The sequence below is a fragment of the Micropterus salmoides genome, unplaced genomic scaffold (assembly GCF_014851395.1).
Source record: "Micropterus salmoides isolate LMB-PRFRI ecotype aquatic unplaced genomic scaffold, ASM1485139v1 Ms_hic_scaffold_12, whole genome shotgun sequence".
NCBI classification, from domain to species: domain Eukaryota; kingdom Metazoa; phylum Chordata; class Actinopteri; order Centrarchiformes; family Centrarchidae; genus Micropterus; species Micropterus salmoides.
Genome location: NW_024040263.1, coordinates 23,579,547 through 23,699,873, shown reverse-complemented (window position 1 = coordinate 23,699,873; position 120,327 = coordinate 23,579,547). Strand labels below are relative to the sequence as shown.

The following is a 120,327-nucleotide window of genomic DNA, read 5'->3' as shown; positions in this document are numbered from 1 at the left end:
GCTGTGGTTGTGAAGTTTGGCCAGTTCCTTGCACTGCAGGTCCACAGGGTCTCTGATGCAATAAAAAACATTGTTGAACACAAATGTTCTCACAATCATTCACTGTAAACTGCCTGTTTTCTTCCCTTCCTCCACCAAATCAACACCACATGGCGATGCCGCATTTCAAATGTGCACAGTGAGCTGGGTTACTGTGTCTGGAGGTCGAGACTGCAGCTGTTTAGATCTTTAGATCTGTGATCAGACTGCACTTGATTTTGTTTGGACATTAAAGAGAAGGGAAGTGTGTGAGTGTGGCTGGAGGAATAGGCATGATTGGATTTCCTTCATTCATTTAGTTCCGCTTTGGGAACTGCGAGCATTTGACCTTTTGAGAGAGTTTGTGGTTGTTTTAATTCATCTGGTGCGGCAACATTTGCGGACACACACAGATAGGAGACACACGGTATGTTGTCAGCTGAGGATGGCTACAGGGGCCACAGCAGGAAGGAAGAAATCTCCACAACTACAAGCCATACTGCCATGAAAATTTTCCCTTGAGCAAGTCTTTAGTTAATGACAATGTATCTGAAAAAACTAAAAGCCCAACTTCCATGGTCCCAGGCACTGAAACATTAGTTCAATGTGCTGATTATGTGCCTAGTATAACATCTTGCCAATGGACTACAGTTGAAAATTAGCCTGCTGGCTAACACTGGCACATTTACAGAAATGTTGATTAATGTGCACTGTCCTTAAATAAATAAATGAGAAATGAGAAATTTAATACATGTTTCTTACAAGATACTGGGCATACCTATATAAGAAATGCAAGCTGTGAAATTATTTTTCTTACCAACTAAAAACAAAGATGTTTACAGCAGAGTTCATTGGTTTCCTTTCTTTAGAGATTGTTAAGTCTACCCATCATCAGTGAAATCAGCTGCTGTAGTGTTTGGCTGGATGTGTTTAACTGTTGTTTACAGTACTACGTTTTGGACTCTTAAGTGTGCTGACTGCCGGTTTGCTTCACTGAGACATAAAATAATCACTTTTGCGAAATAGCTTAAAAAGAAAACCTGCAGGGTGCAAAAACAGTTGTAACCTGTGTCAATACTACCCTCTAGTGGTCAGTCAGCAGAACCAATCATATCAACTCCATCCTGTCAACAGCACCAGTTTCAACTCTTAGGGGGCTTTCACACCTGAAAGTATGCACCAAAGTTCATGTTTTGACACATTTTGATACATTCGGTTAGTTTTGTTTTGGTTTCGCAATGCAGTTACCTATGCAGCGCATTAAAGGACTTTACATGACAAGACTTGCGTCATCATCCATGTGGGCTGCGTCTCCCTATACCTACTTGACATGGATTGGTTGAACTGTTCCAGCTTTGACCAGAATGAATTAATTAGGAATGTACATATGTCGTTGCCACTATATTGTTATTGTTATGGCATTAGCCTACTACCTGCAGCACCATCTTAACTCGCAACACATTCTCATCTCAGTGCGTCAATTACTGACGGTTTGAGACCGCGGTGAAGTTAGTTTTAAGTTGGATATTCGACAGACATTCACCCAGGATCGTGACGGCTTTTTAGTCAGTTCACCCAGTGACGGTTGTATAAGTGCGGTTAGCTCACCTCTGATGGCTCGTTTTTAACCAACGGGGGTTAGCTTAGGGACCATCAATAAATTACAATTGTGAGAACAGTGTTATGGGAAAATCATTATTTATTTCAATAGCTTCCAAGTCATGTGACACAGGGACTTCAAACCAATGCCGAATTGTAGTACTATACTAGGCAAATGAGACACACCCCTTCATATTTGATTTGAGTGCATATTAAATTTATATGAATATTTATTCATAATTTATTGAAAAAAGTGCTGTTTTTTTCAATGGCTTCCAAGTCATGTGACACAGGGACTTCAAACCAATTCCGAATTGTAGTACTACACTAGGCAAATGAGACACACCCCTTCATATTTGATTTGAGTACATATTCGAATTTATATGAATATTTATTCATAATTTATGTAAAATAATGCCTTTTTTTTCAATAGCGTCCAAGTCATGTGACACAGGGACTTCAAACCAATGCCGAATTGTAGTACTAGACTAGGCAAATGAGACACACCCCTTCATATTTGATTTGAGTACATATTCGAATTTATATGAATATTTATTCATAATTTATGTAAAATAATGCCTTTTTTTTTCAATAGCGTCCAAGTCATGTGACACAGGGACTTCAAACCAATGCCGAATTGTAGTACTAGACTAAGCAAATGAGACACACCCCTTCATATTTGATTTGAGTGTATTTTTTATTTTATATGAATATTTATTCATAATTTATGTAAAATAATGCCTTTTTTTTCAATAGCGTCCAAGTCATGTGACACAGGGACTTCAAACCAATGCCGAATTGTAGTACTATACTAGGCAAATGAGACACACCCTTCATATTTGATTTGAGTGCATTTTTATTTTATATGAATATTATTCATAATTTATTGAAAAAAGTGCTGTTTTTTTTCAATAGCTTCCAAGTCATGTGACACAGGGATTTCAAACCAATGCCGAATTGTAGTACTACACTAGGCAAATGAGACACATCCCTTCATATTTGATTTGAGTGCATTTTTTATTTTATATGAATATTTATTCATAATTTATTGAAAAAAGTGCTGTTTTTTTTTCAATAGCTTCCAAGTCATGTGACACAGGGATTTCAAACCAATGCCGAATTGTAGTACTACACTAGGCAAATGAGACACACCCCTTCATATTTGATTTGAGTACATATTCGAATTTATATGAATATTTATTCATAATTTATGTAAAATAATGCCTTTTTTTCAATAGCGTCCAAGTCATGTGACACAGGGACTTCAAACCAATTCCGAATTGTAGTACTATACTAGGGAAATGAGACACACCCCTTCATATTTGATTTGAGTGCATATTAAAATTTATATTATATTTATTCATAATTATTGAAAAAAGTGCTGGTTTTTTTCAATAGCTTCCAAGTCATGTGACACAGGGACTTCAAACCAATTCCGAATTGTAGTACTACACTAGGCAAATGAGACACACCCCTTCATATTTAATTTGAGTGCATATTCGAATTTATATTAATATTTATTCATAATTTATTGAAAAAGTGCTGTTTTTTTCAATAGCTTCCAAGTCATGTGACACAGGGACTTCAAACCAATTCCGAATTGTAGTACTAGACTAGGCAAATGAGACACACCCCTTCATATTTGATTTGAGTGCATTTTTTATTTTATATGAATATTTATTCATAATTTATGTAAAATAATGCCTTTTTTTTTCAATAGCGTCCAAGTCATGTGACACAGGGACTTCAAACCAATTCCGAATTGTAGTACTATACTAGGCAAATGAGACACACCCCTTCATATTTGATTTGAGTGCATATTAAAATTTATATTAATATTTATTCATAATTTATTGAAAAAAGTGCTGTTTTTTTTCAATAGCTTCCAAGTCATGTGACACAGGGACTTCAAACCAATTCCGAATTGTAGTACTAGACTAGGCAAATGAGACACACCCCTTCATATTTGATTTGAGTGCATATTAAAATTTATATTAATATTTATTCATAATTTATTGAAAAAAGTGCTGTTTTTTTCAATAGCTTCCAAGTCATGTGACACAGAGATTTCAAACCAATGCCGAATTGTAGTACTATACTAGGCAAATGAGACACACCCCTTCATATTTGATTTGAGTACATATTCGAATTTATATAATATTTATTCATAATTTATGTAAAATAATGCCTTTTTTTTTCAATAGCGTCCAAGTCATGTGACACAGGGACTTCAAACCAATGCTGAATTGTAGTACTAGACTAGGCAAATGAGACACACCCCTTCATATTTCATTTGAGTGCATATTCGAATTTATATTAATATTTATTCATAATTTATGTAAAATAATGCCTTTTTTTTTCAATAGCTTCCAAGTCATGTGACACAGGGACTTCAAACCAATTCCGAATTGTAGTACTAGACTAGGCAAATGAGACACACCCCTTCATATTTGATTTGAGTACATATTCGAATTTATTAATATTTATTCATAATTTATTGAAAAAAGTGCTGTTTTTTTCAATAGCTTCCAATTCATGTGACACAGGGACTTCAAACCAATTCCGAATTGTAGTACTATACTAGGCAAATGAGACACACCCCTTCATATTTCATTTGAGTGCATATTCGAATTTATATTAATATTTATTCATAATTTATGTAAAATAATGCCTTTTTTTTTCAATAGCTTCCAAGTCATGTGACACAGGGACTTCAAACCAATTCCGAATTGTAGTACTACACTAGGCAAATGAGACACACCCCTTCATATTTGATTTGAGTACATATTCGAATTTATATTAATATTTATTCATAATTTATTGAAAAAAGTGCTGTTTTTTTTCAATAGCTTCCAATTCATGTGACACAGGGACTTCAAACCAATTCCGAATTGTAGTACTAGACTAGGCAAATGAGACACACCCCTTCATATTTGATTTGAGTGCATTTTTTATTTATATGAATATTTATTCATAATTTATGTAAATAATGCCTTTTTTTTCAATAGCGTCCAAGTCATGTGACACAGGGACTTCAAACCAATTCCGAATTGTAGTACTACACTAGGCAAATGAGACACACCCCTTCATATTTGATTTGAGTACATATTCGAATTTATATTAATATTTATTCATAATTTATGTAAAATAATGCCTTTTTTTTTCAATAGCGTCCAAGTCATGTGACACAGGGACTTCAAACCAATGCCGAATTGTAGTACTAGACTAGGCAAATGAGACACACCCCTTCATATTTGATTTGAGTGCATATTCGAATTTATATTAATATTTATTCATAATTTATTGAAAAAAGTGCTGTTTTTTCAATAGCTTCCAAGTCATGTGACACAGGGACTTCAAACCAATGCGAATTGTAGTACTAGACTAGGCAAATGAGACACACCCCTTCATATTTGATTTGAGTACATATTAAAATTTATATGAATATTTATTCATAATTTATGTAAAATAATGCCTTTTTTTTCAATAGCGTCCAAGTCATGTGACACAGGGACTTCAAACCAATTCCGAATTGTAGTACTACACTAGGCAAATGAGACACACCCCTTCATATTTGATTTGAGTACATATTCGAATTTATATTAATATTTATTCATAATTTATGTAAAATAATGCTTTTTTTTTCAATAGCGTCCAAGTCATGTGACACAGGGACTTCAAACCAATTCCGAATTGTAGTACTAGACTAGGCAAATGAGACACACCCCTTCATATTTGATTTGAGTGCATATTCGATTTATATTAATATTTATTCATAATTTATTGAAAAAAGTGCTGTTTTTTTTCAATAGCTTCCAATTCATGTGACACAGGGACTTCAAACCAATTCCGAATTGTAGTACTAGACTAGGCAAATGAGACACACCCCTTCATATTTGATTTGAGTGCATTTTTATTTTATATGAATATTTATTCATAATTATGTAAAATAATGCCTTTTTTTTCAATAGCGTCCAAGTCATGTGACACAGGGACTTCAAACCAATTCCGAATTGTAGTACTACACTAGGCAAATGAGACACACCCCTTCATATTTGATTGAGTACATATTCGAATTTATATTAATATTTATTCATAATTTATGTAAAATAATGCCTTTTTTTTTCAATAGCGTCCAAGTCATGTGACACAGGGACTTCAAACCAATTCCGAATTGTAGTACTAGACTAGGCAAATGAGACACACCCTTCATATTTGATTTGAGTGCATATTAAAATTTATATGAATATTTTTTTATATTTTTTCTTCAATAGATTCCATTTCAAATGATTCAGGGACTCAAAACCAATGCCGAATAGTACTACTACCTGTTACACATATTACACACCTCTTGTACAACTGCAGTTGTACCACACAGAGTCAGTCATTTTCTTCCACAGCATTGAGCAGATTTCAAAGAAACACTTTATTTACACAACGGACATTCCCAGTTTCCTTCCATTGCCTCTTCATATTGTGTGCTGTCCATTCCACACACTGAGCATGGAACCACCGTTCACAACCATCACACTGGACCTGTGGAATTAAAATAAATCTTTCGTAACATATATATATATATATATATATATATATATATATATATATATATATATATATATATTTCAATGTCTGTTGCTTAGATGTAGAGCGGTTGTCCACTACATGGAAGATATATGCCCCCTCTGTATTTGCTCAGAAGGCTGTGCCATTGTTGTGTGAGTGTGTGTGAACGAGTATTAGTTTCTTTCTCATCAGCAGTTGGCACCTTGCATTTATTTCTCTGCCATCGTTGTATGAATGTGTGTGTGAATGGGTACCAATAATCTTCTTAGCGGTTATAATCACCCACTGCGGAGCCCTCCTGTCCTGGGCCGTGCAGGAGTGTTGGTGTTGTGACGACAGTCGTTACAGTCGTTGAGGGTACAGGGTTGAGAAGCCGTCATTGAACAGGGGAGGGGGTCTACGCCACCACTTATCCCCCACTTACAATGCTGTCCTTTCATCACTTCCCAGGAAACTCAACAAACGTAACCCATTGGCCTCAGGTGAAGATACCAACGATGGTCGTTCAGTCTTGGCCACAGGTAGTCTCAACGACTGTAACGACTGTCGTCACAGCAACAAGGAACACTAACGAACCAGCGGTATCGATGACCGGGCCAACGACCCCACTGAGGTTAAATAGCTGAGTTTCCCTGCCAGTCAGTCAGAACTGAAGAAGTCCTTTGGATAAGGGACGAAACGTCTTCCAGTATCTTCAACCAAGTCCAGTTGCCCTTGATTTTAACCCTCGTTGGATACTTTATATAAGTAATAAATTAATTTCTAAAGGAAGCTTAAGAACTCTACATTCCCATGCCAAATTCTTGTCAACCTTAATAGAGAAGTCATAGAAAGCATCCTGACTGGAAACTTCACCACCTGGCATGGGACGTGCACGGCCCAGGACAGGAGGGCTCCGCAGTGGGTGATTATAACCGCTAAGAAGATTATTGGTACCCATTCACACACACATTCATACAACGATGGCAGAGAAATAAATGCAAGGTGCCAACTGCTGATGAGAAAGAAACTAATACTCGTTCACACACACTCACACAACAATGGCAGCCTTCTGAGCAAATACAGAGGGGGCATATATCTTCCATGTAGTGGACAACCGCTCTACATCTAAGCAACAGACATTGAAATATATATATATATATATATTATAGATATATATATATATATATAATATGTTACGAAAGATTTATTTAATTCCACAGGTCCAGTGTGATGGTGTGAACGGTGGTTCCATGCTCAGTGTGTGGAATGGACAGCACACAATATGAAGAGGCAATGGAAGGAAACTGGGAATGTCCGTTGTGTAAATAAAGTGTTTCTTTGAAATCTGCTCAATGTGGAAGAAAAGACTGACTCTGTGTGGTACAACTGCAGTTGTACAAGAGGGTGTAATATGTGTAACAGGTAGTAGTACTATTCGGCATTGGTTTTGAGTCCCTGAATCATTTGAAATGGAATCTATTGAAGAAAAAAATAAAAAAAATATTATATAAATTTTAATATGCACTCAAATCAAATATGAAGGGGTGTGTCTCATTTGCCTAGTCTAGTACTACAATTCGGAATGGTTTGAAGTCCCTGTGTCACATGACTTGGAAGCTATTGAAAAAAAACAGCACTTTTTTCAATAAATTATGAATAAATATTAATATAAATTTTAATATGTACTCAAATCAAATATGAAGGGGTGGGTTCATTGCCTAGTTGTAGTACTACAATTCGGAATTGGTTTGAAGTCCTGTGTCACAGACTTGGAAGCCATTGAAAAAAACAGCATTTTTTCAATAAATTATGAATAAATATTCATATAAATTTTAATATGCATCAAATCAAATATGAAGGGGTGTGTCTCATTTGCCTAGTATAGTACTACAATTCGGAATTGGTTTGAAGTCCCTGTGTCACATGAATTGGAAGCTATTGAAAAAAACCAGCATTTTTCAATAAATTATGATAAATATTAATAAATTTTAATATGTACTCAAATCAAATATGAAGGGGTGTGTCTCATTTGCCTAGTCTAGTACTACAATTCAGCATTGGTTTGAAGTCCCTGTGTCACATGACTTGGAAGCTATTGAAAAAAACAGCACTTTTTCAATAAATTATGAATAAATATTAATATAAATTCGAATATGCACTCAAATCAAATATGAAGGGGTGTGTCTCATTTGCCTAGTCTAGTACTACAATTCAGCATTGGTTTGAAGTCCCTGTGTCACATGACTTGGACGCTATTGAAAAAAAAAAGGCATTATTTTACATAAATTATGAATAAATATTAATATAAATTCGAATATGTACTCAAATCAAATATGAAGGGGTGTGTCTCATTTGCCTAGTGTAGTACTACAATTCGGAATTGGTTTGAAGTCCCTGTGTCACATGACTTGGACGCTATTGAAAAAAAAAGGCATTTTTTACATAAATTATGAATAAATATTCATATAAAATAAAAATGCACTCAAATCAAATATGAAGGGGTGTGTCTCATTTGCCTAGTCTAGTACTACAATTCGGAATTGGTTTGAAGTCCCTGTGTCACATGAATTGGAAGCTATTGAAAAAAAACAGCACTTTTTTCAATAAATTATGAATAAATATTAAATAAATTCGAATATGTACTCAAATCAAATATGAAGGGTGGTCTCATTTGCCTAGTGTAGTACTACAATTCGGAATTGGTTTGAAGTCCCTGTGTCACATGACTTGGAAGCTATTGAAAAAAAAAGGCATTATTTTACATAAATTATGAAATATTAATATAAATTCGAATATGCACTCAAATGAAATATGAAGGGGTGTGTCTCATTTGCCTAGTCTAGTACTACAATTCAGCATTGGTTTGAAGTCCCTGTGTCACATGACTTGGACGCTATTGAAAAAAAAAAGGCTATTTTACATAAATTATGAATAAATATTAATATAAATTCGAATATGTACTCAAATCAAATATGAAGGGGTGTGTCTCATTTGCCTAGTATAGTACTACAATTCGGCATTGGTTTGAAATCTCTGTGTCACATGACTTGGAAGCTATTGAAAAAAAAACAGCACTTTTTTTCAATAAATTATGAATAAATAATATAATATTTTAATATGCACTCAAATCAAATATAAGGGGTGTGTCTCATTTGCCTAGTCTAGTACTACAATTCGGATTGGTTTGAAGTCCCTGTCACATGACTTGGAAGCTATTGAAAAAAAACAGCACTTTTTTCAATAAATTATGAATAAATATTAATATAAATTTTAATATGCACTCAAATCAAATATGAAGGGGTGTGTCTCATTTGCCTAGTATAGTACTACATTCGGAATTGGGTTTGAAGTCCCTGTGTCACATGACTTGGACGCTATTGAAAAAAAAGCATTATTTTCATATAAATTATGAATAAATATTCATATAAATAAAAATGCACTCAAATCAAATATGAAGGGGTGGTCTCATTTGCCTAGCTAGTACTACAATTCGGATTGGTTTGAAGTCCCTGTGTCACATGACTTGGACGCTATTGAAAAAAAAAGGCATTATTTTACATAAATTATGAATAAATATTCATATAAAATAAAAAATGCACTCAATCAAATATGAAGGGGTGTGTCTCATTTGCCTATAGTACTACAATTCGGCATTGGTTTGAAGTCCCTGTGTCACATGAATTGGAAGCTATTGAAAAAAACCAGCACTTTTTTCAATAAATTATGAATAAATATTAATATAAATTTTAATATGCACTCAAATCAAATATGAAGGGGGTGTCTCATTTCCCTAGTATAGACTACAATTCGGAATTGGTTTGAAGTCCCTGTGTCACATGACTTGGACGCTATTGAAAAAAAAGCAGTTTTACATAAATTATGAATAAATATCATATAAATAAAAAATGCACTCAAATGAAATATGAAGGGGTGTGTCTCATTTGCCTAGTCTAGTACTACAATTCGGAATTGGTTTGATGTCCCTGTGTCACATGACTTGGAAGCTATTGAAAAAAAAAGGCATTATTTTACATAAATTATGAATAAATATTCATATAAAATAAAAATGCACTCAAATCAAATATGAAGGGGTGTGTCTCATTTGCCTAGTTAGTACTACAATTCAGCATTGGTTTGAAGTCCCTGTGCACATGACTTGGACGCTATTGAAAAAAAAGGCATTATTTTACATAAATTATGAATAATATTCATATAAATTCGAATATGTACTCAAATCAAATATGAAGGGGTGGGTCTCATTTGCCTAGTCTAGTACTACAATTCGGAATTGGTTTGAAGTCCCTGTGTCACATGACTTGGACGCTATTGAAAAAAAAAGGCATATTTACATAAATTATGAATAAATATTCATATAAATAAAAAATGCACTCAAATCAAATATGAAGGGGTGTGTCTTATTTGCCTAGTGTAGTACTACAATTCGGAATTGGTTTGAAGTCCCTGTGTCACATGACTTGGAAGCTATTGAAAAAAAAAAGCACTTTTTTCAATAAATTATGAATAAATATTAATATAAATTCGAATATGCACTCAAATGAAATATGAAGGGGTGTGTCTCATTTGCCTAGTATAGTACTACAATTCGGAATTGGTTTGAAATCCCTGTGTCACATGACTTGGAAGCTATTGAAAAAAAACAGCATTTTTTCAATAAATTATGAATAAATATTAATATAAATTTTAATATGTACTCAAATCAAATATGAAGGGGTGTGTCTCATTTGCCTAGTCTAGTACTACAATTCAGCAGTTGGTTTGAAGTCCCTGTGTCACATGACTTGGACGCTATTGAAAAAAAGGCATTATTTTACATAAATTATGAATAAATATTCAATAAAAAAAAAATGCACTCAAATGAAATATGAAGGGGTGTGTCTCATTTGCCTAGTCTAGTACTACAATTCGGAATTGGTTGATGTCCCTGTGTCACATGACTTGGAAGCTATTGAAAAAAAAGGCTTATTTTACATAAATTATGAAAATATTCATAAAATAAAAAATGCACTCAAATCAAATATGAAGGGGTGTGTCTCATTTGCCTAGTCTAGTACTACAATTCGGCATTGGTTTGAAGTCCCTGTGTCACATGACTTGGACGCTATTGAAAAAAAAAAGGCATTATTTACATAATTATGAATAAATACATATAAATTCGAATATGTACTCAAATCAAATATGAAGGGGTGTGTCTCATTTGCCTAGTATAGTACTACAATTCGGCATTGGTTTGAAATCCCTGGTCACATGACTTGGAAGCTATTGAAAAAAACAGCACTTTTTTCAATAAATTTGATAAATATTCATATAAAATAAAAATGCACTCAAATCAAATATGAAGGGGTGTGTCTCATTTGCCTAGTATAGTACTACAATTCGGCATTGGTTTGAAGTCCCTGTGTCACATGAATTGGAAGCTATTGAAAAAAACAGCACTTTTTTCAATAAATTATGAATAAATATTCATATAAATTCGAATATGTACTCAAATCAAATATGAAGGGGTGTGTCTCATTTGCCTAGTCTAGTACTACAATTCGGCATTGGTTTGAAGTCCCTGTGTCACATGACTTGGAAGCTATTGAAATAAATAATGATTTTCCCATAACACTGTTCTCACAATTGTAATTATTGATGGTCCCTAAGCTAACCCCCGTTGGTTAAAAGCGAGCCATCAGAGGTGAGCTAACCGCACTTATACAACCGTCACTGGGTGAACTGACTAAAAAGCCGTCACTGGATCCTGGGCGAATGTCTGTCGAATATCCAACTTAAAACTAATTTCACCGCGGTCGCTTTGAGACAGGCTAGTTCAAATTCGCCAAATAATCGTCCTCATTGTGCGAACATTAGACCTAGGCTATATCTCTGCAGTGTTTCGGGATAACACCGGCAGGAAAGGGGGAGAAGACTGCAAGAAATCCTTCTGAACCTCCGTTTGAGGAGAGACCATAATTGTATCCTTTTTTCAATGCATTTATCCTTGCATTCGTTTGTTTCTGGTTTAGCCTACACAGGAACCACCGAACTCCCTGTAAATAGCCTGAAAGTCCGACTCTTTATGGGATCAGTTTACTGACAGCTGAGCTCACTGTCATATCACGAATTATAACTGCTGGCTGTTGCTTGTTTTGTGTCTCACACAGTTTCGAATGAGACATGGAAAACCAGATCAGTTTCTTAAGTGTCATATTGCCTCATAACACGGGTGTAGGTTTGGGTTTTGTTATATGGGGACAAAAAATTTAAGTTAATATAAATATATGTATAACATTAATTTCCTTTATACATTCCTGAAGCTTCTGATAAATAATGTTGTATTTGCATCTTTACTACAAAGAGCTTGTACTTTACTGCCTTATCTTCATTTTAAGAGATTATTAACAGTAAAAAAATTTAAGATAGCAGTACAGTTAAAAAGGGATAACAGTGCACAAATGTGTGAAGAATGAAAAAGAAAAGTACAATCTGACATGTTTTAAGCATACAGAGGCCTTTAAAGGGATAGTAAGTGACTGTAATCCAATACACTTTTTGTTAAATTCAGTGAATATAATAATGTTTGCTAGCTATCCCTTTTGTGTGTACTCTGGAAAAAAAAACATCCATTTTTCCTACACAGCTTTAGATCTGTAAATGGAAAAAAAAAGAAAGTGGTGTGGACCTTACCACACAACAATGCTCCAGCCAATCAGCAACACTTAAGTGCAATTTATACTTCTGCGTCAAATCGACGGCTATGGCTACGTCTACGCAGGCGCTACACCTGACGTGCACCTGCTCAAAAATGTAATTCCACGTGGAGTCGACGCGGACCGTAAGCTCTGTGATTGGTCGGCTGGGTAGCCTCGCAATGCCTCCGAGCCGACCGGAAGTATCCCACGCTTTGAAGTAACATTTACTAGTGGCCAAAACAGCGGCTGTAACACAGTGAATATATATATTTGACCGTCGCAACCCAAGTGAAATGACTCGTTTCGCTATCAGAATGTGGTCCATTCAGTCGGTAACATTTGAAAAGGCTACACCAGCCGCACGTTTACAATTTTACCCCCATTTACGTTAGCGGAGCGCTAAACCGGAAGTTAGCCTGCTCGGCCAGCAAAAGTCACACAGTGGATGCTGTAGCGCTACTGCCGACTAGCGTTTGGGGTGTAATTGCAAAATGACGGACACACCTACGCACAAGTATAAATGCATGGTTACGTGCGTAGCCTACGCCGTAAGGTTCGCACGTAGACCCTACGCAGGAGTATAAATGCTCCTTTAGTGCTTGTGCACAGGAGTGATGGGGGTGGCAGTGGGAGAGATGGGCTCCAGGCAGAGGATAAAGTTAAACGACCAGGCAAGGGCGTTTCAAAGCTGGAGAAACCTCAGAGATTTAAAATTTGGGGGGAGCACTGAAGGGAGGAGCGTGTTTTTTTTGCAGTTGAGGTCAAATATCAACAATCCATCTGCAGAATCACTTACTCTCCCTTTAAGTGTGTAACTTTTGCTGAACAGTGGCGAATGTACTGTGTAATGAAGTGTACACAGCAATGATCTGCAACAGATGAAAAGACAAATTAATTCATAACACTGAATCATATGCACTTCAGAAATTATAATGCAAACACCATTCATTTATTGGTATACTATTTCATAATACTTTATAGGTATCATTCTGATAAATACTTATGTACCAAGCCTGTGTGTATCTATAGGCAGGCGTTTCACATTCAAGTCCAGGTTCAGTGCAGTGGTGACCAAATGACTCGTCTTGTCAGATTATTTTGTTCCTAACACAGAAGTGAACGAGGAGCAGAGGACAGGAGCTATGGCTCACTACATCAGGGTATTATCTGTATTCATTTTACCTTACTTCTCTTTATCTTTCCTTTACTCCTCCTTTATCTCTTCATGCCTCATTTTTATGAAATATAGTCATTGGTGTTTTTGTTTTTTTCATCTGTAGACAAATGCCTTTCCGTTCATTAAGGTTGAATCTAATTGGAGGAGGGACAGAGTGGTCTCCCTGAGGTCCTCTTCAATGGCGCCAATATCAACCAGCTGGGAATGCATTGTGGATCAGCTGTAGAGACAGGCACACGGGTCCGATAGGGTACAATCAGTGATCAGTTTAGGTCCAGATTGAGACAGTAAGGTCTAGATTTTGGCTGATTTAGTCCAGTTTTTAGTCCACCTGGATCCTTCAGGGGCTGCTTGCCTTAAAGGACAAATAACGTAACTAACTTAGGACCAGATGCTATTGATCTTGCAAAGTAACAAGGCAATGTAAATAGATATCATCATGAAGATCTCTTCTCAGGTGCTCAGCAGGATAGAATAGTTTGGAGTCTAGGGGTGGGATGCATTCATGCTTTCGTCGGTGAAGCAGCAGCAGTAAGGGTCCTTGTGAAACTCTGTGGACAATCAAAGCATGTGGCTTTTAAAAGGAACAGTTCTGTCTCTGTGGTCAAAGGGTGCTCGGAGTTGATGGGGAAAAAAGGCATCAAGGGGACTGTTAAGATACACCCTGTTTGTTTGGTGGTGTGTGCATGATTGTGTTTGTGCACCTACAAGTGCGCCTGAGTGCATGTGGGTGTGCGTGGGTGTTTGTGTGAGCGCGTGAGTTCGCTTTTCTTCAAGAGTTCAGGTTATTTAGCAGCTGATGTGTCTTTAGACGGACACAAATACATCCAGTCCAAGACTGATCCGCTTCAAGTGGACTTTAAGTGTGCACCTTGACATCAGACCAGGAATCCGCAGTGCGGTTCAGGCTCATTTAAACTAATCTCATTGTAGTCAGCACAGACTCATCCAAAAAGAGTCCATTCCCTCATCTCCCTCTGCAGGCCAGAGCTTGAAAGACGCAGAAGTCTCAGAGGAAGGGGTTGTGGCTGTGTGTCTGTGTCTGCGACTGAGTGTGGGGCGCCGGTCGTGGAGAAAGGGGAAGCAGGGGCTGTGGGAGGTTAGAGGGAAGGTCCAGGAGTCCGGCAGGAGGTTGCGTGAGAGAGGAGGGGAGGGTGGGTGGCTGGTGGTGCAGGGGCAGGGGCAGTGACGGGCTGTAGGAGAGCATGTGGGGGGGCAGTGGGGATGTAGAGGATGGCCGCATTTGGTTGAGGGTGAGGCGAGGCTGGTCGCAGTGGAAGGGGTTAGTGGGAGACGGAGCACTCAGACCTGAGGAGACAGAATTCGGAGAACGTTTTAATAATAGCACAGTCATGTTTCTGCAAGTAGAGCATGTTCTTGAATAGCTGTTTGTTACCTAAGAGGAAGGGGTTGTTTGGCATCTTGCTAGGGGGGTTGGAGGGTATCAGAGCATCTAAATTGACCAGCGAGGCCCCCGTAGGTCCCAGAAAGGCCTCTGGGGTTCGACACACACGTGTGACGACGCTGAGTGGGGGTGCTAGCCGAGACAGGTCAAACATCTCTGGGCTGGCCGACTCTCGTCCGTTGACCTGGGGTTTCACCGAAGGTTCTGTCCCAAATGGATCTGGCTTGGAATCTGCTTCAGCAAATGGGTCAGAGTCTGCCTTTACCCCAAACAGCTCTGCGTCTGCACCGGTAAATGAAAAAAAGGTTATAAAATTGTCATAGAGGATGCAGTGTGATGTTGTAAGCTGCATGGGTGACAAATTAAAGGAACACAACATGCACACATGACATAGTCAGCTCTTGAACAGATTCATTACTCCTTGTCACTGATATTGTGTTTTTGATGAAGGTGGTGAACATGTTTCTCTAAAATCTTCTTCTTTTCTCAACTAGGTTGAAGTCTGGTAACGGTGAAGGCCATATGATTCAAATAATTTTTAAACCATCCAGTGAGCTCTCATGCCCTACAAGGAAGCTTATGAATTTGTTATTGTGAAGGAATTATTTATGCGTACTAACACACAGGTTTCCCCAGGTCATGATAGGATCAGTTGCTTAGCTAAAGTAAGCCAAAGTTGACAGCCGGGCACTCTTCAAATCTCTAGGTCACACGCAGTCTCTCCTGTCTGCCTGCCTGTCGACTGACTGACGCAGCTGAGTTTATAATGATGCACTGAAGTAACCTGCCTGCTGTGGATTTTTGCTTTTTGCACTGTGTGGACTGCATGAACCTTGTTTTGGACTTTATCTGCATCGCTTTGTGTACACCCTCAGTTACCGTGAGTGTTCAATAAATATTGCTAACTGTATCCTGCTCTCTGGTGTCTTGTGTTTGGGCTTAAATCTGTCAGTCACTCGGCCGATCATGACAAGGGGTGAACAATAACCTTATTTGGACACTTAGTGAATTTCTGTAGATCTGGTAAGGATATATTCCACAGACAGGAAGTATCCTTCAGATTTGGTGTTGGCATTTAATGGGTTTCCCTGATGTTTACATGTTTCTTCAGTTATGTTTCTTCATTCGTTTCTTCATTATTTGTCACCCATCTGTATAAGATAAGTGGTAGCAAGTGGATGCATTAACAAGGAATCCTTTCTGTATGTTACAATGAATCCATTGCAATAGTGACCCTGTGACACTTATAATGTTCTGGTTCAGAGACATGTTTGTAGTTTGTGTTTTGTCCTGCACCGCAGTACATTGTAACCACTTTTGGATGCCAAAAACAATGTTTATTTAAAACCAGTTTGAAATAAAATGAAATAAAAGTCTCACTAAAGGAATACAGATTACATTAAACTATGCCAGTGTTTTGGTTACTGTGTCCATTCATAGGACATTTAATGCATTACATACATGCATTACAATATTTCCTTATTATTATTTAATATTTTGTCAATTTTATATATTTATAAATATATATATATACACTCATTAATATTATAAATATGTTATTTATTTATATATTTATACAAATCCTCTCCCCCTGTAATATGTTCGGACAACACAAATCCAGAGTCATGAACATGTAAATAACTGCCACATTGTTTTGTTTTTCTTTTAAACATAGTTTGACAATTCTTTTATAAGTTTTATGTGTTTATTCCATATTTAAATATTTTTAAATCTATTTCTGTAAACTGTATCTTTATGTCTAGCACCTGAGCCCTATAGCAAATTCTTCATACATGTAAAATACTACTTGGCCATAAAGCTCTTTCTGATTTTGATTCTGATTCTGATACACACTAAATGTGAACACCACAGTAGGCTACCTTTGGTGTTGCTGCTCTGTGTGCATACAGTATGTTATCTTATAGTCAGTCTACCAGCTGTCCATAAGCAAGATTTTTTTCTTTCCAACCACAATCAATGCAGGAGACTTACTGCTTCTGTATATCTAAATGTACAGTAAAACCCACAGTGCTTCTGGCTTGTGGGACTACCTGTGGGACTTGCAGTTTGAGGCGAGGACACTTGAGGGACCTCTTGTTTAGGCTTCTCTTCTTCCTGATCAGCAAAGGGATCTATCCCATCACCACCTGCATGACAAATTGAAATCAGCACAGTCTTAAATATTTGGGCTGGCACTGAAAACTACAATGTCTTTGCACTTTGATGGTGCTGGTGTTTGTGAAAGGTACCTCCGTCTGTCGGGCTGTCCCACTCATGATTGACAGGACTGGAGGAGACAGGCGCTGCTTCCCAGGGGTCTGCATGCGAGTTGGCACACGAAGCCCAAGGATTGGATGCGTTGGAGGATGAGGGAGGGGCAGTCCAAGGGCTGCCAATCACAGGAGTGCTGGAGTGGACTGCTGTGATGAGAGATGGACGGAAAAACACAAAACTCTGTGTGAAACTTCAAAGACACACAAACTTACAGAATCGGAAAAGACACCGAGAGATACTGTAAGTCCAGTTGGCCTTTATGTGTGTGTGTGTGTGTGTGTGTGTGTGTCTGTGATGAACCACCCACCTACAGAGTCCCAGGGGTCAGAGGTGACATTACAGGTGGGCTGGGTAGAGTCCCAAGGGTCAGTACGTGGAGGTGGGGCCTCAGATGAAGGGCCAAATATGTCCACCAAGTCCAGCATGGCTGACTACAGAGGGAGCAAAAGGGCTTTCTGTAAATCTGTGCCAAACATTTCTATTACTGGATGTACCGTTACAGTGATTATATAATGCAGGTGACACATACTTTAAAACACAATTACTTATTCTTGCATGTCTTACAGAAACATTTAGATGGACAGAAACATTTACTAATTTAGCTGACACTTTTATCTAAAGCGACTTACAATTGCTATACATGTCAGAGGTCGCACGCCTCTGGAGCAACTAGGGGTTAAGTGTCTTGCTCAGGGACACAATGTTGGATGTCTCACACCTCATTACACCATGAGATGATCTTTACTTGATCTATAATCTTGGGACACCTATTGTATTTTGTAATGAATTAAAAGTATCAGTTAAAAGGCCAAAGTGATGATAGACAGGACAGACAAACAAGGTGATCTATGACATGTATCTGACCTTCTGAATATGCCAAGGAGTTTGTGAGAAGCTTCATCTTATGGAGCACATAAAAGTACAGAGAATTCTACGATAAGCAACACATTATAACCAATTACGAGCCGCGGGGACCTTTACATAAGGCAGCTGGTGACTCTGATTGGCTTGTTGACAGGCCAGTGAGTAAGGGAGCTGGTGCACTAAAAGATAAGGAGTATACTCTCAGGGAAATGTCATGCTGAGCTCAAGGTTAGACAAGACAAAGTCATTATCATTCAGCAGGCACCTCTTTCTCCTCTCTCAGCTCTACAGTTTTTCTCTCGAACCTCGCTCATTATGCTGATCTGCATCTTTTTGTCTCTTTTCCCTCCCAATCGCACAGTGTGCACTATAAACTCCACTTCATTCTCTAAATGCCTGCCAACAACCACCTACTAATGCACCTGTCCACCTCTCCATGCGAACACACACTCACATGTGGCATGCATGCACCCACACACACACACACACATACTGTACAGTGGACACACACACACAAACATTTTTAAATTCACCTCCTCATGTGTCCCTGACTGGCTCTCTCTCCTGCTCTCATCCAGGGCCTTCTGTAAAAGAGACTCGTCTCCTTGGCGACAGCATTGCTCCTGCAGGGGCGGCATCGTGACATCATCAACATTACCGCCACGGCAATGAGCATGGATGCACACACACACACACACACACACGCACACACACACACACACACACTGCTGTTTTACCTTCTGACTCTCCTCCCTGCTCATAGCTAAGGCCAGCTGGAGCTGCAGCTCCTCCTCCCCGCTGGTCTGAGGTCGGGCTTGCTCCAGGTCTGAGGCGGCGCGAGGAGACGAGGACGAGGCTGCAGAGTGAACAAGTGAGGGAGTTTGAGGCAGGGAGCAATAGTGGTGCGTAAGGAGAAGTGGTCAGATTGACGTGGGGATGCATGAGACAGGGGGCACAGGAGGCGTTGATTTGAATATTTTCAGGCCTACGCTGCAGTATTGATAATCTATGCGGTGGATTGGGCAAAGTGCTGGACTACAGCACAAAATGCATTTCACCAGGGATCAGCCTGAATACAAGTTAACACTTCATCCATTTATTCACACATTCAAATAAAATAAGATGTTCAGTGTCTCAGATAGGTTCAGACTTTAAATCGGATACAGTTAACATTTTATGATAACAATGACAATGTGAAAACAGTCACTTGTAGTGGTGAACCTATAATGAATTATCACCTGAATCTGCAGCTCCCCTCAGCTTCACAGAGTTTTATAGTGAGTTTAAGGGCAGGTTCACACCTAAAGGTCCGGTTTCTGCATAGAACTAATGTGAGGATGCAACATTGTTTAAATTTTCTAGTGGTTTGTGTTCACAAAGGCAAAATCTCTCCAGAAATTGTAAATAAAGGTAATGTGGTAGAAATATCATTTGATTATTAGTCAGCGGGTCAAAAACAAAACCCTCCATGTACTTACATACTACAGTACTTTGATGTACTGCTGAGCCAGTTTTTTTTTTTTTCTTTCACACGACGCTGCAGTTCACTGGAAACCATTCTCCTTCATTTTTGCTGAATATTTGTAATACATCAGTGTTCTTAAGCACCATTGTAATTGAGGAGCAAAGGTTTGTCCCCTGCTAGTCGACATTTTGGTGGTAAATGCAAAACCAGTTCACCAGTCACTGGAAACAGCATGAGAAAACCAATGAAATGACACATAGAATAGTAGACTTCCCATCAATGGTTCAAATGGTGTTCACACCAGATATGACCCGCTCCAGATGAACATCTCGGGTTACGTATGTAACCCTTGTTCCCCGAGAAGGGGGGTGACGACACTATGGGAACGCCTCTGGGCGTGGCAGGGCTGAACATGAATGAAACTACTCCAATCCTATTGGTGTTGCTAGAACGGTAGCGTGTGATGGCGTAACTGGAGGTGTATATAAGCACGCCGGCACACAGGACACATTAGCCCTTTTTCTAAATGTAAATGCTCCGTACTTGTATAGCGCCTTTCTTCGCTTTTACACTACATCTGCATTCACCAGTCACACACATTCATACACTGAGCCTAAGTGCTCAAACGGAAACTAACATTCACACTCACTCATACACTGGCGGAATAGCCGCCAGGGGCAAATCGGGGTTCAGTATCTTGCCCAAGGACACTTCGACACGCAACCAGGGGGAGCCAGGGATTGAACCGCCGACCTTCCGATTAACGGCCAACCCGCTCTACCTCCTGAGCCACAGCCGCCCCTAACAAGCAAGGCACTGGTGAGGTGAGGTGTGGCGGACCGACGCAGTGTCTCGTTCCTCTTCTCGGTGAACAAGGGTTACATACGTAACCTGAGACGTTCCCCTTCGAGGGAACTCGAACTGCGTTGGTGACGACACTATGGGAACGAGAATACCCACTTAGGCCGCGCCGAAACCCCGGCCGAAACCCCAGCGTGCAGAACCTGACGGCACGACTAGGAGGAGAGCGCATGGGTGCCGGGTGCAGAAGCAAGGTCCAGACTGTAGAACCAGATGAAAGTGTGAGGGGTGGCCCAGCCAGCCGCATCACACAAGGAAGGCCCTAGAAGCCGCCATGCCTCGAATAGAGTGCGCCCTTACGGCCATAGGTGAAGGTAACCCACGCACCTGATAGGCCAGGGAAATAGTCTGAACAATCCAGTTGCTGATCGTGTGTTTGGAAGCAGGGAGCCCAGCCTTGGGGGACCCGAAACACACCAGCAACTGGTCTGCTTTCCTCCACCGGGAAGAGCACAGAGTGTAAATACTCAGTGCTCAGAGCAGATGAAGTCTCCCGCCTGCAGCACCGTGGACCCTGCCATCCTGGATGGGACCTTAGGGACATAGCCTGGACAGGGATGCAAGATGGCTCTGACCCTCTGATGGGGTAGGAGCTGGATGACGGCTGGGCCCTCTCTCGTCTCTCCACAGCCGTCGCCATCCTGGCCCCTGAACGACGAGGGAGATATTGCCGGAACGCCTCTCCTTGCGTCCTGGCATGCTGGAACCTGTTGACGACGGCGTCCACCGCCTCGCCAAACAGGCCAGAAGTCGCGATCAGTCAATAGCGCGGGCCGTCTCCTTCGTGACTCTAAGCGACAAGTCCGTAGCTCGGCGGAGCTCAGCAATATACTCAGAGGGGCCTGCTCCCTGCTCCCGCCATTGTGTGTAGGCTTGCACCAGCCTGGCCCGTCGCCATGTAATCTTTGCCCACCAAAACAGATGTCATACGATATGGCTTGGTAGGTAGCGCCGGCACCTTGAGGGATGATGCATGACTGGGCGAAAGATAGCTAGCCAAAGCATCCTCAACCCTGGGCATCGTCCCATAGCCAAAACCCTTGACTCCTGCTACGTCGCTATAGACCCGGAGCGGGGGAGTAGTCAGACGAGCTGAGAAGGGCTTGTCCCAGGACTTGCACAACTCATCATGCAAGTCCGGAAGACAGGGATCCTGTGCTCTCCCTGTCCTGCCATTGGGAGAAGAGAGCCGCACGGTACCTCAGCACCCTCAGGGGCAGGACCTCGCAATGGCCGCAAGCAGCCCCCTCGAGAGTTGCCTGGGCATGTGGCATCCCCAAACAGGAAACACAGGTATGAGTGTCGCCCGCCGTGATGTAACGTGGGCACGGGAAAACACATTGCCTGAATTGCTCACCAGCCATCTCTCTGTCTGCCATCCTTCCAGGTAACAGTTTGGATACTGTAGTCCTTCTTAACATGCCAGAGTGCCTGCTGAATAGAAAAGAGCTAATGTGTCCTGTGTGCCGGCGTGCTTATATACGCCTCCAGTTACGCCGTCACACGCTACCGTTCTAGCAACACCAATTGGATTGGAGTAGTTTCATTCATGTTCAGCCCTGCCACGCCCAGAGGCGTTCCCATAGTGTCGTCACCGACGCAGTTGGAGTTCCCTCAAAGGGGAACTCTGAGACAGCAAATCGAGACCACGCCTTTGAGGCGGACCAGAAAGAGGTTGTTTGATCTGCACCAGAGTTCAAGTCCAACGTTCAAACCAACATACAAAAAAAACACACCAAGGAGGTAAACAATCCAGTGTGTGAGAAAATGCTCTAAAAACCCCAGTCCCATACAAAAGCATGTGTGCTACTCTTTAATGTTTGTCCCCATCCTTAAAGTCTCTTCAATAAAATTGAAAAACATTGTTTGTAAACACATCAGTTAAAGCATAAATATCACCTTATTAGTTCAGATAAAGAACCATAACTGGCGAAAAATGGTGGTGCATTGAGCAGCTGAAGATCCAGATTTTTCCCTCGGGAGAGGGTGGAGACCAAAAACAGAGCTAAAAGAAAGAGAATATTGGACTTGATTGATCATGTTGCTCTGTACTGCTGGATATGTAATTAAGCTACTGTTTGCAGTTTGTCATGAACTTAAAAGGTGATGATATGTTAATGTTGTGTTCACATCTTTTTTCCGCTGCCCCCAACTGGCCAAAAATATTATTATTAAAAATATTATTGCAGGTTTAAATACTCACAGTACTCACAGTTAAAGGAAGAGGGAGAGCCTCTGGAGCGGCTGAACTCCTCCCCATAGAGCACAGCCATGCTGGGCTGGCTTGTTCGCCTGCCTGGGTGGTAGGACGGGGGGATACCTCCGTACACACCCCCCACCCCCTCCGCCTCCTCCGCCTCCTCCGCTGCCTCCCCCAGCCATTCGTTCCTTGGTCTTTAGGGCTTGACTTCTCTCCTGGCGGAGCCGCTCCTCATCCCGGAGCAGACATACCAGTTGGCGTGCTTTTTTCTCTTACATTGGCCCCCTGGTCTCTGCCATCGCGGTCCACGTACTGGAAATCACGTAGCGTCTGAACCACACATAGACAAAAGATCTTTTAGAGATTAACTTTAACTTTCAAAACTAATTATGATTTAAGTCGTCGTTAAGAACATTCAGGAAAACCTCAATAATCGGATCCTTGGGAATAATGATATTCCAGTTTGATCAGAGTATGTATGGTATGAAAAAAATTATAGTTGGTTTGATGATTTTCTGAAAATGTTAACTCCTGCTTTTTATATTTTTCAGTTATGCAATAAATATTTACTCTTGACTCAACAATTTCATCTCAAGAATCTATTAAAAAAAATAGCTCAACCTGTTCAAAATAAGAATTCTTTCAAATTTTCTTTTACTAGTTGATTGTTTTCTTCACTGTTAAGTGTTTAATGTAAGTTTATTGTGTTGGGTGCAGTGATGAAATGTACTCTAGGAAGAGTAGCGGTTGTTAAGGTAACAACTAGTGAAGATTCAAATGATCAGTAAACAATAAACCAGCTCTTCTCCTGAGATGTTCAGATTTCTCTCAGTCCACTACCTGAATAGTGAATGCGTTCTCACGGCACTGTTGGGCCACTCTCTCTGATCCTGTTTTTCAGCAGGTAATCCAACAGAGTCAGCGCCTGGAGGAAAACGCTGATTACAACACTGGTACTGCAAAATTTGTATTTTGTGACATCTCAATTCTACACATTGCATTTGTAAAAAGAATACATACATATTATTAAATAGAACTACTGTATAGGGATATGAGCAATGAAATGGATACAGGAACAAATGGTTTAACAAGATGCTTCCTGTAGCGCCTGAAGATGGCACTAAAGGAAGCATCAGGAGTCATCCTCTGAGGGACCATGAATGTCTACACAAGCTTTCACGGCAATCCATCTGATAGTTGTTGAGCCATGCATGGCAGCTTGGCTAAAACCTGAAAGTGGAGGAAAATAGGAACAATCCCAGGTTCCTCTTCAACACTGTAGCCAGATTGACGGGAAAACCACAGCTCTAAGGAACAAGGTGTCCCTCTTGACCTCAGTAGTGACATTTTTATGAACCATTTTAATGTTTTTTTTGTTATTAGAAATAAAAATAATAACAGCACCTCCTGTCTTCAATGGATGCCGACCTGCCCTTAGTCTCCTGGGAAGCACCTTTAAAACTCAATCGATATTTGGACTGTTTTGCTACCATCAACCTTCACCAACTTACTTCAGTTGTGTCCTTGTCCAAACCAACGACGTGCCTCACAGACCCCATCCCAACCAAACTGCTCAAAGAGGTTTTGCCATCAGTTGGTACTTCTTTGTTAAATATTATCAGCCTTTCTTTAACAACAGGCTATGTACCTCAGTTTTTTAAGGAAGCGGTTATTAAACCACTTCTTAAAAAGCCTACTCTTGATCTAGGGGTTTTAGACAGTTACAGACCGATATCTAACCTTCCTTTCATATCCAAGATCCTTGAAAAAAATCGTGGCAAATCAACTGTGAATTTTTTGCATAGCAAAAACTTATTGGAAAAATTTCAGTCAGGTTTCAGAATGAATCATAGTACAGTCCTCCGAGGCACATTGTCACATCTCTTAAGTCTCTCCAGTTAATACATAACGCTGCTGCACTCATACTGACAAGAATCAGTAGGAGAGATCATATCACCCCTGTTTTAGTAACTTTGCACTGGCTCCCGGTAAAATTGAGAATTGATTTTATAATACTTCTTCTTACATACAAAGCCCTTAATGGTCAGGCACCATCCATCTGAAAGAACTCCTTACACCATACTGCCCCACTAGAACACTGCGTTCCCAAAATGCAGGGCTTCTTGTAGTGCCTAGGGTCTCCAGATGTAGAATAGGAGCCAGAGCCTTTAACCATCAGGCACCTCAGGTGTGGAATCAGACCCCTGTCTGGGTTCGGGAAACAAATAACATTTCCATATTTAAGAGTAGGCTAAAAACTTTTCTTTTTAGTAAAGCTTTTAGCTAGGGATGGTTTTTCTGTATTTTGTGAGAAGGCTTATAGTTTGGGCTAGGGTATTTTATGAATTTTTATTTATTTATTATTAGTTTTATAATTGTCTATTTTTATTGTTGTTTTTTAAAGTGTGTTTCCTATGTGTTGTTAGCCTTTTTTCTGCAAATTCTACGTGTCTCTGTTTTCTGTGAAGTGTACTGGGACCACACAGCTGGTGATTTTACACTTTAATAAACTTTGACTTGACTTGACTTGACTTGACAAACATGTGAACAAAAGTACAGGGCAGGAAGAGAGGGGCTAGAGAGGGACACAGGAAGAAGCAGCAGCAGACAGAAGCGTGAAGGTGAAGTGTGTTTACGGAGGGAGAAATTTGAATAAATGATTAAAGAAGCAAAATGTGAAGGGAGGGAAGAGGTGGTGAGTTACCTGTGGTGAGAGGGAAGTTAAGGAAACAGTAAAATCAAGAGTAAATAAGCAGAAAGGAAGAGAAACACATTTACAGAGAGGATTTATAATTAAATTAAGTAGTGATTTCTGACATAAAAAGCATGTCTTCATGAGGTCACCTTGTAGACATGTCTCCAGTTCTTGCCGCTGTCGTTGAGACGTTTCCACACCATGCCCATGACCTCAGCAAATGCCACCACATTGAAGGTCAAGTCAGCGATCTCTGACATGAGAGACGAGGACGGGCCCCATGGATCGTTCGAGGTGGCCTCGCGAACCTACACGTCACATATATGCCAGTGCTTACATTTCATGCAGATAATGTTCTTTTTCATCCAGAGTAGTAGTGTCATCATCATCAGTGAGAGATCAAAAGTGTAAAAAGTATGTTTTCTTCTGATGTGTTTTGATCTGACGAGAGTTAATTTAGAGGAGTTTACCCTGCCTCCCACATAAAAGATGCTGCACATCAATAACACCTGAAGGAGTTCATTTGTTATACCTTGATCTCTGCTTCTGAATAGTTGTGCACAATATTCTTCACCTGCCGGCGCAGGGCTGAGGTTGTCATGGTGACAGGTGATGAAGGATGGAGAAAGTGAAAAACAAACGCTCAACAGGTGAAGAGGGCGGGTGACAGGGGGAACGCAGGCTGGCGGAGGAGAGGAGCTGTAGCTATGGCAATGAAGGCTCCTCTTCTCTTTCAGGGGTCACCGGATGCTCCTATAAGGGACAGACAGAGAAAATGTAGGACCAAAAATACAACCAACAAGTCACTCTCACTCTTTTAAGGCTGATCTAGACCAGTTTTTAAAGTCTGACATTGTGCCCCACAGCGTCAATGGGATAGTAATGTTTGGAAAATGCTTTGGGATGTCGACAGTAATGCTGCCTTTGAGACACCTTGGAAATCGGAAATCTCCCAGCTGAAGTTTCCAGCCTCCAACCTCAAAGTGAACAAAAAACATTGCTACGTCTAACTACATCAGTTGTTAATTTGCAAAAGTCCTATATGTCCTAATGTTTTCACATTTTTTTTTGCCATTTTTAATGTTTTCCCGAATAATCTTTGTGCAGAAAAGACATCTGCAATTAATTTACACACAGAACAGGTTTTACTATATTATAGTAGGGCTGGGTGATATGGCCAAAAATGTTATCACGGTAAAAACATTTCATATCATTCAATATCGATAATTATCACGATAAATGTCAAATCACTATTTCTTTCAATTTTAAAGGCAGATTTTTGCTCCTGAGTGAAAATTGAAGAAACCAGATGGTTAATTATGTGGATAAACATTTCTTTATGGTCAGAATGTGACAAACACTTGACATCAAACAGTGGATCACTTCACAAATCTGAGCTAGAACATTAAAAATTATTATCTTTTTCAACAAATATGATTAGTTAATCTTTTTTCAGGCCTCTTTTTTTCAACAAAATAAATATTTTTATAGAAAAATTAGGTGCTAATTTGTTTGTGATTCAAATGATTTAAAGCAAATATTTATTGACGATATATTGAACATTTATTATATTGTTATTGAGGAAAATTATATTGCGATAATTATCATTATTGTTTTATTGCCCAGCCCTATATTATAGTATGAATTATTTTAATTAAATACAGGCAAATATATTTTATGTTGCCTTTTAGTTTATGGTTTACCATTTACGTGTGCTTCAATAGGAGCTAGCATTGTTGTGTGGTGTCCTTCAACTGCTTCTCGTGAAGTCGGGGTACATGTTTTTGCTCCACAAGTAGGAACTCTGACTTTGAGTGATGTTCCATTGTACCTTTTCTAGTGGGATGTTGGAAACTTCTGAGTTCTGAGTTGTGTAGAACGCATTTCTCTGAATTCAGTGAGTAATGCTGTGGGCTACAACATTTTTACTCTATACTGGTTTACATCTTGGCAAAATTGCACCATAATAAGTATGTTATGCCAAATGTCTGTTCAGCCAAATATCACTGGATTACTTTGATACTGAAGAAAACTTCAGATGATTCTCAGGCAAATTCTAGAGTTAGAAGGAGCGTATTTTTTCTGCGATTTCTAACTCATTATAACAATGCTAACGTGCTGATATTAAGCAGGTATAATGTTTACCATGTTAACCATCTTAGTGTAGCGTGTTAGCATACTAACATTTGCTAATCAGCCCTAAACACAAGCTACAGCTGGGTCTGATGGGAATGCCATTACATTAGCAGGTATTTGGTCATAAACCAACCAAAGCTGAAATCTGTCCCTGATGATGGCGCTAGAAGAAAAGTTAAACCAAAGTGATTACAATTCATCCTGAGGGAAACATGAACAACATTGCCATCCATGTGGAGTTGTTGCTAGCATGGCTCAAGGTAAAGGCTGCACTAGTTGATTTGATGATGGACGATGTCGGCTGAATGAGTGGCTCATAATTATTTCCCAGTCAGGAAGTAGGTCACACAAAAGCTCTGGCACTCAGGTGTCTGATGAAGCCTCTTGGTAGCTTAGGCCAACACACACACACACACACACACACAACCCATTTTTCTATTCCACATTCATATTTCGGAGAGGAATCAAGGGAATTGATCATCAAGGGTTCCTGTGACACTTCTCCTCTGCCTGTGACTAAGCCTTCACAGAACAGACATAATTCACCAGACCAAAGCTGAACTAGGGTGACCTCACTAAACTGTCATTAAAGAGAGTGATACTTTGCAAATCAAACATCATTTTGATCACAACATTGTTTTGTTCTTCTTTTGAAGGAAGTTCAATATTGAATTAAAGCTGCAAGCAGTGTTGGGCGGGCCTTCGTACGTGTAGCATGTCGAGGTGTGAGGTGGTTGCGTTGCAGATTCTGGAGCTCTGCCGGTGCAGCTGTGAATTTGCCACGCGTTTTGGACGCTGCACAAAGGTGTTAAACGTCAATTCCTGGGTCCCTTTTGTGGCGCTACAGAGCACTTGGCGCTATGACTATAATTGAATATCGGCATGTAGATGTGTTCCGAGCAGGACTGTTATCAAGCACGTAAAGTTTGGTACAGATTTGAGCGTGTCCAGTGAAGTAGTGACAAATTCCATTTTCATGGCAAAGCATGGAACTTTTCTGCCACGCCACGGATAACATCATGCTTTACAAGATGACATTATCAATATGTTAAGGATTTTCTGAAATAGTAGAGTAGATAAGTAGATACAGCCAACCTGCAAGAAGTGTTTCATCAAAGCATAGAAGTAGTTACATCCTTTTTCCAGAAGCTGGCGCTATGGCTTTGAGTGAATATTGCCTTGTAGATGTGTTGAGGGCGGGACGCAACCACGTAAAGTTTGGTGCAGATGTAAGCATGTAGACTGAAGTTACAACAACTTCCTCTTTGGGACAAGTTGATATGGCCAACCTGCTAGAAGTAATACATTACAGCGCAAAAAGTGACATTTCCTGTTGCCAGCAGGTGGCACTATGACTTTGAGGGATATGGATGTGTTCAGGGCGGGACTCTTATTATCCATATCAAATTTGGTGCAGATGTGAGCATCTATATTGAAGTTATAACAACTTCCTGTTTCTTGGCGAATTGTTGATTTTTGACGCCACACCACGGACACACTCGTGGACGAAAACTCACCATTTGTAGAACTTTTAATCGGCAATGGGTTTAGAGTGCACAGTGAAAATTGTCGATCGGATTAATTCTCTAGGAGGAATTCATTAAAGCGGCGGCGCAGTGCTGCAGCGGTGCTCCAGCTTCCTCCCACCAACCTAGTGCAGACTAGGTTAATTGGTGTCTCTAAATTGCCCTTAGTTGTGAATGTGAGCGTGAGTGGTTGTCTGTCTATGTTTAGCCCTGCGATGGACTGGCGACCTGTCCAAGGTGTACCCCGCCTTTCGCCCGATGCCAGCTGGGATTGGCTCCAGCCCCCCGCAACCCTGTACACAGGATAAGCGGTTGTCGATGGATGGATGGAATTCATTAAAGCACAAAGTGTATAAAAATTACCAAAAATGGGCAACTTCTTGTTGGGTGTGGGGCATCACAAAAATTTCGTACATGTAAGTGAAACTTTGCCCCCTGAATTATGTGCAAAGTTTTATGAGTTTTTGAAAAACAAAATCCTTCAGTTCCAATCGGGACCTCGCATGTTTCATGCTCGGGCAAGTCAATCTGATGTGTTTCTTAAGATTATCTTCCCAGGTGTCAGTGCATCATCTGCAACTTCAGATTTTTTAGCCAATTATTTCTGTTTTCTAATGATCTGATGATCTGAACAAAAAACAGTTTTAGAACAGGTTTTAGAATTTTAATGCATTGTTTCAATTAGGGATAATTGTGTGCATGTGACGTTCACCTACTTTAAAGATTTTTATTGAAGGCTAAACCACTACAAAGTCTGTAACAATCAATAGTGTCATGCCTTGTCAATGAATTGTCTAAAACTGCCAATATTAGTTTAGCACATATATAATGTCAGCTGATAAGTACAAATCTTGCACAGAATTCATGAAAGAAATGTATCTTATCAGAAATGTTTGTTTATATTTTGTGTTTATGTCAAAGACAAATAGGCAGAAATATTGTTATCAGATGTTTTAAACTCAAATATTGGTATTGACCAAACAAAAGCATAAAAAAATATCTGTATATAATACTGCAATGAAACTCATTTGTATACAACACTACACAAGATACTAGATAATACAACAACATTCAATTTTGTTATATTAATCAATATTTCATAAAGTGTGCAGTATATTTCTATTTGATGATGTAATGATAATAGTAACTAACAAGAAGGAGAAAAATAGAGACTAAATCCCTTTTTGCAGTAATGGTTATGCAATAAGGTCATAATCTGGTGTATTTTACTTGTTTTTATTCATTTCATGCCACATTCGGATTATGAGAAAAAAGGACTCCTGGGCACAGACCCGTAAAAAGGCTTCCCTTCATCTCCCAGTAGGCCTACGCATTTCTCTGGCATCTTTTTCTGAAACATTTTGTAGGTTAACTAGAATTTAAAAGGGCTGCTTTACCTGAAATTCATGTTTTGCTCACGATGGAGATGAAGAGAAAATTGCTCACAATTGCTCTCATTATTTATTTATTTATTTATTAGCTTAGCATAGCCATGTGAAAAAATAAGCAAAAGATAATAAACATAAACAATGGATCAGACTCAGAATTAAAGAACTGGGATCAGACACAAGACAATGTGAGCAAGGCAGCCCTGTGTTTGACTCAAATTTGACTTTCCAAGATAAAGTGGTTCTGGCTTATTGGGCCCTTTAGCTTGTGCCGAGTAAGCCAGAACAGACATTATTAACAGATTGCCACTGCCACAATCATGGACACAAACAATAATGTTTATATTTAACAATTACTGACTTTTAAAAGACTCTTGTGCCTTCTTCATCCTTTAAAATGGATGTCACTGTCCACTGCTGCTCTATGACAAGTTCACAAAGGCTGCCACACCAACACAAGTCACAGGATGCCTCATCCAGCCGAAAAAGCAAACATCAGCAGAAGCACAGAGGAACTGAGATGCACACAGCAGGGACACAAACAGAAAACTCTGAGAGGAGGATGGACTAGACAGAGTGTTTGTGTGTGTGCAAGATAGAGAGAGAGAGAGAGAGAGAGAGAGTGAAGGGCATAAAGAAGAAAGTGAAGCTCAGCAACTTCAGCCCCTATCAACTTTCTGCAAAATCATCTTCAATGCTGTGTTTGGACACACACACACACACACACACACAGATGCACATTCACACAAAGTTTATTAAAGTCTGGCGCTGTATAACGTGTTTGAAACTATTTCTCGGCAGTCCACACATAGACAAACAATCACTCACACCTAAGGACAATTTTAGAGACACCAATTAACCTTGCCTGCATGTCTTTGGATGGTGGGAGGAAGCCGGAGCATCCAGAGAGAAGGGACACGAGGAGAACATGCAAACTCCACACAGAAAGGCCGGGGCAATTGGGGTTTGAACTCATGACATGACATTCTTGTTGTGAGGTGCCACTGTTAATCACTGCACCGCCAGACTGTTTATGTTTATATGTAAAATCTTAATATGAAAGGTACCTAGTAACTATAGCTGTTAAATAAATGTAGTGCTGTAAAAAGTACAATGTTTCCCTCTGAAAGCAGATTAGTAGTATTAGCATTAAACATAAATACTCAAATAAAGTAAAAGCAGGCCTATCCCACAGTTGTAAGTACAGTACTTGAGTCAATGTACTTACTGTAAATATACATAGCTATTTGACTTGTGCTATATATTGCCTTCCTCTTCCATCTCTCCTATTATGAATCCAACCCGTCTAGGCCAGAGCCGAAAAGCAATAAAATAAATGTTATATTTAATGCGATTATTCGACAAGCTAATAACCGACTTGTGAAAAAGTTAAAACGTTGTGATAAATTGTCTGAGTACAACAACATATGTGCACCATTATGTGAATCCACAAACACCAACTGGCGTCATTTAACCAGAAGTAGGCCTACAAAATCCACCCTGAAGCATAAAGTAGTTTTAAACGTAGCCTAATGTGTGAAATGATGAAATATTGTACAGCTCATGCAGTACAGAGACAGACAGGGGTGATGAGGTTACCCAGGGACAAACTGTGGAGCTGCTCTGTGAATAATGCAACAACTCCTGAAAGCGCCCATGCTGGTTTTACTGGGATATGGGTACATTTACTTATTCACGGATGTAAGTTCTACATTCAAATGACTCACCTGGGTGTCATAACTTAGACTGATACTCTCTGAGCCACAAAATCAAGATGGACCAACACCACCAAGAGTCACTCGATGAAATCATCAACTCATGTCGTGATGCTCAACTCTATGGGGTCAGCTGTCTGTAGACACTAATCAGCTGCAATAGCACACTGTGACTTCTGCTTGAGCTGCATTTTTACTTAAAATACTAAACCTGACACGATCATCTGGCCTGATGCCTCAAATTGCACAACACAGAAAACAAACGGCAGCCCGTCGTCCACGTTTATCGTTGCGCATGCGTGCTGTGCTAGGCTACGCTACTGTATATTTAAGGTGGCTATGGAGCGGAGTAGGGCGCCCAGGGGTCTGCATAATGCATTACACCCCATCGAACACACACACACGCTCTTGCAGTGGATTCCCTGTGCGGGTTGCCATGTGTAGCACAGATTCTCGTGGAAGGCTGCCACAGGAGTGAGATGTAGGTCGGCAACATAGCGCAATAAATAGTAGACTGGTATATCCACTTATAATGAAAATGAATGGCCCCAAAAGCCAGCTATGGAGAGGAGGAGTAACGCTTACCTTGTCCATTGCTCATCTTCCGCCTGTTCCACTGAGCATCCTCTCCACGTCCCGATAATATCCCATCCGCTGGGATCGGCTAAGAAGGGCAACCACAATTATACCCCCCTCCGCACCTATATCCGGCAAACGCGAGAGCGGGACGACTGGCGGGTGTTTTTAGGAACCCCTGAATGGGAACGTCAGTGTCTAAATCCCGGCCTATATTCTGGATGATGCGAGCCGCTCGGGCAGGCAGTCAGTGGTGAAAATCCGCATAGGACAAGGATAAGCCACAGCACACGGCTTACTCACTCTCTCTCTCACTCAGGCAGCCTCATCCACACACGCATACGGCACCGGCAGCAGGCCACGCACGCACAGCACACACGGCGATCACAACGGGGAGCGTAAAAGAGGGGGCGCGGCGTTTGCAGAGTCAGCGGTAGGCCTACCGTTACCCTACGTGAGTGTGGAAGAGTGAATGAGGCAGAATTATATTACTCCAAGGTTTATTCATTTCAAAACAAAATGAGATAGTAAAACAGATTTGATGACCCTATGTGATACGTTTTTATTACATTTAGCGGTGTACACATTGAGTGGGCTCCTGTGTCTGCAGCTCATGTGTTAACAGAGTGTATGTCCTGTTCATCTCCCTCCTTCAGCTCATCCATCAGGTCACACAGGTTGTCCACCAGGCCTTCCATCAGATTATAAACCTGCCAGATAGACAAATAAATCAGATTAATGTATTCATATGATGCACATAGGACTTTAAAGGGGTATGGGAGTGATTTAGTCCCCCAACATTATAATGTTATAAAGTGACTAATTAAAAAGAAAAGAACAGTCAAACTAAAAGCAGACTTTTAATCCCTAGTATGGGTCAAGCTCCAAAAACACAGGATCCTACATTTACCATTATGCAACTGTCTTTCGTAATCTTTCAAAGCCCTCTCCTCCAGTTTGTAATCCAGATTTTCTGTTAAAACCCAACCTGAGATAATGCTAATGACATCATCAGGGTTATTTTCTCAAACTCTTAGGAAGCAGCTATTGTACAACTTGTTTTCACAGGTTGAGTCGTACCCCTCATGGCGAGTGAACTTAGTGTGTAAAATCCGTGGCATGCCCCTTCAAAAATAAAAAATGTATGGAAAGTTCCTTAAATGACTTGCCTTTTTGTGCAGGAGCCTTTTGTAAATGTCCATCACCTTCAGCTCTGCATTTTGGGCATCAGGAGGTTTTTGACCGATGCTCTCTGGACAGGTGCGAGTCGGCGAGGCCTTCCCTGATTTTTTTTCCTTAGTGCCTTTCCCCACTACATCCTTTCTTTTGCCCTTCTTTTTGCTGCCCTGTACACGGGATGGACAGATAGAAGACAGACAGAGTTACAAAGAGGGAATGAGAGAAAGATTTTAGTATAAATTACAGATGAATGACAGTTTTTACCAAGCATGCAGAAGAGTCTAATTCCCACTCTGAGTTGGCTGTTAAGTGATTGATTGCATCTTACACCAGTAAAAAAACTCCCATATATATTGGATGTCCTGTATTGTTTGAGTAAGGGTATAGCTGTGTGTGTGTGTGTGTGTGTGTGTGTGTGTGTGTGTGTGTACCACAGATGGCTTGGACTAGTCCAGGTGCTATTAATTCACACCCTGGGCACACAATTGGTGAGCAGGTGCACATTTTCACACAGTGCTCTGTTACCATGGTACCCTGTGAGTAATAGGCTGTACCTTACGTATGAGTCAACCATCACGCAGAGGAGAAAATCACTCCGCAAAATATATAGGCGTACAAAGAAGACTAGGAATTAAGTCTGTTGGCTGGCAATAGATGCATGGGCCATTAGAAGAGAGATATAACAGGTTCTGGGCCAGATTCACACCCAGAACGTCGTTTATGAGACGAGCAACTGAGCCACCAGAGCACAGCATCTCGTCTACATGGGAACAACACAGTCAGCATCCTCATTAACATTCTCAGTCCCTGTGCTGACGCTGAGAAGTTGCTGAAATTCAGATTTGTGAATAGGACAATGCTAAGTCGGTGGATATAATGAGGATGGGTGGCATGTTGTTTGGGAGCAGAAAAACAATCACCTGCATTAAAAGGGGTGCTAAGTGAGGTTTTTGGCTTGTTATCTCATCCCACCAGTCACACTGCAAAAACACACAAACACAATGGCCACTACCATATTCTATTGCTAAGCTACTGTAATGGCTTCTCTGGGGGACAGACCACAACTGGATGGAGCATTAGCTTCCTACGTTTAATGGGAAGACTAAGTGTGTGTGTGTGTGTTTGCGTGCATGCGTGTGTGTGTGTGTGTGTGTGTGTGTGTGTGAATATTGGTTACACAGTTATTTGGTGGCACAGGTCCTCCGATAAATAAAACCAAGTCTCAGGTGGAGAGCAGAATAAAACCTTAGAGTTATGGAGAACAGGAACTAGCACACACACACACTCCATGACATATAATATGTTATTTCAGAAAACAAGCCTATAGAACATAGTATTGTTGGTATATGCATTATTGAGATGCAGGCAGTAGGTGGCCGTGTTGTTTGGCATATCAGTAGTAACAAGAAAACGAGATGTTTTGGCAGATGAATGAATGATGAAGTGACAGCTTGTTTGAAGCAATGAAGGTGACTCATGGTTGGATCGGCTGAAAGTCAGCTGGAGTGACGTGTCATGTCTTGCAAAACATCATGCTCCATTCATGCTCATAATTAATATACTTTTGAATCTGCTGCCACTAAGTGGCAAAACATTTTATAGTAGCCCATCTCTGTATCGTCGAAAACGAGTCAGCTGCTCAAACACATACATGTTTTTCTGCCTCACCTCCACTGATTTTTCAGTTGGTTCTGACTTGGACTCTCCTTTGTTGTCATCTGTCAATCTGGACCTCGCCCCACTCCTCCCCTCTTTAGCAGCTGCTCCTCCCATTTTGTCATTCTTCTCATCTTTGTAATTGGCCACATCTGCGATTTAAGGACACAGAAGTAAGCAGTATGAATTCAGTACTTCACCAATCTTTTGTCTCCACCAATTGTTTCACCAGTCTGTGAGTCTCACCAGCATTAGAGATTGTTGATTCTTCCTTTTTATCAATCCACATGTCTCTCTCTGGAAGGCCCAGCAGATTTCTAAGCCCCATGGCCTCAGCAGCCAGCATGTCCAGCAGTTCCCTCCACAGCTGCTGCCTGCAGGGGGCACCACACACCACCATAACCTGTAAGCTCACTACACTGGGTGTGCAGGTGTGATATGTGGGTGTGTGTATGACAGAGCCAAGATGCTATGATAGAGCTGCTGCATGACTCATATGTGTTTATACCTCACCCCACAGCTGCTGCAGTGAGGCGGTCGTGTTTCTGCCCAGGGGCTTCAGAAAGCTGCAGAAGCAGAGAGTTGAGCTGGGCCAGGCTCTTCTCCTGAGCTGACTCTTGCTCAGGCAGAGACAGCATAACCTTACATACAGGAACAGATAAACGGACAAATATGTGTTTGATGCATTATCATGGTATAATATTTTACAGAAGGGTACACAGAGCATTCAAAGAGGCCCGTGTGACTATAACCTGCTAAATGGATCAATCTGATGAATTTATTCCTTCACATACTTCCTTTGCAGTGACGAAGTTATTATGTACCGTAACACTGTATAATATCTCCTACCTGTCGTAGTGTATCAACAGAGAAGTCCCAGTTGTGTCCTGGATTCACTTCTTGCCACAGTCTCTTTAGATCCTGCACTTCCTGCTGACGGTACTGCAACTAAAACCATGTATGGAGTAGTAATGAGAGTATAAACATGTGACCACAAGAGAAGAGAAATTACTGTCTCGCTACAGGAAGATCATCGCAACTGATAGTTATCCTCCTCTAACAACTATGATGCATGTCATCATTTTTATTCTCTCCTCAAGGGTAGAGAATAAATGTGTGTGCCACTCTTTGTGGTGATAAAATGTGACCATGTGAAAAGCCATCATCATGATATTTGGTAATTTATTTATCCCCCTTGGGAAAATTCAGGTGTCCAGTAGGTCACACAATCTGTATCACCATATCCATGTAGAGTAGACTAGAGACAATGCAGAACAGAAGAAGGTAATAATGCAGCATGCACTGGGTTAAAAACAAAAAAGTCTTAAATAAATAAATAAATTAAAGGTGATATAAAAGGACCACATAGTACTTGAATTTTGCACAGAGCCCAGTGGGTAAAGGTGGTGGGTATTGAGAGAGAGATAGTGAGTGGACAAAGGAGAAAGAGGGGAAACCTGCCATTGGCTGAGGTGTTAAAAAGCCTGATGGCTGTGGGGACAAAAGATCTCCTGATGCATTCAGAGATCCTTTGTCCCCACAGCCATCAGATGACCTCTAATAAGAGATATTTCCCTCTTAATGTTTGGTTACACTTTCCAGTGTTGTTTCCAATTATTCCCTCCCATGTCTGTTGCTATTGTCTGTTACAGCAAAGGAGACAGTCATGCACTACATTTACAAGCCCAATCTAATTAGCCTCCTAATTAACCCCGTTAAATCCAGGTTCCTACTGCACTGTCATGGCAACATGACCTCTTTTGTACAGTATAGAGGCAACAGTGACTAATTTAAGATATTAGTAGTTATGATATATTATTAGTTAATGAGCTACCATGAATTGGCAATAATATAACTAAAAAATTAATGAAGACTAAGATAAAATCCAGGTTGGGAAGAGGCAGCCATAATGGGCTAATCATACCTGTGTCTACAGCCAGTGAAATATCAAAACAAACATCACAATGAATGGGTCCATTAACAGGTTATCTCCCAGTGAATGGGGTGGGGTGACTAAGATTCAGATTGAACTGAAGTAACTATGAGACATGCAACTTAAACATTTTGTAGAATCATTCTCTGTAGGAAACACTGACGTCCTAAGGAGGGCTTGTAAAAAACAAACAAACACAACTTCACCGATCACTAAGAAAAGTGTGGCATGCTGTAAGGAAATTCCACCTGTAAGAGTTACCTTGGGGTTTTTGCTTAAAAACTCTTGGTCTTCAGTGATGTAGAGTTCTGCAGGAGAGCTGGGTCTCTCTGGGGTGTGGACCCCCTGCAGCACCTCATACACGATCGACCGACACAGCTTTAACATCACTATCTTTTCCAGCTTTGTCTGCTCGTGCACACAACAGAAAAACAGACAAAATAAAACATGGGTTTCTGTTATGAAAACCTTAGTGCCATCTGCTCATGCATCTTTATGTCTCACTTTCAGGCACAGTTTAATTGTACACCACCTCTATGAAAAGCCTCTGGTCTGCGGTTTTGTCCTGGAACAGAGCCACTCCCCTCAATGTGACCTGCATGGAGGCTCCTTGGAGCAAAACAGGGTGGGTGTTGAGCTGCCACAGTTCACTTTTAATGCCTGGCTCCTTGGACTTGAATATGAACTCCAACCGCTGGGTGTCACCTGGAAGGATCACACCTTGAATGGGAGGGGAAGCGAAATGGAAAGCAGAATGTCAGGTTGAGAGCTGGCTGAAAGATACAGTATGATGGTTTGACACAGGGACAAACAGAGTATGACGTAAGCATGGTGGCAGCAGGTGCCTGATTATGTTTGTGTGTACCAGAGGAGGAGTTGAAGTAGAAGTGTGGACTCTTTGTTTGTGTACGCAGGTTTGGAAAGCTGCGTGGCACGGGAAGCTGCTGCCAGCTGTAGAAGATGGCTGTGCTGCCCTCATTGTGCAACTCCACATGGGATGAGGATCTCTCTCCAGTCAGGGCCTCAAAGATTATTGTGGCACTGATTCCTACTTCTCCCTGATTGATGAGTGGTGGAGAGTGAGGAGATGACAGAAACCAAGGCAATACAGACACCAAAACAAATAACATCATACCCAGCCATCTATTTTTTGATATGTGTGTGTGTAGTATGTGCGAGATATAAACACAAATGTCACTGTAAAACACATACCGTGTGTATATGTGTATATTGTCATATTAGAGCTGGTATTCAAAAAATGTCCGAAACCTCCCTAATGTTTTTTCACATTAAAAGCCTACATATAAAGAGAGGCTGCAAAGACATTTAATATCATAATTCTGAAAAAAATGGTAGCTTAACATAGTTCAGGGAAACATGCAAAGTACTGATGTGATTAATGTTGTTGAAATGGACATTATACCAAATTAATTTTTTAAGACAACAGCATGCAGGAAGTGTACTGAAGTGTAGTGAACTTTTCTGTGTTAAGGCCCGTTCTGTACCTGGTTAGTGGTAGAGTTTCCAGTCCAGCTAGCAAGCTGACCACAGAATCTCAAGGCAGGAATCAGCAGAGCATCTGACCGGACATCTTCATCCTGTGCCAGTGGATCACTGTGGAAGACAATGAGAGAGCAGTCCCACTCAGTCCATGAGTTTGAAAATTAGCGAAGAGTCAGTTAATCATTAGCTGTGTCCCAATTCACGGGTTGCATTCTTCAAAGGACACAGCCCATGAGATGAAGACCAGACTGAGCCTTATTCAACTTCCCTGACATGAGACGATCACGCCACAAAATGCCATGATGCATTCAAGCGTTTCTTGTAAAAATTGACATTTTCAAACTTAGCATCAGTAAGCTGATTCACAACATGACTTTTTAGTACATGTTGGGACATTTAACTTCAACACATTGAGGAGAAGCAAGTCCCACATTAATGGAAAATAAATCGATATGTTAGAATAACTAAATAGGCTGCTAATAAGAACAAACAGTGGAGTTTATGCCTAGTTTCCATTATTTCCATATCAGTTTGAATTATATATTTAGCAGCGATTGAGCAAATACTTGTAAACACAACATGGTCACATGGCATTTCCTGACTTAATTAATGAGTTGAATGCACTGTTGAATTAATGGCTTTTGGAGATACCAATTGTGTTTTTAGTGCCTTTGAAATAAGGCATCATTGTTGGCCTGATGTTAACTAATTCAGTCTAGAAAAAGTTGGACTTTAATTAGAAGGTGTGGCAAACATCTAATAAATCAATAAAGAGGAGCAGAGTTTTTTCTTACAGGTTCTCCTTCTTCAGCTCCTTGTGCTCCTTCTCCTCCTTCTCCTTCTCCATTGACGGACTATGACACACCGTGACAATTGTGACTGGCTTGCCAGAGCCAATCACCTCCAATCCAGCGATATCCTGTAGTCAAAGAGACACGAGTGCTCAGAAGGAGGTCAGCTTTGTGTGTCCCTTACACATTCTGGTTCCTATTTTAAAAATGTATGTCCATGTCCTGTCTACTCGCATTCAGAGAGGTCAGACTTAGGTGTCTAATGAAACCTTCAATTCCTTCAGTTTTTCTAAAGCAGAGCACTAAATACTTTTTAAGTATGAGAGCTCTCTGTACAATCCCTACACACAAAGATTATGATTCATGCTGGTAATTACCGATGCCTTGATTTTAACATTTTAAAAAGTGAAAGTTTACATTCGTATTTACTCTACTATACTGTATTGCTTTATGTCCCCTCCCCTAACAATATTACACATCTGAATGTTGCCATGAACTCTACCACTATATCATGTGATAGGCAGAGTGAAACTTTTAAATAACACTGGAGGCTTGATATCCTTCCACATCTTTCTCTCCTAAGTTGCCACCTAAGTACTTACCTTCTTCTCTCTGTTTTCTCTCATAATATCCCCAGACTGTCCCCCTCATCTCTCTCTCTCTCTCTCTTCACACGTATGTCACAAAGCCATGGATAAGTCAGCTCCTGAGAGGACGATCTGTCTCTGTCTGTGTTTTTTCAGAAGGTGCTTCAGACCCCGAAATCTCCTCAGCATCACATTAGCCACCAGCACGGCAGAACACACTGCTACCATATTATGTCACAGATTGTGTAAAAGAGAGACAATGATTTGAATAAACCTTCCCTTAATCAGCACCTGTTACTCAGGGTTTTAATAGAATTAAATGGGAACTGGCTGTGCAACGACGTGCACATTTGTCTAAGTGTTTACACCAGAACCTCCTGCCCCTGATGATGGAGTAATTGCAATTCAGAGAGAGCAGTAAGGCACGTTCAGTCCCTTTTCTTCAGCACTGTCACCCCACTGGTCTCAACAGAGCCACTCTACGACTGCACACGCTCCAGATTTCATAACTTTGCCATCTCTGTGAACGGACAGACATGTTTATGGAAGGGCTGCAGTGCTTCAGTAATCCCATTAGGCATGTGTGTACAGATTCTGAATTTAGATTTTAGAGGTAATAAAATATACCATCACATATTTGTCCTTGCTCCTGCACGCACATGTGTATTTGTGTGGGCATGGTCGACTGCCTTGCCAGTGAATTGTGGTTTGTTCCTTGTAGAAAATCAAGAACAGTGTGCCCAAGACTGGATGTTCACAGGTTGTTTGTGAAAATACAGACTGATCATGACCATCTAGTAGCTCCAGCAGCTAGAGACAGAGAGTCCTGAGGATGGGAGCAGCTTCAGTGAGATGTGTGGTTGGACAATGAGAGGTTTTAATAATGAAGCTGTTTGTGTTGAAACAAAATATGCACAATCTAGATATGTGCTGTGCATATGAAATTAGGTTCTGGTACGTTGTTTGAGAGAACAGAAAAAATGGGTTATGTAAATCATGTGTGATGTGGATTGTTGCGTCACAGCTTTCAGGTTATATCAGCGGTTGTAACATGAATGAAAACTTAAAAACGTGGTGATTCTCAGGCAAATTCTGGAGTTATAAGGAGTGCCTTATTTCAATGATTTCTAAGCAGATTGGTCAGATGGAGCCCTTGTTTGAGAGGGCCATTGTGATACTGATATTTCCTAATAAAGTCACACTGAACCTGAAGATATGTGTATCACGTCTGTATTTTCAATGAGTTGAGAAGGAATGTTCTTGACCTAAATTGCGACAATCGAGTGGTTTTTAAATACCTTATTATTTCCATGGGCTGTGTGTCACAGCCACTGCTGCATCTCCAACTGTTGACTGTGTCAGTAGACAGGCCAAACAACTAACTTCCCCTTGTTTTCAAAACACCTGCGTGCACCAGTCCCTTCACCTGGCCTCACAGTTTTAAGTATAATCCAGCGATAGTTACCTGTACAGCTATGGGTACATTGCAGAAATTAACTGCTAACATCTAATTCGGTATAAATGGAATCCATTTGCCAAAGTGCAAAGAAATATAGGCAACAAAAAGGTGGGGGTACAGTTGTCTCGATTTTGTCTGGGGGGAGGGGCACAGGATTAGATAATAACTCCAGAAGATACGCTGGAGGCATCACACACCTCCAACTTTGACATGTTTATAGCAGGGTCGTAGGTTTCAGTCTCTAGATACATAGGGAAACAACAACCCACACCAGGATGAAGTGACTGAGAGGAAAATTATTTTTATAAAATAAAACTAACTGATTTTTCATTACAATAGCCTCAGAAATGCTAAATAACAACAACATAGGATGTGTGTCCATATACAGTCCCGTCTCCCAGAAATTACATTTAATATACAATTTGTTTGCAAAAGCACATAGGTCTGTGTTTTGAGGAAAACATAATGCTGACCAAATTATGTTTTCTATTAACATAATGAGGAAATGGCAAGTCGCAAAAATTTTAACACTGAACATAAGTAAAATGTTCACTGACAATTTATTTATTTTCCAACGCAATCTAGCAATACACTATCCACTTAGTAGTGACTACAGCATTATTCAGCATTTTTATAGACACTGGCACTGGCACTAGTACAGAAAAATTCTGCAGTGACTTTCGACCAAAATCATGATCCTTTCCTAACCATGACCAATGAAGTGCTTTTGTTGCAGAGACCTTACAACAGACAGGAGCCTGGACGTAAACACTAACTTCTGGTTTGACAGTCCTGCGCTTGGTATGTCCGCCATTTACCCCAACCACTTCCCTCCAACTACAGCACTGTAGCCTACATAAATATAGTGTTTCATTCACTCATATTTTGGTAGGGACTATTCTGATCTACCAAAATATATTTATATGTTCCTACTGTCCATATGGCTTGTCCGTAACAAATATGTGTTACCGGCTTTTTGATGTCCACGTCCCTTAGAACCTCTCCGAGCGCCTGACACTGGTGCTGCAGGTATGCACTCTGATCCCAAGTCCGAGAAGCTGGACGTAGAGTCTCAGTTATTCCTACAGGAGGGAATCAGAGAAAGCATAGTTACTCTCAGTTTAGAGTCCCCCCTTCTTTGTCTTTTGTTGTTTGGATGCAACCAGTTTACATTACCTCTGTTATCCATTCATCTTCTTCCATTAGCTTATTTGAAGATGTTCTGGCATTGCTCTTGATGTGTGGTTATTAAAAATGTCTCATCAGAGGGAGAAGTGGACAGTTTAACTGTCAACTTCACAACACATTTTTAAAATTTCTTTAGGACAACACTAGGTTTCATGTAGATGCACAATCAGAAGGAACAGGGTCGGGAACATGGCTGAAGGAAAAAACTTGGACATGGCGTGCTGTACATGTTTGTGTGCACCTGATTCCTGGCGTATGCTCCTCGGTTGCGCTACATGTGTGACAGGTTCCCGTTTGCCCTGCTCTGTCTTTGTCAGCGTGGCTGTGATGCCACTCATTTCATCTCCGTAGTGCTGGGGGAGACTCCAAAACTCACTGCCCACTCGGTAACCCTAAGACAAAGAAATCCCGATACATTTGAATGAAGAAGCTACAGAGAAAATCTGGTTTAGAGATTTTAGTTATTGTAGAACTATTACTAGTGTGACATAGGAGCATGACTGACGAAAGTAAACCAGAGTAAGCAAATGTGTGTCATACATATCCAGACTGGATGAGTGGCATATTTTGGTTTAGAAACTCCTTCTGCTCCTGAGCTTCTCTGAAACGGTTATCTTGATTCATCAGTAAGTTTTCGACTGGTCTGTCGAGCAAGTCTTCAAAGAGTTGAAAAGTGCAGCAGATGAATAGAGAGACAGACAGACAGACAGACAGACATACAGACAGACAAGAGACATTAATGCAAGCTTAGGAAATCAAATGCTACAAATACAAATAAGCAAATAAAATGCTCTTCAATTTGCTTAAAATAAGAAACCTCACTTGGGATTCTGCTATATAGTTTCTTCATTTATAAACACCTGATTCAGGTTCAAATATTTTTTCTTAACTAATACAATGCCAGTGTGGTACTGGTCTATTGTTAATGTTATTAAATACATGGTAAATTAGCTTATTGTGGCTTCTCACATCCCTGCATTTGTAAACGGACAGTAATAATAATGCAAATTTGATCTCCATCTGGTGCAGGTTTCTGTGCACTCTCATCAGCTCACCAGATAAGAGGCCCTGCTGCTGTCTGCGCTGCATCATATGTTTATGCCAATGCTGCAGGGCATTACTCTGGATGTTTCTGTGGTCTGAAGGGATCCCACGTCCAGAGTGATACCTCCCACGGGTCTCAGATGAAGTATCAGCGTGGGACTTTGGTATTCGTTTCACCAACTGCATGGTGGAGGGAGGATAGAGGGAACCACAGGTGACTAACATAGTAACACAGTCCAAGTACTGCTGTTGAATTGTTAGTTTACATAATGTGAGCTGCCCTTGGTTGATACGTTTTAAATAATGTATGTAAAAAATGTTTGCCTTTCATGTGTCCCATTATATTATTTTCTCAATGTACCTCAGTTTCCCCTTTGGCTTCCAAATAACTTCTGAAATCCTCTAAACTACCCAGGATGCTGTGTGCCAGAATCATCCCATGCTCATCAAACCGAAGTCCTTCCAACCATGAAAAGAGAAGTAGAGGGACAACAAAAACAGCACATTAATCCTCAAGGATGCATTTTATGAGTAGGATACCTCTTTTTAACTATGGCAAAACATTCAATATGCAGTATGTTATTTATCCATAAGGGCAAAGGAATACAACTAACCTGCGTAGTCCAGAGGTTGAGAGTCAGGTTCCAGATTCCCTGCATGAGCCACCGCCCCTTGCATAGCATTCCTAACTCCATCAACTGGCTGTGTCTTACGCACACAAGCCATGAGCACTGTTTTTGACGGCTCTTGGGTGGCTTTGGTATATGAAACTGCTGTTACATCACATACTCAGTTAGACATACAACAACTGCTTTAATATGGAAGTTGATGCCACACACACTATTTGTATTTTAAAGTCATAAAGTCATTGTCCAACTAATGGTAAATACTATATATGGATGAAGGTGGTTTACGTTATTGAGGTCCCGTGGGTGAATGTCCCGAGTCTGGATACGTCCACCCTTAGGAGTAGACTTCGTGGACTGGTCATCACCCGAGATGTTCAGCTCCTCCTCCGTTTTTAGCTTCTTGTTCTCTGGAGTAGGGTCAAGAAAATGACAACAGTGTGTGTGTGTGTGTGTGTGTGTGTGAGTAATGCCATGTTATGTCAAACTGGGCGTTTAAATACTTTTTAACTATGAGATCTCTCTGTACAATCCCTACACACAAAGATTATGATTCATGCTGGTAATTACCGATGCCTTGATTTTAACATTTTAAAAAGTGAAAAGAAGTTCTATTTCGTTGTGCACAAAATACATCAGTGCTCACACACACACACACACACACACACATACACACACAGAGATGAGCGATTACCCTGGGACATTGACATGGTTATGCAATTATGTTAATTTCTTTTAATCCAACAGTGACTGATTATAGTTTCCATGGCCACGATACCAATTATTTGTCCTTGGCTTTGATAAATGTTTTGCTTCACTTCCTCCATCTTCCCTTTCACAGACTCAGTACAGTTTTTCAGGTAAGTGCTCTGCTTTAGAGATACCCTTGGCCATTGAGGGAAGAAATTGCTAGAGCGCTTTGGAGGATATGTATTTGCAAAAGAATCAATCAAAAGCCACTGATATTGACCTATTTTCTGGCTAAGACTCTGTGTAGTTCTGCCTCCAAACTGAAGCTTCAGATCCACTCCTTGCTTCCCACTCTGACTCTCAAAAAACAGTGGGGGGTTGCAACTAAGTACACTGTTAGCAATTGATGTAATTTATACAGTAAATCTTACAACAATGTATTGTATTTGTGTTTTTACTGTAAGTGGCAATGCATCATGGGAAATTAATGGACAGTCCTGTATTATTATTGTAACTACACTGTACACGCCGAGTTTTACAATGGTTTTACATGCACCGCGTTGCATCATGGAATCACCGCGATCGGAATTTTGAATTTTTAGGCGGTTAGTTCTAAACGGACATTCGAGAACGGACATCGTTCAAGAAGAAAAAAAGAAGCAAACATTCTGGGACGCAGGTAAGTTAACTTCACGTTATGTAACTTACTGTTACCCTTTTTTATATCATATAACGTTATTATTTCTGATAATCTGATTGGATGGTGACGGTTTCGTCTGCTTTGATTTGCTAACATAAAGTCGGCTGTCCCCTTGTGGTTTAGCTAAATTGGAAATAACGTTAGGGCATGGGCAGAAATAGGTGCTTTTATGATAAGGTAGCTAACATTATTAACGCGCTTCTTCCTCCATCAGTCCCATGAAATCAGGTATGTACTGGTAGTTGCTAACGTTAGCTACCTTGTTCATCACAAACTGATGCTATTTTTAATCTGCCTGAAGTAACGTCAACATGGTTTTTTCACTGTTTGGATGGATCGGCTAGCTAGCGCGACTGTCATTTAGGGCTGTCATTTAGAGAAAGAGCGCCTGCGAGACGAAAGTGAGAGTGAGGTCTGCTCTGCGGTCTTGGCGATTGACGCTGCCAAATAGGTTTAATCCTAAATAAACTACCTATAACGTTACAAGTAGTTATGTCTCTTGGTATTAATTTCTGCTGTAATTGACGTAATGTGCAAAATGCGCAACCAGATGTTCGAATATATGTGTTTTTTTTGGAGGGAATAACGTTATTCGAACGTCAGTATTTGAGCAATTTTTCTGTTTGTAAGTTTTTTATTGCGCTCTTGACTTCTGAGAAGAACGTCACGTCTGCCTCCTGTCAGTGAGTTAGCCGTAAAAAGGTAGCTTCTATGTTTGCTATCTTCTTATAACTGTTAAAGCATATCAAGAACAGATTTTATAACATTATCGTATATATTTCTATCGGGGTTTTTTTGTCCGTTTTGCCGAACATTTTCAGACAACCACCACGTGTTGTGAGGGTGAGCTCGACCAACAGCCAACTAAAGTTAGCTAGCTGCTAGCAAGCTTCACACAATTCCAAAATGTTCACTTGCAAGTTTAGCACATGTGGTAAGGAATTTAATAGAGTTTGTGAGTTTACTCAGCACATTAAGTTGCATAGTAATAGTGCTAATTACAGATATCAGTGTGGTGTGCCTGAATGCTCCAGACAGTATGTTAAAATTCCTGTACTTAAAGCTCACATGTACAGAGACCACAAAGCAGATGTGCCTTTGAGGAATAGTCAGCGACCATGTACTCCTATACAATGTGACTTTTGTGCAGTAAGGTGTGAAACATCATCTTTACTAGTTTGTCACTTGAGGTCACATTTGCGTGAAGGGTTACACGTTGAATGCCCATTTAGAGGATGTGATAGAAGGTTCTCTGTTTTGTCGAGTTTTGCATCCCATCTTTCTAAGAAGCACCGCAATGACAGTGCTGAACATGTAGAAAACCCCTCTAATGTAGAAAGACCTGTTGCCAGTGAATCAGTGAGTGAGTGTGAACCATCTAACGTTAATTATTCTGATGATGAGCAAGAAGTACCTGTTGCAGTTGATGAATCTGTCTTTCTTCAGAATATCACACTTTTCTATCTAAAACTTCAGGCTAAACTACTATTGCCGGCTACTACAATACAAACTATTATTGAGGGATATCAAGATGTCCATCATGTCAGTCTGACAAATCTGCTTAATACCTTGAGTGAGAAACTAACTGTCCTTGGAATCCCAGAGGCCACAATTAGTAACATTATGGATGAAATGAGAAAAGATGATCTCCTCACAGCCTGTAACAGTGGGCCTTTGAGCACAGACCAGAAAAGAAAGACGGCTTTTAAAAAACATTTTAATTATGTTGAGCCGGTGCCTCAGTTATTAGGTATCAATGAGAAAGGTAAGGAATCGTTTGCCCAGTATGTGCCTATTAAAGAAACATTGGCTGCACTTTTTAAAAGCAAGTCCATGCAGGAACAGTATGCAGCAACACATTCCACACCATCATCAGAGGGTATTTTCCAAGATGTAAATGACGGGAAGGGAGCTCAGTGCAACCCTTTATTTAAAGCGGAGCCATCTTCTCTTGGTCTTATACTTTATCAGGATGCATTTGAAGTGGTTAATCCACTTGGTTCTTCTAAAAAGAAACACAAGATTCTAGCAGTTTATCTCACTTTAACAGATATTTTGCCTCATAACAGATCATCCATAGATCAAATGCAGCTTGTTCTCTTGTGTAAGGAGCAGGACTTCAAATATTTTGGGATGGACAAGGTATTTGAGCCCCTCATTAAAGACCTGAAAGCTCTTGAGGAAACTGGCATTGAGATAAATAATGGACAAATTGTCAGAGGTCGACTGTGTGCTATTTCTGGTGACAATTTAGGGTCTCACTGTATTGGCGGATTTGTTGAGAACTTTAGTGTGAGCCATTATTTCTGCAGGTATTGTGATATAAAAAGATCAATTTTTGAGAGCTCTCCATTATTATGTGGCAACAAGCGTACAGAACAGTCTTTTCTGAATCATCTACAAGAATTAGAAAACACTGGTACAAATTCTGAATGTGGTATCAAGTCAAACTCTCCTTTTAACCAACTGTCCTTCTTTCATGTTTGCCAGCCTGGATTACCCCCATGTCTTGGCCATGACCTGTTTGAAGGCATTGTTTCCTGTGACCTTAGTTTGTTGATTGGTCATCTAGTTGAGGAGAAACATTTCAACTATACACAACTGAACAGGTGCAAAGATCAGTTCAACTATCAGGGAAATGATGCCCAGGACAAACCAGCCGATGTTTCACCAGGTAGCAGAAGACTTGGTGGACATGCAGTCCAGAACTGGTGCTTCCTGCGTTTGCTCCCTCTCCTGATAGGAGATAGGATTAGGAATCCATGTGAGAATGGTGCCTGGCAACTTGTGCTGCAGCTCAGAGAAATTGTAGAGCTCATTTGTGCACCAGCAATCACTACAGATCAGGTTGCTTACCTTAAAATACTCATTGAGGAGTATATCTACTTTCGAAGGCAGCTCTTTCCCAATGAGCCCCTGAAGCCCAAACATCACTATTTACTTCATTATCCAGAGCTCATTACACACTTTGGTCCCCTTATTCGCCTTTGGACTCTCAGGTTTGAGAGTAAGCACACATTCTTCAAAAGATGTGCTAGGAAGTTACATAATTTCAAGAACATCTGCAAGACAGTCGCAGAGAGACACCAGCTCTTCCAGGCATACTTGAGTGCAGGTAAAATGTTTCAGCCGAGTGTGTTACTGGATAAAGAGATGACATTCTATGTAAATGACTACAGCGACAAAATCAGAGAGGCTGTTGTTGGTTTGCATTTTGAATCTAAAGATACAGTAGCATCTCACACAGTGACGGTGAAGGGCACATCATACAAAAAGGGCATGTTTATTTTGCTGGGGAAAACTGAAGAAGAGTTGGAGGTTGGCAAGATAGAGCTGGTCATTGTGCACCATGGCTCTGTGTCATTTGTCTCAGAAAAATATTGTTTTGTTAAGTTGAGGGACATTGGGGTCTATAGTGTTTTGGGGACACCTCAAGAGCAGTTTGTTTGCATGAGGCATGATGATCTACTGGATTATTATCCTTTGCCTGCCTACACAATGTGTGACATTACAATGATCTGTCTCCATCACTCCTTTGCAGAGACATGGCTGCAGCACAAGAGGAGCTCAGGAGGGCTGTCTTGGCAGTACTCCCGGACCTCCCCGCAGACACACTAACTACCTTGATGGCAGGCCTGGAAGAACTTGGTGTGGAGAACAAGGAGGATGTGAGCCTTCTAAGTGAAGAAAATCTTCTGCCCTTTCTCCGTGTGGTCCAGTCTAGAAAGCTTCTCCGTGCCTTTTCATCTCAAGGTAACCGTAGGTTGGGTGGTTCGGGTTCTATGGGTGGTTCTGGGATGGGGGTGGTCATCTGCATGGAGGGATGCAAGGCACTTTTACCCTTCGTCCTATTTAATGATTTAACTGTTACTGTTAATTCTAAGTATATTAGGCTACACATCGAAATGTTCACAGTTGAACTTGTAAACCTAGGGTGCGTTTGTAAATTCACTCCAAGCACCCTCAGCATGTGATTTGTTTTTTTTATATGGTATGATTGTGGCGTGATGTATTAACTGATGTGTTTGGCAGATTGTGAAATCCACTTTTGTTTTGTGCCCTAAAAGTTGCAACATCGATGGCCAAATGGAATTCCCACCCTTGTCACCAATCAAATTTTTTTTTGAAGCGTGACATGATATGACCTTGGCTGTCAGGTGGCTTTCTACAGTTGTTTTTGGGGCTACCACGACAAAAAGTTTGAAATAAAAGAAAAATTAATGGTTTTATTTTATAGAAAATATGATTGGTGTTTAAATATACCATAATATGTCTGGATCATAGGGGTCTAATGGTAAATATTTTTTCAGGTTCCTTCTCAGCCCTGTCTCCTCCTGGCTCTCCACAACTCTCCTCAACCCTGTCCCCCGTGGGAAGTCCACAACTCCTCACCCTGTCCCCCGTGGGAAGTCCACAACTCTCCTCACCTGAGACACCCCGAACGTCCAACCCAATGCCCTCACCACGCACACCATGGCCTGTACATTTTAAGGTGAGGCGGGTCTTGGCGATTTCTAAAATATATTTCTATTCTACTCAATAGGGATGCACCAATGGCAAAATTCTGGGCCGATGCCGATGTTCAAAATAGCAATGTGGCCGATGGCAATGGCCGATGTTTGTTGTTTCTCAGATTATGTTATAAGATTGGGCTTCATTTGAGTCTGATGCTGAAATTGACTATAAATGCACCCGTAAAAGCTTATATCCTTGTATCCTCTCTTTTTTTTGCCATTTTCTGTTTGCATCCTTGAAGGTTAACTGGGAGAAGATGACGCCAGAGATTCAGTCAGCCATTGCAAATTCTACTAGACCGAATCCTGCTGCCAGAAGAGCGATGGTCAGAGAGCTTGTCGATCAAATGAGGGTGCACAATGCAAATCCAAATAGAGGGATCTGTTTGAAAGTTGTAAACGATATAATACAGAAGTACCCCACATGTTTTGGGGATGTGGATGATGATGAAAATACAGCTGGGGCATCGCTCGTCCAGCAAGTAAAAACCAGAATCGAGCATGTCAACCGAAACAACACATTGGCACGGTTAAGGAAGAATAAGCACAGCAATCGGCAGGCGAGGACAAATGGAAGAGGTCCCGTTGATCAATATGGATGTGTCCGATGGGCACCTCAAGAACTCCCCTCAGGGGAGACTGATGAAACCCTACAAGAGATGAAGACTCAGATGCAGCAGCTATATGCCCAGGTAGGAATAGTGGAAATTATATTTAGGCATCCTTAGACACAAACCTACATTTTATTTTTGAGTATTGATGCATCCAAATTTTGACTCCCCCGACCCCTAGGAAGGAATGTCAGGCATGGAGAGAGGAGCGCTTCAGAGATGGCTTCAGAGAACCTACATTCTCCAGCGTTGTGATCTCAATGCTGACCCTCCACACAGCGTCTCAAAAATTAAGGATGACTGGCCCTTTCTCTTCTCCTTGAAGGGCCTGTTCTCGCATTTCAGTGAACTGACCGGAATTCCAATCCAGGAGAAGCTGCCAGCTGCCATAGACAACAGGAGTCAGAACATCATAGAGTACTTCCAACAGCAGAAGACACCAGGAGTGGGGAAGGTTCTGGAAGCCTACGATGAAGAGAGTGGCAACAAAGCTATCTGCACCATTATGTGCCTGCTTGCTCACTTCAAGGAGGGGGATGGTATCTTCCTTACGGCTGATGTGAGTATAACTTGCAGTGCATATCCATAAATTAACCATTCCCTCACTCTCTCCCTCCCATCTCCGTCCTGCTATTTTGTAATTGTTAATTACCAGAAATCAGTCACCAGCCCCATCCTTTGCTATGGACACTTTGCACAAGTTATTCTAATATTATATAGACTCTGAACAGCCTGAGTATCAGACCAAAGCTAGCGCTTCAGTCTGACACCCGTCTCATTCAAAGCGTTTACAAAGTTGGAGGGCTTTAGATACCTTTTCAAAAGAAAACTTCCCATTTCCAAAACGTCGCCCCTTCTAAAAAAGCTCTCCATGCAGAATACTGTACTGGTTTCAGAGCAGTTATTCCAGTAAACCGTCTGTTTTTTACTAAAACTGCCTCAATCTATATTCTCCGTTCTCCGAGGCAGTCAGCGCACAGGCAGATATTGCTTGAAAATGGGCCCTGGGCTGATTGGTTCATCACGTTTAGTCCCGTCCACCCCCAGCGGTCATTGGGCTAACATTCTTCCGGTCTGGCTGTACTTGTTGCTCGGAATGGGGAATGCAGACCCGAGACGGAGCCTACTTAGCGAAGTGGGCTGAGTCCGTGGTCTGATCCAGGCTATACTCTGATGGGTTAGCCATTGCTTCCTGCCATATAGTTCATAAAATAATTTTAATTTACTGTTTTATTGACATGGCATCCATATTTAAAATAAATATTTGCCATGTGCAGTTGTTTCTAGATTTGGCACCATAAATTGAAGCTGATTTTCCCCTTGGTGTTGAGTAGAACATTACAGCTCTTGGGGCAAGTTTTCTTTGTCGTTGTTTACTCAACGTACTCATGGTTAACTTATGGTTTTTATTCTCCAGCCCTCTGCCACGGCTGCTGATATTGAGAGAGCTGTCAGTCTGCCAAGCACACCTCGATTAGTTGTACCAGGTATAATCTTCCCTTATTTTGTAGAAGTTAATTCTTTAATGAATTCATGTGGTTGAGGGAGGACTGTTGCGCCTAAAAAATGTCTTTCTTTGAGTTGTTGATGGAGGGTGCGGGGGTCAAAGGAGATAATGTTCAAGTGGAGGTGTGCGAGTCTTTCTCCACTTGAACATTAATGAATTCATGTAGGTGGCAATAGTGTGTTGTGCAGCTTTTAGTTATCATATTGTTAATGGGTTTCAGGAGAGATACTGCGCGGTGCAGATATGTGGGTTATGTCCATGGAAGGAGCATGTGTGATGGGGCCCCACAGCAACCTCCTGCATGGATTGGCAGCAGTCTTCGCTGCCTACTATGTCTTCAACTTGCAATATCCAGCAGAAGCCGCAAGCACACTTGAATTCATTCAGAGGTGAGTTTAAAAATGGCATTGTCATAAAAACGAGAAACTTAAATTAAGAAACACGTATTAAAATTAAGAAACTCGTATACAAAATGTGAGCGTACGAGTTTCTTAATTTGTGATTTGTAGAATAGGATTTGTGAACCTGCAATGAAGAATTTGAGAAGGTGTAACTGTTGTGTTTGTGGGAGAGACAAAAAAGTCTACAAGTTTGCAACTCTTAAAACATTTCTCTCTGAGACTTCAAATTTCTTCTTCAAATATACCTCCATAAGCAATGACTTGATATATGAAGGGAACTTTTCTGTAATTTACATTTTTTGTTAGAGTTTGGGATGTCAGTAAGTCACTTAATACAAATACAAAAGCATATTACTTCGCATTTTGAGTGATCAGATTTTACACATTGCTTTGCAGTTATAAGAAAAAAATCTAATTATGCTATCCAATTTAGTGAGAAGGGGACGAGCGAGGGGATGGGGAGAGATGGTTGACGATCGCACACACAGACACTCACTCAATCTCTCACAGGCACATACTCAGGGGTTAAAGTATTCCGGCACCATGCCGGATCTCCGGCGTGACACAGTTGTGAAGAAATTTTCAGCAGGATAGATATTCGTAAAGGTTTATCATTTGAGTTCCCCAAAACCTATGGCAGCTCTCACACACAAAAAACGTGTTTAGCCAATCAGAAGCAGAGTAGGGTTGGACTTGTGTTTGCTAGCTATAACAATGTGCAGCTATCCAACAAGATGAAAGTTTTCTCTCACTCACAGATGCGTGATGTGCGAGTGCGTGGAAAAATAGAACCAATTCCTATTTTAAAGCACGCGTGTGCTGGGTCTGCGCTGTCCACGTTCCTGGTGTAGCCAGAATCGCTGACATCGGTTGAATCCACGAGTGCGTAGAATTCAGCGTAATACTCGCGTGTAGAGGCCCGCTGTAGCTCGGGTGTTAAAATCACAGTTTAGAGATCTTTCTATTTGTAAACAATGCTCATGAATTTAGACCTGAAAATAGACCTACCCCTCCACATCTAATAGTCTGCTCGTTTGGGAAATGGCTGAGGTAAATATGAAAGTAAATTGAATGAAAATAATATTAAAAAAATATACAGGCCTATATAAAATAGGAAAGCAGATTTTACTGATGCAAAGCTTTTAAAGGGAGATGCATCACGGTTTCAGCCCAATTTCTATCCGATGCACACCACTCCAACCGGTGCACTCGCATCGCAGACCCTTGCATCGATCGTGCCAAGCCACAGACACACACATACTCATATAGCCTACAGTGACTCTCAGTCTCACACACACAAGCACTCAGTCATTCATAAAGATCCCTTAATGTTTCATGTCATGGTTATGACCATGTCATATCTGTCTTAAATGTTACCTGATAAGTGTGTTTTTCCCCCCTGTTTTCAGAGCCTTTTGCGGCATAAATCCCCAGACGGGCAGCAAGGCAGAGAAAAGGCGAGGGCTGAATGCACCAGTTTGCACACTTTTGAGGAAACTGCTGGATTTTGAATTGGTGGGCAGGGGAAATTAGAGGACATTAGTGGGCAGGGGACATTGGGGACATTAGTATGTTTGACAACTCATGTTCAACCAGTTTGGTACACTAATACTTTGTGCATTGTGCACTCTGTTTTTTAAGAGAAAATAAAAATATATAAAAAAAAAAAAAAGTTTTTTGTTTTTCTTTGCAGAAGTCTGAAAGAGAACATTTATCCAAGTTACAACATTTAATTGTAATATTTACAATATTCTGTCCTGTGAAATTACAGGAAATTCCTGGCTACTGAGTTGCCGTAAATATAAAATTTTGCTGTAATATTTACAGTATTATATCCTGTGAAATTACAGAAAATCCCTAAAATTACAGGAAATTCCTGGCTACTGAGTTGCCGTAAATATAAAATTTTGCTGTAATATTTACAGTATTATATCCTGTGAAATTACAGGAAGTACAGTACTTGTTGTAGTTATTTTACAATAACAGTCCTGTATACTGTTTACAGTAAATTTACGGCAACTATTAGCCAGGAATTTCCTGTAAAATTACAAGAAATTTCTAACAGTGTAGGCACATGTACTCAAATTTAGGCTCAAGTAGTAGACACAATTTTGAGGTAGGTTACTGGTTGTGTGTGTGTGTGTGTGGGACAACAAAATATAATAATCTGCCATTAAATGTGCCACTGCTTTAAGTCTTTTTGTTGCTAATATTTTTGTACTTACTGTATTGATGCTTTATTGATGCTGTGTTTGGTCCTTAACGTTAAATGAAAGTAGCCTAACTTTAACATGCCAAATGACTAAATGGTAATGAACTCGACGAGGCTACATTTTTGAACGCAGGACTTGTATTTTCATACTGCTGTGGTATTGCTAATTTTACTTAAGTTCTTCTTCTACCACTGTATAAAAATAAGAGAGGCTGCGCAGGTGAAGAGGTCACAGTGACAAACGCTTAATGTTAGCTTAAAGAGAGGAGGGGAAGAGGCAGACATAGAGACACAGAAGGTTGTAGGCTGACCTGGGTGATTTAGAGTTCTTAACTCCTTTTCCGGTGACTCTCCGCGACTCATTTGGTCTAACTACCGCGAAAGCAATAGTTAAGAACAACTAATATAGCCTCAGTTAGAAGTGCTAATCAAGCTAGCTTCTCTTCAGCTTCAGGTAGCCTTCTCTAACCGTAACTATGGCAACGGGACGCCTCGAAACCAGAGCCGTTAAATAAGATTCTTATTTAAGAACAGAACAAGAACAGGAACAACAATAAACAAAGAATTATAGGGCTAATAAATCTGGGACAAGATATGAGCTCATTGCCTACTGTATGAAGAAAAGAAAAGGGAAAAAAATGGGAACATGAGCAAGGCAAAAATAGTTTACACATGCAAAGATGTTTAGCCTATTTATCATTAAAGCTACAACACAAGGTTGAATAGGCTAACGAAAGGAAAGTTCGTAGTCCCTTCATGCTACACACACAGATCCTAACAGATAGGATAGTTAATTAAAATATGGTAGCCTAACATATATAATAAATAAAACAAACATATAGCCTAATAAAGTTAGATAGAGTTATATATCGGCCTAGGTTACTATATTTTTATATCTAAAAAGATATTTGTCTGCATTTGAGACAGAACAAAATGAAGCAGAAATCTTTCTCTTTTTATGTTATCAGACCTATGCCTAATAGCCTATAGCAAAAGTGAGAATAGCAGAATAATGGAAAACAAAACATATGTACATTAAGTTTACTAATTAGGTTTTTTCCATTAAAAGGGTTTGGGGGGAGGGGGGGTCCTCATCCGGATGGAGGGTTCCTGCTGTATGGACTGTAAAGCCCCTGTGTGATTTGTGATAGGCCTATTTAAATTTTGTTGGCTAATAATAGAAGCCTACCTTTAAAGGCCTAATAATAGGCCTAACAATAATAATAATAATAATAATAATAATAATAATAATAATAATAATAATAATAATAATAATAATAATAGGCCTAATAAAAATCTATTGCTTAGGCTATTAGATCATATTGGACGCACACTTCAAGTTTTATAGGGGCTTCAGAAACATGCATAGTATAGGATAAGTGGACTAAAACCTGGTCGCTCAGTTGAGCCTATGAGCTCAAAACGGTGTTCTCCTGAAGAACACAACATCCCCTTCTGCCAATCAGCATGACGCGAATGAGCTACGGGGTTGAGGATAGCCTATATAAAGACAACTGACATCAGCCAAAGGCAAGATAGCACAGGCGTATAAAACGTCAGATCACAGATTCTGTCCAATTTGTCTCGCAGAACCACAACCACCCACAACGATGGAAATGGGCAGTATCTCCTCCGGCGCACAGACCACCTCCATTCCTGCTCCGCACCAGCTCAGCTGCTCCACCGTAGATGGTCCCCAGTTTCACGGTAATATGGATGGGCAGTGCACCGGGTCCTCCAAAGTCTTACTGGCTTACAAAAACGCATCGCAGCACCTGAGTTCATCGGGAATTAAAGCGGGCTTGGGGATACTTAAAGTGGCCACGTGTCAGTGGAAACAGGAGAAGAAGACGCGCAGCAGCCATCCCTGCAAGAGATCCCCACTGGATCAACTGGCTGCTCTGGTTCTCCACGGTCAAACCCGTCAGTCCAAGATCGGCCACGATCACCGACAAGACCCTCTTTCCTCCACCAAGCCGCAGAACTGTAAGCGCATCGTGGTTCTTGGTGCGCCACGGGTCGGCAAGACATCCATCCTAAGAAGATACCTTCGGGACGGGTTTGTGGAGGAGTACAATCCCACCTCCGAGGATTTCCTCAGGAAACTGTTTCGTATCCGCGGAGAGACCTATCAAATTGACATCCTGGACGCATCCAGGGAGAGGGATTTTCCAGCCAAGCGGCGGCTGTCTATCCTCACTGGTGCGTATTGGCTCATCTCTGTCCTGCACACATTTACAAGTGCTTGTCAGTTGGTGGTGCATGCGTAAAAATTATTTCTATATATATATTCCTAAAAATACATTATTAGGAAACTCATTGATTTAATTTCCATCTTAATGTTTGTTTGTTTTTTTGCAGGAGACATTTTCCTTCTAGTATTCAGTCTAGATGACCGGAGCTCCTTCGAAGAGGTGTGCACCCTACGAACGGAGATTCTGGCTGCTAAATCCAAACTCACCAAATGCTCTGCGCCAGAGCCGTGCGCACAGCCGCGGGTTCCCCTGGTGGTCTGCGCCAACAAGGTAGATCTCCTGGAGTCTGAGAGAGAAATATCTAAGGCAGAGGTGCTCCAAGTCCTTGGCGATGACTGCGCCTATTTTGAAACGTCTGCAAAAGACAGCACAAATTTAGAGCAAGTCTTTGAGACTTTGGCTAAGCGAGGCGGGCTTCCCGCTGAAACTGGCCCGTCTCAGCACCGCAAAGTCTCCCTCCGTTCGTACCAGGCGATGCGGACAGGGCGTCTGCCGGGTAAGGGCGGCCAGACCCCGCGGCGCGACGATCCCTGCGGCGCCCTGTACCCACTGGCCCGTCGGCCGAGTTTTAGCACGGATCTCAGACAAGTCATTGGGCCACATACGGCAAGAAAGCCCGGCAAAGCGCTGGAAAAATGTCAGATTCAGTGAGAGACAAATGCACTGAGACGTGAGAATGTTACAGAGCGACTAAAACAACGAATAAAGTACGGATTTTCATTTAAACATAATGCAGTATCGTTGTGTCATTACATGCACTTGAGATGATGTTTTTCGAAATAAAATATTTTTAATAACATAATGCCTTGTTTATTAATACAAGAAGCTGCGTAGTGCGCGTGGGTGGGAAAAGTCTATCTATCTATCTATCTATCTATCTATCCATCTATCTATCTATCTATTTGTGTAGGCTATATGTGTTGGAGAATTCACACAACTGTGAAGGAGAAAGTGGGAGGATGTTGAGTCAGGAACTTGATTTGATTATTGTATGACTATTGCATAACCTATTCAGAAATCTATTAGTTAGCAACTCTTTCTCTCACCCATTCTTTTTTAAAAACCTTCTGGTTTGTGTGTGTGTGTGTGTGTGTGTGTGTGTGTGTGTTATGCTGCAGTCATGATTGCCAGAAGTCCACAGCCTGAATCCCACACATCCTAAACACCCAGATTAAAGCAAGAGGTTTCCAGTCTTCCCATCCTACACTACTCTATAAATGACCTCTCAGATACAGGCCTCCACACAAGTTACGTAGCTTTCACGTCCATGATGACTGTTAACAAATAAAAGTTACAAAGTTGCATTGTAATGATACCACATACAGTTTAATCACTTGATGTTAATAACAAAGATACCTTGAACACATTTATCACTTTGTAGTACCTCCTGCTGGAGGTAGAGTTTCCATGGGCACTGCTTTTGAATTGGGAATCATTTGAGCAGCAGACATCAGACCACTCAGACTTTACATTCACAACAGACCTCACAGAATGTCCTTACATGAAAAAAGGCTATATAAGATTGTGTGGCAGCTTATTTGAACCCACACTTACCATTATTATATAGGCTGTGACCTCTAGTGGACTAATGACAGTTGCAATGGAGGGTGCCAGGTGATGTAGTATAAAGAGCAAGAAAGTAAATTTAGAGAGGTGTTTCGGGTGGATAGAGGAGGTGATGGGTTGACTGCAGTGTGAAATCAAATCAAGTTTGATTTATTTAAAATTTAAAGTCAAATAACGTCACGTAGGTAAGTAAAGTCATGACTTATAACATGGGGTACTTATTTTAACCAAAACCATGATCTTACCTAGCCTAACCAAGTGGTTTTGAGGCAAGTAACCTGTTTCACAACATTAACCTCATGTTTAACATTGTGTGACTTACATAACGCACTAAAGATCCAGTAGGCCTATTGCTGGGCTGGTACTTTCCAACGGCCATGTGGTTTTTGGAAACATCCATAGGCTATATGTCTTGGTGCTTTACAACAGACATATATTTCCTTTAGGGACAATTGACAATCAACCTGTTTTGTCATTTAGATATGAGGACATGTTGGACCTCACATGATCCCTACCTATGAGCATTTTTTTCACCTGTGTGCCCATTTGTAACAAGCTAAATAAAATGACACTGCTTCTCATGTGCAATGATAAATGGATTAACACCCCTCCCACGCTGTCACCTAAAAGTAGTGATAAAACTCTCAAACCTCTTTACACATTAAATGTGATAATCACACCACGTCACCACAAAGATCTCATGTGCTTTTTTCTCAAAAAGAAAACAAGTGAGAGTAGTTTTTTTTACTCACAGAGCCCTGATTGAGTACCTTTGTAAAGATGTGGGGTGTGGACATGTGAGTCATGACGGCTGAATGCCTCAGAACAATGTTTGTGCCACGGTCAGGCAGAAGCTCAGAGATTTGGGGAACACATACAAAACCATTTTTTTTTTAAATAAAAAGAACTGCTTTTAAAAACACATGAATGGAAGGCTAATATCCACTAAATTGTAATATTCAATGGACTAATGAAATGTATAATCACCTGAAGACCTGTAACCTTTTCTTCTATTATGCCATTCAAGGGTTGAGTGGTGAAAGTGGCTCTCCATACAGCTGCTGCATCAATTCACCTGAACAAACCACAACAAAGCTTGTAAAGCTGTAAGCTCACTCATCATCTGCTCCAAGGAAAACATGTACTTCCAGCTAACATTAATCAGTGTGTGTATACTTCTTTCTTAAAACCCATCAAAAAGAACACTGTTTTATCAGTATCATAAATATTTTACCCCTTTAGTTACCGTTGCCATGCCTGTCAATTGTTCTGCTGTCACAGTACACATACAACACAGTGATGTTGGGGTCAGGTTTACCTCTTGAAATTGTTAGTATTTTTCAAAAAATGGGTCCTTTAATTCAGAGAGAGGTAGAGCCAGCCTTCTCTTTCCCAGCAGACAGTCATCAATTTTGCACTGTAGAGCTATACTAGTCCTGTAATCTACAGAAAAATGTACAATCAGACTTTTGTTTCACTCTAACAGAGCTCTGTTTGGCTGCTTGGCTTCCATGCTTTACTACTCTACAGTCAGTTTCTCTGTACAAGAGTAAAGACTTAGCCTATAGGCTTATATAGGAAATTAGTTCACACTTTATTTTCATAAATCGTCTCCTTCTTATTCTAAATGTGTGTTTATTTGACTTATTTTGATGAGTTGTTCTGTTTCCTGACATGCAGATATTATCTGTCACATACAATATGGTTGATATTGTTATCAATTGCTATCCACTGAGTAGAAATGTTATGTTTTGCTCTGGCAACAATCCTTTATGAATACTATGATTAATGCCAATGAAGCTAATTTTATTTGACTAACATCTGTGAAAATACAATGCCATCAAAGGACTGAACGTGAAAGAATACATATTGTTTTCTGTCTCTCTAGCGAGGTAGTCAGAAATTTCTGCTTCGCGTGCTGGGAAGTTCACATTGCAGGAAACTGCAGCCATTTTCACTCCAGTGTGGCCCCAAAGACTTCATAGCACGTGCGGTGACACTTGACGTTTTTTGTTGTAGGTAAGTACTGCACACTCAAAGCCACACACACGCACGCGTGAACACACACACACACACACACGTACAGCTAAACACTTATGAACAGATGGTCCTGCCTTTTTTGCACGTGGGGAGGATTCACATCATTCCTGTTGTTCTGTCTGTCTTTTTCTCTGACACACACACTCACAAACACACACACACACACACACACACACACACACAAGATAACAGCCTACTTTCTAAGCATGGACTACTGAAACGTGATGCTGTTTTTCTCTCATACTTGTCCTTCACTGGAACAATTGTTGTTCTGCTGAGGTCACTATCATAAGCCCACACTTCTACAAACCCAAAGCATTGCTTGTTTGGGTACATAGGCCATTTATGTTGGTCTATGAGTAGAGGTCTGAATTAGTGCCTCAGGAGGAAGATAAACTGTTAGTTTCTCTTCTGTTTTGTAAATGTAAAATAATCTACACCTCTTTTTCCTCTAATCTTCAATTTTCACTGATGTTGTATGGTTTTGTTGAGACCTTGGACTGAGTTGGAAACTGTTGTTGATGAGGCCCAAATAATACAAATCCTAAACTTGCTTGGCTAGTTTGTGGAGGTCTCAAATGGGACAAGGCTTGTCCACAGTGATTGTATGTAAACATCTTGTCACCTCGTCCTTGGCTGTGATTTCAGATCTCCTGATGATGATTGCACACAACCAGTAGGATCAGAAGAGCATCTGATGCTGTCGTCACATCATTTCCTAACTGTCTATGACTTCTATATAGTGGGAATGTCAGCGTGTAGTGCATGCAGAGTCGTGTATGTCAACAGTCCAATCAGTCGCTAGTTCACAGCAGCTGGGGGCAAGATCATGCAACAGAGATAACGATGGATGGAGGCAGGCAGCTTGTCACGCAATTAGATGACAGAAAAATCAATGCAATGAAACAGGTACACACACACACACACACACACCTGCAGGCACCTGCCCCCTGTGGATGACTCCCTCCTCTCCTTAATGCCTTAATTCTGGTTTGAGTTCAGGTGTTTGGGCTAAATGCTTTAGAAATCATTTTTTCCAAAGCAATTAAACTAAATTTAGTGATGCTAAAGTGAAACCTGAAATTTAAATATATATGAATATATATTATACATATATTTAAATCAACATGTTTCAGTCATCCATTTTACATTGTTACTGCAATGTAGGGACAATGCTTTGCCTACATTGCCTAATCATACGACCAAACAATTTAAGCAATTTTATTAATTAATTTTAATTCTAGTTGCAATGTGTAATTACATCTAATTAATCTGATTCGATAGACTGTTGACAATATTTTATTTGCATTTAAAGTTTAACTTTTCTTTTTTTAATCTTATCTTAATCGTATCTTTTTATAAGGTTTTTGCAGAGATTACAGTTACAGAGATGTTACGCGCTTGGATCCCAGGTTACACCCTGCTTGTGATGGTCATATGCGGCCAAATTCTCAGTGCTCACAGCTTGAATCAACTCAAAGGTACAGTGCATTATACATACATGATGTATAGATGAAGACCTTGTTTTTACAGTGTTACATAACGTTTTTGATAGCCATGCAAACAAAGTGACACAGTGAAAATATAAAGGGCACAATGGTAGGGTACAAGGTATGAAGAATGAGAATGAGTCTTCCTGGTTCACTGTCATTTGTACATGCTGCCATGCTTCCTAATGCCCACTAGAGAGTACATGCTCCACACAGTTAGATTCAGGAGGCAGTCAATAAAAGTGTAATTTTATCAAGTCTGAAGAAATATTTTTTTGAATCACGAAGTGAAACACACACAGGGCAAAATCATGCCTCCGGTAATTGAATCAGTGACCCCAATGTTCTTTCAGTGTTCCACAGAGGAGGAAGAGCCAAAGACGACTGAAGAGAAGGTGTTTGCTCTGTACAAAAAACTGCTGCTGGAAGATGGACGGGACTTTGCTGGTTGGACATCCACATCTTGTACTTCTGCATCTTGCACACCTTGAAATTGGTCAACCTTATTTGTTGTTTCATTAAAGTGACATGTGAAGGAAATGTTGTTGCACTATATAGGTGCTAAAAGATTACCATTGTGCTCTCAGGGGTTGTGGCACTGACCTTGACCTGCAATGTTCCCTCCACACATCCATCAGCTAACCTTTGTTAAATGTCCTTCCCTGTGTCATTCTACCCTCATTTCCTGTCCTCGATATATTGTAAAGTATATAATACAGGCATAAAGCTAATGTGTAGTTTCAAAAAAGTGCTTGAAATGTATGATTATCTGCAGTAGGTTATATTACTGTAAGAAGCAGTTTTCAGTATGTTGAAAAATGAGCTTTATATTTCTAATGTATCTTCTTCTTCAATAATTAGTTATGTATAAAATTAATTATGTGCTCTTAATATTCTTGAATAAAGTGGGTTATGATCAGTTTCAGTGTCTTGGTATTCACTGTTTATTTTTCAACACATCAGCTTGGCAGATGAGACAGATGGAGCTGTAATTTTACATTAAGTCAGTAAATGATATTCAGCACAAGGGTGCATAACGAAACAAAATTTGTAGTTCCTTCATGCTACACACAACATACAATCAAGTGTAGGCCTATATTAACATATGGTAACATATATATATATATATATATATAATAGTAATCATGACAGGCACAAAGGAGGGATGGATGGATGGATGGATGGGTCAAACAAACACAGTCAGACTTTCACCCAGGAGACCACCGAGACTTTCTCACCAAGAGAAGAGAGCTAATGGACATTTCTTTGGACTAATTCCAACATCAACTGGCTCTCCCCAGGGCTGTGTCCTCTTTCTTCTTTTACACATCCTGTATACTAATGACTGCTGCAGAGACCATCACATTTGTTATTTTTCTAAATGGTGTCAAGAAACCTTTTTGGAATGAAATGTGACAAAGACCAAAGGTCTGTGTATTGACTTTGGACATCATCACTCCAGCCCTGTCAACACTAAAATGAAGGGTCAGGAGTCCTAGAAGTGATAATAAACTGAGCATGTGATACTGAAACAGACCTTAATCACCTTTGTTAATGCATTTTTCTGTTTAAAATTGAGAGAAGCGTACCAACGGTTAAAAGAAAAGGGAACAATTGACTCAGTAAAAGATCTGTAAAACAAAGCAATCAGGGACCTGTAAACACTGAACGTAGCCAACTTCTAGACAAAAAGAGCTGATGTTATGTTTTATTTGCACATCATATTGGTGTTACAATCAAAGCTCAACAGAAAAGTCTGTCAGATTTTTTGGAACCTTGCCTTACATTAGAAAATGTAAAATTCACACAGAACCCAAACAGTGAAGCTGAATTTCTCATAAACAATTTATTATTTTGGCATGTTTCCTAATTACAAAATGCAAATGTTACATTTCACAAATCTTCGAGTGGTAAAGGAGCTCAGAAAAACCCTGGTTTGACTTTCAGTTGTATATTTATTTGTGTTCTTCATAGGTTGTTTTATCTTATGTGGCTTTAAGCAAAGAAAAGCAAGCATGACAGCAACAAAGCACACACACAGATTTATGTGACTTGAACATGTGCCATTCCTCCTGACACCAGTGGATGTCTCCCTTCCTCTTTTAGCTTGCTCATTTTGAGCCTGCTTGTTTTGAGCACTGTTTTCCAGGGGAATGAAAGTAAATCCGTAAATCCTGTGACGTTTAGGAAAACCTGAATGAAAAGTAGATCAGCATCAGTGCTATTTGAAAAGTGGGCATGGGGCTCATTTGTACTATAAAAGAATCGCTCCATTTGCCAACATGTCAGACAGCTGAGACAGCTCATCTGAAACATTTGATTTCTATCTACGTTTTTATAGATTATCATTTAATCTTTTTCATTTTGGGAAGAGGGAGTTGACAGAGATTGATGCTACAGAGGTGTTGCATTCACATTCTGTGGTCAAACTGCTCACTGCCAGAATCAACATTTGGGTATGTGATATAAATGGACTTTTAGACAAAATGTAACTGAATACATCTATATATAGAATGATAAAATATGGTTAAATTGAATTGACTCTTTATCTTTCAAATGCTCAATTATTAGATTTTTAATTATTAATGGCTTTCTATAACTTAATGAGGCATCAGTGGCTGAACACCAAACTTTCTTCATAAACAACTAATCATGTAGTACTACATACTGCTGTGACAGTAACTAAAGTATTTCATCCAGCAAGCTGTACGTGCTAATTTAATGCTTATTTGACAGGGACAGTATACATAAAGAACTGTATAATAATTATCCAATGCACTCACATCATTGGTAGCTAATGTAAAAGTTAAACTATGTGGTTTGTTGACCTTACAGAAAACAGTGGCCTACCTTGCCGGCATGCAGCATTACCTGTGTCTTCAAGTGCATTTCATGTCTTCATCATAGACCACAATGGAAATTAATATTTTAGTAGTGGTGTCAGATTGTAGATGTGTGTGATTTAGTGTGTCTTTTCTCACAATGTCAAACAAACCAAACTAAAAGCTTCTAGTAGTATTAGCTAGCTAACTTTGTTAGAATGTTCTAGCCTCTGTTATAATCTCTATACTCTATACACTCTATACAATAATGTATAGAGTGCTAGAGCAGTTTGCAGTCCAGGATGTGGATGATCAACATTTTATATCTTCATGACTAGCTAGAGGGTAAATCTGTTGAAGACTTTGCAGCAGACAGCAAACATCTACAAAGACTGATGAACGAGCATGGAGTAAGATACCATTCACTCATCAATGACAAGAGACGAAGCAGAATCCAGCTCAGAGAACTTCTAGATAAGATAAGGGAAATGGTGAAGTCCAGTGGAGAAGCCACTACACCACTGCAATGTATCAGAGAGGGAAAACTGAGGAGGAGAGGATCAGAGAGGAGGAGAAAATGATTGCTTGGTGTGATAGGATTGCTCTTGCTTTCATGGGAATCATTGATGCTGGAGTAAATTACCCCTCAGTTGTTCTCAAGATACCTATGACTGACATCTTAGAATTGCATGATTGATTATAAATTATGTAGGGGTGGAAAAAATATGGAAAAGGCAATAAATAATGGCTAAGCCTGAAATAAGTAATCACTTAAATCTCTCTTCCTCTCTCTCTCTCTCCTTCACCCCCAACTGGTCGAGGCAGAGACTTAAATCAATTAAATGCCTATTCTTAAACTATCTTAAACAGAAATATTTGTGTGTATGCTTTGTTTTTTATTGGGAATAGGAATTTGTTACATAGGCCTACATCCGTTTCACTATATGTGATTGTGTGACTAAAACATACTTTCATTAAAATCTAAACTTAAGTTTTTTTAAATTTATTTAGATAATTTCATGTATTAACTTTTTTGGGGGGGGGGGTATGCTTTAGCTGTGTTGGATTAATTCATATATGAGACAGAAAGAAATATGTGGATACATAATACTGATTTTGAACATACGTCACATAAAAGTAAGATTGGGAATCACACAGAACACCATATATCAACCATATTAGAACCATCTGTGTTTAGAAAGAAAAATACAATAGCAGATCTACCTATTTCAAAAGGTTGTCTATTGATTTATGTATGTTCGTTGGAACTGTACAGATACATTTAAGCTGTTTAATGGATGGGACTGAACTGGAGTAAACTTAAGTCTATCCAGGGTAATAGAAGTCAAACTGATTTGGTTTTGATGGGAGGAGACGTCAACAATGCAAGGATATGATGCTCTGCAGCGGTTTCCTCCCTTTTAAACAACCATATATAGTTATAGTACGATAACCTAATGTTTATCATTTAATTTATGTTCTCGTGATGCGATTTCACTTTCAAAAACATACCAGCATTACAAACCTTTTCTACATTTTTAGAGAGGCGTGAACTGTCTCTGGGGATGCACATTTTCAGAAGTATACCAAAGACAATACAAGGAAACAGGAAACTCCCTGTGCATAGTTTCTCAGACAACTAATGTGTAAGTCAAGTCACAGACCTTGTCTAAGTTCACTACTCAGGCCTGGAACAACGCATTTGGCCACCTGGAAACAGGAAAAGGTAAAACCGAAATAATGGCTGAAGGTAAGACCAATCTATCTGACTTAATATTAAAAAAACTAAACAGCACTGATGATTTCATTATGATCTAGCACTTACTGTGACACTGTGACACAGGAAAGAGCACAAAAAGAAGATAGAAAAAACATAGACCTTGATAATGATGTCTGTGCCTAATAGTCTATTTTCTTTTGTGTCTCAATGGTATAATTTCATACCACAGCAATACCGCTGCGAGAAAAGAAGCAGAGAACTCTACCTCGGTCTGATGGGTGTGGTCTGAATAACTTCGATGGTATGCTCATTCATTGTTTCTCTCATGAAATCTCTCAGTATAATTAGACATACATATATCTGTATGCAACTTTTAGATACGGAACAATTTATAAAGGCTTTATAAGTTAGACAACAGATTTATTAATGTTAATACATGGTTAATTGTTGCTTTTAGATCAGTAACAAATTTGGGGTTGACAGGTTGTAAAAAATCCCTTAGTCTGGTGTTTATTCTTCTTTACTGGCTCTGTCTTTGCAGCTGCTCTATTTTGATGGTTTATCAGAAACAATATCCTTTATTAATGCCTTTCTAACATCTATAATTGCAGACTTAATTGCTTATTACTCAACAAAAGAGTCTCTGATTGTAAATGTTAAAAGATAGTAAGTGGCTGAATGCTTTTCAAAGAGATTAAAGCTCACTTATTTATGTTTACTTTCACCAAAACACACCGTGTGTATCGTTGAGCTCTGGCATTTGTGTTGAATCTATTTCCTTAATTATAAAAATACTTACTAAGTTAATTCTAGTCAAAGTTTAAGTCAAAGTTAATGGTGCTAAGACCTTGCTGTGAATGCACATAACTAAAGTCACATGACATAATTTATGTGTCATCACATGGGGGTGTGTGGTCTGCATCAAACAGGAAGTTGATCCCAAAAAACAAGCGTTAACAGAAATGACATAGGCTTCAGCTTGATTTTGATATAAGGGTAAAACATTTGATGACTAATATACTGTAGTATTTAAATTATATACAAAACATGTATGGTGTGATAGTGTACCAAAATACGAAATATTGTTTGGAAATTATGTTTACATTACCAAACGTGTTATGGTAATTTGGGACAGTGTTAAAAGGCTATTAAAATGAAATTTACCACTAGTATGGATTCATAAAACCAGATATACAGAAGAACCACTCATGTATGTCAACACAGAACCACAGAGATGTAACCTACAGGCAACTTTTAAGTAGATAGAGTAAAATGCTATTGCTAATGATGCTAATCCCATATATTGTCTCTAGAAGGCCCTTGGTCAAATTATCCTATTCCAACAATCTTCTGACAATGGTAAACAATAAAGCAAATGTTTAGTATGTTTAATATGGTAGTTCTGTAACATATAATTAAGTCTAATCAAGATGAGCTGATACATCACTTTGTTTGATCTGTGGATTTATTATTATGATGAATTTAAGGTCTGTTGCAGAATAGACATTGTTTGACAACATGCTGGAGTTTAATGATTTTAACATCTTAATCAATGGTCTAGCCTGTTGACATTTGCGGATGTAATAATGAATTAAGCTAACACAACAAATGATAGGCTTAAACATAATATCACATAACTTTAGACATATATTTATTTTCTTTTTCTTTTATTTATGGTTAAGAACTAAGTTTAAAATACTTTTTGAAATATGTCAGTAGGGTTAAAGGCTAGGTTATTGGATAAGATAAATTACCAAACATGTTCCTGAAAATGAGTTTTGTGTCAACAACAAAATGGTGAACCAAGCTTTGTCAAAATAATGTACACACTTAATTTCGTCACATAAAGAAAGCAGACATCTTGAGGAATTCAGAAATATATCATATGTTGGATTACTGTTTTAAATTTATGACAAGAATGAGATCACAAGATAGAATTACAAAAACTGTCCCAATATACCTGAATTCACCCTACAGCAAGTTATACTAGAGAGAGACTATTGCACTCAACATTCATTTTACCTCTGCTATTACAGCTCTGGATTTGACTGGAGGGTTGAGGATAGTCCTGGTGGGCAAGACCGGATCTGGGAAGAGTGCAACAGGAAACACCATTCTTGGGAGAGCTGCCTTCAAAGAGGACCCAAGCCCTGTGTCTGTGACCAAGCACTGCGAGACTGCAAGCGGGGAGGTGGACGGGACTGAGGTCCAGGTGATTGACACTCCAGGTCTGTTTGATACAGCCATCACAGAAGAAGAGTTAAAAACCAGAATAGAGGAGTGTGTTAAGATGTCAGTGCCCGGCCCTCACGCCTTCCTGCTAGTGATCAGGCTCGGAGTGAGGTTCACAGAGGAGGAAAGAAATGCTGTGAAGTGGATCCAGGATAACTTTGGAGATGATGCCTCCATGTACACTATCATGCTGTTCACGTGTAAAGATCAGGCTAAAGCTGACAATGCTCTGAAGGAGTGCAAGGAGCTGCGGAGACTTTCAATCACATTCGGACGCAGGTACCACGCCTTCAACAACAAAGACGCAGATGACCAAGTGCAGGTCAAAGAGCTGATCACCATGATCAAGGAAATGATACAGGATAACGGGGGGAAACACTACACCAACGAGATGTATGAGAAAGCCCAGCGGAAGCTGAAAGAGGAGGAGGAGCGGAGAAAACAAGAGGAGGAAGAGAAGAAAGAGGAGGAGAGGAAAATGTGGGATGCAGAGAGGGAGAAGATAGAGAAAGAGAGAGAGAAGGAGAAAAAGGTTAGAAGAAAGAATATACGCATAGCATTGGCTGCTGCTGTTGTGTTGGTGATAGCTGGGGTGGTGATAGCAATGGGAGCTGACACCACAGTGGCTTTGGCTCTCGGGGCTCCTGCACTTGTCCTGGGAGTGTTATGTGGTTTCGCTGCTTTTTGCATATGGAAGGGCATAAGCTGCAAAGCCAAAGCAGAGGTTTCAGTATAACTAGGCTAGTGACAAGGATATGTTGATCTGCAGTGCTGAATATTCACTATTAGTATTGCACACAATGAAGTTCTGTTCTTTTCTGCTTCCAAAATGAACAAGTTTTGACAATAACAGAAGTTTGGTAATTTAATGCCGACAGTAAACAGACAAAATTTAATGCAACACTTGTTTTCCTTTGTTTGTTTTCTTCCTTCGTTCCTTCGTATTATGAATATAACACATCACAAGTTATAGCCTACTTGAACATATATTTTCTGTCTGATGAGAATCAGTATGAAACCATAATCAATAATGTTAGAATAATGTGCAAAATTATCTCATATGGTTTATAAATATGTTTTTGCACAATTTATCCTTTCATAACTTATGATGAAATAAAATATTCATGCAGATTAATTACTGTTCCTTATTTAAACGACGATGTGCTGTTTCCTTGCTTTATTATTAGTAACATTAGGAGCTCACTTCCCTAAAGGAAAAGAAAGACAATGGTCACATTTGAGTGAGGAAGTGAGGAAACAGTCTTAACAGAGCAAGCGCTCAGTAAATTGCGACTACATCACTGCTAATACACACCATCTTCAACAAATACCAGGAAAGACCTTAGAATGGTCAACTATAGGCAAGTCTGTCTGCCACATATTGATCATAGTGTATTTTAGCTTTTTTATGAGACAAAACTGAATCACATTTCTTTACATACTTTCTACAATGAAAAAAATCATAGACTTTCTATAGTTAATTATAGTTAAGTAGTTCAAACACTGAATCACTGATACCTTCTGTGTCTGTGAGACAGTTATAAAGAGAAATGTGGGTGAAGCACTTATAGATATGTATAACCCATATCTGCAATATAATGAGTACACGTCATTGATCATGTCTAAGGAAGATACATGAAGCGCAAAACAGGCTAACAAAACCAGAATGACAAAGTTCATTTTTATATACTGTAGCATCATTTTGCAGATCTGGCAGATTAAGTTAACAAAATGATAATACACAATAGAAAAAATAGAAATACATTTTTTAATTGGTAACTGAGATTGGTATTCGTTAAATAGTGTTAATAATAGTTTACATTATATATGTAAAAATAATTCAGATTTCTATTAATCAAATTGCTTTAGATGGTTGAACACCCTGCGTGGTAGCTTGCTGCCATCAGCGTGTGCGTGAATTAATGTTTCAATGAATAATGTAACTGGATTTACAGGAAATTCATGAAATGCACTGTAACTGTCAAATGCATTTGAAGGTTCAAGGTTACTTTAAATTTAAACAAATTCAGCATCTTTGGATGTCTCTCTTATAAACAACATCTCAGTTTCTGTGACTAATCAACATAAAAGATTTGACTGAGGTCTGTGGATTGTCCAGAGATGACGACTTTACTGATGTCATGATGTGAATGTGATGCCTTTGTTCCTGTGGAGCTAGTTTCCCCACTCAGTTGGAGATCTTCTTTCATCAAGGCGGCGTTTCTGTTTCCCCTTTGCTGACCAGGAATTTTGAATGTGTGCGTCGTTACAGGGATCAACTGTGATCAGTATGTTTCCTTTGCTTGAATCAAACTATGAGCCATCAAGGAAACTTTTTGACAGATATAACCACACTTTACATTGTGATGACAAAGAGTACCATGATGTTCATGAAACTTGACCTTTAATGTAAAAAGGAACAGATAAATTAATCATACTTGTAATTATGAAGGAGTGTTGTTTTGAAGGACTATACGTAGTTTTCAGCGGCCTCTAATGGTGAGACTTCAGATTGCCACTACGTTTCCTTGTGCTCATGAACTCATGAGCGAGCACTCTGCATCGTCCAAAACAGACATAACAAGAGACAATCACACAACAATCACACAACAAAAACAAAACAATCACAAAACAATCACAAAATCCCATTGCAACGTTACAGTAATATTTCCACCAGCAATTCAGCAAAAATAGCAAAGCTCAAATGAAAATGGTTGTTGAGCAAGACTGAATACCTCTTTTTTCTAACAGTTAGACCATAGTAAGTGACGTTACTCTAACTTACTGAATGGGTCTTCCACTTTGGTGTTGTCCTGCACCGTTATGCTGCATTATTGTATATTCTGTGGGTGAAGCCTCGAGAATAGAAATCCGATTAGACTTTGCCGAACATCTAAAAAAGCCAGCCCAGTTCAGGAACAGCATTCTTTGGACAGATGAAATCAACCTGTACCAGAATGATGGGATGAAAAAAGTATGGGAATGGCTTGGAAAGTGAAAAAATGTCCTTCACTATTTCAAGAGCTCAAGCTGATGATAAAAATCTTGTCCAAAGATAATCAGTTTTATATGACTAACATCTGAAAGGCTGGCACCAGTAAATGTAAACTGTTTCAACTCTATATGTTGCCTGTTCATAGATTTCACTGTCAATACTGACAATAGAACTGTAATTTGACAGATATTACTGATCCACTGCCACAGACAATGGGATAGGAGGGCGTAGCATGATAACGGGTGCTCATTTACATTGACCTAATGTTACAAAACTTCTCCCATACAAAGCTGTTGAGTGCTGCTAAAAAAAAAAACAGTTATTTAATTTGTGGTTTATAATTTACAGTTATGGTGGTGTGAACACCAGCTCGACAGCTAGACAATATACCATTTCAAACTACTAGTTAACACTGCAATAAAACAGTTACTTTGGTAATTTTTCCCTAACATTTCTTACTGCTGAAATGCAAATATTTGGATAACATTTTCTGATGTTCCAACTATACCTCCATGATCGCCAAAAGTTGTCAGTGATAAGTAAATAAACAGAAATACACCTGTGAATGTTGTGCAATGGACAGGCACTTTAAATAGATTTGTTATGTTTGTAAAAATACCAGAACAATATTGCTCTTCTTGCTTGTCTAGTTTGAAAACAATGTTGAATCCATCTCTTTGTTTCGCAGCAGTATTCTAGTTTCAGTTTTAACCTTTGCAAATCATGTATTTAGATACAGATTGAGAGAGACATGGTGAAGAGGTCAAGCAATGAGCTACGTCAAAATTCAAATAGGTTTCTGGCCATCTGGTGAATGTAAGTCCAGCATTCACTCTGCTTTTTGCTTTGAAATAGTCTTCACGAATCCCTGATGAAAATATCTACATCTGTTTTTTGTTTTTAGACAAGACCCACAGTGGTTCTGTCAGATCCAGCTTACTCTTATGAATTAACTAAGTTTATTTCAAATAAGCAACAGTGAGGAGCCCTGGAAACTTTCGTGGGAAGTCTTGCTTTCAAAACTTTGATTTTCATGTAAAATAGATTATGAAACGAAATGAAGGCATTGTCTCCTTGTTTTATTTTATTCTTACACATCTGATACAGAAACTACAATAGCGATCTCCACACACAATGCTGGTCAGGACAAGAGTGTACAACATCCATATTCAGAAGATTTGTCATAATAGGTTCATCCATCCATCGTCAACCGCTTATCCTGCGTACAGGGTGTCAGGGGGCCGGAGCCAATCCCAGCTGACATCAGTGTCTAATATGTTTAAATGTAATATATCATTTGTACCACATGTATAATTTACACAGGAAAGCAATAAGATTGTAGCAGGTGCTTCTTACTACTAATGGGTGCCCCAACACAGGAGAATGTTTACAGCACAGTCACTTTACTCAGCCCCCCCCCCCCCCCCCACACACACACACACACACACACACACACACACACACACACACACACACACACACACACTGTGTGTGCACTCACGCTGGTCTTGCCCAATAAATTTATTCAACTGAATTGAAATGAATTAAAAAGTGTCTATACACAGTCCACAGGCAACACGGCTGTTTTTCCAAGTGTGTTTATGTTCAGTAGACTGGCAGCCATCCAAGGTCCAGCATGCTACTGCATTTAGAAGGAGAGCATTATTAGTCAGTGAGCAACAGCTGACACAATTCGCTCTCCCTTGCTGTGCCTCTTGAGCCACCTCTCCCTCCTGCAGCTGAATGCCAACCATGCCCACCTCCACAAACATCTTGACAAGACAAATATGAATATGAATTTGAGATCATGAAATATGTATTAAAAAGTAATGCATGGAATTACTTCACGAGTACCCTTAAAAGGTCATCACACGACTTTGCTGTCCTTTGTTTTAGAAATCCCTGCACCTGCGAGCATAAAGAATGACCCCACAGATACAGCACCAGATACACGGGCATTAACTGCTCCTGCCAACATCAAGGCGTTACCTACAGTGTTCATATTGTCTCCACACCTGCTCCAGCTTTCTCTGGGCCTTTTCGTACATGCTGCTGGTGTAATGGTTACCATTTAACTGCACTATCCTGTCTACCTTTTCAAACAGATCAGTCACCTGAGTGCGATTTTCCCTGCATATGTTGTCAAAAACAATGTACCCAGCGGCACAGTCACTGACGAGCTCCCTGAGTTCAGAACTTTGTTCTAAATAATTCTCAATGGACTTCTCCTTGAGCTCATCTCCCCTGGTGAAAAGCACCAGTGTGTACTTAGAGGCTTCAGCACCAAAGTTGTCAGTGATCCACTTGATGGCATTCTTCTCCTCTTTTGTGAACCGTTCATTCAGTCTGATCGCCAGCAGGAATACATGGGGACCTGGGACAGACAGCAGTTAACATGTTGTTCTAGAGAAAGAAATTCGAGGAAACACAGGTCAAAGCTGACTTTGAATCACAAACTCTGTCTGTGTTTTTCTTACCAAGATTTCCAGATCACAGTGAATCTGTGTGCTAGTTATTCCTCCCTCTCTCCACCTCAGTCGTTTCCAGAGAAGTGAAACTCTGTTACGTTCCCTCTCTCCACCTTACCTCTGAATTCCTGGAAACTGAAATAAGTAGAGGTTGAAAACATTATTAAAATAGTTTGGTTAGAGACTTAACAAACTCATTTGCATCCCCTTTTGTAGACAAAAACCAGGCATTTAGTCAAAAATATGAGTTGACTAACTTTTCTATTGATACGTCCTGTTTATTGATAATTAAGGTTCAAGGTTCATTTTCATTGGCGTTACACAATACAGGTTTGCACAAAGAAATGCAGTGTTCGCTCCTACATATTGCACACAGAGAAAGTGCATAAATGAGAAAAAGTCATTAAATATTGACAAGGAAATACAATACAAGCATACTGTGCTCAAGCTGCTAAAATTAGGGAAAGGTAAAGTCAGAAATGGGTCTCTCTAATGCCATCTAGTGGCCATGGAGAGCAACTTTTAATGTACCCACCTGCAAGTGTCCACACAACTTAAGTGCTCACTAAAATAGTGTAGTCAGTACATGTTTTACAGTCTAAGAGGCCATTTCTTTGCACTATATTACAACATGTGGGTTTGTTTCATGCTGTGCTTGTCAGGTCTGTATGCATCAGGTTCCAATCAGCTCTCCCCAACGCCAACAAATGACAACATGATAGCATTCAACAATGTTTGTAACAAAGTGTCCTTGTGCTGTCTTTTTTTCACATAACTGTCTGTGTGTGTGTGTGTGTGTGTGTGTGTGTGTGTGTGTGTATTTACTATGCAGTATTACACACTGCTGCCCTCCTACACCCATGTGTATGAGATCCAGAGAGACAAGCTGGCCAGTCATAACAGAAGAAAGACACCAACTACTCACACCACCAAGACGCACAAGAAGGATCATCAACACGCTGTCTGTGGACATCTGATTGCTTCATTGATGATTAAAAAGTAAGAAGAATTTCTTGAACTAAAGAAACCAGGTCCAGCTGGAACAAGTTTAATACTCTTATTTTTACTTACTTCACACTTCATAAAGCACAAATATATGTTGTACTACTCTTTAATGATTTTAACTTTCATTCCATTTTCTCAGATCTGTAAATTCCTTCATGAGTTCATTTGAAATGTGTTTTTGTAAATAAATTTGCTGAAAACTTATCTTAACTCATCTTAAGGTTGCAGGTGTTAAACAAGAGAGAAGGGGGCTCATCTCAACAACTGGACATCTTACTGAATGACTGCGGGAAGACTTGACTTATATTCACTGAGTACACAACTCTCAGTAACTCAAGAAAAGAAGAAATCTGATTTTCTGTTTTTTTGTTTAGACGTTGAGAGCGAGCTAACGTGTCTTCAGTGGTCATGGCGTCAACAGGTCTTCAGCTACTGGGCTTGGTGTTTGCAGTGCTGGGTTGGGTGTGTGGGGCCTTGGTGTGTGCAGCCCCTCTCTGGCGTGTGTCCGCCTTTGTAGGTGGAGAGCTGGTGATTGCCCAGGTGTTGTGGGAGGGACTGTGGATGAACTGCTTGTCTCAGACCACAGGCCACATCCAGTGCAAGACCTATGACTCCACCCTGGCCCTGCCCACATCTGCCCAAGCCGCCCGGGGCCTCATTGTTCTCTCCCTGCTCCTCTGCCTTCTTGCCCTCATACTCGGGGTGACAGGGGCCAAGTGTACTCACTGCATGGGTGACGGCAACCAGGCCTCCAAGCCTCGTCTGGCCAGGATATCAGGCATGCTCTTCGTTGTGGCTGGCCTGGCCTACTTGATACCCATCTGTTGGACTGCCTATACAATCATCAGGGACTTCTATGACCCGAACGTTGCAGCGCCTTTAAAGAGAGAGCTGGGACCAGCGCTGTACCTGGGCTGGGGGGCATGTGTGATGCTTGTGTTGGGGGGTGCTCTGCTGCATGTCGGCTCCTCTCCACCAGGAGGAAGAACCCCGACTGTTTTCAGCGGAGCAGCAAAGGACAAGTCAAACACTGTGGCAGCAGGAGAGGTGAAGCAGCAGGAAAAATCTTTTGTATGAGATAATTTTTTTGGACAGCTGAGGCACACACAAGCACAGAGGTCACAACCTCATCAAACACACAATCTGTTATCAGTTTCATTAAGTTATAATGTGGATCTCATTACACTTTGGTTTTACATGTATTAATACATTTACATGATAAAGCAATGGGTTTTTCATAGAATTTACATTATTTAATTATTTAATATCTTTCTGTTAGAGTGGGAGTTGACATGAATTGTGGGAGGATTTGAGATGTTTCAAGGTTTACTAATGAGTGACTCACATTTCTCAAATTCCACTGTGTGTGTGGGTGATCTGTGTACAGAAGGCCAGTGTACATAACATATCTGCGTATGCTGGTGTTGTCACTGAAAATATGTGTGGGCCGTCACAGCGATGCTTGTTTACTTATTTTTTATGAAGTTTTCTATAGTATTTCTAGAGGATCTGGGGTTTCAAAGCAAATTCACTCATTTCATTTCATGTAATTCTTGTTTACATTTATCTTTTACTGTGGTTCTGCAATATGCATTTTTACTGTACTCTTTTTATTGATCTCAGCACCCCTATTGTCTATGTTTTAGAGCTTGTTTTTTTGGCTTAAATAAGAAAAATACTTTTGTGTAATATAATTTCCAGTAGTAGTAGTTTTGATCAATTAGTTTAACAAAAAATGATTTGTTGCTGATCTGAACAAAAATGTTTAAATGTTTGACCTTGTGTCCTCTGACTTTGTGTCTGTAGTTCACTAAATCTCACCATTATATAAAAGTAGTGTTTGGGCCTTCGCTGAGTTAGGATAGTATAGAAAAAAGGTTGGCTATGGTCAAGGTTAGGAATACATAGTCTACATCTAATCAAATCAAATCACATCTTATTTACAGTGCAAAATCACCATCCAGCATACATTTTCCAAGAAATACACAGGATCAAATATAAAAGAGTAAAAAACGTAATGCACAAAGATGTTACACGTCTTCTAATGTTTCATCAAGCTTTTGCCACCTCACAGTTTCCTCAGTAACAATATACAGTTTACATTATTCAGTACATAATATGACATTCAATTTTCCACCTTTACTTTTGTATTGACTGTTTTTTGTATTAAGTGTAACCTGTTATGGACAATAAAAATATACATGTTGGGATGGGATGTGTGAGCAGAACAAATATTATCTCTGTCCCGCTTACCCCGTCTGTTTTAAAAGACTATGAAACACAGGATTATTCCCCTCTTCTTCTAGATATCACATATATCTACAAGAGATATGTTTGCTACCATCTTTTTGTTAGGTAAAAAGGTGTTTCCACAAAAAGTCTCAGAGGATTGAGTAAAAAACCATAAATGAGCATACAGTGGTTATACACATGTCAGTTGTGGTAGCAAGGCCATTGGAAATCAGTTCAACTCCACTTGAAACCCAAACCAGTATTTCCCTGTGATGAGTGGTGACAGCAGACATGATGAGGGCAGTAAACACTAAGTAGCTGATGTGCTCTGTAACACACAACCGTCACATGACACCGGCTGCAACACTGATTAATTACATACAGGTAGGTTACAAGACTATGTAAACACATTTAAAGAGCCAGATGTTTGAAGTAAGTTTACAATAGCAAACATGGATAGCAGTATGGGTGCCATCAGTTTGAGTGCCAGATGCATCTTTGGTCAACCCCTTACACTGTATGTTTGGGTTTGATATTATGACTGTTTCTCTTTCTGCTAAAATATGTTGCTGTGATTTATTTCATCTACACTTTGAGCATGGCTAATTTGGCCTCTTAAGAGCCCTGTGAGTTGCCTCATGTTACTTAGAAAACATGTCTCAAAAAACAATATGACCCACCAAGGTTGCATGTTTTCAACTGTGAATAAGGTATGGGTTTCACGTCTTCTTAGATTTTGGTTGAGGTGTTACGATTATGTTCTATAACCTTTTCAAACATGCCAGTCCATGTCCATGTGTTCAGTTGTACTGCTTTAATTTGGCTCAGAGTGATCCAGAGGTTTTAGGTGTGAGCTATGTGTGTTAAATGAAGACATAATTCAGAAAAGGACACAGCATTGTGCTGACAGTAAGCCAAGAAAAGGAACTGTGTCTCTGTGCAGTCTTGCACGCATGCCACCCTGCTTACTCTGCACAACACAAAAGAACATATTTAGACTTGTTTTTAAGGACATAAGGCAAAAGGATGGCATGCAAAGGACCTACTGCTCTCTGTATTGTGCCGAAAGTTCCTCTTTCTTGAAAATGAACAAACAAGTCTATAACTATTCTAGTCTATAACAATAAAACAGGGTGACGAACTTGGGACTACTTAGTATCATGGCTGAGTGCTATGATGGCCACTGGAACTTGTGCAATGTTTTTAGAGTTTATTACTATTATATTACATTAACTGTGCAATATTTATTTTGATACATGGACTGTGCAATATCCTTTTACTCCTGCTAATTCAAGTTTATGTGAATTTCTGTCGATTATTTATTATTACCCTTATGTCTTTTTATCTTATTTTCACTGAGGGAGTTGCACTCAAATCTCGTTGAACCACGTTGAATGACAATAAAGCTTTCTTATTCTGATTCTGATTCTGAAGACACATCCCAGGCTTGGGAGACAGTTAAGGAAAGCATGGGGCACCCTAGCTGAGTTAAGGTGGCGGCCAAGTACTTATCGGGGTTCCTGTGCTGCAAGTAGTTCCCTTTCTTTCTTTCATCTTGTCAACTCTTAACTGCCAACTTGAAACTAATTACTTAAAATCCTTTTTAAAACCAACAGGAACGAGGGGAAGTTAGGAAAGTGGCTGATGAAGACCAAGCTTTTGTGACGGGTGTTATTCCACTGTTGAACAAAGGGGGCAGCCACAAGCACATTACGATCTGACACACCAGAATGAGAAGTATTTTCGGACCATGTTTCATTTTAAATCATTACCATTTTATGTGTTTCTTTGCTGAAGATCTAGTCTTCATAATCAGGGTGCGATTTGTGTCAAAAAACAGAGGGGGGATGTTTTTTTTCCTCATGACACGTGGTGATCCACGAGAATAAGATGAGAAGATTTGTAGCACTAATTAGAACAAATATCTGATGTTGAAAAACAGTATATGAGCGGGGAGTCAGAAGATATTGAGCATTAAACTCGTAATTTTCTGCATTCTGGAGAGAATTCCTGCATTTTTTTTACATGAAGGGAAACTATATCTAAATTCCTCTGCATGTTTTCTTATTGCTTTTTCATTTGTTAGTTAACATTTCTTACTGCAAACTATTTTTCAGAACTTTTTAAAGAAATGCTTCAAAAAGTGATGGGGACAAAATCAGCCATTTCAAAAAGTGATGGGGACATCCACAGTGTAAATGACACCTATGAGCTTCAGTAATTCAGCTGCCTACGTTATGTCGGCGCTGAACTCAGCTCTGGTGATTACCCACAGACAGAAAGAGGCAGCTGGATCAGAGCAAAGTAGCACATTTTAAAATTAATTTAACCCTAACAAAACTACGGATCGATCCAAACACAAAAATGGGAAATGATAACCTTCTTCTTCTTTAGAGAACGTATTGGTAGAATGGTTGCATAAAATCCCATATGCCACAATAGGAGGAGATTAAGTGTATTTTGGGTAAACTGAATCAAGAAGCGCTGAAGAGGATAAAGTAATAACAAAGATCACCCTTTTATCTCAAAAGAACCCTAATACACTATTAGGGGGAAGAAATGGACGTAGTTACCTCACATTAAAACTAGATGAAAGGGGAATTTATAAGATCTAGAGCAAAATGGCTTGAAGAATGAGAAGGAGAAAAAAACACACTTAATACATAATTCTAATAAAAATTGTAATAGACTAAATATGAATGGGATTGTTACATGACTTCAAAGTAATATCTTGTAACTGTGGTAACTTTTACAGAGATTTTTATAGCTCTATATTTTTGCAAAGAATCATCACCTTTCTGACAGTTAAATCTATTAATAAGAATGAAATGGAATTATTTAATAAACCCATCACGCTTGAGGAGATTAAGAAAGCAATTAATCTTCTAACAAACAACAAATCAACAGGTACTGATGGACTGACTTCAGAATTATATAAATCATTTGCTAACGTACTGACAACATACATATTATAAACAATGTTAGACTTGTCTTGGACATTATGGATTACTCAGAATTGATTGATGATAATGGATTCATTCTAGTTTTAGTTTTTTTTTTTATAAAGCTTTTGATTCAGTGGTGCATCAGTTTATCTTAGAATCTTTAAAGAAATTTGGCTCTGGTCATTTTTTCTGTACAGCTTGTAACTCTTTATAAGAATAGTAACAGTTCTGTTAAAGTAATGGGTGGTACATCCCCTGGATTTAATCTGTCCAGAGGCATTAGCCAGAGAGTTGCCCCACCTCCCTGTACCTCTTCCTCAGCTCAGCGTTTGGCAGAATATATTAAATAGTGCTGTGAAAGGTATCTCTTATTGGCAGAGAATTAATCATAACTCAGTTGGCAGATGACACCAAATTATTCTTGAAAAATGATAAACAAATCTCCGTGGAAACTGATATAATCAAGGAGTTCTCAAAGGCTTCTGGTTTGTACTTGAATGTACATAAATGTAAATGTATAGCCATTAAAGAGAGATCTAAATTTCTTTGTAATATTCCAATAAAAAATTACATACCATTTTAAGGAATATTAATTACTAAGCCAACCGAGGAGAATCACCTTAAATTTTAATCCTATCATGTAAAAAACTCAAAATAAAATGTAACCAGTGGCTCTTAAGGAATCTGTTAAGAGCAGAGAGAATCTTGTGATTGACCTATGCAGCCTCAGTTCTGCATCTTGATGATAAACTACTAAAAGACAGAATGCTTCTCAATTTTACACAGAAAAACAGAACACATTACTTGAAGAAAACTGTTCTCATGAACTTGTGTGGAAATGGTGGGCTTCATTTTTTATTTTTGTTTTTACTTTAAATAATATATTTATATAAACTGACGACAATCTTATAGAAACTACCTCTACCCTACCTCCATTAGGATTTTTTTAATACACCTTCATGTATTATCCAAGCTGGGTAACTACAACTTGCTTTTAGTTTGTAACTATGATATAGACCTGTACAAATATCTGTCTTTCAAAGCCAGGCTTTCTTGTCATGGTCTCTCATCTACAAGCACATTTTCACCTCATAATTAATTTATATGGAATAAAAAGGACTTTTTATATAAACACAAGTCTCCCTATTTGGAATATTGGTTTAACAATAACATTGTGTTGGTAGGTCATTTACCCGCAATGGTCTTCTATTTACTTATCAAGAATTTACTCTAACCAACACTCCCACAGGTAAAATGTGCTTTTCCAGTTCTATGGGTAACAGCAACAGATCTGTTCCAAAGAGCTATTACTACTACAGTACCATATGTGATATAATACTGAAATCCATTTGTGGATGATATAGTTGGGAAGAAGTCATATCTTCAAACGAATTGATACTTAATCACCAATAAAGTTAAATAAATTTCTTTTAAGCTAATTCATTAATTCTATCCAGCTAAAAACTATGTTTAGAAAAGATTTAAAAAAAGACATTGATGTGAATTGTAGTTTCTGTAGACTTTCTCGCAAAACTTATGCGCCTTTATTTCTGAAAACATTGATGATAGGCCTACGTTTGGAAAAATGTATTGTTTGGTCACCCAGAAAACAACACACATAGAAACACTTATGTGTACTTGGTTAATCTTCACAAAGACCACGTTTTTTTGTTCCTGGTGGACTGATGAAGTTTCTGTTTGCTTTAGAGTCATATTGTCCTCTTAAAGAGACAGAGTCAATATTTGGCCTGTCTGCAGCATAGGTCTGCAGCTGCGGAGCGGATGCGTGTTACTTTAAAACCCGCATGACAGATAGTAGTGGAGAAAGTGGGCTGTGTGAGTTTGTCCTGCTCGTGCCTTTAACAGTCTCATGCTCCGCCATCGACCTTTGGATCTCGAAGCGGATAGGCAGCTCCGTCGTCCACGGTGGCAATTGGCTGCGCTCTTCTCCACTGGCTACAGCTGCTTCCGCACATCGTGGGCCAAACGCAGCAGACAGTGCGCGCACATACAGTCTTTTACATGCATGCACGCACGCTATGTGGAGTGAGTGCGTGCGATGCTGCTGGAGCCTAAAGTCCTTCTTACCGTGGCGCTGTCTCTTATTGAAATGTTTGAAGATTAACGAGGTCACCCGTGTCCTGTAGACCACAAGTTACTGCCAGCTGCACCCTGCAAGCCAGGAAGACGACAGCGTGTCGAGGCGGACCGGGAGGAAGGAAATACCGCTATATCTGCGTCGGGCTACCGCAGTGCACGTAATAATGACCGAGAAACGGATGTCGCGGTGGTATTTCGGGGGGCTTGCGTCCTGTGGAGCCGCCTGCTGCACGCATCCTCTGGATCTCCTCAAGGTGAGGAGCTAAAGGGAACAGTGAGTTTGTAACCCTCCTCCGGTGTGTAGAGTTAAGTGCAGGCCTGAACAACAGGCTACAGCTGTTTGCAGCAGTATTCATGGAGGACAGGCTTCACTACTCATATTACTGTGCCTGTTAGAAATCCTTGTGTGCAGTAAGCCTTTAGTTGGCCATGTCGTGCTCTGTGGTGTCACATTCCTCCTGCTGTAATGTGTGTTATGATGGCCAAGGCTGTTAATATATAGGGCACTAGTTAGGGCAAGTGAAACAGTCATTTGTGAAAAAATAAAAGAAAGTTGGATTAATTTTGAAGTACACATAATGTCTTAACGTTGCATTAGTTTTACATTTATTGAGATGGTTTAATTGAGATAAATATAATATGGTCCTTGTCAGATCTCACTGACCAAAGGGAATATTCGTGTTTCCCCCCTTATAAGCAGTCTGTGTGTGTGTGTGTCTCAGTGGGGTCATGCATGTTCATTGTTGTTGTTGTTAATCTTTGCCTCATGATGCAGCACATTCCCTACCCAATGCCAAAATCCTTACTCCCTTTACTTGTGCCCCTCTTTTGGTTTTGAAGACAGCAGCACAGGACTCTGATCAACCTAACTGGTCTAACTCAGGAAGTCATGTGGTGTGTCCTTATGTAGACCAGTAGGTCATCTGGAGTGCTTCCTTTCTGCCATGGCATGCTTGTTAGCTGGTGATGTCATATACAATTACAGTAGTAGAAGACTGAAGTTGCTTGAGACTTAATAAAGTCCTTACAGTTTATTTTTCCATGTACTACATACATCATTTTGTCGACCCATGTAATAGTTTTCAGTGTGGCCGTGTTACCTACTTGTGGTATTGAGATCAACCTTTAGGACTGATGAGTTTTTGCATGTGATTTTCATAAGACAATATTTGCAAACTATATAAGAAACAAAAAATAAACAATCCTGTATACAACTCAATTAGCAAAGATCTGTTTCTATCTATACAGTTATGTAACAGTTGAGGTCTGCGTTGTGTTGAATAACCAATGGCGATATAAGTCCATCCATCCATCCATCGTCAACCGCTTATCCTGCGTACAGGGTCGCGGGGGCTATATAAGTGTTATTGCAAAATCTGGGAAACAATGCACTTTCTGGAGTTAGAGTAGTCAGTGCCCCGTGCACACACTAAACAATACAATATGTTAGCTAGCTGCTACTTATCACAGTTAACAGTCCTGTTGTGAAAACCAGCACATGTAGCCATACATTAACACTGCGCATTAAACATGCACTACACATTAAAAATAAAAGTATGCAATGTTTACACCAATGTAGGGACACAAAACCTACCCTTAGTGTGGTGTTTACAGACTAAGACAATGGTGGCACATGGAGAAGCGTCTTGCTGCAGCTTGTAGATCAGGGTCCTAGGCGTGAGGGGGCGAGGCTTCGGGGGGCATGTCTACTGGCTGCAACTGGACCTTATTGGGCGCACACTGCGTCTCAAGACAGCAAGCACACCACAGTTAACCACAGGGTGTCGTTCTTTGCTTACTTGCAGACAGTACCAATGAACAAACCACAAAGTAGGCCTGCAAGGGGAATTATATAGTTCAACCCCGTTACACTTATTATCCAGAGAATAAGCCAGTAGGTCTGTCACCTCAAATAGTCTGACTATACAACATGATTTATTTATTTATATATACTTATTAAATTTTTGTATTCCACCTTACAAAAAATTTGCCACAGTTAGGGGGGCCAGACGGGGCTTATTATTATGGGGGCACTGGAACCCCCTCCTCCCCCCTTTAGAACAGCCAATGGTTATACATCTGCTCATCTAAAATGACAGATAAGAGCACTGCCTGGTGAAGCATGTTTGCTCACATTATTGAATCAAATTCTTTAAACCAGAGGTTCTTATAGTCTGGAGCGTGTTGGTTCGCAGCTTCTCCCGTCACAGCCTGAGCTAATATTCAAAAAGGATTGGGGATTAAATTAAATAATGCTAACCACATTAAATACTGTGGTTGTCATGTATTTCATGAGATCAAACTTTTCATGTTTCAAATCATGAGATCAAACTTTTCTTTAGGATCTAATTTTGTTCATGTTTAATTACAGCTTGCTCCGAATTATTTATTTGGGTCCCAGAGATTTCATCAGATGTATCGCCTAAATAGCACATTTGTTTTTTACTCTTGTGTAATATAACCGTTAATGGTCCAAAATGCATCACTTGAATAACGTTACCGCAAAAGTTTTACCCCGAGAGCAGTCATTGTAGAATGAAATTAAATGATGGGCACACAATTCACCTTTAAACTGAGCTGCTTTCTTACAAAGCTTAAAAAGCGATAATGCTCTACACTTACTGCATTCCTGTTAAAGCTAACAGCAGAGCAGCTAATTTAGAAGGACTTAGGTTGTAATTTAGAAGAGAGATTATTTGAATGTGGTTTTCAGCAGGGAAGTAGGGCATGACCAGACACGCATATCACATGGCACAGATTGCCTAGTCATGTTTTATTGGCTTCCTCTTATATCAGATAAGGTGCTCTATTGTTCTCCCAAACTGGTTCAGCAGAGTGTCAAGATTTGTCGGACCTCACCTAAAAAGCAATCTTTTAGCCAGGCACTTGTCATCTCATCTGGGTGTAATATTTCACCTCTGTATAAGTGCACGAGTGTCCCTGTGCACATACACATTAGCTTGCTAGTGGCTCAGTATGACATTGTCTTACCAACACTTTGCAGTTCACTTTATCATAGCTTTAAGGAAAATACCAGTTACATTTACAGTCAATTCAGCCTACATCTTAAACATTCTTGTTTCCCTCAGGATGAAATGTAATAACTGTAGTGATCCCTTAACCTTTTTATTTTTCCAACACTTTGGTTTATGGCCAAACACCTGCAAAACTAATGCCATACCTCAGCCACAGCTGCTTCTTTGTGTTGTAGTGCTCATGAGGGAAATTTATCTCTTTAAAGGTAAAGTCAGACAGGGTTTCCCCAGGTCAGGTTTAGGGTTATTTGCAGAGCTAAACTAAGGCAAAGATCACAGCCAGTGACTCTCCAAAGTTAAACTCTGTCTCTCTTCCCTGTCTGTTTGGTTGACTAGACTGACACAGCTGCCTTGATAAGTCTGAACTCTGTGGTCTATCTACAAGGTCAAGATTAGCTTTGTTTTGTTTTAGAAAGACTAATCCGATCAGAAATAATAACATGTGACAACATTCCTTAGTTAAGCATTAGAGTTCAACATCCAATAAGATATTTAGGCCCGTAGAGAATTACCTGGTTTGGGGTACATTTTAGACTCCATAGGGATACATATTGTATACCAAAAAGTGATCAGTTTGCATGTGTTATCACTCCAACACAACATCCTTCTATAAGCGAGGAATCTTTGTGTGTCTGTATTTATATTAGCTGTTAAGGTCAGTGGAGGTGATGCAGAGGTACAGGGTGATGATGACCCTAGTCACGTTGATGAGGAGGGAGAGAAGAAAGAGGAGGAGCTGCAGGAGCCACAGGAGAAGGAGAAGGACAATAGAACCAGAAAAAACAGTGACAGGGGCAGTGTGCAGGGCTGAGTAGGTAATCATATGTAGAGATACAATTAGAAAATGTATTATTGTTAGTCATATTTATTACTGATCTTCTTCTCATGTGTGTGTATATAGCTGTACAATCAGTCCAGCACAGGGGAAGCTAGCAAGGGAGAGGCCTACTCAAAGCTGAAGATGAGGGATTTGATTTTTATGCAAACACACACACACACTGCTCTATGTTATGGGACTGTATTGTAGTTTTTGATTATATTTAACTAATTTAGCACTCTTAACAGGCTGTACACATGACATGTTGGTGGCAGTTGTATACTGTATCTTACGCTGGGCATATTTGAAATATTTGCTACGTTCCCTAGCTATGATATTAGTTTTATTAACAAATTAAACTCAATCAGCAACAGAAAACTACTTCCTAAAAGAGAAAGCAAGCATGTAAGAAGATTTAACTGAAAACACAAAACTGAACACTTAAATTAGTAAAAAACTTTTAACACCCTTTCTCCTCTTAGGGAGTAAACAAGAGCCTACAGCTCCACTCTGCTGTCTGACCCTAACTGGTGCACTGACCCCATAGGGGTCATTTACACAGGGGATGCTGGGGACATGTCCCCACCACATTTTGAAAGATTTTATTCCCATCACTTTTTGAAAGTATTTGTTAAAAATGTTCTGAAAAATAGCTTGCACCAAGAAATTTTAACTAACAAATGAAAATGCTTTGAGAAATGGTTTATTTGCACAATAAGAAAATATGCAATACAATATAGTTTTCCCTCATAAAAACAGACATTTCCACTGTAAATGGGAGCAGAATGTCTCCAGGATGCAGGAAATTACGAGTTTAATGCACAAAATCTTGTGCAGGGGGACCTCCAGACCTCCATATTTCCGCATCAAATATTTAATTTAAATAGTGCTAAAAATCTTCATGTCTTGTTCTCATGCATCAGCACCAAATGTATCATCATGCCACTAATCTGAGCCCTTATGTCCCCACCACTTTTTGAAATGGCTGATTTTGTCCCCATCACTTTTTTAAAGCAAAATTTGTAAAAACATGCAATGCAATTAAAATACATAGTCTAAAAAAAGTAACTTAAGAAAAAAAAAACAAGCTACTGATTATAAAATGGCCGAAAAACGTGCATGCACCAATCAGTAACTTTAACAACTTTTAACACATTTTCCGTTCTCTCCCTGACAAAAGAGGAGAGAGACTAAATCATGCCTGCATGTGTGTTGCCTCAGCAGGGATGATATTACAAGAGAAAATTTGATCTACAAGAGAAAACAGATCTGAAAGCAACACAGAATGCCTGAGATCTGCACTTACTTATATTCTATTATATTTATATATTATGAAACGTCAAGTATTGCTTGAATTTTCCTTTTACATAAATAAAAACATTTCCACCATAAATTGGTACAGAAACTTTCACCAGAATGCAGGAAATTAAGTGTTTAATGATCAATATTTCCAGGGGGAGGCCCCCCCAGACCCCCTGCTCATATAACTCGGCATTGAGGATATCTTTAAAACCACTGTTTAAGGATCTTTTCGTCTAATTTTCATAAGCTTAATATTGCGTGTTGTGATGTCTCGTGAGCTAAGTGTCTCTTCACAACCCTTATTTAAGCCCCTACGCCGCCACCACTTTTCAACACAAAGTGACGCACTTGCATATACCCGTGACTCGCAGTACAAAATGAAAAGGTAAACTTTGTGTAGACACCAGCAAATGTGTAGTCACAATAAACCTGTATTATAAACCACATTACTGATTTTGCTTGTGCAATGATTAGTTCTCCCAAATCTCAGCCTAAGTGAGCTGAGAGGAAGCTTTGGAACTTGAAGCTTTAACAAAGTCAGGGACTAAATGTTTAACTTGCTGTCTGACTTGGTGTTGAAACCAGTGTGTGGTGATTAAAGTGAGCAAAAATAGACAAAATGACTGAAAAAATTATGAACAATAAGACTGGTGATGAGGCAGGAAAAGCATTGTGTTTTGAAGGGGTTAGTGCACTTCAAACTCAAATACTGATTAGACAGAGGACAAAGGCCACATTGTAGAGCTGTTCTACAATAACACACACACACACATGCACACACACACACACACACACACACACGGGTTAAGACACTGAGAAAACATGTGTAAATTATAACTGCCAGTGTTAAACATTACTCTCTTGCTGCACCAATTTGAGTTGGTGCTTTTCTCACATATACTATATTGCCAAATGTTTAGGAAACCCCTCCGAATCATTGAATTCAGGTATTCCAATCACTTCCGTGGCCACATTTGTATAAAATCAAGCACCTAGGCATGCAGACTGCTTCTATAAACATTTGTGAAAGACTGGGTCGCTCTCAGGAGTTCAGTGAATTCAAGCGTGGTACTGTGATAGGTTACCACCTGTGCAATAAGTCCATTCATGAAATTTCCTCACTATTAAATATTCCACGGTCAACTGTTAGTGGTATTATAACAAAGAGGAAGCGATTGTGAACAACAGAAACTCAGCCACTTAAGATAACAGAGGGGGTCAGCGCATGCTGAGGCGAACAGTGCGCCGAAGTCACCAACTTTCTGCTGAGTCAGTAGCTACAGACCACCAAACGTCATGTGGCCTTTTGGATTAGCTCAAGAACAGTGCGTAGAGAGCTTCATGGAATGGGTTTCCATGGCCGAGCAGCTGCACCCAAGCCTTACATCACCAAGTGCAATGCAAAGCATCTGATGCGGTGGTGTAAAGCACGCCGCCACTGGACACTAGTGCAGTGGAGACCTGTTCTCTGGAGTGACAAATCGTGCTTCTGTCTGGTGATCCGATGGATGAGTCTAGGTTTGACAGTTGCCAGGAGAACAGTAATTGCCTGACTGCATTGTGCCAAGTGTAAATTTTGGTGGAGGGGGGATTATGGTGTGGTGTTGTTTTTCAGGGGTTGGGCTTGGCCCCTTAGTTCCAGTGAAAGGAACTGTTCATGCTTCAGCATACCAAGACAGTTTGGACAATTTCATGCTCCCAAAGTTGTGGAAACAGTTTGGGGATAGCTCCTTCCTATTCCAACATGACTGTGCACCAGTGCACAAAGCAAGGTCCATAAAGACATGATGAGCGGGTTTGGTGTGGAGAACTTGACTGGCCTGCACAGAGTCCTGACCTCAACCTGATAGAACACCTTTGAGATGAATTGGAGTGGAGATTGTCAGTCCATCTTGTCCAACATCTGTGCCTGACCTCACAAATGCACTTCTAGAAGAATGGTCAAAAATTCTTAAATTTTGTGGACAACCTTCCCAGAAGAGTTGACGCTCTTTTAGCTGCAAAGGGTGGGCCAACTCCATATTATACCGTACAGATTAAGAACGGGACGTCATTAAACTTCATGTAAAGGTAGGCGGCCCAAAACTTTTTGCAATGTAGTGTATGTATTATGTCCTAGTGTTATAGTCAAGACCGCCCAAACTGAGCCCAAGTCAAGACCAAGAACAGAGTTTATCGAGACCGCGACAAGACCAAGACTTTTAGGGGCTGAGAGCAGTTGAGACCAAGACCAGTTCCATGCATTGCATGGCACACAATAAAATGTGGAAAGAGATCATAGGTACTTTTTTTTTAATCTGAACTATTATGTTCTCTGTCAATCAGGGAAAATAACCCTGACAAAGTCATAGTGATGTCATCAGTGACTACATCTCTTCAACAGAAAGCCTGTGTTACAAACTGGATGTGTGGAGTTTGAAAGACGTGTGTGTTTACCAGGCAGCAGGGATCTACCTAAAGATGCTATTTAGTTGCATTATGGGAAACGTATCTCGGCCTTTGCTGATTAGATTTGGTCATTCCTTTTAATGGACGTATGATACTAAATCACTGGCCCTTTAAGAGGTGGCACATTTAGCCCTTTGACACATTTAGTTGCCTAAATATTTTAACTGGTCTCTAAGTTACCCCACAAGAAAGAACAAAGAGAAAAAGTTACTGAGGTTGCTCGGTCAGCCCCAACTGGACCACATGTTGTCTATGTCTTGGTATTGAAAATGACACCATTGTTGCCACATGACTTTCTTTCCAGGTACACCTGCAGACACAGCAGGAGGTGAAGATGAGGATGATGGGGATGGCTGTTCATGTGGTGAAGAGCGACGGTGTGCTGGCTCTTTATAACGGCCTCTCTGCCTCACTTTGCAGACAGGTATGTGTGTCTGTGTGTATGCTGAAGTCTGTTCTTGAAATTCTGTGTGTGTTGTGTTCATTAGTTTGTCATTTTTATTTTCTATTTAACCTGGTAGGTCCCATTGGGGGTGGAAACCTCTTTTGCCAATGAGACCAGGCCAAGACTATAGCAATAAAAAGTTGCAGACAAAACAATACAAAATCAGACACCAGCCAAAACTACACTGAAACGGATGATAATACTAAAATAAGCCTAAAGGTGGGCTAAGAACAGACTTAGTTAAGAATGGAGGCAATTTCCATATAGTTTATAATAGTCTTAAATTCAGACAATTTTTAGTTTGAAGGGCTTCAACAGCACTATGTGACACTGATTATTGCTCTTTTTTTAGTTTGACTGCGTCAGTGTTAATAGTTATGCCATGTTTTCTGTTATAATGGGTTTGCTGATTGCTCTCTGCACTCAGCAGTCTGTGTATAAGACATGTTCTTGCTCTTGTAGTCAAACATAAAATCAAAATATGATCATCTCATACCCTCGTATGATTTTAGTATCCTTTTCATAACCTACAGGATGATTGTATAGATTATATTGCGGTAGACACTGGCTGGTATTGGCATAATAATGATAATAAAATTAATCTGTTTTATTAATACAGCACCTTTCAAAACAAAGTTACAAAGTGCTTTACATTGTTAAAGCAGGATTAAACATTTCAGGACTGCAAGGAGACAAATAAAATCAGATTATTGAAAATAATACACAAATAAAACACCCAACAATAGAATAATAATAATAAAAACAATAGTAATAATGAAGATGAGAGATATGTTGGAAATATTACAGTGTGCTAGCATTAATTAAAGATCTTTTTTAAGATAAATTTTGAGAAGTTATTAAGAAAAATTAGTCCACATTGCGTTCTTCAGTGTACATGACTCAGTTTTTTCTTAAACAGAAATAAAGTTTGAGTAAAATAAATTTTTTCTGGTTAGAGGAAGAGTGGGAGTATGACAGACCACATTAGAACAGGTTTTTGGGTATATTTTGTGTAAAAGGTTCCTTCAAATGTTGTTTCAGTAGGTTTCCTAGTTACTGTTATTAAAAGGCCAAAATGTTGTGGCTGCAGGATACTGTCAATAGATCAATAGTTTTATAAAGAGGACAGCAGTGTGTCCAGCAAGTCTGTTGATGTTGCAGGAGATTAAACATGATTGGAGGGAGAAAGAGAAGTTTGAATCGCAGCCACTGGATAGTGATGATGAAGAGTAGGATACGTTTTATCCTGTAAACACTGCATCCTGTTTAGCTTCTGTCCTCAGACTTAAATAAACCTTAGACTCATTATTTTTACCTCCTCTCCACTTGTCTCGTCTCTTCTCCTCTCAGATGTCCTATTCCCTCACCAGATTTGCCATCTATGAGACAGTGAGGGACATGATGGGCAGCACAAGCCAGGGCCCCATGCCCTTTTACCAGAAGGTCGTGCTGGGAGCCTTTGGAGGTGAGAACTCACAAACACACACACACGTAGTGTCACTCATACAGGATTGTGTGCCAACAAGATTACTCTGCCAACAGGTTTCACTGGTGGGTTTGTTGGCACGCCGGCAGACATGGTGAACGTCAGGTAACGCGCCATGATACAATTCAGTCTCTCATTAACATATACACACAAATTCTTCTAAACAAGCAAACTGTTTGTGGTTAGACATGAGCTTAGCAAATAGTGTATTCAAAAGATCTGAACAGTTTGTGCTTCTAGGATGCAGAATGACATGAAACTACCACCAGAACTGAGGAGAAAGTGAGTAGTTGTGAGTTACTCGGCTAAAAGATTTCAGTTTGACGTTCTTTTCATAATTTAACCCTGAATGTGTTTTGTTCTTTCAGCTACAAACATGCCATTGATGGGCTCTTCAGAGTCTTCAGAGAAGGTAAATCCCAAGCCAAATATTGTCCAATATGTAACTTCATGTAAAGCACAGGCTGGCATCATGTGTGACCTCTGACCTGTGTCCTGTCCAACAGAGGGTGTGAGGAGACTGTTCTCAGGAGCCACTATGGCCTCCAGCAGAGGAGCGATGGTCACTGTGGGACAGGCAAGTCACAGCACTATGTGATGAGATGATTTATGATCAGGAACCCTTTTTTGGCATTTCAGGTATGCAGTTTACTTAAAGAGACCCAAGGGAACATCTGTCTCTCTATTTTTATATTGTACTTTATTCTACCAGGGCTAGCACAATTACAAGTTAGATACATTTTTCTTAAATACATTAGGAAGATATTTATTAGTCATGTCAAACTAAGAATCCATCTGTAAGTCCTTTTTAATAAGATAATGGAATTAAATTAAAAGTACATTAATTAATCAATACTGGATCAATTTCCAACAGACTGCTTGTTCAATGCATAATGCATGCTTTTCTTCATCAAATCAACATGCAGCTTTGTAGGGGTCTTCATAAATATTTCAAACCACCCTTTATGCTAAATATCCCCAAAATCAGTTGTCAGTTCCTTCTTATCATTTGGTGGTGGTCATCTGAATGCTAGAGTGTCTATATTTATTTGTTTTTTTTTTACTTCCATTGGGCCAAATACTGAAATTAAAAAATGTCACACTTTTGACAGGTTGATATTTTTGCTATGTTTTTGACGGATTGCATAGCTTTTTTTTAAATACATAAAGGCCAGTTAAGGAACTTGCCAAAATCTAACTACTAACTGCACACATTATTTTCACAAGGTTTTTTTTAAAAAAATGGCAAATTGAGGCCAAATTTTGGTGATGGATCTCACAGCTTCCAAAAGCTAAGAGGTCAGTTACTGTACTGGCATGATTTTCTGTTGCTCATTACACTGTTTTCTGGAGGTCAAACTGTGTTGAGGATGAAGGATTGGGCGTTCAGCCAGCTGCATGTAGTAAAGAGATATAAATACATCAGCACAGATTATTTGTTTTTGTTTTTTTTACCATGCCACACATTTTTCTCCTTTTTCCCCATCTTTAGTTGGCGTGTTATGACCAGGCCAAGCAGCTCGTGCTGGGAACAGGCATGATGGGCGACAACATACTCACACACTTTCTCTCCAGCTTCATTGCTGTAGGTATCAGGTTTTATTTGTGTGCCCTGGAAGCCTGAGTGACTCAGTGTAAAGTTGACAGGGCTCTTTTGTGAAGTGATGAACTGTTCCTCTACAGCAGAGGTTACTAATAGGCGCACCGCGGTCCGGATCCGGACCCAGCCGCCGTATTGTCCGGACCTGATCTATTATTGAGAATTACTACCTTATGACAGAGCGTTTCTATTTTAACCCGCACAGCTTTTCTAGCATTTACTGTACTGGTTTAGCGGCCCGGGAAACTCTCCGACCGCACGTGTTCCAGTCATCTTATGTGATGCTGCTCAGCCAATCAGATCTGTGCATTCTGATGAGCATTACCAGAGCCGTTAACGGCCCTGAGCATTGCGAGTCGAGGCCGTGAGTGAGATACACAGAGGAAGAGAGGAGATGAAAGAGAAAAGATACTTCACAGGGCTTTTAAGCAAGAATGTACAGATTCTCACATGTATTCTTCCCACGGGCAGTTCAGAATCAGAATATCTCATATAGCTCCAATCCTAGCCAGAGCTCACGTTTCTCACTGAACAAGAGGAAGTAGGGAAGTGGTAGCTATATAAGGGGAATGAAAGAGAAGAGGAGGCAATAAAGCTGTTCATTGTAAAGACATGTTGAGTGTTAATTATAAAATTGGCTGAGACTGAACTTCAATCAGTCAAAGCTACAGTTTTATTATTTTTTCTGAAATTGAACAAAAAATTAAATTAATTTATTTTAAGATGCAAATTTACAAAAACTTTTTTTAAATGCAGCCTTTAGTTTACTTAGATTTAGAATTTATTATGAGTAGTTATTTATTATACCTTCAGTTTTATGTGAAAATCATTGCCCAAATGTCATTTTTGAGCTTTGATGCTTCCATAGTAATTAAGAGCGAATAATTGAAGCTCAGTGGTCCCGTTATGGTGATTGTTTTAACGCGATAGAGAGCGCTCCATTTATTTATTCTCATAGCTAGGCCAACAGAGTGATTATTACCAAATCTTTTTTTTAACTTTGTTATGGCAAGACTAGCAGACCCAAGTACAGGACTAAGAAAGGGGAAAAATATTTATTGCAGGTTAAAAGGATCGGATATTGAGCAGCGCAAGAGCGAGGCAGAGTGAAAATAGATGCGTGCCGAACCGGTTTGCAGGTTGCTGTGCAGAGCAGGGGGAACCGTAGCTGAGAGTCCAGACTGACAGAGTCTGATCCGAGCAGGTCCAGAGCAGAATCCGGGAATAGTTTCGCGGGCGGGGGTCCAGGCGGAGAGCGCACAGGATGAGCGTATTTTCGGTAGCGGAACTAAATCTAACACGTTATTATGCAAAATTGTCTTTTGACTTTAATTATAGCGACTAAATGCTCTTCTTCTACAATCGGCCTAATATACAGTAATTAGGCTTATTTAAATGTGTTCATTGTGTTGCTGTTTGTTTCCAGCCTACAGTTCACTGATTAATTTTAAAATGTAGGAAATTTGACTGATCTGATCTGTAATGAAATTAAGCAATTGTTAAATGAGTAAACACCATAACTTCCACACTACTGCAGTCATCACTCAGTTTAAAGTGCTCCCACACAGCTGAGGGCTTCTTTGGTTTTCCCATTGATGTGATCTGGAGCATTATGTTCACTGCTGTCAGCGTGGAGGTCAGGCGCGCGAAAAAAACCCCTTAATAATCGGATCTCATAATTGAAAATAGAATGTGTACCCAATGGTCGAATATTTGGGTCCAGCCCTACCGATTTGACCTTTTTATATACAGTCAGTTGTTAACTGAAAGCATATGTTGATACAACTAGGCTACACATTATGGTAAGTTACTGAAAGTTGATGATCCGGACCTTTGCTTTGTGAAATTTTTCTAACTGGACCTCTTTGAATTTTAAACCCTGCTATACAGGGAGGCTGTGCTACATTCTTGTGTCAACCTCTGGATGTACTAAAGACGAGGCTGATGAACTCAAAGGGAGAGTACACAGTGAGTATACCTTGGCATTGTCTCCTCTAATCCGTTCATCCTTGTGAGTTTATCCAATTTTTTTATTTCTCAGTGTTCATTCTAATCTAGTGTATCTCTCTCTCTTATTAGGGGGTGACTCATTGCTTACGAGAAACTGCCAAGCTGGGTCCGCTGGCGTTTTACAAGGTAATGAACAGTGCTAGAGACTAATCATTAATGGCATTGTGGCTATTTAGTGCCAGTTTTAATCAGAGGTTCTTGATTACATGTAATCTATATGAATTAAGCTGTAATTTCATACAAAATTGTAAAGTAAAAAGACATTGAGTGCTGTCTCCTGAATATTTTTAGGAAAGTTGGACCAAGTGCCCATTGACTATGGTATAAGGGCTGACAATGGTGCAAAGGTGAAATTTAACTATGTAATTAAGGGGCACAACAGTAGCCGACAAGTAGTCATTTCGTAACAACTATGGGCAATAGGCTACATCTTATGAGAATACTATAAATAAATCATGTAGAATGTGCTTAAACATGCTATTGCATATCATTATTGTCTGAAATGTAAAAATAAAAAAGAGAGATGAATTCAGGTGCAGAAGTCACTACCAGTGAAGGTGTGTAATAATTTAATACTTGTACACATAGGGCTGGGCAATAAAACAAAAATGATATTTGCAATATGATTTTTAGGCCCGACACCCAACAGCCGAAGATTCGATGCTTTGATGGGCGGTGCCTGATTCGACTGTCAATCTCATAGTCTTTGCAGAGAAACATGGATCATGCCATTTTGGCGATATGGGGGTGCTCAGCATCTGATTTTACACAGAACTACCAGTTTTCTCCCAATAAGTTAATATACAGCCTATTACAAAACATATTTCAACGTTTAATGCTGTAAATAAACATGTAAAAAGAATAAAACTTTCAATAAATGTTATTAAAAGTGCAAGTGTAAGTTGAATGAAGAGAGACTGCAACTCTGCAGCTTCTCAAGATTAAAGCGGAGCTACCGTGTGTACCTCAAATTTGTGAAGTCATCCACTGTTTGGCATATAGTGTTTGTCACGTTCTGACCATAAAGAAAAGTTTAGCCACAAAATTAACCATCTGGTTTCTTAAATTTTCACTCAGGAGCAAAAATCAGCTTTTACACTGGAAAGAAATGATGATTTAACATTTATTGTGATAATTATCGATATCAAATGATATGAATTTTTTTATCGTCATATCAAATTTGGCCATATTGCCCAGCCCTAAGTACACACCTATTTGTCCTCATTGTCCTTTTAAGAGATGGGGAAAGTCTTACAGGCATGTGTACATCGACCATAAGCTATGAAATTACTTTTAGCCTGTTACATAATAGTGATTGAGTGAATCAATGAATGTTTTGAATGACGCCATTACTCATCGGACAGTATACACATGCATGTATGAAGCATTTTAAGATCAAGTTATAATTTAAAGTCCAACTGAAATGAAATTACATGTTTCTTCAAAGCCACACAGCATCCAGATGTATTTGTAATGTATAAGTCCTGTGTTCTTTTGAGGAAACAGCAGTATCCAGAAGGGAGAAATTTATGTACTGTATGTCAAGTGTGATAAATGACCTGCATGTACAGCAGCTGGCAACCCACCTTAATGATAAAGTACCTGTTTTATACTAAAGTACTTAATAGGCATAGTAGCTTTAAATTGACGGATGTAACGGGAGAAAACTACAAATGCTAATCTAATGCCAAATGTTTGTTGCAGGGTCTCGTCCCCGCAGGGATCCGCTTGATTCCTCACACAGTACTCACCTTCATCTTCCTTGAGCAGCTGAAGAAGTACTTTGGCATTCGCATCATCTCCTGAGCATGCTCGGTGACTGCCGCTCTCCAAACCATCCACCGACACTGCCGCACACATCACCCCGTGAAGGGGGCAGAAAGGGAATCATGTACAGTTTACTATGGGCTCGTGCATGTTTCCGTTCGCTCTACCTCTGTCTCACAACTACAGACGAAATGATTTTGATAATTTTATATATATATATATATATAAAATTATCAAAATAATCTTTTTTTTTTTTTTTTTTTTTTTTTTTTTTTTTTTTTTAGGGCATTAGTACACCAACTTTTGGAAGGGGCAACTACTAGAATTAACAGACAGAAATGCTTAATATAAGTGGTGTAACTGGGTAATTAGAATGACCATGACATTTAGAGAGTTTAAAATTAGCTCTAGCAGATGTTTACTGTAGTTGTCCAGTATAATTTCAGGTACGATTAGTTACAGGATGAGACGTACTGATAGAAGGAGCACTTCAACACTTGTCATGTTGATGACCGTCGAAATATTGGTTTGAACTAATTCCAGATCAGATATTGGGATTTATGTTTTAATCTCAGCAGTAATTAAACCCAGTTCAGCAGTGGTGTTCGGTGCCTTCAGAGCCCACACCAGTGTTTTTGATTATGGCTTAAAAAGGTTTGTGCCAGGAATGTGATTCCTGTTACTTTATTGGTGTCATATTAGGCCAAGACTGAGTTTATGATTTAGCAGAGGTTCAATGGGGGTTCTGATGATCTAAAATTTTCCCAAAATCCATTACTAACACATGACTGCACAAACCGTTATGCAAATGCATAGTAATCATTCCCAACAGTGGTGACCAAGTGTGAGGCACCCTGAATTTACCAGAGTTGATTTATTTGTTTGTTGTTTCTTCACTAAATTAATGTTTTAGAGCTGGAAATCAACTACTAGCAGGTTAGCATGTAACATGCAACTTTTACCTGATTCTCCTTTACATCATTCCGATCCTCTGTCATCATATCGAGAAGAGGACCAAGCTTGTTTGTCTGCTGTTTTTAAGTAAATGGGAGTTTGTGTGGAAACTGTGAAGCAGGGAGAGCACATTTGGCAGTGGGTCTTTTTTTCCAGTCATAGTGAAATTCTGTATGACCACTTGTTCTTACTGTTTGAATAGAGATGCCTGTTGAGAAGCCTGAAGAGAACTGCTCTACTGTACAAGTGTACATGTAGCATTTCCATCTGTGATGGGATCATTTAGCTGAATGCATGTCTGACTTTATGACTCAGGATGCTACTCTGTTTTATAAGGCACTTTATTAAAATCGCTGGACTCATACTGATTAACCTGCTGTGTAGAAACACATGCTCCATACTAAAGCGTGTTCTAAAAGTAAAAATGGAAATGTTTTCAGATGTTGTCAGTGGTTCCAATTGAGGGCAATCTGATGTTTTGTGACTCTTTTCAGTTACAATAAGTTTGACCTTTGTTCAGTGATAAAATGAAATCTGTGTTTCCTCTGTTGACAGACACCTTGTCAAGTCATGTTGCCTTACAGTATGTGTCCTCCAGGGGGCAGTTTAGTAGCGTGTGAATAATGTTGATACCTTCATCCTAGTGTACATTTAAAAAGAGACACAAACAGGGAGCAACCTCAGATAGACTGTCTATATCTGCTCATTCTTATGTTCATGCTTCCCTCAACAATGTGAGGACTGTAGATCAGCCACAGTAAGTAACAAATGAAACTGGAGGGACCCACAGCTCTGGGTGTTGCAAATTTGCATTTTGTAGATCACGAACTAATGATACATAAAATTAAAATACTAATGTGAAAATACAAGCTTTTCGTGCTGTTTGACTGTCTTTTTTTGATAATACAGTATCTGACATTTATTTATTTATTTTATATTAACATTTTATAAATCAACTGCAAGCCCTCTGGGCAGAGTTTAATCCACATTATAAAACATTTGTTTCTGTGTGCTGCTGCCGCGGGCTTGCTGACTGAATCAGGCTTCACCCTCATCAGAACAAGACATATTTTAATGATTGCTCCACCAGTCTTTCATACCACCCCACAGACCTAAGATAAGAATTACGGCCTCCCACCTGGCAGGACCATCCACAGTTAAGTGCTAATATGCAGCTGTAATGATGAATGTGTGACTCCGTTCCTCTGCTCAGATTAACATTGCTGTCCCTTTCTTAATTAATACAATTCATCACATGCAATGCATCAATGACTGTAACTGCTCACCTCTACCATCACATGTATGTGTGGGAATTTGTGAGCCTTAGACCTCTACATACTCTCATCTTCATGTCAGGAGTGCTAATTTTGCCCAACTGAGGAACATGCTGCCTGTGTGTACAGTGATGAGGAGAATCAGGCTGTATGCCTACTTATTGTGATGTTTTCGCTCCAGAAATGTGTTTTTAATTTATCAACCACAGTGATTAACTATCAAGCAATCAGGTTCTGTCTATAAATATCTGGTGTTTTCATAGACAACCCAAGTGAAAAAGAAATATACTTAAGTAGCACTTTTTTTGGATGCACTTATCATATTTTAATTGTACTATACTAAGTGTATATTAAATTTGTTATTTTGGAACAACTTAAGGTATGTTAAGTGTAATTTTAGAAATACTTAGTCAACTTTAAGATAATTGCAATATATTTTAATGTACTTAGTTGTGTTAAAATGGACCTATTTTATTACTGTAATTTAAATGTACTTTTTAAAATTTTACTTAAAATACCCTTTTGTGCTATACTTGAAGAACAGTTTAAATATATTTTAAATGTGTTCCCTGAACATTTTTATTAGCATTTGAGCATATTAGTAATTTTTACTAGTATACTCCAAGAGCCACTATTAATATCCTGGGAAGCTGCTTTATGAAACCATTCAGTATGAGAATAATGCATTATTAATGCATTAAAAATATCTTGCAAAATGCCCTTTTAGCCTTATAATAACAACCAGTAAAAAAAAAAGTATTTTACAACACACACACAGACAACTAAAAAACTTGAATTTTGTGTATATTACAAAAATTAAAATGTACATCAGCATGTATCGCATCTTGACCAAAATACCTTCAAATAAAAAAATCCGTAAAATGATGACATATGATCAGTATTACTGAAAAGTACACATCATTAATGTTACCCATGGGGGTCCCTCATACGGTTCGGACTCTGGGCCCGGCTCAGATGACCTCACGGTAAGCCATCCCACTTCTGACACCATGCGGTCAAAGGCGAGAGCACTCACCCTACCCAGATTCAAACACAGTTCTACAACATACCAAACATGCAACTTTGACAGCAACGCCAAAGAGCCAGGCTCGTTTGTATGGCAGTCCAAGCGCTTACTCAACTGTAGTGAAGGTACTCCGTCACAAGCTTACAGTACAAATGGTGGAACCAAACTGAAACTGAAAAATGTCACAGTCCTTATCCTTGGAGTGGAGGGTCGGTATCTTTGAGTAGGACTCGTTGTATTTTCTGTGACTGCAGACACTATTTGGAAACTGCTTTATCACACAGCATCTGTGGAAGGGAAAAGGAAATATTTTGTCTATATCAAAGCAATATTACCAATAATTAATTAACAACCATTGTCAGATTTTTTATTTTGTTTGAAGTTGCTAAAACACAATATGACATCATGTCTTAACTGTTCTGATGCTAACTATTTAGGTTCAGGTGCAGTGTTTCCCACAGAATGTCAGCGTAAATGTGGCGGGGACGGGGCAACTTTAGTTAGTGATATGCCAAATTTCGCTTGCCTGCCGAGAATTGCATGCACTTCCAAATACTGCTTTTAAACGCTATAATTTTCTTTGTGGGGTAAATGATTCGAAATATTTCATGAACGTTTAGAGTAGTTTAGAGCTGTTGATATTTTATTAGCTACAGTTAGCAGAAGCCGCATTCCTTGAGATTTAGCAATAAATATGTGGTGATAACCGCAGTTGATCAATGAGCACAGCAAAGTGTCTTAAAAGGTCCTATACAGGTGGATACATAATTAGGCAGAACAGATGATGTAGGCTAATTTACCTGCCGAGATTTGCGATGAGACTTTCTTTTCTCGGCAGGTAGGCAGAATTCACACCCGGCGCTGCAAAACGTCACCATGATGTCACATCACCATGACATAACATTACCTTGTGGGAGCAAGGCGGTGGCAGGCGCCGAGTCTGACGCACGCGGTTGTTTTTCTCTGGCTGCACAAAGTTGCAACCACCTATTTGCCTGATCATTGTTCAAAGCTCACAGTAAGCTCACGCAGTCTACTGGAGGTAGATTGTGTCGGCGCTGTTTTTATACTCCGCCCCCGCAGTCGCCTGCATCTCACATTGGACTATCCTATCAAATCTGCGAAAGTCAGCCGCAGTCATCTCGAACGCACCTATTGACTACCAGTTATGAATAGCGTGCTATCTTCAACAGCTGTAGGCCCATTCTAAAGTTAACATAGCTATCCTTATTGGCTAGGCTCCTTACATGGTCGCTAATAACTTTTTTAAAGTGTGCAGTGGTGTTCATGATACCAACCATTCAATTCGCAGAAGGGTTGTTTGCGTGCAAGAGATAGAGAGGCGGCGACCGAGTGAGGTGAGCGAATATGCACTGTGTAGCACTGCAATTAAAATGGGTCGCCAAATTTGCTTGGCCGGCCGCAAAGCCTATGTGTGGGAAACACTGAGGTGAAATGGTTTTCCACAAGGGCCCCGTCCCAGTAAATGCACAGTTCTTCCATTACAACATAATCAAAAACATTGCATTCAGCCAAGGAGCTGTATGTGATAACATTTTATTAAACAGGTACAACAATTAACACAAACATACAGACTTGCTTCACAACTGTTCTGTCTACATCATTTCACATTAACACAGCAGTCAATTTATGAAGTACAAAAGTAGCCAATTACTTAATGTATAACAATATTTTAAATAAAATTATTTTTTCACAAGAATATTTGTTTATTTAGTCTGACCCCTTTGACATGTAGTGAGAGCAAGAACAGTGATGGTGTGCAGGAGCCAGACATACCTATGAGCAGGTTGAGCTTGTGAGGGTCCAGCTGGTCCTTTGAGATTTTTGTGGCCTCTGAGCCATCTGAGTGAGGCAACGATCCCACAAAGCTCTAAAAGGAAAGAAATGCAGTTGCAAATTAGTTTAAATATTCAGTTAGGCCAGTACTTCCACCTAGTTTAGTTCTTCATTTGTGTTTCATTATAAGCACTGTAATTCTATTCTTATAGCAAATCTTTATTATTATTCTTTATTAAATTTTTTTTATTTGAGCTAAGGCCGGAAATTCCAACTCTGGGTTTAGCATTAAGTTGGTTAAAGTTGGCAAAGGGTAGGTTCAACTTTTAAAAGTTGAATACAGGATCTATGACCATACAAATGGACATAAAGTTGAGCAGTATTTTACATAACATCACAAGCTATTATATCATGTGGTCAGGCATTGCAGTACATAAAAACATTATTTCAAGTGCGTCTTAAAACAATTCTCGCATACACGTGTACACTTTAACATTGCTGTTATAACTGAGTTATTGGTCACTGTAATAATTACCCCTCCATGGTTGCAGTGAAGAGATATCTCTAAAAAACAGTGTACCTCTGGAAGATGTCCACTTTTGAATAGTCTAACACAGATGCTTAGCTGATGATTCATAGTAGCTTAAGCTAAACTTTAGAATGAATTTATACAAAAATGACAACTGTGGTGATGTCTTTATAGACTATATGGGCAGGAAAAATTATTACAGTGACCAATAACTTACTGTAAACACGGACATGTGAGTATTAAGTTAGATTATAAAAATGTGAACCTATTCCTACCTAGCACACAAACAGCAACACATTAGTTGCATTTATTACTCTGATAAAGACCTCACTGGTCATTTTAACAGTGCAAAAGCAGAAATGAGGGCTCATACACACATGCACAGGCCTGCCTTGTTAAAATCAAATTCCAGCATTTTTGCTAGCAGTCAGCACACTTCGTCCCTGTGTACACATGTGTTTACTGTTTACAAACAGAAACAAGTATAACTACATTATTATTTAAAGTATGCATATTTCTATATGTTGTTGTTTGTTAAGTTAACAACATGTGCTGCTTCCTTCTAGGCCAGGTTACACTTATGAAAGAGGTCTCTAATCTCAGGTCTCTAAAAAACATTAAAAGAAAGAAACAAATGAAAAAAACAATGCTTTTGAAAAATACATTTTAATGTTAAAAAAATTTGTTTTAAAAATCATACTTCTGGAAATCAGGCTCAAACATGTGGCAGTTACATAAATAATTACAATATTTTGCAGTAGCCTACACAATGAAGCATGTTTGGCATAAATATATTTTTAACCCACTAAAAGTGTAATTGTTTAACAATGTACTTCCACAAAGTACACCTAAATAGTATTTACTAAGAGTTAAATAAATAATTTTTAATAAATAGACTAAAATGTTGTAAAAAAATATACTTTTATTTAAACATATTTATTAAAAGTTTAATTAAGTATATATTTATTACCAATTTATTCAAAGTATACTTTTGAGAAGTATGTTAAAGCTCCGGAGAATATATCTTTAATATACTTGTAGTAAGCATGTTAGAAGTATGAATGTACTATAAGCATACTATGTGAATTTCAAGTATATTTTCAATGCCTTTAAGAGCACTTCTTTTTGACCTGGGAATAAGCTGAAATTATGATCATTACAAAGACGTGTGAAAGAAGAAAAAAGATTCCATTATTTTTTTGAGTTTTTTTCATCACAGGATGACAACTGACAACTGCGATTTTCAGGCAGAGAACAGGGAGTTCTTTTGTTCCCTACAGCTATTTTTCCTTTGCACTTTGACATTTATTATTTTAATTGGTATTTAATTCTGTATATTCCAAATATTAACACATATTCCCTAATGGGACAACAAAATACCAAATCAAATCATGCACCAACAAAGAAATAGTGCAGGGGCAAGTTTAATATTAAAGAGGCATGTTTTTGTTAAATGAGGGTCAAAGACAGATTAATAGAATGAATTGAATATCTAAAGGTTAGAAAGAAATGCATTTCAGGTTTCTTTGCCGTTGGCATTTGCTAGACAGTGATTGGCTTTTGAAAAGTACCAAATCCAGCTTGTCCAGGGTACCTTTGAATCTCAGAGTTTAGTGTACAGACAGGAATGTGAAAACACCTTTGAAAAACTTAACAGATTCAAGTCAGCAAAGTCAAGGTCTGACATTTTAGGGGACATAATCATGAGAAAAACACATTTTTAAATGGAGGGGTTCTTTAATTTATGGCCACACAAGTTCAGTGTCTCCTTAAGATTCAGACTTTTGCATGTTTGTGGGACGGGGTGTAATACTGTGAAATGCTTGTGAAGGGGTGGCTACCTACCTTTAGCATAAAATATAACAAACAAGTCAATAAAATTAGACCAAATATGTGTGGCAATGTAGCTCAGGCAGAGCACTGAAGTATCGGCTGATTGGTATCAGCTGTTTCCATGCAACTTCTATGCTTCACAATCACTGGCTCATGCACAGCTGTGTGGCTGGTAGCATCATCTCATATTCATGCAGGTGTACAGAGCAGACATTACAATCTGACGCTTAATATTTAGTTCAAAGCACTGCGGCTGTGCCGGAGTACAGCCTCACAGAACAACATTTAGGGGGATTAGTTTTCCCCACTGTTATTTGAATACTGAGCCCTTTTCGACAAATCTAATCATATAACCTTTTGCTATAAATGGTCAATTCCTTGATGTGTCGCTGACTGAAAGTACAAATTTGGATTAATGTTTCCTAGGATAGAATATACAAATGTATTTTAAGAATCACCTTTGAAATCTTCTTATCGGTAAAGCTCCACAAACCAATATTTCTGTGTAATGTGAAAGAGGTCTCTTGCAGTAATGAACCCACAGAATTATCACCCACTATGGCAGCTCTAAAGAGCTTTTTAGCATTTTTTAGCAGACATTTTACTGTATGATTGAAACTTATTGCTCTTACTAACCCTGTTTGCAGCAGCAGCAGGCAGCTGTTTTCAGCACTACCTGTCCTGGATCAAACATTGGACAATCAAGAAAGTCCAATGATTAGTGACAGATATTCCCTTTAGTTGGTGAAGAAAGCTAACCAGCGAATATAGCCTTACATTTTTCAGGTAGCCAGAAACATACTCCAAATGAGGACTAGTGTTGCTCCATGTCTGCTCATTTATGATCAATATGCAACTGATATGCAACAATGAAGCCATAACATGTTTATAAGGCAATAAGTTGTCAGCTATTGTGGAAAATCAGCTTTAAATGTCACACTTTAAAATATAAATAATATTAATGACTTCAACTCAGCTCTTGTGGCTGATTTGTGTTCACTTAGATATGGCCATAGCAGATGCCTTAGAGAGCATTGATATTATTATGTGGACTGCGAGCTGGAATAATTAAGTAATTCCACTCCACTGGCCAGTATGCGATTCCAAAGGCCATACTGTTCAGTCGGATCTGAACATGATTGAGTGCTCAGAGAAAAGTGATTGTGGGCTTTGTGCTGAGGCTGATGGAGAAATAGCAAGACCTGTTGTGAGTTATGACTTTCTTGAACTCAAATGCAAAAACACTGACAGGGAGTGGGAGTAAAAAGTAATAGTCCAGTTTATTTACAACTTCCAGAAATGTGCACCCAGTGAGTTCTTGCTAGAAGTTTTCTCTGAGAGTAGAGTGTGGTGAGAGCAGCTGAGCACCCAAGAAAAGCACTGAGGCAGACTGTTACGATCCTACATTGGCGGCAAATCAGGGCGTTTCCAGGCTCTTGAAACATTGGGGGCTTAGCCCAGCCCAGAAATCTTTCAAGTTTTCACCTGTTTTCACCCCCCACTCCCTGTTGCCGCCCAAAGTACGTCTGTAAAGCAACAGTAAATGACCTCCACGCACTAACTCTAACATCTGTCTCATTTGCTGATAATAATTAACACTGATAATATTAACTACGGGGGGGTCTGGGGGTCCTCCCCCTGAAAAGTTTGGGCTTTAAACACTTTTTAAAAACTTTTATAAACTTTTTTGCATCAATTTACTGAGGAAATGTCTGAGGTGACAATTCAAAATAAAATAATGTAGTGTAATATAATGCAGTAAGGCTGTCAGCCATTCTGTATTGATGTCAGATATGTTTCTCCTGTAGATCCACTTTTCTCATTTAATTTAATCCCAGCTGAGCCTACATACATGCAGGCATGCCTGAAGTAGCCTAAAGTCTTTGTGCATGTGGCACCTTTTCACCTTAATGATAAATTAGCTTAATTAATTTGAATTTATTTTACAAAGAATTATTGATGAAAATGTTCAACACCCCCCCCCCCTCCCCCAGAAGATTTTGAGCATTAAACACTTAATTTCCTGCATTCTGGAGACATTTTCTGCACCAATTTATGGTGGAAATGTCTTTATTTTTCAGAATCAGAATCAGAATCAGAAGGAGCTTTATTGCCAAGTAGTGTTTTACACATACGAGGAATTTGCTGTGGTGATAAGGTGCTACCCGTAGACAAACATACAGTCAACTTAAGTAAATGTAGAAATATATAAATATGGAATGGAAGAACAACGTTACCGATATATACATGTGCATTATTCTGGGTCTGTGCCGTGCAGAAGTAACGCAACGGAAGAGAATATTGTGTACATATAAATATATAAACTGACAACATAAAAATATACAACAACAAAAATCAACAATCAACAACAAATATGTGCAACATGCCAGGTCTGAGCCCGACACGAGATGAAACGGTATTTACATGTGCAGAGACATTTGTATCATTTGCAAGGGGGGAGTGTCAGTGGGGGACCCGGGCCTTGTAAATGAGGCTAGTTGCAGACGGGAAGAAATTGTTTTTGTGGCGAGAGGTTTTGGTCCTGATCTTTCTGAAGTCCATGACCATCTCCATGGTCTTCAGAGCGTTGAGCACCAGACTGTTCTGGCTGCACCAGGTCACCAGATGGTCAATCTCCCACCTGTAGGCGGACTCATCCCCACCTGAGATGAGCCTAATGAGGGTGGTGTCGTCCGCAAATTTCAGGAGCTTGACAGACTGGTGACTGGAGGTGCAGCTGTTGGTGTACAGGGAGAAAAGAAGGGGGGAAAGACCGGTGCTGATGTGCTGGAATCAGAGACATGTTTTCCAACTTCACATGCTGCTTCCTCTCCGTCAGGAAGTCAGTGATCCACCTGCAGGTGGAGTCAGGAACTTTCAGCTGAGAGAGCTTGTCCTGCAGCAGGGCCGGGATGATGGTGTTAAAAGCAGAGCTGAAATCCACAAACAGGATCCTGGCGTAGGTTCCTGGGGAGCAAGGTTATTATAGTTTTGGATTTTTCATTAGTTTTTATTTTTATTTTCTATTTGTATTTAATTTCAGTTTAGTTTTAATTAGGTTTTAACATGAATTTGCTAGTTTAGTTTTTATTTTTTGAAAATGCTTAGTTTTAGTTTAGCTTTTATTAGTTTTAGTGTTAGTTTTAGTCTTTGTCGCTACACGATGCCAAGCTCAGTTCAGATTTGTGAAAAGGGACACCTTTTTTAAGCTATCAGTAGCTTGTAGGGGCACAAACACTAAGCATATATATATATATTTGAAGTACTAACACATTGTCTAAATAAATGCTACAAATCTATGAAGCACATGCTACTTCTACGGTATAATTTAAAACCTACATACAGAAAACTCTAAGAGCTAAACTACCCTACTCCTACTACCCAGTGGTCCCAAAAAATTAATTACATCAGTCTCTAGCTCTATCATTCTTGGTTAAATAGGTGAAATACAATAAATGTAGGTGATAGACAGCTAAGAAATTGGATGCTAGTGGAGGCTCCATTTCCCTAGCACACTGAAGGCAAGTATGACTGGAAAGCAGTTAGGCTCTATTAAAATGTAAACCTATATTAATAAAAAAGTAGATTCTAAGCACAAAGAGACAAGTTGGCTGAGATATGAATGAGCCCATAAAACACATACTGGCTGACTGACATGCAGTAAATATAATGACCAGCAGACAGTTAACCCAGTACAAGGGGAGCTCACAATCAATGGGCAAGGAGCAACTTTATCCCACACACAGGATGAGCACTAAGCCAGACCATCAGAACAGAACAAGGAAAAGAAAACCACCAAGACAGTGACTCACGACCTGCAACCCAAACTAAACTAAACAAAGCTCTGTACAGTTCTTGCATTCATATTATTTTGTACACATGGAGGCTATGTATAAAAGATAATAGAAAACATGTTAAAATCCCACCAACTACGCAGACGATCCCTACCTGGGTCTCCTGGCAAAGTTAGCCTCCCCGGCCAGACGCCGCCCTGATCCCGGGCTCTCTTGATGGATAAAGCAATTGTGGCAGGCCAGCCACACCTCCAGCTCTTCACGCGGAGGAGAAAAGCATAACACACCCGCGGCTCACCAACAGGTGCCTATCGGGCCTTTGCTAATTTGCTGATCACCGCGCGCACCACTCCCTGGTGGGTCCCCCTGCCCCTGTCCTGAAAACCTCCAGTGCTTTAGTAAAGGTGTAAACACCTTTATACGGTAAACACAAACACTTCCCCGGTGCTACGAGCTCCCAGTTAGGACAGAGACAACATGACCAGTGGCTGCACAGCTAACTGAGCTAATAACAGCAGCTAGTTAGCTGATAATTTTCTCCATATTTCTAATATTTCTCAATCAAATATGATCCAGTTTCACAAAAATCAGTGAAAAAAATATGTATTTTTGTACAGTATTCAATGGGGCCCGGTCCCAGAAACACTGCTTCAGCAGCATCACATTGAGAAATATTTTCATTGAATGCTAAATTAATACAACAAATGCAGAATGAGTCATCAATAGTTTAAAATGGTTTTCCAAATGACAAACCTATGAAAATGACATCCCTACGAAAATATTTTTTCTCATTGATACTGCCATAGGGATGACATAATCCAAAGCATATCATATAAAAACATTAAAACATGGATTCTGGTGTGGGATAAGAAAGATGATGTTTCTGGTTCTGCTGTATCAATATTGATCCTTTTGTCACTCTCCATCATGAGTCCAACAATGTTACAGGAGCACAATGTTGAAGTGGTGGAGCGGTGTTTTATAATTGCCTTCCCTATTATGTAAAGCACCTTTGATTGCTTTTGTATATGGAACATGCTTTATAATTAACTTGCCTTCCACAAATGTTATTAATTTTCACTGGTGCCCTTGTTATAACTTGGAGACAGTTGATACCGATGCCAAAATAAATCTCTTTTATTGTGCTTCACATGTAATGTATACATTATGTTGTTTCTTAGTGCAGCTCCAAATGTGACGTGCAATATTTTTAATTGGAATGAATTTCTAATGGAATAAATTAGTGTCGCTTTTTCTCTCTGGTTCTCTTTCATTCTCTCTCGTTCATCCTCCCACACACACACACACACACACACATCAATGTATCACTATCTTTGTGGGGACCCACCATTAATGCATTATCTACCCTCCCTGTACCCTAACCTTCAATCACAACTACCTCAAACAGCCCATTAAATTTGTTGTTTAATGGGCTATCGGACCCAACAAGTATAGCGGGGCTGCCAGCTATTGGACACCACAAATATAGTCAAATACACAAACATACACAAACATGAACGTGAACCTCAAAGACACTTGTGATGTTCAGTACCTGCTGTCACTTCACATTCTGCTCTCATTATTCTGCTCAAAAAGTCATGACTTCCCCACCACAAAGGTGTGCAGAAGTAAGTGGTCAATAGACGACAGTGCGGAGATGTTACAACACTTTGGCCTGATTTCCTTTCACAACAGTGAGATGGTTGATGGGGATGCTTTGCACATGGAGGCAGGTCAGACGCAAGCTCACCAACTCGCCAGCTAAAACATAAAGCACATTGACTGTAAGAACACAGTTACAGCTTCTAATTGAAGATGTGTAACAGACTGCATGCCACACAGCGGGGTCTTTACACATTTTTATTTTATTAGGGAAGTAAACAGCATTAGCTAAAGTAATAGCTCCCTCCACTTTAAAACACTATATTATGGAATACAATTTGTTATTTTTATCTAATTTATTTTCTAGGAATACATTTCCTTTATTCTGTAATTAGCATTGCTGTAGTTTTAGGAAGGAAGTACTTTACATGATGGATGAGGATGAATACATTCAACCTTGAATCTAGAACCTTAAAATTTGCTATTGATAAACGTGGAGAAAGTGCACCATGTTGAAATTTTGTTGGTGTGATCATGTCCTGAACCTTCAGAGCACAACCAAATTAAAGGGAATGTGAATATTTTTGTGTCCAGGAGACAGCCTGTACCAAACTAGAAAAAGTAAGAGCCATCAGTGTGTCAGTGTTCTCTTGACACACAAAGAATAGTACAAGAACCACACTGGGCCATACAGGACAAAAGAAAAAGGGATCTCAGAAATGTTTTAATACTCAGTCCTGATCCTTTAACAGCTTGGCTGTGTGTAGGAACTAGTTACAGGAAAACACACAACTTCAACATGTGTACTGCAACATTTTGTGCTTTCACTTGGAACATATGACAGGCCGCACTCACATGACGCTTTTATACAAAGTGACTTACAATTGCTCCATAGGTCAGAAGTCTCACATGAGTGGATGTGTCACAGTAGGGAATTGAACCCACACCAAAGGCATGTGTCTTATCCACTCCTCCATCACCACCACACTGACAGCTTATTCAGTGCCTGCGGCTTTTGTCATATACACCATAAAGCTCATGATACACAGGGCAACTTTTTGAGCAATGTAGCTCTGTGTATCATCAGCTTTAGAGTACATCTAAGAAACACATTCATTTAATGGAATACACGTGTCATAATCTAATGATGGGAAAGTGAAATTATAAGCCTGTTAATTTACGCATTCACACAGTCAGACATTTTTTGTTTGGCAGCTGCAGCTGTGGTGCTTTAGTCTAGTGTTTAACTTCTTTGCATTGGCATATATTACAGTTTGCTCTTTGTTTGCAAAATATGCTGCTCTACTGCCAGTAGACTTGTCCATGTGATATGCAGCAAACACCACCCCTTTTATGTGAATGCACGGGTGGATTGGGTTGACTTACCCAGCTGATAACCAGCGTCATGTGACCGCTTATAGCCTGATTGAGATTGTTAGGGTTAGTGAAGCTAGATAATGAAAAGATATCCTAGGTATGTTGAACTCGCTTTATATAGGCCCCAGATAAGAAGTGAAAAATATACTGTAACCTTTAGTTTAAAACTCTGCCAGGAAGCCCAGTTCACCAAGGAGACATTATCTGCAGTAGGCCTATGGTAAATTTAAATATCAAAGAACTGGAATGGTTGCTGTATCAGGGGTATTTATTGTTAGAAAAGAATATGAGAAATGTACAAGAAATGCCAGTGCACAGAGTCGTTTCTCTTTCTCTCCCTCACCAACAAACCAAAACACATTCACACTTCATGACCTCATTACAACCAATAAGACCGATACCTCTGCCAACAACAGTGTTATGAATTGTGAGTACAACAGGAAGAAAATTCTCTCTCTGACACACACACATTACATTTCTGCTGGGAGGAATATGTGAATGATCATATATCCAACTGACTGGGGGGAGCTGCAGAATGCAGATGTTTGCTGCTGCTGAGTGTGTGATGTATGTGAATAAAGGCAAGCAGGCAGGGTGTGTGGTCATCTGTGTGGATCAGAATGAGTTCCCCTTTGATCAGCGGGGTTGAGATCAGGCCTTGTAGTTTATGGCCTGAGAGATAATCCCTCTCGACCCTGCCTCACACTCTGCTCTCCTGTCACCAAAGCAAAATCAACTGCCAAACCCTGTGTCATGTAATTACCTGTCTTCTCTTCTGTGACACATTTCAGTCAGTGTGTTTGTGTGTGTGTGTGTGTGTGTGTGTGTGTGTGTGTGCGTGCGTGCGTGCGTGCGTGCGCATGCGTGTGTGTGTGTGTGTGTGTGTGTGCGTGCATGTGTTAATGAGGGGGTTGCTGGTGAGTTAGTGTGTTGTAGGTGTTAGGATTAGATGGAGGAACACATATTTACCTCTTTGTGGGTTTGTTATATATGTGCACTCATGTCTTCAATTGGGTGACTGGGTTTCAAGGCCTGATTTATGAATGCAATCTGACTGCAATTAGGTCTCTGTCTTAAGTGTAATTGAAGTGATGTGTGTCTGTGAAAGTTACATCAATCACTTCATGACATTATTTCTTTTCATTTGTTCTCTGTCCCATCCCATGTCCACTCACAGTTTATTGTCTGTGTAACAGTAATGTGAGGTGAGAAATGTGGACCTCCAGATTTGTTCCTGACATTGTCTCACATGGCATTGAAGCAACACAGGAAAGAGCCATTAAAACATATTTCTTAGAAATGTGAGATGGGTAAAATAAATGCCAGCTGCAAAAGACAAGCAAAGATCATTTACATATATGCATTTGATGATTCTCATTTATGTCTGTTTTGATTCAAATTCAGTTGCTTTACATTCAAGGCCAACAGGATTATATCCCTGAAAGAGGGAAGCCTTACTCAGGAATGTTTATTTATATATCTAGAAATGGGTTTTGCAGCTCTCATTTGCTTCTCAATGCATGCTTTGGTCGCCTGCTCACTCACTCCCGCTCCTGTGACCACATCAAGTAGCGTAGCATATAAATCTGGGCCCTTTACATAAACATATCCCATACCCTATTTGCTACATCTATTATCAAGCATTTAGAAAGTACTGAATTAACAAGTTTGTAGTGGTTATTGGGGGTAATCAGTAATGAAGTGTTCAAGAAAGTCTGCACAATATGAAATCTCTGTATGTTTCAGCCCTCTTCTCAACGTATATCTACTGTTTGAAATAGGGCTGTCAATTGATTAAAAAAATTAAATTACAAGTTTGTAATAAATTCATCGAATTAATAAAAATTAATTGCATACTGTATATCGATATGCAATTGCGAGTGCATCAGTGGTAATAAACAAACTTCTTTAGCTAAACACCTTTTATTTCCCATTCATTCATCACGTTTTTGCACCTGTTCATATGCAATAACAATCCCATAACAGTCCAAAATACCCAATGAGTTGAGGAATTTAATTAATTCAGAAATGTTTTAGCAAAAGTAATGATGGAAATAGGTTTCTCATTTTATTCTGGATATTGCTTAGTCACTGTCCCCCTCACTACTATGCTGCTGACCACATCACTCCTGTCCTAAAGCTCCTCACTGTCATGATTCATCCCACAACGGATTCAATGAAAGGTGGCTAGGGGAGGAACATGGAGACAGGCTGTGACATATTTTTAGTATTTGGCTCTTTAGCTGCAAAATGCTGAGCAGATGATACAGTGGTGTTTAGAGCTAATTCACTGAAAACAGCTGCCTGCTGTGGCTAAAAATGATGCTACAAGATCAGAGGGAGTGAACTAAAACAGTAGAGTTATGGGTCGTACATCTAAACAATGACCTAAAACTTGCTTTAAAGCTTTCTAAAGCCGAGGTGAGCTGCAGATTCAGGTGATAATTCTCTGTAGGTTCATTCTTTCAAACTGTTACATTGTCATTTGATGTTATTAGAAAAATATCACTTGCAGCTCGCTTTAAATTGCGGCCATTCTAGTCAATTCTTGTGGTGGATTGCCACTGAAACCAGGAGTGAAGTGACTGTTTCATTAGAATCAGAATCAGAATGAGTTTTATTGCAAGGTACATTTTCACATATGAGGAATTTTCCTTGGTATATTGGTGCTTTAGAACATAAATACATTTTATATAACATACATTCATCTGAACAGCTGAACTTCTTTTATTAATTATTGGAAGGAAATTGCATGCAGCTCCTCTTGCCCGACTGTTACTTTATCAATTGACATAAGGTTCGCAACCCATGAAGGGATCAAAGGTAGTCTCATTGAGATATTTTTCCAAGAGAGAGCTGAGAACAAGAGACATTTGTGGTCAAACAACCACACAACAAGCACATGAGAACGCCACGTCTAAAGCCAGATATCCAACAATCAAATGACAAATAGAAATAATGACAACAACTGCAAGAGTCATAACAACATTAAGTAGTAAAACTAAAATTTTAAATCTGAAAAAAAGGGCAATTTTCAGTTCACTCCACATGTGAGTACATGTTGACTGAATGTTGTCAGCAAAGGAATAAAATTGATTTTATGCTAATCTCACTGATGGGGAGGAACAATGCATGTAAAGAGAATCTGGGAAAATACATCAAGGATTTTCATGTGCTTGATGGTATCATTTGAGGTGGTGGTGGAAGGTGCTGAGAAATAAGCGACATCATAGTGAGGCAGATAATGACCACTGGGGTAGATCTAATGTTTTCGAATTTTTCTGGGCCAGAAATCCTTTACAGTGTGAACACTATCAACTGGTTGGAAGGTAATGATGGAGTTTATCAGTATGCTTCAGCAATGCACGTTCATATTCTTAAAGTTTAGTTTCATTGCAGTTTAAACCACTCTGATGTCAGTGGGCAAGTACATAAATAATATATTTTTACAAACACGTCATTGTATAATGTTATATTACATGATATCCCTTTTTAACGTTTGTGTGTGTGAGAGGGGGAGTGAAAGATGTAGAAGTAAATTAATTATTTGTTCCTTAACAAAGTCCTTTCAACTAACCATAAAAAATGTGACATTACTGAAGATGTTATTCTTCCAGCTTTTCACTCTCTCAGAGCTATAAAATCCAATCTTCTTTCACAACTGATCAGTCACGTCTGAGTAAATCCACAAACATGCATACTGGCACATGTTGTGTGTTTGTGTATGCGCACTGAAATGATGGTGGACATTTGAGTGTTGTTGCAGTGTTTCCATGCCATACTGCACTGGATATGACTGAGGATCACCCTTTAAAGGCTCTGGTCTGTGTTAAACAAAGATGAGACTGCAACACGTCAAGTTCAGAGGCCACTCTGATATTGAATTGCATTTTTCATGAAGACCACCAGCAATATCACAGATGAGATGAGAGTGAGGTAGAAAAACAATAATTCCTAGACCATTTAGCATCTCATAATGCTGAGCCAGGCTTCACATTAATGCATTCTCATTTACATGTCTAGATTCCTACAAAAATAAGATTCAGTGCTTTCTGACAGAATCCCGGAGCTTTTTGTGATTCTCATTCAAGGCCGTGGCAGTCATGATGGCCTCATCAGCATAAGGTCCTGCTGCATGGAGAGAAGCCTTAGTAGTCATACCCTTTTCAGAATGATAATGTTGGTGCTATGTTAAAAGAAAATGTGGTTCCCCTTCGAGGGAACTCGAACTGCGTCGGTTACGACACTATGGGAACGCCTCTAGGCGAAGCAGGTCTGAACGTGAATGAAATCACTCCAATCCTATTGGCTTGTTGCTAGAACGGTAAGGTGTGACGGAATAAGTATAAAGCACACCTGTACACACTCATCATTAGCTTTTTTCTATTCAGCAGGCGCTCTGTATGTTGTTTGAAGAAAGCTCCAGTCCTACAAGAAGTGTGTCTTACCTGAAGAAGAAGTCTACCAGCATGTCCGGCAACCAGATGTACAGAAGGTGTGTTTTTTTCTTGCCCTCGGTACATCACGGATGGAGATTCTCATGAGATGTGTGTCTCATGTTTGGGGATGGAGCACGCCCGGGCAGCTCTCGAGGGGGGCTGCCTGCGCCCGTTGCGAAGCCCTTTCCGTGCGGGTACTGAGGTCCCGCATGGCTCTCTTTTCCGAGGATGGCCGGATGTGTTCTCCCCGTGGTGCGGGCCCTGCGGCCGCTGAGGCGGCCCGGCGGCTTCACTCATGGGTTCACAGCGTGATCTGTCGGAGGATTTCGGGACGGCTGAGGCTTTTTCCCGACCTTCATCCGCTGGCTCCGACGCTTCCTTTCCTCGTTCGGGAGCCCGTTCTCGGCTTCTCCCGCTCGCGGTTTGGATCCGGAGACGCTGCAGCAAACCGACTCCGAGGAGGCGGACCTGCTCAGCGTAGTGGAAGATGACTTCCGGGTGTCGGGGCGGCGTCATCTGGCCGCGCCCGACTATGACGTGCTGCTGGAGGTGGTGACTAGAGCCGTGGCTAAGCTCAACATCAACTGGCCACAGGAGGAGCAGACACCACAGGCTAGTGGTAGCTTGATGAAAGGTTTCTTAAGCACCACACGCCACCTCCACGCCGGTCTCTGCCATTCTTTCCTGAAAAGAAAGTACATGATGAACTGAGTAATCATGGGGCAGACCCTTCTCTACATGGCTTTCCACACCCCGATCACTGAACTACAGTAATGTGATGGGGGTTAGGGACCGTGGTTATGGGAGGATGCCTCGGGTGGAGGATGAGCTTGCGATCTCTCCCCTCGACTTGTGTCCTCCCTGGAGAAGCCGGCGTTACCATCCAAACCATGTCGCACCACATCCACGCTCGTGGGGAAGGCGTACATGGCAGCGGGCCAGGCAGGTGCGAGCTTGCACACCATGGCGGTGCTTCAAGCCTACCAAGCCGACCTGCTACAGGAGATGGTTCAGAGGGGGGGTCCCTCTAGGGAAGATCTGGCGGAGCTTCGCAGAACCACGGAGCGTTAGACGCAGGGCGAAGCGTTCCGCCGGTACCTCCCTCGCCAGTCTGGACCCAAGGCAGCTGAGGCTGCCAGGCGTAGGTCCCTTCCCTCTACGAGCTCCTACGGAGAGGAGAGGAAGCAGAGTGTCGCTTCTCGGGGGCCCCCCGACGGAGCTGGGGCAGCGAGACGGCGCTCTCACCCTCAGCCATCTGAGAGACGCGATCTGAGGACCGTCATCCAGTCCCGACGGAGCTCAGGGAAGACCGGGGTAGGGGAGTCTTTCTCCCCTCCCGCACCCCCCCCCCCCCCCCCCCCCGGAGGCCGACCGAGGTCCCCTCCGCCGTGGCAACAGGTGATGTTATCCCGCCGTTTACACGTTCAGGACGCACCTGCCACCATCGAGTCCACGCCGTACTGCCTGCCCCGAGGGTCTGCAGTCAGGCGGTGTCCCGACTCACTCACCGTGGATCTTCGGCGGCTCCCCCCTGCCGTTCTGGGGCTTCAGGGGTCCACCAGAAGATCACACGAGACACCGACCACAAGGGGCTGGTTCCATTGGCAGACTTTGCAGAGGCTTGGCGGAGCCTGACCAACATTTCTCCGTGGGTCCTGCGCACTGCCATAGATGGGTATCGACTACAGTTCAAACCCGCCCTCCAAATTCAACAAAAGAGAGGGGGTGGTTTGGACTGTGGTCCGCCCGGAGCAAGGTCCGGTGTTGGGACAGGAAGTTCGTACTCTGCTGAGGAAAGGGGCCGTGGAACGTGTCTCCCCCCCAGACAGAGACGCCGGTTCTACAGCCGGTACTTCATAGTCCCCAAGAAGGACGGAGGGCTGCGTGCCCTATTTTGGATCTGCAGGTTCTAACCGGTCTCTGAGGAGATTCAGGTTCAAGATGCTCATCATCCCCGCCATCGTGACGCACATCCAATCTGAGGATTGGTTCGTCACGATAGATCTAAAGGACGCCTATTTCCAGGTCTCCATCCGTCCTTCTCACAGGAAGTTCCTGAGGTTTGCCTTCGGGGGTGTGGCTTACCAGTATCGGGTTCTTCCATTCGGCCTGGCACTTCCCCTCGCACATTCACCAAGTGTATGGATGCAGCACTGGCCCCGCTGAGGCTCCGGGGCATCCGGATTTCAACTTCATCGACGACTGGCTCATCCTAGCCCAGTCTCGAGAGTTGGCGGTTCGGCATCGAGATGTCGTTCTGGCTTGTCTGCGGCGTTTAGGGCTGAGGCTCAACGCAAAGAAGAGCGTGCTGGCGCCTACCCAACGGGCTACGTTCCTAGGGGTTGCATGGGATTCGACAACGATGCGGGCACAATTGTCTCCGGCACGTGTCGACACCATACTGGCTGCCGTGAAAGGGGTGAAGTTAGGCCACGCCATCACTATGAAACACTTTCAATGAGTGTTGGGTCTCCTGGCGGCTGCGTCCAGCGTAATACCATCTGGACTGCTGCACATGAGACCCCTGCAGTGGTGGCTAAGGAACAAGGGTTTTTCCCCGAGGGGAAATCCTCTCCATCTAATTTGGGTTATGCGCAAGTGTCTTCGTTCCCTATCAGTTTGGAAGGAAACTTGGTTCCTGTCCCAGGGGCCCGTGCTGGGAGGGTCTTGTCGGGCTGGTTATTTCGACAGACGCCTCCCTCACGGGCTGGGGCGAGGTCATGGACGGCTGCTTTGCAAGGGGATCCTGGCAGGTGCATCGATCCGAGTGGCATATCAACTGTCTCGAGATGTTGGCGGTGTTCCAGGCTCTAAGGAGTTTCCTGCCCGATCTCCAAGGCCACCACGTCCTGGTTCGTTCCGAGAGAACAACACAGCGGTGGTGGCCTATCTGAATCACCAGGGCGGTCTGCGTTCGCGCCCTCTGGACAGACTGGCGCGTCAGATCCTCCTGTGGTCCCAGCAGAGGTTACTATCGCTCAGGGTGATGTATCTCCTGGGGACGCAGAATCAGGGAGCAGACCTGCTGTCGAGGCAGGGGCTGAGGCCCGGGGAATGGAGACTTCACCCCAAAGTGGTGGAGCTCTTGTGCGAAGAGTTCGTCCCCATAGACGTGGATCTGTTTGCGTCTCAAGAGACTACGCACTGCCCGCTATGGTTTCTCTCGTTCCTCCAGCCCCGTTGG

At 40.2% G+C, this 120,327-nt stretch overlaps 7 protein-coding genes and 1 pseudogene across 10 annotated transcripts; 6 read left to right on the top strand and 2 right to left on the bottom strand.

Moving 5' to 3' along the window:
- Positions 1-14,462: 14,462 nt before the first annotated feature.
- On the bottom strand, positions 14,463-33,481 carry LOC119899490 (annotated as a pseudogene).
- Positions 33,482-33,619: 138 nt separating this feature from the next.
- LOC119899489 (MYCBP-associated protein-like) lies at positions 33,620-56,204 on the bottom strand. 4 transcript variants are annotated; one of them, XM_038714054.1, is made up of 19 exons: positions 56,049-56,204; positions 45,391-45,512; positions 45,091-45,249; positions 44,838-44,935; positions 44,488-44,656; positions 43,973-44,088; positions 43,674-43,824; positions 43,214-43,302; positions 40,202-40,326; positions 39,410-39,518; positions 38,770-38,962; positions 38,437-38,624; positions 38,166-38,312; positions 36,821-36,919; positions 36,485-36,612; positions 36,218-36,345; positions 35,984-36,123; positions 34,306-34,482; positions 33,620-33,846 (listed from the first exon to the last, which is right to left on the bottom strand). In XM_038714054.1, exons 3-19 carry the CDS (start codon positions 45,200-45,202, stop codon positions 33,748-33,750), a joined length of 2,268 nt encoding a protein of 755 aa, XP_038569982.1. In that variant the 5' UTR covers positions 45,203-45,249; positions 45,391-45,512; positions 56,049-56,204; the 3' UTR covers positions 33,620-33,747. The 4 variants fall into 4 exon arrangements, with proteins under 4 accessions (XP_038569982.1, XP_038569979.1, XP_038569980.1 ...); XM_038714051.1 differs by having other exon boundaries at positions 43,214-43,326; positions 56,049-56,203; XM_038714052.1 differs by having other exon boundaries at positions 43,214-43,326; positions 45,091-45,246; positions 56,049-56,203.
- Positions 47,203-50,873, top strand: LOC119899488. The gene is made up of 2 exons (XM_038714050.1): positions 47,203-50,245; positions 50,803-50,873. The coding sequence occupies exon 1, from the start codon at positions 47,399-47,401 to the stop codon at positions 50,108-50,110; it is 2,712 nt and encodes a 903-aa protein (XP_038569978.1). The 5' UTR covers positions 47,203-47,398; the 3' UTR covers positions 50,111-50,245; positions 50,803-50,873.
- LOC119899804 lies at positions 50,119-55,177 on the top strand. Its single transcript, XM_038714567.1, has 7 exons — positions 50,119-50,245; positions 50,803-50,984; positions 51,249-51,698; positions 51,799-52,176; positions 53,035-53,104; positions 53,345-53,513; positions 54,935-55,177. The coding sequence occupies exons 1-7, from the start codon at positions 50,119-50,121 to the stop codon at positions 55,056-55,058; spliced, it is 1,500 nt and encodes a 499-aa protein (XP_038570495.1). The 3' UTR covers positions 55,059-55,177.
- Positions 56,205-57,286: 1,082 nt separating the features above from the next.
- On the top strand, positions 57,287-58,760 carry LOC119898559 (dexamethasone-induced Ras-related protein 1-like). Its single transcript, XM_038712688.1, has 2 exons — positions 57,287-57,939; positions 58,099-58,760. Exons 1-2 carry the CDS (start codon positions 57,348-57,350, stop codon positions 58,641-58,643), a joined length of 1,137 nt encoding a protein of 378 aa, XP_038568616.1. The 5' UTR covers positions 57,287-57,347; the 3' UTR covers positions 58,644-58,760.
- Positions 58,761-67,374: 8,614 nt separating this feature from the next.
- LOC119899487 (GTPase IMAP family member 4-like) lies at positions 67,375-70,763 on the top strand. Its single transcript, XM_038714048.1, has 3 exons — positions 67,375-67,660; positions 67,860-67,931; positions 69,667-70,763. The coding sequence occupies exons 1-3, from the start codon at positions 67,651-67,653 to the stop codon at positions 70,596-70,598; spliced, it is 1,014 nt and encodes a 337-aa protein (XP_038569976.1). The 5' UTR covers positions 67,375-67,650; the 3' UTR covers positions 70,599-70,763.
- Positions 70,764-76,167: 5,404 nt separating this feature from the next.
- LOC119899486 (claudin-9-like) lies at positions 76,168-78,545 on the top strand. Its single transcript, XM_038714047.1, has 2 exons — positions 76,168-76,324; positions 76,552-78,545. The coding sequence occupies exon 2, from the start codon at positions 76,739-76,741 to the stop codon at positions 77,405-77,407; it is 669 nt and encodes a 222-aa protein (XP_038569975.1). The 5' UTR covers positions 76,168-76,324; positions 76,552-76,738; the 3' UTR covers positions 77,408-78,545.
- Positions 78,546-83,355: 4,810 nt separating this feature from the next.
- slc25a10 (solute carrier family 25 member 10) lies at positions 83,356-100,340 on the top strand. Its single transcript, XM_038714046.1, has 11 exons — positions 83,356-83,861; positions 91,514-91,633; positions 93,005-93,119; positions 93,197-93,245; positions 93,381-93,422; positions 93,509-93,552; positions 93,647-93,717; positions 94,633-94,725; positions 96,631-96,708; positions 96,820-96,876; positions 98,455-100,340. The coding sequence occupies exons 1-11, from the start codon at positions 83,772-83,774 to the stop codon at positions 98,554-98,556; spliced, it is 861 nt and encodes a 286-aa protein (XP_038569974.1). The 5' UTR covers positions 83,356-83,771; the 3' UTR covers positions 98,557-100,340.
- The last annotated feature ends 19,987 nt before the right edge of the window (positions 100,341-120,327 follow it).

Bases quoted from the DNA above. Each gene is read 5' to 3' on its own strand.
- LOC119899489 (XM_038714051.1), bottom strand. From the start codon at position 45,202: ATGGCTTGTGTGCGTAAGACACAGCCAGTTGATGGAGTTAGGAATGCT. The intron at 44,089-44,487 runs GTGAGCTGATGA...AACTCTTTGAAG, and splicing joins GCAGCAGGGCCTCTTATCTG to ACTTGCTCGACAGACCAGTC. The intron at 43,825-43,972 runs GTATGACACACA...TCTTTGTCTTAG, and splicing joins CACTCATCCAGTCTGGATAT to GGTTACCGAGTGGGCAGTGA.
- LOC119899488 (XM_038714050.1), top strand. From the start codon at position 47,399: ATGTTCACTTGCAAGTTTAGCACATGTGGTAAGGAATTTAATAGAGTT.
- LOC119899804 (XM_038714567.1), top strand. From the start codon at position 50,119: ATGGCAGGCCTGGAAGAACTTGGTGTGGAGAACAAGGAGGATGTGAGC. The intron at 50,985-51,248 runs GTGAGGCGGGTC...GCATCCTTGAAG, and splicing joins CATGGCCTGTACATTTTAAG to GTTAACTGGGAGAAGATGAC. The intron at 53,105-53,344 runs GTATAATCTTCC...AATGGGTTTCAG, and splicing joins ACCTCGATTAGTTGTACCAG to GAGAGATACTGCGCGGTGCA.
- LOC119898559 (XM_038712688.1), top strand. From the start codon at position 57,348: ATGGAAATGGGCAGTATCTCCTCCGGCGCACAGACCACCTCCATTCCT. The intron at 57,940-58,098 runs GTGCGTATTGGC...GTTTTTTTGCAG, and splicing joins GCGGCTGTCTATCCTCACTG to GAGACATTTTCCTTCTAGTA.
- LOC119899487 (XM_038714048.1), top strand. The intron at 67,932-69,666 runs GTATGCTCATTC...CTGCTATTACAG, and splicing joins TGGTCTGAATAACTTCGATG to CTCTGGATTTGACTGGAGGG.
- LOC119899486 (XM_038714047.1), top strand. From the start codon at position 76,739: ATGGCGTCAACAGGTCTTCAGCTACTGGGCTTGGTGTTTGCAGTGCTG.
- slc25a10 (XM_038714046.1), top strand. From the start codon at position 83,772: ATGACCGAGAAACGGATGTCGCGGTGGTATTTCGGGGGGCTTGCGTCC. The intron at 91,634-93,004 runs GTATGTGTGTCT...TTCTCCTCTCAG, and splicing joins CTGCCTCACTTTGCAGACAG to ATGTCCTATTCCCTCACCAG. The intron at 94,726-96,630 runs GTAGGTATCAGG...CCTGCTATACAG, and splicing joins TTCTCTCCAGCTTCATTGCT to GGAGGCTGTGCTACATTCTT.